The sequence below is a fragment of the Lycorma delicatula genome, chromosome 4 (genome assembly GCF_047948215.1).
Source record: "Lycorma delicatula isolate Av1 chromosome 4, ASM4794821v1, whole genome shotgun sequence".
NCBI lineage: Eukaryota > Metazoa > Arthropoda > Insecta > Hemiptera > Fulgoridae > Lycorma > Lycorma delicatula.
The window spans coordinates 189,591,699-189,735,877 of record NC_134458.1 but is presented as its reverse complement, the minus strand read 5'-3'; the positions used below and the strand labels follow the sequence as shown (position 1 = coordinate 189,735,877).

At 31.9% G+C, this 144,179-nt stretch overlaps 1 protein-coding gene across 1 annotated transcript; it reads left to right on the top strand.

The window, feature by feature from the left end:
* The first annotated feature begins 41,756 nt into the window (after window positions 1–41,756).
* Window positions 41,757–136,063, top strand: LOC142322775 (vacuolar protein sorting-associated protein 11 homolog). The gene is made up of 17 exons (XM_075361851.1): window positions 41,757–41,846; window positions 44,856–44,882; window positions 60,711–60,800; window positions 70,683–70,831; window positions 83,454–83,687; window positions 87,742–87,895; window positions 89,013–89,035; window positions 92,237–92,408; window positions 97,868–97,978; window positions 102,365–102,484; window positions 103,819–103,949; window positions 104,810–104,982; window positions 107,528–107,729; window positions 109,468–109,563; window positions 119,605–119,692; window positions 132,275–132,370; window positions 135,933–136,063. Exons 1-16 carry the CDS (start codon window positions 41,757–41,759, stop codon window positions 132,317–132,319), a joined length of 1,905 nt encoding a protein of 634 aa, XP_075217966.1. The 3' UTR covers window positions 132,320–132,370; window positions 135,933–136,063.
* The last annotated feature ends 8,116 nt before the right edge of the window (window positions 136,064–144,179 follow it).

The following is a 144,179-nucleotide window of genomic DNA, read 5'->3' as shown; positions in this document are numbered from 1 at the left end:
AGTAAAGGCTGTTACTTTAATACGGATTTGAATAATAGATCGGGAATACTGGTATTCTTTGGTGGTTGGGTTTCAATTAACCACATATCTCAGGAACGGTCGTCCTGAGATTGTACAAGGCTGCACTTCATTTGCATTCATACATATCATCCTCTGAAGTAATACCTTACGGTAGTTCCGGAGGCTAAACGGAAGAAAAAAGGTATTTTACTATGTTGGAGTGAACTATTTTTTTTAATAATCTGTAATAACTACCCATTATTAACTGAAAAATATATAACCGTACCCAACTGCAATACATTATTTTTTAATAATGTGTTTATTACGCGTCATGAAAAAAATATTTATCTTTAAAGAATATATTTTCACGAATCGCTAGATGGGAAAACATTGAAGTTTCAGTCATATTAAACCGTATTATTTTTTCGTTATTCTTGTAAGTTAAGTTGAAAAAAATTTGAGTTGTAAATCCACGATGGATGCTCTCACCAAGGTAGTGAGGTAAATAGAGACGAGTAGAGCAAGCGGCACCCGGAGGACCAGAAAAATACAATAGATGGTCCTCCTGGATGACCGCAATACTTTCAATAGCTTTCGTGGAGACACGTCCTGGAAGAAATGCGTAGGAGGAGTAGAAGTTCATACCTGAGAGCCTCGATAAGTAATTACCTACAGAGTAGAGAGCTACTAACAGCAGTAGAAGGAGGAGAAATAAGTTTCTGAATGTATGCGAGGTCCTCCAAGGATTTGTGCTAAGCCACCTCTTGTGGAACCTAGTTATTGACGCAGTCTTGAGGTTGGGGTAACGTACGCCGACGATTTGGCGATGCTCGTCGATGGCTTCACAGAAGATGAAGCGGAGGAAAAGGCGATTAGGGCCATAAGACAGATAAGCATGTGGTTGGCGACAAGGGGAGTACGACTAGCTCCACAAAAAAAGGTAGCTCGTAGTTGCGGCAGCCCGACGTAAGATTAGAAGAATTCGAGTTACAGTCGATGGGGTTAGACTAGAAAAATGTTCTTTGCGAAATATCTTGGAGTACGGTTTGATCAAAGCGGGTTACACAACCGACACCTCAGTGAAGTATACAGTAAAGCGGACCGGATCGTCAACGCTATGATTAGACTGCGCCAAGTGGGAACCCAGACCAGTAAAAAGCTATATAATTAGAAAGATATACAAATGTTTACGATAATTAACAGCCAGCCGGCCTCGCCTACGCTGTACGAGTACCGGCCGCAAGTATGTGTTCTGAAACTGTTGAAACTGTACCTCCCGCTTAAGTCCTACAACACCAGGTTGGGGTACGGTATTAAAAATATTTGTATTGCAGAATCGACTATCGATGCCGGCGTAAAAAAACTCGTATTAAATTATTAGAGGTGTATCCAAGAAACGCCGGCCACATAGACGTTTCGTACAAATCGTACGTAGAACAGGGCGGCTTTATGTCGCACGTACAACGGCGGTCTTTTGCTGCCTACAATACATGTTGGCATCGTGCCAATTAATTCATACGTAAACGAAATGAACGACAGTCACGTTCAATCGTACCTGTATTTTTAAAATCGATGCTGAAGTCGAAATCGAATACAGTTTCGATTTACTTTACGACAATAATACTCGTACTTACGGTACACCTCAGAACAATGCCTTGGTAATAAATCCTTTATTAAAACCTCTTGTGATATTACAAACGCGTTTGGTTATCGGGCTAAGTACGACGGAGATAATTTAATTACAGATGATTTATTTAAATTATCTAGCTGACAACATGATGCGGGTCAAATATTGTTACACAGTCTGTTACATTATCCGACTTTACTGATAAAGACAACGCTAAATATAGACTAAATTATTTATCGAACATAAGTTCGCTCTATCGGTAAAGGTAAAATCACAAATAAAAGACTTGTTTAACAAAGACAAAAATAATTTTAAAACAGTATTAAAGTCCACCGATAATATAGACGATATAAAAAATAATTTTCAATCGTATTTATCGACGGTGCACAAGTAAATATATAATTGTGTTTTTTTATTTATTATACCAAATTCATTTTACATTAATTTTTTCAGGACGCTTCAAAAAGAGATCGATTCAATTATTAATAAAATTATATTTCAACGGTACGCCGTTTTTCAAGCCTTTAACCTTACCGTCTCAACACATTAATATTCCTACTCTGACCGGATTAGGTTTACGGCGACAACGGGCAAAAAACTGACACGGACGCCAGGCGTATTTCTTGTAGTGGATTTTAAACGCTCGCTTTTCGGGGAACACCTCCCGGTGGCTTAGTACAATAAGCGGTGTTTTTTCCAATATTCTAGGAGGATGGTTTTTAACCTGCACTTCTGATCGGTCTCCGGCCATAATTTGATTTATGTCTTCCGTATAATACGGATCGAGCCGGGCCTCGTTCCAAATATTTATACGACGGGCCAGATCGCCCGTAAACGGAAAACGTTCGTTTCGACTGGGACTGATAATAAAGCAAGGTTTAGGAAAAACGAAGCGTGCGAATGAAAGAAATAATTTCTGCACTTGTAATGGTGGGAATGAGTGAAGCACAAAACGTTGAATCCCTGACAGATCTCCTCGCCTCTCCGACATATATATAAATTTATAATAAATAATTGTAAGAAAATAAATAAATATAATAAATATTTATTAATATATATTAATAAATATATATATACATATATAATATGTAATATATATAATAATAATATAATGTAATGTGTATATATATGTAATATATTACATATATATTGTATATATAGTATAATAAATAATTGTGAAGATAAGATTTTAATTGAAATTCAATGCGATTCAATCGTATCGATTCTGTTTTCTACAATCGATGAACGATTTACCACACAAGCTTACAAAGAAGTTATTACAAACGAATGTGAAAGTGGAAATTTTTAGCGTAAGCAAAATGTTACACCTGACCGGTATTCGAATCCGGGACCTCCAGATGAAATGCCGACACGCTACCAACCGCCACGGTGATCAGAAGAGTGGTACGTTTTATATCGGTATATTTTTTAAACCTTTGTTTGATTTCTAAACGGTTTTTTAATTTAATTTTTTTAATATAATCTATTTTCTTTTTTAAATAAACCTTTATTTAACTACTTAATTTTTTATAATAAATATAAGTATTTATATATATAATTTATTTTAAATTACGTTTAACACTTTATTTTAGCAGGTAGTTTTAAATAGACATCGAGTGTATCTGTGAGGGTGCGCGCACGTGTGTATTTGATAATAAAACCGTTAACTATACGTTAATCTATATTGTATAAGTTAGCGTCCTGTAATCATACACTGAAGATCTCCGATTGTACACGGAGATTGACGATCATGTATAATCAACTCGGTCGACCTCAGTCCGCTTACTGTTAAGGGCAATTAAGGTGTACGTATACGTATCGTTAATGTGTGTTTTTTTATTTATACAAAATAATCGTATTTATTTTAACATCTTGGTATGTGTTTTTTTACATATTTTGTTTTATCTAATATATACTTATTAACATAAGAATTTTAATTTAAAAAAATTCAATACGCTTATATTTAATTTGTAAGTGGTCATTTATGTTTCGGTTTTTAATGATATAGTTAATATAGTTTGTTAATATAGTGTATTACTTTTTGTATTATATTATAAAAAATAGTATTAAATAACTTGTTTCAAACCTAGGGTTGTGTGTGTGTGTGTGTGTGTGTGTCCTAATCATTTATAATAATCAAATTATAATTGATTTTTTTTTTGTATTTTTGTGTGTTTGCGTACATCTGTGTATGTATATGTATTTAATTTATTCTTATAATTGATTGTTAAACGAATGGATTTCGAATTTTTTCTCATAAATCAAGCATACCTTAAAACACTAATTATGATATATTTTTCAGTCAACCGGTTGTAAATTATAAACCGTAAAAATTAATTATTTTTTCTTATCAAACTTTGGAGGTATTGAATGGACTTAAAATAAAAACATACATCGTTTAAAATTTCGGTTTATCTACACAACGTAGGAAAACAAAATAATTATACATACCTCCCCTCTTATTTTACGTACTACGTCACCCGTGTGTGTAGTACAGGGGATCGTACGTAAATAAATAATTTCCCATAATAAAATTACAGAATAAAAAGTGGTAAATGACAATAAATCGATATAAAAAGAAAAATGCTGATAACATAGTTGTTTCTGATGCACACTTACACACAACTTTATTAAAATATTTATTATTTTATTCAGTTATAATATTAAAATTATAGATAATTCTGAGCAATTATTCCACCCGATTTCAATTTTTCCCATCCTGCAATATGTTATATTAGTGGTCAACATGTAGACGAAACAAGCGAAAAAATTGTCCGGAACGTTACCGATATAATTATAAATACGATCTAACCAAACTTATCATACGTTCGATTCGCTCGCTAACATTGATTAGCGAGCGAAGGTAGGTTAAGTTTGGTTAGATTGGAATTATAATTTTAAATTTATTTATTATATAAATTTATATAAAATGTTCTCTCATAACCTAACATGGACTTTGTGCCCTGTTCGTTATTTTCAACTGCTCATTCACGTTATCTATGAACGTTTCGGCATTTTTTGTCTTGTTTCTTCTTTATGTTGACCTCTAATGTAAGGTATTGCAATACGGGAAAAATTGAGGTTGGAAGAATAATTGCTCAGAATTACCAAATTATATATTATGTAACTAATGTAATTTCACAACTTACGTAGAAAAAAAATCGCCCGTACGGTCGACAGACTGGTTTATCCATGAGACTTTACGCACCAGGTACCAAGTCGACCGGGCATTCGATTTACCCCGTTAGACCGAGTTACTTTTTACACTTTAAATATTATTCATTTATTTAATTCTACCGATCACCTGTGACGTCACAATATAGCGGTAAATTAGAGAAATTTTTGGGGTGGAGATCCGATTAAAAAAAAAAAAAAATTTTGCATATATTGTTACTTTTTAATCGTTAACAAATGCACAAGTAAAATACGATGACCTTAATTAGGCGAAATCTCGAGACTGAGGGTGACCTTGCTTCACAGCCTCATCCTTTTGAACTTTTAAGTTGAAAATTTAACGGCATGTGCATCATATGAAGAAGTAATCGGATCAAGTTTGGTATAAATAGGTCCAGTAGTTCTGGTATAAGGTGATTAATACGCCAACACCGAACACATGTTTATAGGAACATTAACATCCGGAAAATTTCCATTCTGTTTTTTGGGTCCTTAGGCGTCAAAACATTAAGATCCGGTGAAAACCGCATATGCCGAAATCGGACCGATTTCAATACTTTCTATTGCTGTAGCGCCATCTAGACGGAAAGTTAAAGGTAATTTAATAACGCTTCTTTGCGTTTGCATTGTTAAACATTGCGTAACGTATAATAAATCAACTGTTCTAATTAAAAAGGTGCGCTTAGAAATTTATTTATAGGAAAATCGCTCTATTTATGAAAAAGATGCAAAATTTAAATTTAACTGTCTCTGGTTCCTGTATATTTTATGTCCACATTTAATAATAAATTTGGCGATTATATAAGCTACGGTCTCGCCACAGATTTAAGAATAAATTTGGTAATTATATAAGTTACGGTCTCGCCACTGATTTTGATGAAATTTGGAATATAATTTAGGAAAAGAAAGTTACTCATCGGAAACGCCTTCGATCGAGTTACGTCTCATGCAAGTTACGCAGCACCCTTACCGAAATTTCGAAATATTACAAGTGTAATATATTTTATTTTGGGATTAAATAAATCGGTTTCGTTGAAATTAAATTCACTTAAGTTTAAATTAATTTAGGTTTAGCGTAGGTCGTTTTTTGTAGTTTAATAAGACGAAAGTGAAGTATAACAAGATCCTTCCTTGTCGGTCGAAATATTTGACAGATTAAGAAATTAATACTACCGCTGCGCTTAATCTGTGTTTTACTTAAGGATATTGAATGCATATAAATTATTTCTGTATGAATTAATAAAATTTGTAAGTAGAAGTTGCTTTTTAAGCAGATCAGACTTTAAATTCGGTTAATTATCGTTATCGCTTACTGTGAAAAACAATTGAATTTTTGTTTTTTTAATTTGTAGTTTGAAAATAGTATCTCAAAACACTCTATCGTCATTATTTCAAAGTAAAATGTGATTTCACTTTACTTCTGATTGACGATTTTCCCGATAGATATTGAAAAATTTACGTTAGTATATACAGGTCCTTCGTAACCTTCGGTCGTGTACTGTGTTATTCGATAATTGCCGCTTTGCAATTTTCGTATTTGACTTACGTCGTCGATTAGAAATCGAATACCGGTGTGAGGGTGAAGGTTAAGTAAAGAAAAATCTTACGTAAGAAAATAAACTCCCTAGGGATGAAATTGAAATTATTGTTGCTAAAAATAATTGCCGGTTGTCGTCGGTAACAACCCTTTTTTTGTTCGTTATTCGGTTTTCGACCGATCAATTAAATTAGTATCGATAGTTATGAAAGTACTACGTAAGGTCACCGCGTTCTCGTAATTTTAATTTTCGTAAATGAATACAGAATTAATCGCGTGTAAAATAATGAAGTTATTAAACTTAATAAAATAAATAATAGAATTATTAAAATTAAAATAAACTTCAAATAAGTTTCGTTTTCTTCCCGCACCCATTCTCCAGTCAGGAAGTAGACTTCGTTTGATAGCCGACCCTTAAAATTTAATTGTAAGTGTACAAAATTTTATTCTGACAGATTTACAAAGGTATTGATTTGAAGTCCTTTGTTCTAAACGATGGCTCCCAGAAAGGATGTTTTTCGGTTCTTAACGTTGTTATCGGCAACATTGCGGAGATAAATATATGCGTGTATGTTTTTCAGCGCAAGATTTCTAAGGTAAATGTCTTAAAATTGTACTTGATATGCGATTGTTATTAGGTGTATTATAAATCTGTGTGTGTATATATATATATATATATATCGTGCCGGTGGACATTTTCCGTCTTATTGTCTATGAACACACTTTTTGAGAGAGTTTACCCTAGATCTCCGGTTACAATTTGGTTTTAATGTTCACATGATCTACGGAGTTAAAAGCCATTAACCGCTTGTAAATTTACCTGGATTTGTTGAATAAGACAAAAGCTTTCCAAGATTTAGGCGAAATATCCGCGCCAAACGCTTAAACGCTTAAAGTGCACGATCTAAAAACACTTCTCTTTCTGGCAAATGTTTACCGTACGGCGACTCCGAGATAACGAGATTACAGCTCGTTTTCTGAGGTTTTAAATACCAATAACCCGGTTTCTATAAGATTAATATTTCTGTACGTCGATCAGAATTAGTTTATTTATATAAAAAAGTCATACTACTGGTATTAATCTGTTTAATATAAATTAGACTTATTTTTAGGATTTGTTTGAGCAAGAACGATTCTGTGAGACGGGGGTCCCGAATTGCACACTATCTAACCGAGTATGGTCATTCATTACACGAACATCTGCACTGCGCTTCGTTTAGATTTTATAACAAGAATTCCGCACCGTTTACCTGAGTTACCTCATCAGAATTGTTGTAGGCGAATTGTTGAACGATAGAAATTGCGTGTAAGTAATAATAAAGTAATAACATTTTATTTACAAAATGCAGGCAGGGATGTAGACGTAAAATTATTTCATAATTAGATAATATTGTTGAAATATAAATTTTTTTAATGCTGTTACGAATGTAATAATATAAATGGGACGTTAAAAATATAAAATTTAAGTAGTATGAAACGGCCGGCCTCAGAGGCGCGAGTGGTAGCGTCTCGGCCTTTCACTCGGAGGTCTCGGATTCGAATCCCGGTCGGGCATGGTTAAAGTAGTATAGAGTGAAAGTATATAACTTAAGAGAACAAATACGACTTTAAGAAAATAGACATTCTCATTGTCACACGACGTTACATTTGAATGTCGGATAATCGTATCGTAAAAATAAACCTGTGTTAATCGGTTTTGGTTTAAAGAGAGGTGTCATAATGAAATGGAATATAGAGATACGTATAATGGAATTACAAACATGTAGAGAAATGTAAGCGTTCAGATGAGCGTTCGTTTATCAACCGGGGTCACAGGCAAAAAGAAAAGAAGAAAGAGTTTATGAAATAGGTTTATCGGAAGTTTTTTTTTCGCTTTGGCGTTGAGGAACTAGATTACGCCTGCAATATCTGACGATCAAATGGAAGTCATCTGATGCTTTTTTAAAACAAATTGAAGTTAACGCCGGTAAAAATAATCTAATAGAATCTTTAATTAAAAGAGGAAAGATTTATTAATATTACAATCGATAAACGACGTGCTTAACAATCGCGAATGAGCAATCGAAATGAAGAGTAAATTATCTGTGACGCCCGATGATAACCCGTAAACACTTCGATAGCGAATATCAGGCGGTGTCAAAAATAATGTTGGAAAGGGCGCTGAAAATATCGACTGGGATCGATACGAGTCTGCTGTACAGGTTGAATGTTCCAAATACGATTAACATCTTACCGAAATCCAAAGAGATGTTTAAACACGAAAACATAAAGTACCCGTCGTGGGGGAATAACGAAGTAAAAACGGAACTGTCGTATTTGAAGTAGACTGCAGAAAGATTACTGTACGGTGACCGTGTATTTTCCAGAGCAGTTAGGTTGATCGAAGATTTAGCTTAACATACACATTTTATTGTTATTATTATTATAGATAATTAATTATCACAAACGTTAATGTCGAGTTTATAAAACTTAAAAGTCTACTTAAAATTATTAGACAAACGGGTAATTTTGTCTGTTTAATAATTTTGAGTTCTTTTCGTAATTTTGTTGTAATTAACTCCTGGATACAATCTTTATCGGTCCCGTGTCCGCATTTTAGCTTTTTTCTTTTTCCTGTTTAGCCTCCGGTAACTACCGTTTAGATAATACTTCAGAGGATGATGTGTATGAGTGTGAATGAAGTGTAGTCTTGTACATTCTCAGTTCGACCGTACCTGAGATGTGTGGTTAATTGAAACCCCACCGACAAAGAACATCGGTATCCACGATCTAGTATTCAAGTCCGTGTAAAAAAAGCTGGCTTTACTAAGACTTGAACGCTGGAACTCTGACTTCCAAATCAGCTGATTTGGGAAGACTCGTTCACCACTAGACCGACCCGGTGGGTCCGCATTTTAGCTTAACAAGTTTTAATATTGCAACGTCTAAACGATTCATTATTTTTTATCAGTTTCGTAATAGTGATTTACCTGCCGTCCAGAATCGCTATTTTCCTGTCTAATTCAAAAACTGTTAATACCGATTAAAAAACCGATACCGCGGTTTTAATTCGTCAGTGACTACCGACAAATTGAAGTATTTTTAAATATTCCCGCACAAGGAAAGGACGGGACTTCCATATTCACTTCAATGATCTGTGGGAAAGCTTCGTGCAGCTTTCGTATAAAATTACAAAGCAATTTTTTTTACGATTGTCAGTGGATTTAACCTTTCTATACGGATTATTTTGTAAATAATAAAAAAGAAATCCTTCCTGTTTGATTTACAAACGTCTTGCGTAGTTAAACTAATTGAAAAAGTCGACTTTTTAGACAATTTTAGTGTCAGTGTTATTACTAATATCCGGGTCACTATTTTATTCAAGCGGCGAGAAGTTACAATTGTTTGAGTGAATTTTTCGCCGTTATTTACCTGTAATGGTATTTAAAGGTCTACTGGAGGATTTACGATTAAGCTGAAGAAGAAAATGAAGAACGGTGACCTATATAATAGCCCGTAGGGAATACAGTTGCATGCCGCTGTATTACGATTGTCGTCGCATCGATTGTCGCAGCGTTTCAAAAAACGTACGATACTACTAGTCCGTTGTCAGATAGGTTCACCGTAGCGAGTGTCTGGGATATTAGTTTCGTTCTTGCGTCTTGCAAAATCGATGCGATTACTTACGTCGATTGACATACTAGTTTACGTACTAAGTATCGATATACTTCCGTTTACATATACTATGTAAATTGACGTGAACAGTATCTGGAACAAAATAATGAAGAATTTGTTTTTATTGGAATCTGGTTTTTCGTTGTAAGCTGGACTTCGGTTATGTATTTTGTTTTCTTTTTCGGGTATAAAAAAAGTTTTTATTATATTCGTATTTACGTTGCAGTTGTCACCAAAAATAGACAGCAGTGTAGGAAATAAAAACTTATTTTAAATTTGGCTATAAATAATTTAATCGTTTTTTTCGCTAAATTATTTTTACATCCTCTACAAAAAAAAAATATTTCGGAGCCAGAGCTTTATGTAAGCTTTTACCGACTTACTTCTACCGGATTTTTACAGTGTTGTCGGTATGGAAAGCCCATCGTCACATCGATGTTCATTAATTCTGGTATGCATTAATTATGCTATGCGTAAACTTTATTTATCCGTTCAGAAAAAAGTACTGCTTTTCGGTCGTCTCTTTATTTCTTACGGGTTAGTCAATCTCATTAAAGAAATTTTAGTCCAAACCTGATGATATCGCATGTTTTGTTCAAAAGGTACTACCTAAAGTAGTTTATTAGTCGCATAAGATGTAAATAAGACGAGTAACTATAAAAATAAATAATAAAGCCGATTTGGTTGACGGTACCGTTAAAGGAAACTGTTGCTTTAAACATTTAATTTAAGATTAATCTTTAAAGTTTTTATAATAATTAGCAGAAAAATTAAAGGTTACTCTTCTCGAAACAAGTTACGTTTCATTCTTCTATATATATAATATATTAATGAAGAATGTTTTAAATTTATAAATATTAATTTACCAGCAAAGTAGTTAATAGTCGATATAAGAAAATAAAATTGACTGTATATCGAACACTTTCGTGACTAATCGTGTAGGTTTTACCCCGAAGAAAAATATTTCTCTCGCATTTGCGTGATACGGCGATCGATTAGCGTCATTTGTAGCACTTTTACATCTCGAATTCGGATGGTACTTAGCAGATTTGATTTTTGTTTTTCTATATCGTTAATCGGTTTAGCGTTTCTTATATACAGAAATTTACTTTCTCCGTAAGTTTCTCGACTCGATCGCATAAAATTCTTTCTGATTTTATGACATAAACATTTTTTCTGAACACAATAGCACGAATCTGTTCTGTTACAAGAACAGATTCTTCTTGTAACAGAAGAATCTGTTACATAGATTACAGAACAGAATCTGTTGTTACACAGTACAGCAGTCTGCTGTGTATTTTTTCTGAGCGGTAATAGCAAAATAGTTACAGAACTCTCGTCAGTCATAGTTATATCTGTATGGTACGGGTTTATAAGGAATCTACACGCACACGCACACGCACACACACACACACACAATATTGTAGTTGTGTGGTTAGATGCTTACCGAGTATAAGTATAGACTCTGTAAGCATCTAACGTAGTCATAAACCATATCGACGGTGTCACTTACAGTTACTAGTTATAGCGTCCGAAGCCATATTGGCGATACATCAATCACTATTTTATTAGGCTGCACCTCGCTTGACAAAGATGCGCAACAAGCAGTGTGCCGTAGTGTTTCCGGATAGAGCGCCGAAGGTTTCAGAACCGGTCTTAAAATCCATAGTCCCGATTTCACCGACTTGTTTTGGTGGGAGCAGTCGTCCGCATAGAGAGGATCTTTTCTCAAAACTCTCCGTACGTATAAACCGGTTAGCTGTCTTCTCTACCGTAATACGACTTCTGGAAGTCGATGAAATTCCTGTGCATTTACTGGTGTCGCCTCTTCCAGTCATCATACGGTTAGTAAACCAAAATCAGATACACCGTCAGATTCTTCAGACGAGGTCATCGGTTTCTTAAGCCGATTTTTTTTTGCTCCTTTGAAAAGGAGCAGACGTGGGTATCACGCAACGTGGGTTTTTCTTTGCGATATGGTCTTTACGGTCCATATGTTACTGTGGCTCTGCATCGTCGATGCCCAGTCGTGCGTGCCCCATTTGTGGCAACCGATCGGTAGTTTTTTCGATTCGAGCATCTTATCAAACACCCTCTGAGCGATCGGCTGAAGGTAAGAATTTCCCAAGTAAATCTGGTTAGCGTTAATCGGGACCGGTGTTCGAGAACGGTAGCCTTGATAGCTTTGGTGTCGTTATCGGCTCTGATCAGAACCGATTTCCGTTTCGCCTTGAATATGACTTTGAAATCTTCCGCGAAATCCACGAACCTATCGTCTTCATTCAGATATATGTTGCATCGTTTCTGAATATCTAACTCGCATTTGCTGCGGCATCACTGCGGTCGTTTCGCAACGGTAATGTATTTTTTACTGTGCTCTTAATAAATTATTGATCTTATTCGCTTTTATACGTTCAGTTCGTTACTGACATCACCGAACAGAAAAGCTGCAACATTGTTATGTTAATATAGCGTTAGTTGTTTTCTTGTCGGTGATGTTTACCGATGAGCCTTTGATGTTCAGAAAATTCTCGTGTTCAGTTGATTCTTAGAGATCCTAGTTTCGTTTCTGTTACGTTAAGCGACCGAATCAAGCGGCGATTGGCTGTGGTTTTGCTTGCCGATTATGGAATCGTTTCTGGTCTCGGTGTAACGTTTTTATGTCCCGTCTGTTGAGTAAGGAATTCCGTTAACAGCCTCACTTATTCCTTTGGGTATTTTATGTTTGTGGTTGTTTTCATACTTCATTCTATAAAATTCTCTTTACGTTTCCAATACTTCTATATCCGTATCGGTTTTCTGATCTTAACGGATCTTAACGGCTTTATAAATCGTAAAAATATTTGTTATTTTTCTCCTATAATTTCTATTTGTAGACAAATCTCTTCTTATCTTTCTCTCAATTTAAACTTTAATTCGTACAGCCTTATACCGCCAAGTACAAGATCGCTTCTTGTACTTATAAAACCGGTAGCTTCAGAAGTTTTTCTACCGGGACTTGCGAATCGTTTAACTTTCCGCAACGTTGAGTCGCATGTTGTAGCACTTTTATTTTAGACGTCGGATGGTCAGGATAAAAATTTTATCGTTTGACAAATTGACATTGTGTTTGAAATTATACGGTCATTTATATAAATAAAAGTCGATTACTTTAAACGTCGGTTAGGATTCACTTGTAATGGAAATAGAATTTCTCATTCTGTTTTAATGCGTATTTTTGATTTTTAAACGATTTTCATTCTTTCTCGTCGATAGGATTTTTCTCATACAAAAGCCTTTCTCGTCTGAAAAATATTTCTTGTACCGAGACCTTATCGTCCCGATATGCCTTAATACATACACGTGAACGTTATTTAAAGCGAATTTATAAATACATTTATTTTATGAAACCTTTCAGTGCATTATCAAGAATGTGTGCTACGTAAATACCGGTATGTAATGTGTATGTTACATCATTAAACACGTAGGTTTATGTAAATATTTTTATTTTGTTACATTTAAAGTTATTCGCTATCTACTGCAGTGTATATTACCAGCAACGGCAAATATTATTTTTTTTTTTTTAAAGTATAAAAACAAATCTATTCAAAATACAATTTTAAATAACTTGCAGAATTAATCACATGTAGAAAGGGTTTCGTTTTTCAAATGTTTTTATATTATTTTTTTCGTAGCCTATTTCAAATGTTTCAACTATATCGTTTTGTTTTTAATAAAAACGATTTAACGTATTTTATTTATTTTCTTAAATAATCTCGAGTAAACAAAAAATTGGGAACGCCCTCGATAAATACTTTATGTCTAAGGATTAAACTTTTTATCTCGTAAGATAGAATCGAGGTTGGGATTACTTCACCCTTTAAGTTTCATTAAAATCATTTCCTTTGTTCGAGCGATAGGAAACGTTATGTCTATTTTCATTAACGGTACAATATTTTATTAATCGATACGCAATACAGCCGCTTGCTTAAATGTGTTTCCGTTTAATTGCTGACTAATGAGAAAACCGTGTACCGTGACCGCTACTCCGACTACTCAAATTATACCGAAAGGTATAATTTGTTTAAATAGATTTTGATAAATAATAACATTATTAGTTATTAATTTTGTCGTTGTTTTATATTAGTAATTAATTATCGTTTATTATAATTTTACATTTTGTAACAGTCGAGTGTCGCCGTACATATTTTCCAATGTTTTTAAAGCTTAAAAACTCGCTCCATAATGATGATAACATAACAAGGTTGTTATGTTTTATTTTCTGGTTGATTGTCTGCTTACCTATGCGGTTTCATTACATTATTGAATCGTGTAAAAATGAAAGGAAAACTAAACAAAGAAAAATAATTACGCTTTTAGTGTTCTTTTTAACTCGATTCGACTTTACGCGTTGGTAAAACTTGGACAGATTTTAAAATGTTAATAATATAAATAAAATTTTCTCATCGCCCGATTTTAATGTTTCGGGTCGTTGACCTTTTGGTTACCGGCGGTTATTAGAGTGATAGCTGTTTCTGTCGGTTATATTTACTTCGAATAAGAAAAAAAAAAACATCTTTATAAGCCGAGTAAGAAAATCGTTTTCATTATTACGATCGCAACGGCAACCGGAACCCTTAAGTTATTACTTGGTAACTGAGATTCTACCTTTCCTCAAAAGTAAGTATAGCTATTATTTTAAAAGAATTTAAAAAATAGTTTCATTGTTTCCGTAATAACAGATATTACGAAAAGAATGAAACTATATATAAAAAAAAAATACAGCAGGTAACTAATATTTATTTCCCGAAGTAATTTTCTGATTCTGTTTATCTAAAAGAACATATTTTTTTAAATTTAAAAATAATTCTGATCGAAAGTTATCGCTCGATAAATGGCCGAATTCTTGATCGCCGTTCCTCTGAACAAACAGGAATAAAATTAGTTGTTAGACGGTTAATAAAACATGTTTTAGAATTTTTTTGCGCGTTTCAGACGTACCTGAAGTTCAACGCCGATCGGCAAACATTCCAAGAGTTATATTGTTTCGTTTTCACTGCGCGAGTTGATTTTTTCTGATTACTACGGAGAAATACGTTGTCGGAGAAAAGCAGACTCTTTCTCCACATAATATTGTTTCATTGTTAAAAAAACCGCCAAAATTACTAAGAGTAATTACGTTGTTTTGTTCTGTGGTGAGGTGAGGTGAGCGTTTTATAATTACGATAATAGCGCTTTGGAAATCAGTCGGAGGTTGAATGTCACGCCGCTTCCTTATCTATTCCACCGATTCTGCTTATTCCCCTATTTACTTTATTGTAATCATTGATATATACCGTATATATATATATATATATATATATATATATATATATATATATATATATGGATTTCTGGCCGAGAATTGTAAATCTAGTCCTTTACATAGTTTCTCCCGTTCTTTTACGTCGAATCGGACAGTAATCGATCAGGTTTTATTAGAATCCCATTATTTACGAGTATTAATTTTCGTATGGTTTCTAAACTTCCGTTTGTGTAATATATTTACGTTTTAAATATTTAGTAAAACCCGTAATTAAATTCATTTACCCGTCGACCTTAAATCGAATTAGTTATTTGTATAAATAAGCGCTTAAATAATTTATTATATTCTTAATAAATTATTTAATAATTAGCATGTAAATAACTTCTCAAATCTTTTTCGTTGTAGTTTATTGAATACGGATGAATACTACGTAAAAATAGTACAGATGAATAATTAAATACAAATAAAGCTTTCAGACTTTATATAAGAGCAGTAATAATCTTTTCTTAAGGTAAATGATTGTATTCGATTAAAAAAAATATTATCGATTACCTTGAAAAGTACGAATTTATAATTTGCCTATCTTTTCAGGTAGTCGTTGAGTTATACGCTCTAGTTCACTCGCATCTGTTGCTGTTCTAGACAGAGTAACTGAAATCTCTTATCCGAAAACTTAACGGTCTTCTGTAGGCCTTCATGAGCCTAGTCGATCTACCTTTAGCGATAAAGTCTACCAAACTAGTGTACGAACTAAGATTTTTGTTGTCCGGTACAGGTTAAGAACTACAATTTTCGCATTGCAACTTGTCTTGCGGTAAATCCGCAGATATAACGTAGGATGTTATCTTGATAGTAAGAATGTTCGTAATTGTCTTTCAAGAAACAGCCTCAAAATCATCTTCATCTTTATTATCAAAGTAAAATGTAATGCATGCAATCGTGAAATAACACTGACAATGTGTGCTTACAGATGAAATTATATTCCGTTGCCGTTCTGTTTTTCTGTACATTTTTATAGTACAGATAAGAACCAAGATAAGAAGTTATCAGCGAGTGTTGTCTTATCATCGTGGATAAATTCATCGGTGAGAAGTGCAAGAGTAATTCCGTAAATGCATTCGGTAAAATTGTTGTTTGGACAGTCGTAAAATTGTTGTAAAATTGTACATTTCTCAGATGTACAAATATTCGGACAGATGTTCAAATTATTTATTATTACATAGTTTTTTTTTTCTTTTTTGTGTGCCTCCGGAAATTACCGTTCAGGTATTACTTCAGAGGATGATATGAATCCTCTGAAGTCCAGAGGATGAATGAAGTGTAGCATTCTACAGTCTCACTTCGACCGTTCCTGAAATGTGTGGTTAATCGAATCCAACCACCAAAGAACAGTCGAGTGTGGGTACTCAGCCCGAGTGGACGTGTATTTCTAGCTCTGCGATTTATGCGTTTTTGGTTAGGTTTTTTGCGGCTTTTTTATCGGACAAGTAGTGAATCATTTCGAGGTAAGGATAACGGACAATCGTGTTAAATTTTGTGAATTTTGGTGACCGGACTGTGCTGTAATTACGTTTTTTTCTGTTGTAACTTTTTTCTCCATAAGAGCCAATGTTAAATTGGCCGTTGAGGTTAATGAAAATAAGTTAAGTCAATAGACAAGTAACCACTAGTTTGTGACGTCACGGCTTGTAGTAAACAACAACTTAATTATCAAGATTAATTAACGTAAGCAGGAATAATTATCGACAAAATAAGTTTTTTTTTTGTCTTCAGTCATTTGACTGGTTTGATGCAGCTCTCCAAGATTCCCTATCTAGTGCTAGTCGTTTCATTTCAGTATACCCTCTACATCCTACATCCCCAACAATTTGTTTTACATACTCCAAACGTGGCCTGCCTACACAATTTTTCCCTTCTACCTGTCCTTCCAATATTAAAGCGACTATTCCAGGATGCCTTAGTATGTGGCCTATAAGTCTGTCTCTTCTTTTAACTATATTTTTCCAAATGCTTCTTTCTTCATCTATTTGCCGCAATACCTCTTCATTTGTCACTTTATCCACCCATCTGATTTTTAACATTCTCCTATAGCACCGCATTTCAAAAGCTTCTAATCTTTTCTTCTCAGATACTCCGATTGTCCAAGTTTCACTTCCATATAAAGCGACACTCCAAATATACACTTTCAAAAATCTTTTCCTGACATTTAAATTAATTTTTGATGTAAACAAATTATATTTCTTACTGAAGGTTCGTTTAGCTTGTGCTATTCGGCATTTTATATCGCTCCTGCTTCGTCCATCTTTAGTAATTTTACTTCCCAAATAACAAAATTCTTCTACCTCCATAATCTTTTCTCCTCCTATTTTCACATTCAGCGGTCCATCTTTGTTATTTCTACTACATTTCATTACTTTTGTTTTGTTCTTGTTTATTTTCATGCGATAGTTCTTGCGTAGGACTTCATCTATGCCGTTCATTGTTTCTTCTAAATTCTTTTTACTCTCGGCTAGAATTACTATATCATCAGCAAATCGTAGCATCTTTATCTTTTCACCTTGTACTGTAAAAATAAGTTATACTAGTAGAATTTTTTTTTCTACTAAGTGTTTGAGTCTCTTATAAAGGGGATGTTCCTTCCCTAATAACTCCTTCCCTGACCAATATTTCCAAACTCCTCTCGGATCTATCCGACCCGAGACCAATACCTTCCATAGACCGCCTCTACCCCCCCCCCCCCAATTTTTGATTCTTTCCCCAATTTTTTGGGAGCACTTTTGGTCGGATACATATTCGACCCCCCCGTATTTTTCTGAGGACAGATTCGGGATCTTACATTTTCCGACCCCCCTCAACTCCCCCCTCCTCACTACCCAAACCCCCATCGCCACCCCCGAGTGGGGTATCTACAGACTTGGAATTGAGCCGAGAGTTCAATAAAAATACTGGTGATTTTTTAATTCCTTCCCTATGGAATAGGGGATGGAATTAAGCGGTTCCGGGCCTTCTGGCCCCCCCAGAGAAGAAAGGATGGAAGGCAGCAGATCTCAGAGGGACTAAACGAGTTAGAACCGGTTCTTCCGAGGAAGAAGAGACTACCCCTACATTGTGGGATCTCACTTATAGGCCGGGCCATGCCCTTTTAACATTTAGACAAAATCTGGGCAAGTCTATGGTGACTCATCAAAAGGTCCACGAGAGGGAGCTGACGGAGATATATAAGTCTTTTCAGCATCTTAATGACGCAATGGCTGACGTGGATACTAAATCACAGGGGATACAGACCGAACACTCCAGGGCAGAAGAACCGACGAACATTCTTGAAGCCGAACTGACCGACGAACAATTAATGGATAGATTGCCTGGTCGCTGGTCCACATGGGCCATGAATAGAGTGACTTCCGTTGACCCTCAATCTGATAGCTCTGACAGATGTAATTTTGTAGACTTGAACAAGAAAATGAGACCTAGTGCTGCTAGCGGCAAATATGCTAACGCAAAACCGGGGGCAATCAGCATAGACAATACCACCATTCTAGACGAAGATAATGTTTCTACTAATTGGACTAGATACACTAGGAGACCGCGCTACCGCCGCCACTCTCCTTAGGGCGTTGAAACGAGTCGTGGTGAAAACTAGGGCTCCGGTCTTCGTGCTTCCACCGGGACCCGCGGGTACAACGATAAGGAAATTGATCATATATCTGACCAGAAAAGAGAAGGAGCTCCCGAAGATGGTCCTGCCCAGATTGGGGACTCGGTTCGGGCTCGCTCAAGATCGGCTTCAACCAGAAGGGGCACACCACCGGTAACTGATAGCAAGACTATCGTTATTAAGGCTGAGGGAAAGACTTATGCCGACCTGTTGAGAACAATGAAAAACAAAGTCGCCCAGGAAGAGGCAGGCGAGGTCCTTTCCCTCCGAAAAGGCCGAAATGAAGAATTAGAGGTGAGGATAAAAGGGGCGCAGAAGACAGGAGAACTCACCACTCTTCTGAGAGATCGGGCAGCAGAACTTCAGGTGGACCTACGTTCTAGGAGTGACAGAAGGACTGTGGTCCATATTAAGGACCTCGACGTAGACACAACCGAAAAGGAGGTGAGAGAAGCGGTTTCCAGCGTTGTCGGCGCGGGGGAGACGTTCCAGGTCACCTCCCTCAAGAAAGCATATGGTGACACTAAAAACGCCACCGTCATCACGACACATAGAGGCGCCACAAAGCTGGTGGTATCAAGTCTACGAGTTGGCTGGGTCCATTGTAGGACCTATATCCGTGTAGAAGGAGAGCGCTGCTACCGTTGTTGGGGGCACCGGACATGGTAGCAGAGACTGTAAGGGCCCGGACAGAACCGATCTCTGTTATAACTGCGGTGGCGCTGGACACCGTATCCGGGAATGCAGAGAGGCATCCAAATGCCTTGATTGCCGTAGCCTAAACCACCGCACCGGGGGCACTGAATGCGGAATGAAGCGCGATGCCTAAAGTCTTACTAATCGATAACCATCGATGCCTCCTATCCCACGACTTGGTGGAGGAGACAGCTAATACTGGAGAGTACAACTTTGTTGTTGCCACCGAGCCTAACGTATACTCTGCGGCTGGATCTCGACGGGTGCCAGATACCGCTGGGGATGTGGCTATCAAGAAAATTACTGGAAACTGGGACTATAGCTTATATTTGAGGACTGAAGGAGTTGTTGCGATAGAACTCTGTAGCTATATATTGGTTGGGGTCTATATAAGCCCGAATGTGACGCTCGCGGAGTACGAAGCCAGACTACTCGGACTGCAGAGGATGGTCATGAACGCCCCAAAGAGGACAATGTTGTGGGTGATTTCAATTGCCGTACCGTAGCGGCCGGGGCTGGTTCCTCGAACAACAGCGGACTAGCGCTAGAAGAACTACTAGGAAGTACTGGGCTTGTGTGCATCAATGATGGGTCGCCCACTTTCTACGCTCGCGGGCATTCCTCTGTCCTGGATCTGGTATTGATCGACGGTAGATTTCCACCAGACATGGTGAGCATGCAGGTTTTGCAAGTCGAGACTGCAAGTGATCGTTTGGCTGTTTCTGTTGAAATCCTTGATACTGAGACTCATATTAGAAATCGGCATCTATGCTTTAGACTTTCGAAACGTCAGGTAGAGACTATTGTTCGCAAAGTTGCTACAAAAATAACGGATGGCAGACCGGTCACGCCAGATACATTACAACAGATCATGATTACTGAGCTGGCCAGGCTCCCCGAAAGAGCTACCAGACATCACCCTGTCTATTGGTGGTCTTCCGATATTGCGGATCAACGCAGGGTTCTGCAATCCATGAAGAGGCGCGTACAGAGACTTCGAACGAGAACATACGGAGCTGATCGAGACCTGAACACGGCGATTACACGATACCGAGCAGCAAGAAAACAGTTAAACTTCATGATTAAGCATGCAAAAAGCCAGAAGTGGAGGGAGCTATGCACTGAACTAGATGCTGAGCCCTGGGGACGGGCGTACCAGGTAGTCATGAAGAGACTGGGAAGACGGTTGCCCGTTCTTAATAAGATAGAAGCTACACGACACATGGAAGCGCTTTTACCGCGGGTTGATACGGGCGTCACGGAGCTAATACCTGGTGAAGGCGGCAGGTTCACTCAGGATGAAGCGGCCACTGCGGTTAAAAGACTAAAAAATAAGAAGAGTCCAGGACCCGATGGTGTGCCAGCTGCAGTCATAAAGGGTCTGATGTCCGTCATCCCGTGGGAGATGACAGATATTGCGAGTTATGGGTTCCAGCATTGCTTTTTTCCTGCTTGCTGAAAAGCGTCAAGAACTGTTTTCTTGCCCAAACAACAGTCAGTTCCAGGGGCTCTCGAATATCGCCCTTAAGTCTCATTAATAATATGGGAAAAGTCGTGGAGAGGCTCATCGCTAATAGACTAATTGAGGAGCTGGAAAACAACAACCCCCTCCGTGAGAATCAGTTTGGCTTTAGGCGGGGTCGGTCAACTATTAACGCCATCAACAAAGTAGTTTCACGGGCTGCTGCGGTTGGAGAACCAGGCGAATCCCGCTAATGATACTCCTGGATATAAGGAACGCTTTCGGTTCGGTACCTTGGCCGGCTATATTGAGGGCACTTCAAAGAAAAAATATAAGCGAGTACATAGTGACGCAAGTAGCCGGCTATCTATCCGAGAGACGAACTGAAATCAAACGGTGGATGGTGTAGTAAGTCATCAGATCTTCGGCGGAGTCCTGCAGGGGTCTGTAGTCGGACCCCTACTTTGGAACATCTTCTATGACGAAATTTTCCGACTTCAATTCCCGCCGGGGGTGAATGTCGTAGGATACGCGGACGACATGTCGCTACTAGTGGAGGCCACTACCTTAGATGAAGTGGGGGACAAGGGGAATATTACCTTAGAAGTAGTTAATGAATGGCTCGTCAACAACAGTTTGGAGGTCTTCCAAAATGTAAGGGTATCCTCTTCACCGGTAGGAGGATACTCAGAAGATTAAATCTGCGCCTGAGAGGAGAGGCAATTGTCGAGGTAGAAAGGGCTAAATATCTAGGGATGTTACTGTATAAACACCTTAAATTCTCCAGCCATGCGGCCATGATCTGCGATAGAGTGGAAACAACAATCCGTGCCATGCGAGGTCTCTTTGCGGGGCAAGGAATTCCACGTGCGTCGAAGAGGCGACTTATCACCTCGGTGATAACGTCGTCTCTGTTGTACGCCGCTCCGGTATTGGCCGATGCGGTTAATGTCCAGCGCAACAGAAGAAAACCAACTAGCAGTCATAGGAAGTCGGTTCTGGGGGTAGTTTCGGGGTACCGAACGTTATCTTATGATGCACTGTGCGTGCTTTCTTCGGTGCCCGCGATAGAATTGCAGATTAAAGGACGAAAATTAAGGGCGTCCGGTGTAGCCAAAGATGAGGCCAGTTCTATTATACGAGAACAATGGAAGGTGGCAAGGGCGGGTTCAGCAGTGGCCGCATGGACAAGAAGAATTATCCCGGACCTGGATGCTCGGCTAGATCGCTCTCATGGTGAATTAGATTACCACACAACGCAACTCATGTCGGGACATGGTGCGTTTGAACAATACCTGCATAGGTTTGGCAGGAGAGAGTCACCGATCTGTTGTTACTGCGATGCGGTTGACGATGCCGAACACACTATTTTTGAGTGCAGACGATGGGAGGAACAACGTATAAATGCAGGACTGATGCATACCCGACCGGAGCAGCTCTCGGAGTGGCTCTTGGCTATGTTCGGAAACCGGAATAATTTTGCAATATTTGCAAGAACAGTTATCAGAATAAAAGAAGATGAGGCAAGACGACTGGGATACTGAGGAGTGTAGCTTATAGTAGGGCTGGGCGTACAGCCCCGTTCCTGAGGGCTCACATGCTCTGGCGTGTGCGTTCCCGTGATGGAGCGGGGATTCCTGGGGTCCGTTAGGTGTGAATGAATGAAAAGACCGAGACCCGGCCGGCGGTGTGGGTTCCCGGATACGCTTTGGCGGCTTCGGCTCCTGCGCCGTCGGTTTGAGGCTGGCAAAAGGAAAGACAGACCCGGTCTCCGGCTGGTGGGCTGGGAACGGCATGGCCGGGCCTGGTTCTTACGTTGGAGATTAGAGGCAGGCAATTAAAAGATCCGGAAAGGACACGTCCCCGAGTCGAGTATACTTAATCGGATGTCCGGCAAGAACACCGGTATCCACGATCTAGTATTTAAATCCGTATAAAAGTAACTAACTGCCATTACTAGTATTTGAACGCTGGAATTCCCGACTTCCAAGTCGCCTTACTTGGGAAGACGCGTTGTTCACTAGACCGACCCGGTGAGTTTATTACTCGGTTTGATCAAATTATTTATTACGTATTCAATATTATTATTACATTATTACGCATGTAAGATTCGTTGCAAGATTACACTCGGTCGTGATTGTCTGATCTGTCTGTGATCGCAGGTTCTTGTGTAAAATTTCTAAGTAGAATATCTGCAAATAGTCGAAATGTTCAGCGTCAGTATAAAAAAGTAATTCATTTGCGTAGACCTATTTAAAGGAATTAGTTCCTCGTACGACTAAATTATTCTCAAAGAAAGAAAAGCTTGCGATACAAGCGACGGGAAATGTATATCGTGAAAGTAATCTGTAATTTATTGTAAATTGTACGTACAGTATTTTTTAACATTTATTTTCTTAACATCTATGTTATTTTTGGAGAATTTAATAATTTAACGACTAGGAGTAGGTTTGTCGCTTAGAAGAGGTGTTTCATCGTAAAAAATAAATATCATTCTATAACAGCATACGGAATAAAAGTAAGAAATAACCGTGTTTTTTCCGTATGGAATTTGTCTTTTACGGATTAATATGTATGTCGTAATAAACAAATTTTGAAAGTATTTTATTTTTGACGTTACTAAGTCCTTTAAAACAACTAGTTTATGTTTTATTTTACTTACGACAAAATTTATCGGATTTTTCATTATACGTAAATACGAGTAGACATACAGGAATAAAATTGTACGGTAACCGATTTACATCATTTTTATGATGCTATCGTACTAAATTTGACGTTTATATTTCTGTTATTTTTTTGGCTCTTAATTATTATTCGGTTTGTTTCTTTCAATTTGAACAAAGATACTATTGTTTTTTATAAAAGCGCAACAAAATTAATTTCTAATAAAAAACAAACAAAAGGTCGATAGAAGTGGACGAAAAGGCTTTAATTAAGTAGTTGCCGGATCGAGTGATTAGATTTAAAACCTTGTAAAAATTTAAGAAAAAATACAAATTAAGAAATTAGATTTAAAAAAGATGTTTAGAAACGTACTTTGTTTATAGGAAGAATTTATATACTGGCGGCCGAAGGAAATGGATAAACTTTAAGCTGAAAATGAAAACATTTAATTTCATTTACGTGAAATTTGGAACAAAAATACCATTTATAAATACCTTATAACCGTTACGCCTTAAAAATTATGTTCTTCAAACGCCCACTTCTTTCGAGTATGCGTTCTTGAAGTCTCTGCTGAAATGTCACAGCCTTTTCTGCAAACTTTCAGTCGTAAAGTTTGCGATCTCTTCTTTAATTTACTTTAAAGTTTGTCGGTGCTTTGAGATTTGGTGTTATTAATCCTTTTCTTCAAAACTATCCACAAAGTCAAATCCGCATTAATCGGGAGTCCGTGCGGCTGTGAACGTGTTCATTTCTCAGACGAATGAGAATAATAATACTATCGATTACGTTGTATTTCTAAGGGCGATAGATGTATGCGGCAAATGTAAATCGTTAGTGACAATTTAGATAATCATTACAACGCACTGTTTTGTTACGAAAAATAAAAACTTTTTCGATCTGTCGAAGCCTTTTGATCCGCAATCCGATGTCGGAGAGCAGGTACCTAATTAATTTGTCAGATCGTTTTGTCGTTAACCGGACTATAAAACCGCGAACCGATTCGACATAAACTACATTTATGAAACGTTCTGTCCTCCTGCAAACGTTTCCTCGGTCCGTTGTACTGTATATTGCACTTCTGTAAAAACCTTAACGAACTAAATATTAAATCGCAGAGAAATCTAAAGCTCAGATATTTTACAAAATGAAAATAATCAAGATAAAAAAACGAGTTAATTTCTGGGTTATCGGCTGAAAAAATACGTAATTACACCGGTGCTACTGTTAAACAAAATGTAACTTATGTTGATTATTTTTCCATCGATAATTAATACGATTACAAATACGACTTTAAGCAAAGCTTAGTAATTGCGAAGTCTGAAATTTTTAAAAATATAACATTTTCGTTTATCGCGTTAGTATTGCTTGCAGTTTTCTCCATAAATATGATTACGGCACTTTAATCGTACGTTCTAAAAAATAAGCATTAAATGACCGAAAGAAGCTTTTTTAGCCGCATTATTTCTTTTATTGGATTTCCTTTGCGTTATTCTTGTTTCTTATTAATATCTTTAAAGAATTTTACGTCGGTTGTGAAATTCAGCATGTTTCTGGAAAAACTATTTTAGTTTGATATTTTATTTTTTAATCGGAATGTTTTTTTACAGTCGGTTGTAGTTAAGTTCGTATTTTAACTGTAATTTTTTTATCTCTAGTGTTTTATTCGCGACCGTTTATGGATTGATTATCTGGTAGTAGGACGTATGTTTATTATGCACTAGACAGAAACGGAACGGGGAAGTCAAGACTATTACCAGGATATTTAGATAATCCCGTTAAACGTATTTTATTTTATACGAGATAGTGTTAAGACGTTTTGTTCTTAAAAAAGATTCACTGCTGTCGCAGCAAATAATGCTTTATATTCCTGGGAATACCAAAAATGAAATTCAATTTTTAAATAATTACCTTATTTAAATTATTTCTTTAATCGGTTTGACCGTTACGGATTTGCGATTCGAAACTTAAATTACATGGGCGCGCTCTCTCTCTCACACACACACACACACACACACACACACATATATATCATCAAATAACAGTACAAAGCACTAGATAAAGAGACAACTTCTTTCGTATTTGTATCCCGATAATTGCGAAAACTAGAGAACCAATCATTATTTTAACTGTAGCTTTCTTTGACCCCCTTACCGTTTACCACAGTTCTAACCTCACCAATCTCACTACTATATAAATCGTAAATAAAAAAAAGAAAACGTATAAATAAATAACCTAGAATTTTTTTTACTAAATTTAATGTTATTGTCTACGTCAATAGATATTGACGTAATGTTTTTTTTCATATAATTGTATGTTATACGATTTACTTATGTGTATTTCTAATATGAGGAATCGATTGTTTATAAAGCATTGCAGAAAAAAAAATAGATATTTTCTATATCGATCACTGTCTATGTTAATATCATTGACTTCTTGACTGTGTGTGTGTGTGTGTGTGTGTGTGCGCACACACACACACACACACACACACACACACACACACACACACACACACACACACACACACACACACACACACACATAGAGGAGAGAGAAAACGTCATAATAAAAATTTAATTTTTAAATAAAATCTGTTCATTTACTTTGTTTAAATTTAAATGAACATATATATAAAAACATTTAAAATTTTTCGATTTGATTGTATATTTCTTTATTACGATTTTCTATTATTTCCTGAATCATTTTTCTATAATTCCAGATTTATGTTTTTATTTTTTTTTTATAACGCTTGCACAATTGAAAATAAATGTAGTCATATGTTATAACTTTTTTATATTCTTGATGTATTGTAATAAATTTTCTATTTGCCATATCGATATGAAATCACGATCGCATTCTTTATTATCGGACTAAATTATATGTATAAAACTTTATTTCCAAATTTATTATCTCTACTGTTATTTCGAGTCATTAATTTTATATTATTATTTTTTTCAGTTCTATCTTAAATAAAGCTTTAGTTTATTCTATTTAAAGCTCTATTTTTCGATTCGAATTTCAGCGACCGTCATCTTCTTTCGTTCAAAGTAACGACGGTTTAATAAATAATTTAAAAAATAAGGTTTTTGCAGATGAAGTCTTGTGGAAATTTTGTACCTTTTGATGTTAACGCGCAGTATCCCAAGATTTTCGACAAGGAAGCAGTGGAGATCTTACCCGTCGATCGACGGTAACGATTATTGTAAATAGAGGAATATACACTCGTAATCGGTCCGTGCGTAAGGCGTAACACAGTAAGTCGAGACCGAACAATCGAATGATGATTTTATCAACGAATCGATGGATGGAACAACAGTAGATCTTCGTTCGCATTTCTAGCCGATTTTTTCATCGATAAGAATGAAAGCTAAAAGAGAATTTCAATATTTTACGCGCGTTCGGTTGAAATATATTCTTCTATATTTGTTTTCATGATATTTAGAATCGCGTTATAAAATTAAACCGGATTAAAGAAACACAAACTTTCTGAAGAAACCGCAGATGTTACCAAACGACTGTGAGTCCACGGTTATCTGTTATCAAACTCCGTGTTTTCAGAACAATATCCGAGTACAATCGGATCGTTCTTTTTTGGCATTCGCATAACCGAAAAGGTACGTGAAATTTTATCGTCTGACTTGTAATTACGCTAATACGTGTGAAACACAATCTCCGATGTATCTTGTAATTTGCCGCCGAAGTTCCTGAAACAAAAACTCTCGCTATAAGCCGTGAATAAGTTTACAGGTACTCGTTTACCATACGGCACTCTTATTTTGGGTTAACGTATAATGCCTGTACGCGTAGCCCTTCCTGAACGATGAAATTAAAAAAAATTACTTTTCTCTCGGTCAGGAACAAATTTCTAACTTATACCTTATTAGCTGCGACTTTTAAATTAATTAATTAACGGTATTTCACACTTACTCGTCGTTAAAATAATACAAAAATATACTCGCCGACTGTAAAAACAAAATGCGAATTAAACGACGCAAAATTAAAACCTTAATCTCAGTACTATCGTTAAGGAAGCAGACGTTAATGGCACACTGCTCTTAGGATTATTTAATCGCACTTGCAGTACCGGGGCGAAGGTGCTGTTTTCACGACGTATTCTTCAAGCGAGCGATAATTACCCTTATTAAAATCTGCAAATAATTTAAACTTAAATTTAATAGCGGATCTCTGTATAAAAAATTCAAAAAATCTACTGCAGTTTAACTTACGCGTGGGAATTAACAGCGCATTTGTTTAGTATATGTTGTTTTAATACCCAAATGCTATTTTAATTACTTTAAACGAAGGTTGAGAATTTGGTATCCGTCACGATAGCGATTCGTTTTTACAATCCGTAGACCACTGATTTCAGTAATAATAGGGCCCTTTAATGAATTTATTTTCTAATTACCTTTGAAACTTATTATTATTTTCAACGATTTGTTGCAATATTAAAAATTCGTTCTTTGTTTAATTGTTTTTTTGGTCGGCCGATGTGGGGGTCGTGTAGGCTTTTGATTAAGTCGAATCTTTTACGACCGGCTTGAATAACCTAAGTGCTTCGTTCAAATTTATTTATTTTAGCGTCGATTCATCGTAATTTTCCGCACTCATCCTATCGCATTTACACTTAAACTTACGCAGACTGTGAGAGGTAGTAAAACGTAACAAAAATCGCAAATATTATTTTAGGTTTTTGGATCGTTTGTAATCGGTAATTTATAGTTCGCCCTCAAAAATTAGTATCGTTGGTGTTATATCGTACGGAATGTAATTCCGTAGTCGTAATATTTTTATTAGGTCTGCATATTGCTTATACTGTATGTATTTTTATTCGCTTAATATGTTTCACGTCCGTTTTATGTCGTTCTTTTTCGTATTAACCGAATATATTGGCGTACGAGTGTAGCCGGCCGAATTAATTGTCTAGTGAAAGCGAAGGGGGCGATGTAACGAGAGAGAAAGGAAACGACAATAGCTGTATTTTTCAGACGTTAAATTTTATCGATAGTTTTATTTGAGTTGTTACGTGTTTTATTATGACGTTTGATACGCAAAACATACGCTATGAAAACGGTTTAGGACGGTTTTTATTACTCGGCAACTACTCTGTATACTAGACTTGTTTTCTACAATTCCCGTTGAAGAGGTATTGAACATTACGATTAGGGTTTTGATGCCCAACGCATTATACAAATTACATACACATATACACATACACACACAATCGCCTCCCTTTTCGCTCTCTTTCTTCCTTCCTTTCTGTTACGTTATTAGTTCGATTAAAAATAAGAGATAAGCAAAATATATAAGTATATATCGGGTTATACGTAGGTGGGATCCTGATCTCTTTTTATTTTACTACATCCAGTTGTACCGCTCTGCTCGTTGCTCTTCAGCGATACAGATAAATACAAATAGAGATTCGAATTGTGATTTACGTTTACGAAAAGCGACTTTACTGTAGTCGGGCTTATTTTAAAGACGTATTATTTTAGAGTTTTCCAGTATTTTTATGAAAATCTTTCTCGCCTTCGTAACCCCTTTTCCATCTCGTTTTTGAAAAAAATACCTACATAACGTAACAGTGTAGCTAATATACAGAATTTAGTCCAAAAACGATTTTCATACCTTTATTAAGGATCTAAATAACATTATTTTAAACTTCCGCTAAATTGGCGCCTACCGTCGGAAAAATGTTAAAAATAATTAAACGATAGTCAAATTAAAAGAATTCGACTGTCGTTTATTTTGTTAAGGACTATTTTTTTACGTAATCTGTTAACGAAGTTAACAGATTAAAGGAATTAAAATTATTAAAGGAACTCCAACGAATTCCTTTTATAATTTATTTTTAGATAATAAGCGAAAAATTGTACGGTTTTAATGGCAATTTACAGTTTTAGCTAGGGGTTGTTTCTGTATTAAATAAAATTGAAAAACCGCTATTCACGCGGGAAAAAAACAAGATCTAATACGGTGTAAAACTCATTTTTTTCAACGGTTTTCTTACACTCGAAACCGGTAAGCCGAGTTCTTTATTTTTTTGTGCCGTTAACGTTAGAACATGTCCTGAAAGTTTTTTATATTTTTATTGAATATCTCTTTACATCCTGTCTTTGGAAGTTATCGACGTTTATTTTCTTCTGAAATTTTTTCGATTAAATTTTTTCATATCTGAAAAGGTAAAGAAAATTCAATTTCAACCGCCGCTCCCACCGTGTAACCGAAAGTATAATCGTAATTTTCTTCGAAAATTCTGTAAAAAATAGACGTGTTTGAAATCGAAATTAATCGCTTAAATGCAAACGCATGAATTAATGTTAAGGTATAACAGTAAATATAAAAGATTATTACAAAACGAATCGTAATTTCGGTATCAAAAATTATTTTGAGCATATCTTTTAGTATACGTTGAACGGGGAGCCAATGAATCTTGTTTTTAATTAAAATTATTTAAAAATTCACGAAAAGAGTCTTATTTTTCCCGTAAAAGAAATTCCTTTTATTGTATTTCAAATAAATCGGTCGGGAGATTTTTCAAATGATTTGTCAATTTATTAAAACGATAGCATAATATGGCCCTTTCTCGTAAATATAGTATCGAGTTATAAATGAAAACAGTTCCGTTGTGCGGTTTGGTAAAGATGGATACGGTTATTTTTTTAAGTATAAGTGACCGTTCTTTTTACAAAAATTGCACATTCATACAGAAAGCAGAAAAAAATTAGAAATATGGATTAGGAGATGTAAAATCTAAACTGAGTTTTTGATTCCTAGATTAGCGTCTTTTCTCATCTTAAAATTATATTATTCGGTTGATCTTCATAACTCCTTTAATTTTTCTAAATGTATTTAACACTTGAATTAATAATTAACAGCATTCTTTACCTACCCGTTCTGAAAAAGAAAACATGTCAAGATGCATTTTTCAATATTATGATGGACATATTAAAATATTTCCAAAATATTTTAACCGATTTGCGTGAAATGAAAACTGTTTGTAATGAAATTATCGGCTTATTAGATTTACTTTCTGAAATTGTACTAAATTTATCTTGAAATTATTCATTTACTGTCAAAGTTAACAAAGTTTGCGAATAATTCTCGTTAGATAAAAAAAAATATCAAAATTTGAAAAAGCAATCTAGTATATGGACTTTAAAAAATACATTTTTCAAAACCAGAGTGGAACAATATTAAGTCCGTAATCTAGGACCCTGTAAACGCTTGCAAATCGGTAAATAACAAATCTTTTAATCCATTTTAGCGCCCCTAACGAGTGCGATTAGTACTACCGGGTGATTAAAAAAGGACTTCACAAATGTAAAAGCGTATAAAAGTTTATTTAGATAACTTACAAATTCGGTTGAGGCCTCATTTCATAGCAAAACATATCAAGTTTTGGCTCACGTAATTCATTAGTACCAGATTCGGTCTCCAGCGTTGTTAAAATAGATACTTACCGGTATGGAAGGTGCTCGCTGTGCGTTTTGGTTTCACGATTTGAAGTCATCGATTGCAGTTCAAGGTAGTTTTCGTAGAAAGTAAAGGGAGCGTCTTAGTAGGCGTAAAATTTACTCTTGGCACCAAATCTTCATTGAAGTAAGTTGTTCTGTTAGACATACTAAATCGCGTGGGCTAGGACGCCCACGCGTCTGAAGCTGCTGTTAAACAATTCGGAGAAATCTTTGCACGTAATCTGAAAAAAATCAACTCGACCTGCGTTACCAGAGAATGGCATTCTACAAACGACTGTTTGGCGCGTGTTACGTAAGCGATCGCACTTGAAGCCGTACAAACTGACTGCGATTCAACACATCGCAGATGACTACGAAGTTGCACGGCTGCAGTTTTGCGTGGAAATGATGAATATATTTGCAGAAAACGATACTTTTTAACACGATGTAATTTTTAGCGATGAGTCGACGTTTGACATGTCCGCCAAGGTGAACACCCCTAACTGCCGAATATTGGGTAGCAAAGACCTTCGTGAAGTAGCCAAAGCTACTTTTGTTGATCCGAGATTAAAAAAAAAAAACCGCATTTGATGTAGAAGAAAATGCAAAAAACGGATAACCGATGAGGTTACAAATTTAATCGATTCAAAGCGAATGGACGTCGATACTCGGCCGTAAATAGAAATCATAGAACCTCAGACACAACAAATCCTAACGATTGTCTTTGGAGTTTATTTGAAGAAAAATTACGAAAGTGCAAACAACTACTCCTGGAACAACCGGAATATTGCAAATACGACGGTATTTGCAAATGCCACGCTTAAATAGACGGAAAATTCCTTTGGAATTTTGGGAATTGTATAAAAATTCATTACCTGAATTATACCAGATAAATTTAAAATACTCCTGTTTACCTGCTACTTCACTTCTCTCAGAAAGAGTGTTATCCAAGGCCGGGTGGCAAACCGATTTGCGTAGAAATAGACTATTTATAAAACATCCTGGACGAAATAAATTTCTCAATTTTAAATTTTATCGCGGAATTTTAAACCGATTTATCTTTTATTACTTGTTTTTTCCTGTTATTAAGTTTAATAACTTTTAATTTAGGAACAAAAATTAAAACCGTAATCTAATGTGTTTTTGTGAAAAAAATTAATTAAAATATTAAATAGATTGTAAACTAATTTAAATATATATATATATATAAATGACATTTGAAATATATATATATATATATATATATATATATATATATATATAAATGACATTTGAAATTGATAGAGGACATTCCTATTTTGTTTATAGCGTGCACGGTTCGGTTAAAAAATAATGTATAAGGGAATAGGTTACAAACGCAAAAGGAAAGGATCGAGCGATTACATCTTCCGTTTAACTGATTTATAGATATTTTTAACGTACGTGAGAAGTCGGTTGAAAATAAAAACAAGTGAATGACGGTTTTATTTTTTATATAAGCAAAATAAGAACCTTTTACATAGGCGGCCGTAAAATGTCAAAATATTTTTTATTATCGTTATGAACGATTGTATAAAAAAAATCTATATATATATATATATATATATATATTTAATAATGTCACTAGTAGTTTATACCGCTATTTAGAGATAGCAATTATTTTCTGGGAACCGTTTTAACACGTATGTACGTAACATACAACACATACAACATATGTTAACATATTAACACGTAAGTACAAAATTTTCAAGAAATTAAGAAAAGAAGATAATTTTAATGTTTTTCCGTAAAGGCTCGAATACGACAGGCCCCCGTACGACACGCATTTGTTTTAAAGCTACGATCGGTTTGATGTCTTTTAATACTATTTTATGACTTACTAAAATCCATCGTACGTACGATGTTTGTTAAGAGGTGATCGGTATTACTTAAAACGTACCGTTTCGCTTAAATTTTTAATCTGCTATTCTAGTACAAGCTGATTTTTACTTTAATCTTTTACGTTTCTGTGCGTTAACCTACCTTGTAAATTTTTTAAAACCGCAAGATTTTTTCGTTATTTCATCATCGCCTATGCTCTTTCTACGATTACCTTTTGTTATCGCTTTAAATTTTTTTTAATCGGCGAATGTTTTTTCGTTCTTACCGAATGCTGTTCCCGGTTATCGCTCGATCGAATTTGATCTTAAAATAGTAACTTGATGCGACAAATAATTAAGTAAAATAAAAAATAAAAACCCTCGGGTCTTTCTCAAGTTTTCGAAAATAAACTCTTTACTAGTATAAATAACCGCTAATACTGTTTGGTGTACCGTTATTTATTTCACACGTAAAGTTTTTTTATTTGTAAATTTTAGTCCGCCTATCGTTTAGTTTCTATTTTTATCTTGTTATGTACGTATTCCGTTTGAAGGGCACGATCGTCTTTGTAGTTTATTCGCTATTGTTGTTACGTAACTTCCTGTTATATTTTATTGCATATCTCTGACATAATTTCATAAAAATAAAAATATCGACGGTCGTTAAAAATCATACTCGTGAAATTCTTTTCTTTCGGCTAGTTTATTTGCTCTCGTTAATCGTTATTTTCTTTGAATCGGTTTCCTTTTTTCTTAATAATCGATCCGCTGCTCGTATTTTATGATTTACATAGTAGTGAGATCGATGAGATTTAAACTGCGGTTAAGTTTCCACTTTTTTAATGACGTTCAGTAGTTTTTGCGGTTTTCGGGAACAAACGAAAAAAACGTGAATATATGTAGAACCGAGGTTAATTATATTTTTTTGCAGTTATGTATATTCTTCAACAAGACAGGATTTAAATTTCTTGCCGTTTATTTAAAATATTTTCACGTTATTTTACTACAAGTATGTAATTACTTTTCCCTAATATGTCAGCATAAAAAGCGGTTTATTTGTTATATCATTTTTATCTTCAAATTATATTTTATAAGCATTACTTTTAATTGAAATATATTAGAATTAAGATTCGTTATTAATTATTTTATCCGATCATTTTATTTATAATTTTAAGATAAGATTGTATAATTAGTTAATGTATTTTATTTGAAAAATATATTCACGTCGGTATAAATTGAATGTAAAATATTCAGCGGAATACAAAAAATACAGCTCTGTATAATTTTAATATTATATTTATAATTAGACCGTACGTACAGAATGTTGCGAAACGTATTCGCCAAACTCCAGAATCTGATTCAGGACACCAAAATGTGAAAAAACGTTCTGATCGACTTAAGTCCTACTTTACTTTGTTTTCCTTCTGGACGCCATTTTGTGATTTTCAAAAAAAATTATTTCTCAGGAGCCGGTAAACCTACAGTAATTAAAATTTTATAAACGTCACCTTAAAAATTGGCGGCCATCTTAATTTTTTTATTCTTTGATATTTTTGTGATTGTTTATTTGATATAATTATTACTAACACAAAATTTATTAAGCATTTTATTTTGAAGAAAATGACACCTCATTTGTAAAATTCCGTTGACAAACAATCGAGTTATAGCAGACAATTAACCCGGCAGTACGCTTTTGCTAGCTGATAATTTTTTGTCTGTTTCTATTTTCTTCATTAAATATTAAAAAAATGATTAATAACAAATAATAACATAAAAAATTAATAATAATATAATAAAAATTATCAGCTTTTAATATTTTATTCCTTCTACGTTGTATGCTTGGAAATACAAAAATTTTAATATTTAATCAAGACACATTTATAAAATTATTATATTAGTTCTTTCCTTTAATTCTGCAGGCGAAACATTTTATTTGGTTTGCCTATGCGTGTGTGTGTGTGTGTATATGTATTGAAACATAATGGATGCACACTTATATCACAGTCACAAAAACCAAAAGAGAGAATATGAAGAGATTTGTTAGTTATTTATAATAAATCGTTTATATTACAGAGCATGCTTACTCACTTATTATCTCTCTCTCTCTCTCTGCAGTATGTATATATATTTATACACACATTAAAACGGATGAACACGTACATGAGACACAAAACATCACCCTTGAGTTTTTTTTTTACTAGACAGCTGTCATTTCCTCTTATAAGAGATGATTTATGTCTTTTAGTTTTCTTGCGTTGTCCCTTTTTTCTTTAACGGTAAAGTTTTATACTACTCTAGTCTGCAGTTGCTTTTTGTTAACGTACTAAATCAGTCGTATTCTTCCTAATAAATACAATAACATTTCTTTAAAGATATATTCACTTCCATTTGAATTATTAAAAAATCAACATAATTATTTCTTGTAATCTTTTCTCTATTTTTTTCTTTAAAATATTTTTTTTCCGGTTGCGGACATTTCTTAACTAATAACTGTAGATGATTTATAAAAATATAAGATAAATTATAATTTTCAGTTATTATTAAATAATCAGATGTTCTACCATCTCTATTAAATATACACATTTTTAAAAGTACATAGAATTTTATTTAAATTTTTTTTTTATTGCATAATTATTTATTGTAAAATTCTTTTTACAATCACGGGTTAATAATTATTAATTAATTAATATATTTAATTAAATTAAAAAAAAAAAAAAACACGTTAAAAAATGGAAAAGGAGATGATGTCTGATTCGAACCGATATGCCTTTTCCTTATAGATCCAGATATTTCATAAATTAAATTTTCCTTTAGGTACTCTAGAACCGACGGAAAAAGGTACCACTTGTGATATATCATTGAAAAGTATTTAGTATTTATCGTATTTATAGTTTATAAACTTAAAAGTATTTAAGTTTATATCGTGATCGTTTTTAACAAAGTATCTGACGTCGATGAAATCAACGATCTACAGTTTGAACTTACTTGTCTCGATTAAAAATGTAATGAAAAAAATTAGTATACAAAATAATTATTACGTCATTACCGCGTATCTTTTTCGATAGATATACCGCAACTTTATCGAGATGAAGACTTGGAATGCTTTTCTTTATTTCTGAACGATTAAGAAGGTAGCTTAATCGCTATTTATTTTTTTTTTAGTCTCCGGAGAAACGTAAGGTATTACTTCAGAGGATGATGTGTATGAATGTAAATGAAGTGTAGTCTTGTACCGTCTCAGGCCGACCGTTCCTGAGATGTGTGGTTAATTGAAACTTGACCGCCAAAGAACACCGATATCGACGATCTAGTATTCGATCGTAAAAGTAACTGCCTTTATATTTATTGTGAATCTTCGGTTTATCTTCGCTCGACTAATAGTTACCGATATTTGGAGGGAAAACTAAATTTGTACCTTTAGTTGTTGTAAAATAAAAAAAATTCCACTTACAGAATTAAAAAAAAAAGCAAAAAAGTAGGATCTCGAATGCAGTCCACTGTAGATTGATGCGATTTCCTTTCCAAAGTGATTAACGGGAGAAGGAAACCAAAAAAAATATTTCATTCAAAAAATTTTTTTCGGTCATGTAATAGTTCAATTTTACCGATTCCATTCCACTACAATACTTTTATATTAGTGAGATATTTCGTTGTGTAATTCATTTTTTAAAAAGTCTATTAAATGTGTAATTTAGTGATATTAATATATAAAAATTAGCGTTTTACAAAATGAAATAACTTTTGAACGAGGTAACCGATTTTTATAGTTTTTTTAAACGTTTGATAAGTCACAATTGTTATGTCTCTATTATCATAGAATTTAAACAAATAACATGAGAATTTTATAAAGTGTATTTCTAACGTACTTTACGAATCGTCTTTATTGACGAAATGACTCCCGCAAAGAATTTCATTCGCGTTAAGTGCGACAAGAGTTTTGCCGGGAAGCAAAAACTCAATTTCTTTAAAATCCCACGCGGTAGGAGTTTTTATACTTCAATTTTTTTCAAGATATCTATGTACTAATTCCAATTTGATTACGAGCGATGATACTTGAACGGTTTAGGGCACAGGTAGGGATAATCTAAGCAATAATCTTACTGAAACTAGCGATCGAGCTTCTACTTACAAATTTGATAATTTGTTTCGGAATATTTTCGATTATACTTGGTGGATAAGACTCGGGAAATAAACGCCAAAGTTCTGGCAGTCGTTAAATTCCATATTAAGGCACGAAAAGAAAGGAAAATTATTACGAAAAGGTGTAGCGGGTAAAGATGAAAAAACCCTTCTTTCGGTGAACTCCAAATGAAAGGCCGTAATTGTTATCAAGATTAACCCTATCGCTACTAATAAAATTATCATCGAATCCCCTTCAGTTATAGTGGAAATACGTACTAAATTAGTTTAAAACCGTTAGTTTATAACTCTTTTTTCAGGCTGAGGTTAATGAATTTAATTTTTATAGTATTTCTGCTTCTCTGGTGTGGACTTTCTTAAGTGTTGATCCCTCAGTTCTTTGAAGGAATCTAACCGGGCGTTTTGTTCTGATAGGAACGCTAGAAATCCGACGAGACAGGCACTCATATCTTCATTAACGGGTTATGAATCCCTACAACAACAAATCAGAAGATAAGGAGGCAACTCGCAGTCCGATAAATTATTTTACGTTAGCGGCGAATAGTTCTTTTAATATCGTTGTTGTCACTCGGTCTTTCTTGAACCGTAGTTCTATTCTTCCGATTATTTTGTGAGTAATTTCCTTTAATTATTGTTAACAAGCCCGATCGACAAGTCGACATTTCTAAAAAGAAATCTGATTTTGGTTCTCCGTTTGAGATAAGATTTTCAACCGCCGTACAATCGATCGAGAATAGAATTGAATACGACAGCTGTGAACGATCTACGTTTGAACAATCTAGCCTCAAAACAGCATAATTACGGGACGGGAAAAATATTCTTGATATTCTGTTAACTAACATTGAAAGTAGATATAAATACTGCTTATAGCGTATGTTTTAGTCGGTTTGACGGTTTGTCTGACATCCTTGCAGTCGACAAGACGTTGTTAACTGCAACATGTAGGTCGCTATAAGGGCTTTTTGTGTTGTAAATTGTAAATGGAATTTAACCGCCATTAGCGGCGTAGCACGCAGTGTTACTAGAATTTAATCTTACCGGCTTTTCTTCCTCTACTCCCGCGGTTTTATTGTAAAATTAGACAAATAAATTACTCTTATATCGCGAAGGTTTTCACCAAAGTCATTTCGTTTCTGTTTCAAAGTCACCATTAGGATCGCTTCTTATTTTTTGAACCTCCGATAACTATACCCTTTGACAGTTAACTGATACACAAAGGAGTCAGACATCAACGCTAACCGTATTTCGGTTGTTGGCGATCGCGTCGGTAACTTTGACGAATGCTTTTTCGAGCGCCGTATCTGATTCTTTCTCGCCGTTTAACGCTACAAAATATTACCGCTACGTAGTTGTTTTGCCGTATTATATTCCTTTTACTTATTAAATCTGTAGGCTTCAATGAAACATAGAAATTACTTCTTAAGTGTTCAGAAGACAAAACATTTAAAATAAAGTGTAATTAAGAATTCACAAAAAATTGCGACTTACAATTTTGTTTGATCCGGTAGGCAGAACGACTACACCCAAGTACAATAACCCGTAATGAGAGAGCTAAGCTTTATCGGTTAACCTGAATAACAAAATTATTAACGATACGACTGCAAATCCGGTATAGAAATTGTTGAAATGACGTTCTCGTCTGAACGGTTTTTTGACTTCAGAAAAATATTCGTTTAAGACGTAACGTAGAAATCTTATTTTTTCAGTAAAATTTTGACGGTCTTTCGTGTTCCAAGGAACCTTGTTTAATATTTAGGATGAATGTATCTAATAAATGACGTAAAAGTTTCATCCTTTTATGTAAACAAGATAAAAAATACAAGATTCATTACGAAACTCGTGTGCATCGGCAAATACATTAAACAAGCAAATAATAATCTTATAAAGCCCTTTTGATGTTCCAATACGTGGACTGCAAATAAAAATATAACAGAATTGGAACGGCGATTATTAGCAAAACGATATTAAAATATTTGTCGGGTTCGTTTTCCAAAAACCTTTTTACATTATAGGAAGGAAAGAAAGTACGACGGTAAATCTTTATCAAATTTTTCAATTTAAAAAAAAAATATTAATATTTTTAAACGACGGGAATAGCGTTATTTGTTGTAAAATTATATTCAAAGATAAGAAAAACACAGCAAGCTTATAAATGATAAATTTATTTACGCTCCGAAAGCAAAGCGGAGAGTACGAGTAGAAAAAGGTTACGCCTAAAATTATATACGAATACCCGAGTTCATGACTTATATTAGTTCAAGTTCATGATCGTATATTAAGCGTCCAAATTCAGCCCTTGTTTCTTTTAACGGAAACAAACCGGTAGTTCTAAAAACATTTAATACTATTCCAAGCGAATTGTAAAGACATGAATGAATACGAATCGCTCGTTTCCTATTTTACTGGAGAAACAATTCAGAATTCGTCGTATGGACTGTATTTTGGAAATTTAATCGATAAGAACTGAACTAACACTTGCCAAATAATAATATTGTAAAAAATATGAAAATTTAACTGCATACATGCACAATAAAAAATACATTACGATAAAACAGCGATTTTATATTTCACCAGGATTCTAACGGCAACGATAACTTCATTAAATATATTAAATTGTAACGTAAAAGCTTTTGTTAAAAAAGTAAATATGTACCGGTATGTAGCTGAATACACATTTATACGTTTTTAACAGTAATTTTATGTAGTATCGAACATTTTATATAATAAAAAATTATTAGAAATATAAGAATAAAAAAACTATCTTAGATTACCGCAGAAATGAAATCTAGAAAAATAAATTTAAAACGATTAAACAAATTGTTTTCAAAAACAATTTAAAAAGTAGAATGAAGATTATTTGTTAATTGTATTAAAGCGGTGTAACACATTTACCTCAATTTGTGACCGATTATTTTACGAAACAAATTAAAAAATATATGTAAATACATGAAAAAATAAAATGAAATGGTTTAATAATAAATATCTATTTAAGCGTTTGGCCAAAGGACAAAGGCAGTGGGTTTATTTGTAGACGATTTCCAGGCCCAATATATAGTTCGTATTATGTTTAGCCTTTTTATCGTTTAACACTTAGATAAAAATTCATAATTATTTCACGTTAAAATCGATCAAACATGTGAAAGTCTCCTCGTATAACTTTACTATTAATAAAAACTAGAGAGTTTAATTCAGTCGTGTTAGTTTTTGCAAAACATAAACGTTAATTTTATTTACACTTTCAGCAACATTGCCGATATTTAAAGTAACATCCTTTTTGTCTCTTAGATGTTTTAATCTTATTTTTATAACTAGTGCGTTTCACTGTACGATATAATTTAATAATTTCAGATATTCGTTTGTTACTTCTATCAAATCCTTTAATAGTCGTCCAGATTTCTTTCCTAGCTTTTGTATCGCATAATAATTTAGTTTTTATACATGTGTATGTAGATATTCAAATACGCCTTAATTTTAATCATCTCGCTTTCAATGTGTTCCTTTATAAATTATCAATGTGCCACCGCTATAAATAACGTTTGATTTTATAATATTGTCGCGTGTTTGCGATTCGCCAAAGTTGTTGAGATATAGCAAACGTAAAAGTACGTATAACTAAAATTTGTTTACTCTAACTTTTTACTTGTAAAATAATTAAATTATAAATCGCCAAACAATTTCGACTCTACTGTGAATTCTACAATAGCTTTTATAAAATTAAATATATATTATAGAACAGATTAATAATTACAAAATCAATAAGTAACGCAAGTTTTATTTATTTTTAATATTTACAAAAGAAAGTCGCTTACAATTTTATCGATAAATAATGTCACTTTATCTCCTGTTCACACCATCACCACTGAAACGTCCTCTAGTACATATTTCCTAGAAGAACACTGTCCCAAAACGCAATATTCTTGGGACGCATTCTTTGCTCGTACTTTTTATTTTTATCGGACACACGCTTCAAATAATACCCGCACATTGTTTCCAAGTTCGCCGATCCTAGGTAGTAACATACTTTTCAATGAAGACAAATTAACGCAAGACGTCTCATTTTACAGGAAATGCAGTCATTTTTAAGTGTATTTGTAAATCGCTGAAGGAATCTATATAACAAATTTTAAAAAGTTTTTTTTTAAGTAAAATAAGTTACGAATTCATCCTGCTCAATTTTTCTACCAAAACGTTGGAAAAAGGTTCGTGTATATTTGTTAATAGCATGCATTTTTATTATTTTTTTCAAAATAATAAAATAAGAACAGCTAAGAACTGAGGGTGCCGTACTAAAGGTGTTGAATATAGCTTCCTCTAGTCCATGTAAATATGTATTAGGGATTTTTCTGGACATATCCGGGGCACTTAATTACTTTTGTTGGCCCTCTGCCCTGTTTCAGATTCAGAAGCGTAAATGTACACGAAATGAATTAGAAGTGCTCTCAAGTTATTTCAGCCATCGGACCGTTTCCCTGCGTGATGGCGGCTTGGAGGTCCGTAAGACCCTAATTAAAAGATGCCCTCAGGGCGGTGTTCTGAGTCCCCTACTTTTGATCATAGAATTCGATTCCATGTTACGTTTAAGGTTGCCACGTGGTTATCGTATCGTTGCTTATGCTGACGACGCGCTGCTACTGATTGAAGGGGATTCCCGTAACGAGGTAAAGTTCCGAGCTGCTCGAGCTTGTGAGACACTCCGACTGTGGAGTCTCCAACAAAAGATGATTTTCAGCCCAGAGAAAACGACAATGATGTTGCTTAAGGGTCGATCGGCTGCTTCCCGACCGATCCGGGTTCAGATGGCTGGTCACCTCGTTCGGTACGTTACGGCTCAAAAATACCCGGGTGTTATCCTTGATGAAAATTTTCGATTCGAGGAACATCTACAGTATGTTACAAAAAAGGCCGCCCGTTGGTTTTTATGGAATCCGTAGAGCCATTCATCCCGATCGGGGGTTGAATTACTGTACCGTGTGTATCCTTTACGAATGTGTCAGTGAAGCTATTATGCTGTATGCTGTGCCTGTCTGGGCTCACCGCATGGCTTTTAGGTATTGCGCGGACATTTTGCTGCGGGCCCAGCGACTCCTCTTGCTGCCTGTTATAGAACAGTCTCGTGGGAGACAGTTTGTCTTATAGCCGGAGTCAAACTAATAGATATCTTGGCTAATAAGCGTAGGGAACGCTACATTTCCAAGGTAAATAACCTATTGACGTCAGAACGAAAGCAGGAGATTGAAGACCCAGGACTTGCGTCTTGGCAGGTCAGGTGGGACGAATCCCCCACAGGTCGCTACTCCCATGGTATATTTCCTATAGTGCCTGATTTAGGTACGATTGGATGGGTCTCCCCCAATCGGTATATCGCACAGTTTGTCTCCGGGCATGATGCCTTTCCGGGTTTCTTTTGGTGGATTCGAGTCAATGCCCGGATTGCGGGACTGATGATACAGTGGACCACTCCTCTACATCTGTCCCCGATAAGAGGTCGAACGTTCACAAACTGTTAGGGAACTTGAAAGAATACATTCCTTTCTGGATCTCGATATTAACTGGATGATCCGCGACTAGTGTGGTCTATAGTGGCTGGTTTTCTTCGCGCCCTTGCGGTACGTAGGTCTGCAGAGGAAGTTTAATCGAAGTACTCGATCGTGGTAGGATCACGGGTGACTAGGCTCGGTTGGAGGTAGGCGCATTGTCATCGTGCCACGGTTATATTGGTGTTATTTGCGATTCGATTTGGGATCCCGCTGGTGGGGGTGGCCACCGGGGGACAGTAACCCGTGCGACCGGGGGCGTGGCTTTTTTTAAAAATAAAAACAAATCTTTTTCTTAAAATTATAATTTTCTTTCTGTTATTGAATTTGTGCTGTGTATTGTAAAAGTTATTAGCATTTTTGAATTATGTTTTTTTGATTGCAGTTTGCAAGAGTTTAGAACAGTTATACATAATCCTCCTTTTAGTTATAATCTACACTTTCTGTATATTGTATAAATACAGAGTTATCATAAAAGAATGGTGCGGTTTCAGTAATTCATAGGAAGATTGTAGGGAAATTTCTAGGTGTTATATTGCTATCCCTAAAAGCCTCCAACCCAAAAGTTTGTTTATCAGCAGTTGTAACCACAACGTCAGTTATTGTATTGTTGTAACAACAATACTCACCGCAACGGTGAGTTTAGCGAGTTACTATGTTCTCGGATAAAGACAAAGCAAAGTGTGTTTTATTGATGGTCGAATTAAAATCCGTAATTTTAGTTTAACGCGCGTTTCGACGTGAATTCGGAAGGATCCGCCGCACAAAAATAACATAACGCGTCGGTTCAAACGATTCGAAGAAACCGGATCGGTTAAGAAACAGAAATCAACCGGCAGACCGAGTGTACCGGACGAAACGGTTCAACTAATTAGACGATCGGCGATTAGAAGTCCTGGGAAGTCCATCCCCCGTCGAAGCGTCGAATTAGGTATTCCAAAATCAACAGTTCACAAAGTTTTACGTAAAAAACTGAAATTACACGCTTATAAAATCCAGATACTGCAGGAATTGAAACCCGATGATGGTGTAAAATGTTACAATTTCGTTGTTGAAATGTTGAACAGAATAAGTGAAAACGAAACATTTTTAGACGATATAATTTTTACAGACGAAGCTACATTCCACGTGAATGGATGCGTTAACAGACACAATTCACTAATATGGGGCTCTGAAAACCCACACGCAATTATCAAGAAACAACGCGATTCGCCTAAAGTTAATGTTTGGTGTGGTGTGATGAAAAATCGTGTAATAGGGCCTTTCTTCTTTGCTGAAAAAACAATTAATGGAGTCGTGTATCTTGACATGTTAACCGATTATTGGTTTCCTCAGCCGGATGAACTCGAAAACATTCATCGACTTCATTTCCAACAAGATGGTGCTCCCCCGCACTTCAATGCGTCGGTCACGGACGCTTTGAACGAAAAATTTGGAGATCGATGGATAGGCCGGCAAGGACCCGTACTTGGCCTCCAAGGAGTTCCGACCTGACACCTTGCGATTTTTTCTTGTGTGGGTACATCAAAAGCGTTGTTTATACGCAAAAAATTCGCGACCTAAACCGCTTAAAAACCAGGATTAATGAAGCAATGACAACCAATAACGAAGAAATATTAACTATGTTTGGAGAGAAGTTGAGTATCGTTTGGACATTTGTCGAGCGACTAAGGGCGCACATATTGAAATTTATTAATTATGTATAAAAATGTTTGAGACGACAAATTTGAAAAATAAAAAACATAAACTGTAAGTAATTCTGTTTTAATTTAAACCATGTTAAAAACCGCACCATTCTTTTATGATAACTGTATTTATGTTATTTTGTTCCTCTCAAGAACTAGAATTATTGAACTGATTTTTATTGATTGTTGTCAGAAGCCTGTAAAAGTGTCAAGAAAGAGCAAAGTTAGCATCCTGTTTATTGGTGATGTAGATCTTAATTTTTTTTAATTCGACTGAAAATTTAAATTGTTTGTTTCAGTTTAGACAACTGATTTTATTGTAGACGATAATGCAGATAATGTAGATTACAAAGTCAAGATGTACTTTTCATTCTGTAAAAAATACAATCTAAACGTCTCCAAGATACATTCATTTGTGTTAAAAACAGTTCTTCAAATGGAGATGTAGTTTTTAGTGCTGGGAGTATCAGTACAAGTAAGAGTTTGTATACCTTATTTTCATTTTATTCATTTCTTTGACGTTACTAAGTACTATAGTTTGAGAACATTGATGCCTCTTTTGTTTCTTCATTTTTACTTCACACTCCTTTTACTATTTTTTCATTTATAATGAAGAACTTTTTTGACCAAAATAACTCTTAACAGATTTGATGTATTTTTTATTCATTCTTTTATATTTTATGGTAATAAATTTTACTTTTCTTTCTTTTTCCTGTTTAGCCTCCGGTAACTACCGTTTAGATAATTCTTCAGAGGATGAATGAGGATGATATGTATTCGAATCGTGGATACGTTCATTGTTGGTTGGATTTCAAATTAACCACTCTCAGGAATGGTTGAACTTTCTTTTTCCTGTTTAGCCTCCGGTAACTACCGATAGATAATACTTCAGAGAATGATATGTGTGAGTGTAAATGAAGTGTAGTCTTGTACATTCTCAGTTCGACCGTTCCTGAGATGTGTGGTTAATTGAAACCCAACCGCCAAAGAACACCGGCATCCACGATCTAGTATTCAAATCCGTGTAAAAATAACTGGTTTTACAAGGACTTGAACGCTGTAACTCTCGACTTCCAAATCAACTGATTTGGGAAAACGCGTTAACCACTAGACCAACCCGGTGGGTTTAATAAATTTTATTGAAAAGCATCTACTGCACCGTACCTCTTCAGTTACATGCTATATACCTTCATCTTTGTCTCCCTGGCAATAAAAACTTCCTGAACTTCTTTTATTTACTAACTTGATATCAACTTAATGTTTGATTCATCAGTGTAGTTAAATTTCTGAAATCCTGGGAAGGTCAATTAAGGGGCAAATTGTTTCTTATGGGGTTTGAGCTGGGAAATCGAAAAAAATAGGTCCCAGAACTGTATCTCTCTTAGTTTCTAAGATATCCCATTTAAACGCCAAAAATAGGGTCAAAAAACATATTTCTTTACGTTTGACGTACAATAACGTTGTTAAATTGACAATAAATCATACATTCTTTAAACATAAATTGTAGAGAATTTAATTATAAGAAGATTGATGAAATAATGTTGACAAAAAATAAATAAAATTTTAAACAAGTCGACTTTTATTAACAACAAAACCGATGCAAACTTGCAAAAAAAGAAAACAGATGTGTCTAGTAGGTACAATAATTTTAGACCTACAGAAAACAAGTTGGCAATACTGATTTTTTTCATCAAAATTTGTTTAAATACTACTAACTGTTGTCAGTTAGTTGTGGTAATGTGTTAAATAAACTTTCGCTGATCAATCGTGTTTGCAGTATTACGTCGAATTCTTACCGTAAAAATTTCAGAAAACTGTTAAGAAGTGTAATTTTGTATTCATTTTACAGCGCATAAAAATCAAGTCTCTTAAAAAAAGTGAAATTTTGTTTAGTTTTGTTTCGAAAAATGCCGCGTATCTTCACTAACGTCGAATATGCCGACATGATTTTCACATATGGATTTTGCAACGGAAGTGCTGCGGCAGCGGTTACGGAATATCGACATAGTTATCTTTTCTTTTTCCTGTTTACCCTCCTGTAACTACCGTTTAGATAATTCTTCAGAGGATGAATGAGGATGATATGTATGAGTGTAAATGAAGTGTAGTCTTGTACAGTCTCAGTTCGACCATTTCTGAGATGTGTGATTAATTTAAACCCAATTACCAAAGAACACCGGTACCCACGATCTAGTATTCAAATCCGTTTAAAAATAACTGGCTTAACTAGGACTTGAACGCTGGAACTCTCGACTTCCAAATCAGCTGATTTGGGAAGACGCGTTAACCACTAGACCAACCCGGTGGGTGACATAGTTATCCTGGTCGTGTTGTACCAAATCGTAAAGTATTTATTACAATTTTTAATAATCTTCGTGAGAACGTTACACTTCCCAGCGCTCATATTTCATCTGAACGACAAGCAAATCTTGTTGATGAAGGTGAAAACATTCAGCAGATGGTTCAACGTAGTCCAGTAACGAGCACACGATTAATTGCAACACGGCTCGATATTTCACAAAGTAGAATATGGAGGACATTAAATAATAATGGATTGTATCCTTTTCATATTCAGAAAGTGCAGCATCTCCAGCATGGTGAGTACGCCAGCCGGCTGCGGTTTTCTCAACGGGTTGGTAGGAATCAACATTTAATTGCATTTATACTATTTTCGGATGAAGCTACATTCACTCGTAACGGAATAAACAACACACGGAATGCGCATCGGTGGTCTGAAGAAAACCCACATGCTACAGTGGAAAAAAATTTCCAGCAACGATTTTCAGTGAATGTTTGGTGCGGTATCATAGACTACCAATTAATCGGTCCTTTCATACTACAACATCGGGTCACAGGGAGAAATTATCTGGAATTTTTACGTAATGAATTTATTATATCGCCGGAAAATATCCCCTTAGCAAAACAAATTGAAATGTATTACCAACTTGATAGAGCTCCTACACATTTAACATTTCTTTTTTTGTAACATTTTCTTCTAAGTTTTCGTCGGTTTTGTTGTTAATAAAAGTCGACATGTTTAAAATTTTATTTCTTTTTTGTTGTCATTATTTACATCAATCTTCTTATAATTAAATTCTCTACAATTTACGTTTAAAAAATGTATGATTTATCGCCAATTTAACAACGTTATTGTACGTCAAACGTAAACAAATGTGTTTTTTGACCCTATTTTTGACGTTTTACATGGGATATCTTAGAAAATAGGAGAGATACAGTTCTGGGACCTATTTTTTCGATTTCCCAGCTCAAACCCCATAAGAAACAATTAAATTTGCCCCTTAATTGACCTTCCCAGAATTTCAGAAAGCCTTAATTTACCCGGAGGAACTGAAACTCGGGCAAAATCTTTCACCCTGAATAACTCGCTAACGAAGCGTTTTCGGACCTATGTTTATATGAACTTTTTTCTTATTTTTAGCCTCTAGAATGAGTTGTCAAAGTATTGCCTTATCCTCCTGAATCACTCTGTATATAATATTAGTCGATTACTTTTCTTCGTGAAATTTCTCCTGAGCTTGAGCCAGTTTGCTTTGGACCCTTCTTCAGGGGATTGACATGGTTTACAGATGTATAATGTAGTATCAGTACTTTTACTTTTCATATTATTCGTAAAGTTAAACTCCTAAAATAATTAACTTATTCAATCTGGTTAATAGCAGTAGCCATTATAAAGGCAACATTAGTTAAAAGAATGCCACTCTGTCACTACAATAATGCCTCCTATTCCTTGAACTAATCAAAGTTTGAATCAAGGAGTATAATTTTTAAAACCCACCACAATCTTCTCTCATATCTCATTTAATTAATCGTTTTATTTTTTTCATTTTCTACTCGGGTTTTTGTTCTAGCACGATGATCAGCATTTCCTCCAAATCATTTTTAAATAGAACAATTACATATGTATAATTATAAATTATACATTAATTTATAGTTTTGAAAAATAAACACTTTATATAAAGTTAATTCTAAACTGTATATTAATTTTTATTACAGTAATAGCATTAGTGATTTTTCAGAACATTATAAATCGGTCTGTTAAAAAGTAATTATAACCCTGTTAATATTCAGTATGAATTTTTGTATTATAAGAAGGCCAAAGCCTCCCGGTGTTACTTGCAATTCTTTTTACATGCCGCAATTGCTTGGCTCTGCTATCAGATTCATCTTAAAACTGTATCGATCTTAATTACATTTTTATGCTTATACTGTAACAGCACATTATGAAAATCTTATTTAACCTTTCTAGCTTAACTGTTTTGCTCCCTTGTAAACAAAAAGGAAACCTTAAATTTAATTTGACTAATCTGTTTAACTTAAAATCTTACCTGTCTAATATACTTTTTGTGAAAAGATCATTGTACCTGAATTAGTGGGAAGATTTTTTGACGGTTAGGTTAATTATTATAAATGACAATGTAAACCGTTATGTCCCTTTCTCGCAGGCAGAAAACTAATGCTAAAATTGTTCTGTTGTTTGGCCCGATTTTTTTTTTCACCTTCCCTGATGACTCAATATTCAGTATCGGACGAGTCAAAGATAACCTTAATTAATTTTAAACTACAACTTCCTAACCTATTATTTAGTTAAAAGTTATTTATTGTTGGGGAAGGAAAGGAACTCTGCAATGGAGTAAAGAAAAAAGTTTACCCTTTTCATAAAAGTGCATGTGTAATCACTGTTATTAATGTCATCAGTAGTTTCTCCATGAATATCGGTCTTAGGTTCATTAAAATAATGTTCCTTTATATCCTTTCTTATATTACAATTACAAGTGTCTATTTCTTTTAAAATCTGTCTGCTTACATTAATTATTTGTAAATAATAATGGAGCAATCATTACTATAAGAACTTTTTCTAGATTTTATTTAGGTTATAATCTCTAAATCTATTTCAGTATTATATGTGAAATCCATTTTAAACATCTCTTAGCAATTTATCATCACCAAGCTGAAATAAAATATTTTACTTTATGGTTTTGCAAAGTTAATCTACATACTCATTTCAAGAAATGTTACGATAAATCATTACACATAAGAACTTCATATAGTAATGCCAGAACAGACCATTCAAATACACCACAAAAAGTTTGTACCACATTCAGGTATCGTTCCCTGTCATTGCGGTTCACTGTCGTGGAATTTCCATCTTACAAAAAAATAAGCTCCGATCACTCAACAGTTGTATACTGTTTGGTCTCAAGGGTACATTACATCATCTTGTCATGGGTTTCTTGATTGTTTTCTGTTTTTTAATTGTGGCATTTTGTTTGTTTACAAGGCCCCCAAAGAAAGTGAAATTGCCTCTTGTCACTAAAGATGATTTCCTTTGAAAAATCATCGTTTGTATTTTTTCTCGATTAAAACCAATCAACAAACTGTTTCTGTTGAAATGATAAGGTGGATTCAATTATCCAGTTGACTGAATTTTGTAATCTTACATAAAAACATCTTTCACGAGAATTCACAGCAACTAACTTCTTGTAATTCTCAACTATTGTGAACGACAACAAATGGATCTTGTTGCATTCACATTAACACTTTCACACGCAATGGCAATGCTCCACAAACCGATTAGAATGAGAGGGTAAAGTCTTTAATGTTTGCTGTCAAGGTAGATCCTGTATAACACGCCCTTGAGGGTGTCAGTTGTTTCTACTCCCCAAGGAGGCCATGCCGACCCAGCTATGCTGTTCCTGACAGCACCCTCCCAGTGGCTGGGTCTTGAACTTTTAATAAGCGTGTGCCACTAATCCGGGGTCCCCAGACTGGGTCTCGGTCTTTCTTTTTCCCACCTAAGGACCCCAGGAGTCCCCGTTCAATCACTGAAGGTAGTATGCTAGAGCATCCCACCCCTCCTGAATGGGGCTGTCCTCCCTGCCCTAACACTAACACCCCTATCTTCCACTTCTTCCAGGGTCTTCTTTCGGTTGTACTGACTATTGACCAGTTCTGTTCACCGTGAAGCATTGCCTCCACTATTATCTGCGGTAACCTCTCCCAACTGTGTCCGCATCATCATCCTGTCTTCCTCCCACCTTGGGCACTGGAAGACAGTGTGTTCTGCGGTATCCTGCTCTCCACAATACAAGCAGCTTTCAGATGACCGTCTCTTCCTGCCATATAGGTTAAAGCTACCATGCCCCGATAACAATTGGGTTAGCACAAATGTAAGTTCCCCGTGCTCACGTCTGAGATAAGGCCTGATATCTGGTATTAACCTCTTCGTCCAGTCCATTTCTCCTGCCAGTGCTCTGTCGTCCCCTTCCTGGCCATACTCTTTGTTATTCCTTCTCTTTTCCGAACCTCGTTCTTCCGCCAAGAACTCCATAGGGGGAGCGAGGCAATCACCAGGACTGGCTGTAGAGACCGTACGGTAAGCCCTAGCAACACCGATTGCCAGTCGGCACTGCAGCTCCGCAAGCCTCCGAACGGCCACTTCGTCCATAACGCCCTCCTCCACACTGACACGGCATACAAGGCAACGGGCCGAGCCACCACTGCCAGCACCCTCCTTTTTGATGAGCTCGGCTCAATTTTGGTCATGAGCCTTGAGACAGTCGACACTGTTCTACCTGCCTTGTCGACTGCCTCCCTGACATGATCTTGAAAGGCTCTCCGGCTTTCAAGCCAAACCCCCAGGTATTTGGCTCTACTGACCGGCTCGATAACGACCCCCCCCCTTACCTGTAGCCTGATAGGGAAGAGTCGCCTTCTCCCGACTCCCAGCAGCTTCGTTTTTTCTGCAGCGAGGCTAATGCCGTGGCCCGCCAACCATCTGTTGAACAATGGAATAGCTCGTTCACCTTTCCAGATGATCTTTTCTTTTGTTCAGGCGACTAATACCATGGAGACCTCATCGGCAGTACCGGTAATCGAAACTTCCTCAGGATACCGCAACCTGAGGACCCATCATATGCTAGGTTCCACATGATCGGTCCAATTATCGAACTCTGCGGGACACCGCGCTCCATACTAGTTGTAACCTCTTTACCTTCTGCATGACCAATTATCTTCCTGCTAATAAAACAGTCGTAAAGGACTCGCACCAGATATGGGCTGATATCGCTCTGAATCAACTCATCCATGATGCACCCGAACGGCAGTGAGTTGATTGCATTCTTGACATCCAACATCACCACCGCAGGGATGCACCTCGTTCTCCAAGAACCCGCTGCAGCCTGATCAACAATCTTCATCACCCTAGCTATGGCATCCTCCGTTGTCCACACTCTCCTGAATCCATATTGTCATTCACTAAGGCCTCCTTTCCGTTCTACTTCATCTCGGAGACGCTCCGCCAACAGCCTCTCGAAGAGTTTGCTTAGATAACTTAACAGGCAAAGAGGTCGGTATCCGACTGGGCCTCCCGCCTTTCCTTCACCTTTTCTCCAACCTTTCTCAGTAGAAACACCCTGGCCTCCTTCCATTATGGTGGCAAACAACCATCCAGGAGTACTCGGTTAAAGGCCGCCAGCAGTTGGTCCGCAGCAAATTCCACCGTTGCAGCCACAACCTTGTTAGTAACCCGATCGAGGCTCCTTTTAGCTTTCAGCCTCCCTTCCGCCTGTCGCAGCTCGCCAATACAGGGATATCCACTGCAGTTATCTCTCTATAGATGAGTCAGTCACCTCTAAGGAACAAAACACCAATTTGTTCCTAAGAACCTCCTCGGCAAGAATGGGTAACGTCTTCTACCAAATCTACCAATTACAATTTGGAAGGCGTCACCCCATATGTTGTTCTCCAACATGTCCAGGAGCTCTCCTGTATTTCACTCCTGTAAGCGCTCCTTTTTTCGGCCAGTTCCTTTCTGCATGAGAGGATGTCCTCACGATATCACCTTCTCCTGGCCCGTTCCAGCTGTCTCCTGGCCGTAATACAGCACCTTCTCGCATCCGCAACCCGAACAGTCCACCAATATACATCTTTCTTTGCGGACTTGTATGGTCCAGTGACTCTTCTGTTGTTTTTGATACCGCCTTCGTCAGGGTGCTGGGGGGAGATATTTTTCAGATGACAAGGGCGCTCTTTCACCAACTTCTTAAGCCTGGCTAGGCCCTCATTCGGACATAATCTCCTGTTATCAGCCACCATGCTACAAGACAAACCGTCCCCAATTTCAGACCAAACAAAGAAATGGTCGCTCAATGACTTCTCTTCACCACTCATCTCCACGATCCCTCTCCCAATCTCGGCGAGACAAACGTGACATCCACAAACGAGCATCTGTTTACCATCACTAGGGTAGGTGCTGTCCATTATTGATCACCACCAAACCCAACTCGTCTGTGACATGAGTATGTTATGTTCAAGTTTTTTTTTTAAGTAATTAATTTATATAAGCTTAAAATTTGTTAGGAATACATTGTGGAAGTTTTGTTACTTATGAAAAACATCCAGCATGACTGTATTTGAAACAGGATCTTCCAGTTAAGTGCAATCATTAAGTGATTGTTTTGTAAAACAAAAGTACACTAGCAGCTTTTAAAATCGTTGTATTTATCCATAACAGCATAATATTCATTAAAATAGCTCTTCATTTCAGCAGTGTATTGACCTGATTTAATTATTAGAAAGTAAAATGGACTATGAAAATCAACCAAGTAGCTGTGTTATACATGTGCCATTCATTCCATATCCACTAAAATGTGCAAGAGGTTATACCTTTCAGTTTCAGAAAACTTATATTAAAAAAAAAGAATAATTTTTATTTTGTTTGTGAATTACAAAAGTTATAACAATTATAGGAAAATATGTTGTTAAGTTATTCATTTTGTTACTTTTATTTCTAATATAATATTATTACTAGTATTTTAATTTTATAATACAATATAGAAAACACAGAATATTTTAATTTTAGCTTGCGTTTAAAGGTCAACCTATGTTTATTCAATTAAGTATTTAGTCCTGAAATCTTAAATTTCACACTGGAATTTACATTTATCTTAAATTATAGTCTGTACTTTTTGCCTTGTATCAGTAGTACGCATTGTTCACAGATGGTTTATGTCTTTTGTACTACAGTATTATACTGTGTAAAGATAGATATGAAACATTAGTATAACTCTGAATTAGATTTCTTAATTAATAAATTTATTTTAGTATGTTAACCCGATTCTGATAGAGAACAATAAATATCAACTAACATTTAAATGGGTTACTACAGCTGCTTGTGTTGCAAATAAAAGGCCTAAATATGTTTCTCGAGACTGTATATTGAACACAAAAAATTACAGGTACCTACTCAAATTCTATTTGTTGTAACTATTTTATTTTGGTTAAAGTTAGTTAATAAATACAGATTATAGTGGAAATGGTGAAGGGGCTTATAATACACATAAAAATAATAAATGTATGAGTGGCGGTGGTGGAGGGGTGATTTGGGGGTTGAAAAATTTTCTAATACAGAAGTTGTAGATCATGCAAAATTCTACAGTATTTTTTAGAGGTCACTTTTTAACACGACCTAGAAATTTCTGAGAAAAATGTGAAATTTTTTTTTGTTTTATTTTTCATTTCTGCAAAAATAATTTAATTTTGACGGAAGTTGGTGAAAGTATACCTTTCTGTGTCTTAAATAACCACAACTCTTTTTGACATCAACTTTAGACGACATCAACTTTAAATAAGTTATTTCAATCGGTCTAATATAACCAACTGTAAGAAAAAATGATTGAAATATTAAAACAATGGATCAATTGTTCTTAAACTCTAATTAGTGGTCATTAATCAGCATTGACGTGATCATTGGTTTTTTTTAATAGTTAACTGTAGTTATGGAATGTTGAAATTAACAAAGCAGAAAGAACAAAGAGAAACCACACTTTTTATGTACAATTTTCCATAGTTCCTACGTATATTTTTCAAACAAATCATGACTTGAAGAACAATTATGTAGAAAAGAAGAAATTTTAATTCAGTTTAAAACTCAACCTTTTCTACATAGGGATAATAACTATGCCAGAATTAATTTTTCTTTCATAATGCAAATTGTGGAAGTTTTTTAAACTAATTATGGTTAATTTCTTTTTAAAATTTTTCTGTATAAATATATAATTTATAATTTCTTGGTCTTTTATTAGTCCTTGTAATTTTTCTTTGCTCTTTGTGGGCTCTTATCTCTATCTTAATTTTATTTATCTCATCACTTTAAGTGAGTAAAAGATTAAGAAATTGTCACAAGAAATCTTGTATTTCAAGAAATAAAAAAATAATTATTGTTAAATACTTACTTGTACTGAAATTATTTATTGTTTTATTCCGTTTTTCACTTTAATATATTTTATTAATAGTTAATATTTATTTAATATTATATTATTTTATTAATAGTAGAAGGAAGATTAAAGAAAAACAAACTGACATACTTGGCATTTATAGACCTAGAAAAGGCATTCGATAACGTAAACTGGAATAAAATGTTCAGCATTTAAAAAAAAATTAGGGTTCACATACAGAGGTAGAAGAACAATTGCTAACATGTACAGGAACCAAACAGCAACAGTAATAATTGAAGAAAATGAGAAAGAAGCCGTAATAAGAAAGGTAGTCCGACTAGGATGTTACCTATCCCCATTACTTTTTAATCTTTACATGGAATTAGCAGTTAATAATGTTAAAGAACAATTTAGATTCGGAGTAACAGTACAAGGTAAAAAGATAAAGATGCTACGATTTGCTGATGATATAGTAATTCTAGCCGAGAGTAAAAAGGATTTAGAAGAAACAATGAACGGCATAGATGAAGTCCTACGCAAGAACTATCGCATGAAAATAAACAAGAACAAAACAAAAGTAATGAAATGTAGTAGAAATAACAAAGATGGACCACTGAATGTGAAAATAGGAGGAGAAAAGATTACAGAGGTAAAAGAATTTTGTTATTTGGGAAGTAGAATTACTAAAGATGGACGAAGTAGGAGCAATATAAAATGCCGAATAGCACAAGCTAAACAAGCCTTCAGTAAGAAATATAATTTGTTTACGTCAAAAATTAATTTAAATGTCAGGAAAAGATTTTTGAAAGTGTATGTTTGGAGTGTCGCTTTATATGGAAGTGAAACTTGGACAATCGGAGTATCTGAGAAGAAAAGATTAGAAGCTTTTGAAGTGTGGTGCTATAGGAGAATGTTAAAAATCAAATGGGTGGATAAAGTGACAAATGAAGTGGTATTGCGGCAAATAGATGAAGAAAGAAGCATTTGGAAAAATATAGTTTAAAGAAGAGACAGACTTATAGGCCACATACTAAGGCATCCTGGAATAGTCGCTTTAATATTGGAAGGACAGGTAGAAGGGAAAAATTGTGTAGGCAGGCCGCGTTTGGAATATGTAAAACAAATTTTTAGGGATGTAGGATGTAGAGGGTATACTGAAATGAAACGACTAGCACTAGATAGGGAATATTGGAGAGCTGCATCAAACCAGTCAAATGACTGGTTTGATGCAGCTCTCCAAGTCTTGATCTCAGTCTGTGGCTTTCTTGGACCATAAATCTTTCTTAAAATTCTTCCATCTTAAGTAGATTTTCTACTCCAGTTATAATTGTAGTTTCCACACCGTACAATATTTCTGGTCTTGCAGCTGCACTATAATGTTTTCCTCAATTTTACATTTAATGAAGGTGTGTTTTTTTTTGTAGCAGATATTTTAGAAAGTGCAGAAAGTTTAGTTCTAATTTGTGTCAGTCTATCTGTTCTATTTCTACTAATTTTTTCTCAAAGATATTTAAAATGACCCGTGATCTTAATTTTGTCATACTTTATTTCTATTATCTTTTTGGTTTATATACTGGCACTTGTCATCATTTCTGTCTTTGTAAAGGAGATCTGCAAGCCTGTTTTTCTTCAGCTACTTCTTTCAGTAATCGGTTGATTACTTCTTGTTCTGATTCTGCAAAGAGTGCAAAGTAATCCCAAAAAACTAGACATTTAATCTTGACATTCTGATTCTTTGTTCCTGTTTTTGAACTTGAATCATTATTTTCCCAGAATGTCTCCTGACTTTATGTAAAACCAAGTTGAAAAGCATTGGTAAAAGACCTTCACTTTGTCTTAGTCCTGTTTTTATTTGGAGTGATTTCCTGACTTCACCTAGAAACTTGACTTTAGATTTAATGTAGGTTAAAGCGAGTTTAATTAAATGTATGATTTTTTGCTCAAATTTGTATTCTTTTAATGTGTCAAATATGGTTTCTGTATCTACTGAATTGTAAGCCTTTTGAAAATCATTGAATAAAAAAAGATGTCTTTTGGCCTTGTGTTGTAATATTTTAATATCATTTTTAGGCTTAGAATTTGTTCTGTACAAGATCTATTTCTTCTGCATCTACCTTGATATTCATCAAACTTTGTGTTGATGTGCGGTTCAGGTTTCTTAAGAAGTAGTTTGGAGAATATTTTATATGTGACAGGTAATAGTGAGATTCCTCTATCGTTATTAACTTCAGTTTTTTAGCCTTTTTTATATAATGGATTAATTAATGCGACAAGCCAATCATCTGGAATCTTTTCTTCTGTCCAAATTTTCTGGAAGAGTTTGATTGTTTCTGTTGGGAATTTCTTATCTGCAAGATTCCATAATTCTGTGATTTTACCATCCTCACCTGATGTTTTATTGTTTTTGAGCAACCTGATCACATTTTTAATGTCTTACTTGTCTGGTGAATTAAAGTAAGGATTCTGTGTTGTGAAGCTTAAGTTCAGTTTTTCTTTGGGGTTTTCACAGTTTAATAACTTTTCAAAATATTCAACCAGGATCTCACAATTTTCCTTGTTGTTCAAGGCTAGTATGCCATTTTCTGTTTTAAAGTTAAAACTTTGAGATGAGTAACCATTGAGTTTATTCTTAAATGTTCTGTAAAATAGTCTTGAAGTTTTCGTCCATTTCTGTTATTTGTTCTTTCATGAGTTTTCTTCTAATTTTCCTTAGTGTTTGGTGTGTTATTTTTTCATAATTTTTGGGCTTAATCTAGATTTTCTTGAGTTTTGTTATTCCATTTTTTCCAGGCTAGAAGCCTTTTTAATTGCATTTCAGATGCATTACCACCAGGTTGTTTTGTGAAAGTTTAATGGTGCAATTTCTTGGACAGGTTTAATTAAATTTTGAGTGACTTCATTCCAATTTTTATTTGTATTTAGTTTATTTTAAAATTCTGTCATCTTTTCATTTAAAAGTGTTTGTTATTAGTTTTGGGGATTTTGACATTAGTATGAAATTCATCTTGATTTAGGAGAGATCTGAGGTTACATTTATGTCTTTCCTGACCTTGTCATTTTGAATTTCTTTGTGGCAGTTTTGAGAGATGGTTACATGATAAAGTTAAAATTTGTTGACATGATTTTGAAATTTAGGTGTTCACAGAATTTGACTAATCTTTCACCATGCTCGTTTGTTCTTGTGTGAGCTGGATGTTTACCAATTATGTTAGAAAATTTGGTATTAATGTAGTAGTAGTCGATTTACCTCTGTAGTTAGTTAGTTCTTAGATGGCGCCACTGAAATGATACATTTAAATAAGAAAATAAGTAAATAAAATTATGAATGTAATTAACCAAACTTAACCCACACTTACTTCGCTCGCTAACCTTCACTTGCTAGTCAAAGTAAGTGAGCAAAGCGAGCTTAGGTTAATTTGGTTAGATTATATTTATAATTTTATTTATTTAATTTTTTATTTCAATATAGCGTTTCAGTGGTTCCATCTAAGAACTACCTAACTACAGTGGTAGATTGCCTACTACATTAATACCGAAAATTTTCTTTCAGAGCAAAGTTGAGCATTGAAATCTCCTAGCAAAATTTTCACTTGATTTACTGGGATTTTGAAGATTTCTTCCCAGAATTCTTTGTCAGATTTTCTTTGTGTATCTTTTATTTAATGATTTGATGGTCAGAAGTGATAATCTTGCATTTACACTTTTGAAGTCAATGACCGAGTCTAAATTTTTTTGTTGACCATAAAAGGTGTTCCAAGATGTGAAATGTTTTTCATTGTGCTTTTGCCAACTTTTCTCTTAAAAATTCTGTCAGATTCAAAAGTGTCTTCATCTAAGAATCTGGTTTCTTGAAGTGCAAGTATGGAGATATTTAGCGTGTGTAGTTCTGTGGTTAAGTTTTCTGACTTTGATTAAAGAGTTAATATTATGTTCCAAAAAAATACTTTTTTTTATTTTTATATTTGTAAAGGTTCTTTGAATGCTCCAATTCACCTTTTAGCTTCATACTGACAGACACCCTGGAATCCAATCGTCTGACTTTGTCTTTAGGGTAATTCATTTTGTAAGAAGTTATAATTCAGGATATTAATGTTTTTGATGGTTGGACAGAATCCAATGTAATACAATTAAGTTCCCTCGTAATACAATTAAGGTTTGAGCCCTCTAGTGCTCAAGGAATTAATTATTATTAAGCTTAAGGAATTATTATTTATTCCTTGAGCTCAAGGAATTATTTTATAGACTAAAATAGGATGGAAAGAAAAGGGCGTTTTTAAAAATGTTGAAAGAAAGCGGCTTAGTAAGGATATATTATACATAAAAAAATAAATAAATAGAGGAAAGAACAAGAAATAATAAAAAAATATAAAGTGATTAATAAACAGGGATTTCAAAACTGTGAGTAGTAGTCAAAAAAGAGATGAATTTATTACTAGCCAATTGTGTAAAATTTCAAATCTGCTTGCTTCTCATCATGAACTGACTCTAATCTATGTATGCAACTGTTGAACTCTTGTACATTGTCAGCGCATTCCTCTTAAACATATGTATATCCCATGAGAGTCAGTCTTCTCACTACAGCGTGTTTCATAACTGTAACTGTTTGACAAAATAAATTCATTTTACTATTTCTGACTGTGATAAAATGAAAGCCCTCTAATGAAATGAAGATTTTAATAGTATTTTTAGAATAACAGTAAGAAATAAAAATAATTTTTATCATTTTACACAGTGTAATTAATATTTTTCATTATTAAGAATGTGATTCAATAATTAAAGAGACAAGTAACTAAGGAGGCAAAACAGTTAATAAGAAGATTATGACACTTTCAGAACAATAAGCTGGTAACCCTGTGATGACGTTTGATAAGCTGATTGAGTAAAATTAGTTTATTTATAGCCTTAAAATATATCATTTTACAATTGCAAGACCTGTTTGCAAATTATTTGAACAACAAGCAATGATCCAGTTTTTGCTTTTGTTCTCCAGCTTTTGTTCAGTTAGCATTTGTTCTCTTATAACCAAATGTTATGGACAAAGTTGTATGAATCTCAGAAATGTTTATAGGTGAGAAGAAAAGTTTAAAGACAGTCTAACTTCAATGAATGACGACCACATACTGGACATTCAATTGAAGTTTCAATCCTGTGTTTGAAACTCACATGAACACTCATTGTAAACAATCTGTAGTCTCAATGTAATTGTAATCTGTTAGTCTTTTTGGATGAAAGTGTTCATGTAAGTTTCAAGCACTGGAATTGAAACTCCCTTGGATCTCGATTCAAAGGTATTATTTTGCTTTACAATAACCTCTGGCCTCAGTGGCTGAGTTACTTAAACAAATTGCATTGCGAAGTATTACCTCACTTTCCATACAGTTCTGACTCAGCTCCATCAGATTTCTATTTGTTTTGTCCACTCAAGGAGGCATTATATGGTAAGAAGTTTAATAACAATGATAACGTAAAGAAAATGTGCTGAATTGGTTCCAACATCAAAGCAAAGATTTCTTTGCAGTAGGCATAAGTAAGCTGATTCAGAGACAGGATAAATGTATCAATGTTGCTGAGATTATGAAGCTGAAAAAAAGTAACATTAATAGAATAAATCATTCTAGCTCCAAAACAATTTGTATCTTTAATTATTGATAGACCCTCATTATTATTTATTTATTTTTCATTATATATATATATATATATATATATATACATACACACACACACGTGTAATATCTAACAGTCTTCTAATTATGATTGTTTATGTTTAACAATCAAAATAATAACAATCATCTAGTTTTAAATATTAAGTAAAATTTTTATAAATGATTTGAGAAATTGTTTGTTTCTAACTTAGGTTGCATAAACAAAATTAGTTTATTTAAATAAACAATGAAACTTTCTGTTAGATCTCCTTATAAAACTTTGTGTACTATAAGCTTAGTGTAAAAAATTGAATTGTATTTGTAACAGTGATGCCATTTTGTCAATTCTAAAATTGCAAATTTTTTAATTTTATTGATGTAATTACTATAAATGTAATGTGAATTTAATTTACTTTTTTTTTGTAGACAATTCTTGATAGCGTTGGTTGTTCACCTCATTGTTCAGTTTTAATGGATTCTGTGAAAGATAGTCATTTCATGATATGTAGAAATGATGTAAGTCATATTAAATTGAATATTATTTGTACATTATATATGTAGATAAAAGTAAAGTTTTTCCATTCAGCATGCCAATGAAGGATAAGCAGATTTATATTTTTTTAATTAGACTTGTATGCTAGTAGTTATTGAAATATTTTTATTAAACTTATAACCACAATACCTTAATAAAACCCATAAATTATGTATGACATTGTAGGTATCTATCACAAAAATATAATGCTGGAGATTACATATTTTGCCTCTTGTTATTGCTTATATTTCTAAAATTAAGTTTTAATTTTAAGGTTTGATGTGATTGCTAGTTGCTTGTTGCTTGTTGATACAAAAGACATTATCTTTCCTGCCATGGGTAATAATGTATTTCATTTCTGTATCCTCATTTGAAAGAAATTGATTTTACTTCTGGACTTTTTCTTACATTTTGTTTGTCTGTTAATGAATCTGCAGAAATAATGTATTCCTTCATCAATATCTTACATGTACTTAAAATTTGGTTAGTCTTGTTTTGCCAGTTTAGATTAAAGTTTTAATGTTCAGTTATATTAGCTGTTAAGAATTAATAATTTACTTAGTTAAGATTCAGTTTCATTCACTAAGTGTACCATTGTGGTTCTTTTTTAAAAATGTGTTTTGTATGATACTCACTTCTTAAAATACTAAGTGTTTTTATAATTTAAGTATAATTTTTTTTTAAATCATCTTAGTTAATCCTGGAAGATATATAATACTGTTAAAATAATGTCCAGTACTATTTTTAATAAAAAATTTGAGAAAAAATGTAATGTACACACTTAATAGCAAAAAAAATTTACTAATTAAAAAAAATTGTAACCATTTATTAGATGAATGTTAATTTTCAAAACTGTCTAGTTCAGTGTTTCCTTGAAAGATCCAGATAGTTTTTATTTTTATGTACATTTTGAACTTCCACTAATTATTTTAAGTTAATTTGCAATACTTACAGGTATCAGACTATTTGAAAAAAGATTGCTACACTGAAATCTTTGTTACTTCTTATTAGATTTATTTTGAATGTATAGAAGGAGTTGACAGTTTGATAGTAATGAGAGACTGGAATGTGATAGTATGAAGACAACAAGAGGAAGTAGAATGCATGCATGTAAAACAAAGTGAAAGTGCAACTAAAGTTTCAAAATCTTGCATAAATAATGCGAATAACATTGGAATATAACAGTTTTCAATGAACAGTGGAAGCCATCCCTAAAGAGTTATTTTGGAAATTTGTTGCTTGACTGAACTGTTCAGTTATGGTATATGGTAGGCATTAGCTTACAGCAGTTGTTCCTAAAGTGTGTGCCTTGATTCCCAGAAGCTGCAACTTCCTTATAGGAGCACCATGAAATATTATACAATTTTCCTTATTTTATTTCTATTTTCAATTGTATGCAACTAGCCAAGCTGACACAAACCACTTAGTTATTGTTTGCAAAAGCAAACTGTAAGTGATTACTAGATGATACGATAGTAGTCCCTTGATTGTTTTAGTAGGTTTCTCTAATTTTCAGGTACTTTTTGTTCATATATAATATATAAATAAATGTTGGTTTGTTTTAATTTTAAATTAGTTTTTGGAGATTGTATCAGTTGAATATTGTGGTAAAGCCAAATGAAGTTTTTGAAATATTTTTTCTAATGCATTTTTGAAAATGAATTTGTTTTTATTAAACTGCAATAAGCAGTGTGAGAATGAAAATGAAGGGAGCAGATCATCAACCAGTGACAAGAGTGTGAAGCGTAAAATCAAAAATATGATGACAGCTATTTGGATTGTGGCTCTATTTCAAATGTAATCACTGGCAAAAAGAGGTCACTATATGTTTAGTGTATGAAAATTTTGGCATCTGAATGCAAGCATCAATTAAATTGAAACACCATTTAGAATCCATTCTTTCTTTTTTTTTTGTCTTCAGTCATTTGACTGGTTTGGTGCAGCTCTCCAAGATTCCCTCTCTAGTGCTAGTTGTTTCATTTCAGTATACCCTCTACATCCTACATCCCTAACAATTTGTTTTACATATTCCAAACATGGCCTGCCTACACAATTATTCCTTCTACCTGTCCTTCCAATATTAAAGCGACTATTCCAGGATGCCTTAGTATGTGGCCTATAAGTCTGTCTCTTCTTTTAACTATATTTTTCCAAATGCTTCTTTCTTCATCTATTTGCCGCACACCTCTTCATTTGTCACTTTATCCACCCATCTGATTTTTAACATTCTCCTATAGCATCTCATTTCAAAAGCTTCTAATCTTTTATCCTCAGATAATCTGATCGTCCAAGTTATATAAGCGACACTCCAAACATATACTTTCAAAAATCTTTTCCTGACATTTAAATTAATTTTTGATGTAAACAAATTATATTTCTGACTGAAGGCTTGTTTTGGCTGTGCTATTTGGCTTTTTATATCGCTCCTACTTCGTCCATCTTTAGTAATTCTACTTCACAAATAACAAAATTCTTCTACCTCCATAATCTTTTCTCCTCCTATTTTCACATTCAGTGGTCCATCTTTGTTATTTCTACTAGATTTCATTACTATTGTTTTGTTCTTGTTTATTTTCATGCGCTAGTTCTTGCATAGGACTTCATCCATGCCATTCATTGTTTCTTCTAAATCCTTTTTACGCCCAGCTAGAATTACTATATCATCAGCAAATCGTAGCATCTTTATCTTTTCACCTTGTACTGTTACTCCAAATCTAAGTTGTTCTTTAACATCATTAACTGCTAGTTCCATGTAAAGATTAAAAAGTAATGGAGACAGGGAACACCCTTGTCGGACTCCCTTTCTTATTACGGCTTCTTTCTTATGTTCTTCAATTGTTACTGTTGCTGTTTGGTTCCTGTACATGTTAGCAAATGTTCTTCTATCTCTGTATTTGAACCCTAATTTTTTTATAATGTTGAACATTTTATTCCAGTCTACGTTATCGAATGCCTTTTCTAGGTCTATAAATGCCAAGTATGTCGGTTTGTTTTTCTTTAATCTTCCTTCTACTATTAATCTGAGGCCTAAAATTGCTTCCCTTGTCCCTATACTTTTCCTGAAACCAAATCGGTCTTCTCCTAACACTTCTTCCACTCTCCTCTCAATTCTTCTGTATAGAATTCTAATTAAGATTTTTGATGCATGACTAGTTAAACTAATTGTTCTATATTCTTCACATTTATCTGCTCCTGCTTTCTTTGGTATCATGACTATAACACTTTTTTTGAAGTCTGACGGAACTTCCCCTTTTTCATAAATATTACACACCAGTTTGTATAATCTATCAATCGCTTCTTCACCTGCACTGCGCAGTAATTCTACAGGTATTCCGTCTATTCCAGGAACCTTTCTGCCATTCAAATCTTTTAATGCTCTCTTAAATTCAGATCTCAGTATTGTTTCTCCCATTTCATCCTCCTCCACTTCCTCTTCTTCCTCTATAACACCATTTTCTAATTCATTTCCTCCGTATACCTCTTCAATATATTCCACCCATCTATCGACTTTACCTTTCGTATTATATATTGGTGTACCATCTTTGTTTAACACATTATTAGATTTTAATTTATGTACCCCAAAATTTTCCTTAACTTTCCTGTATGCCCCGTCTATTTTACCAATGTTCATTTCTCTTTCCAGTTCCTGCTTTCTTTGGTATCATGATAATAACACTCTTTTTGAAGTATGACGGAACTTCTCCTTTTTTGTAAATTTTACACACCAGTTTGTATATCTACTGCTTCCTCATTTGTACTGCGTAGTAATTCTGCAGGTATCCTGTCTATCCCAGGACCTTTTCTGTCATTCATATTTTTTAATGCTCTCTTAAATTCAGATCTCAGTATTGTATCTCCCTTTTCATCCTCTTTGATCTCCTTTTTTTCCTCTATAACACTGGTTTCTAATTCATTTTCTTCATATAACTCTTCAATATATTCCACCCACCTATCGACCTTTTCTTTCCCATTATAAATCGGTTTACCATCTTTGTTTACCACATTATTAGATTTTAATTTATGTACTATAAAACTCTCCTTAACTTTCCTGTATGCTTCGTCTATTTTACCAATGATCATTTCTCTTTCCAGTTCTGAACACTTTTCTTTAATCCACTCTTCTTTCGCTAGTTTGCACTTCCTGTTTATAGTATTTCTTAGTTGTCGATAGTTCCTTTTACTTTCTTCATCACTAGCATTCTTTTATTTTCTACGTTCATCCATCAGCTACAATATATCGTCTGAAACCCAAGGTTTTCTACTAGTTCTCTTATTCCGCCTAAGTTTGCTTCTGCTGATGTAAGGATTTTCTTTTTAACATTCTCCCATTCTTCTGCTTCATTTTCTACCTTATCTTTTTTACTTAGACCTCTTGTGATGTCCTCCTCAAAAATCTTCTTTACCTCTTCTTCCTCAAGCTTCTCTAAATTCCACCGATTCATCTGACATCTTTTCTTCAGGTTTTTAAACCCCAATTTACATTTCATTATCCCTAAATTATGGTCACTATCAATGTCTGCTCCTGGGTAAGTTTTGCAGTCAACGAGTTGATTTCTAAATCTTTGTTTAACCATGATATAATCTATCTGATACTTTGAAATATCGCCTAGCTTTTTCCAAGTGTATATTCTTCTATTATGATTTTTAAACTGGTGTTGGCAATTACTAAATTATACTCTGTGCAAAACTCTATAAGTCGGTCCCCTATTTCATTCCTTTTGCCCAGTCCATATTCACCCACTATATTTCCTTTCTGACCGTTTCCAATGCTTGCATTCCAATCTCCAACTATTATTAAATTTTCATCTCCTTTTATGTATTTAATTGCTTCATCAGTTACTTCGTATACACACTGTACCTCATCATCATCATGGGTGCTTGAAGTCATATAGATGTTAACAATCGTTGTCCGTTTAGGTTTTGATTTTATCCTTATTTACAATGATTCTATCGCTATGCGTTTTGAAATACTCTGCTCTCTTCCTTATCTTCTTGTTCATTATGAAACCTACTCCTGCCTGCCCATTATTTGAAGCTGAGTTAATTATTCTAAAATCACCTGACTAAAAGTCGCCTTCCTCTTCCCACCGAACCTCACTAATTCCTACTACATCCACATTTATCCTATCTATTTCCCTTTTTAAATTTTCTAGCCTACCAACCTTTTTTAAACTTCTAACATTCCACGCTCTGACTCGTAGAATGTTATTTTTTAATTTTCTGGTGACCCCTTCCTTAGGTAGTCCCCACTCGGAGATCCGAACGAGGGCCTAGTTTACCTCCAGAATATTTTACCAAGGAAGGCACCTCCATCATTGCTATATGAAAATGCAGAGAGCCACATTTTCTTGGAAAAAAAGCAGCTGTAGTTTTCCATTGCTTTCAGCTGCGCAGTACTCAGAGGACTGAGTGATGTTGATACGGCCGTTTAAGTCGTCCTGACTCATGCCCCTAACAACTACTGAAAGAGTTGCTGCCCTCTTTCAGGAATCATTCCTTAGTCTGGCTCTCAACAGATACCTCTCCGATATGGTTGCACCTTTGGTTCAGGTATTCTGTATCACTGAGCACTCAAGCCCCCTCACCAACAGCAAGGTCTCATGATTCATAGAGGGGAAGAATCCATTCATCCCAGCATAATTAGTAAATTAAAGACTACCTTAGCAAGAAGCTACATGAGTTAAATCAATAAAAGGGTAGTTTTTGTAAGCAAGTATCAACACTAACCAATGCTTTGCTAGCATCTTACAAGGTAGCAAATAAAATCGCAGAATATTAGAAGCCACATATAATTTCATTCTATACCAGCTGCTATAGATATGGTGAACATTATGATTGGTGAGTTTGCTAGGAAACTACTTTCAAAAATGCCTTTGTCTAATAACACCATCAGCTACAGAATACAACTCATGGTAGAAGACCTCAATGGGCAGTTAATTAAAAAATTAAAAGGGAAGGAATTTGGCTTGTAGCTGAATGAGGTCTCAGATGTTAATAATAATTATAGTCAGTTGATTCGCCATCTATGGTCTATTGATGGTAGTAACATTGCATAAAACTTCTACAATGCTTTTCTTCTGTAAAAGTAACATTGTTAGTTCGAAGGCTCAAGATGTGTTTGAGATTCTACAAGCTTTTATATCTGAAAACAGACTGGATGGACTAAGTCCTTTTGTTGTGTTATGTGTCTGAACTAATGGTGCTTGTTCTATGTCCAGCTATTACAGAGGATTGCAGGCTTTTATTCAAAGCAGAGCCCCTGAAGCATTGTGAATCTACTACATTATTCATAGGGCACTTACGTCAAAATATCCGATCTAAGTGTATGTAGTGAATAGAAAAATTTATAAAAACCAGGGTACTATACTACACACTATGCTTATACTATACTGTACAACCATTCTTGAGGTTTGTTTAACAATTAGGTAATCTGTTATTGACTTTAAACCCTGCTTTCCTTATCTTATAAGGAATATAAATGAATTCATTTATGAATATAAATATTCATAAAATATTATTATAATATGAATGTTTGTTTGTTTGTCCTGTATGCTTTTCTATACCATTCATCCAATTATGATGAAACTTTGGTAAGTTGTGAGTTAGCTTGGACCCGCTAGGTGGCACTAGGGTTAAGATATTTTGAAATATTGTATTTATGGTCCTATTTGGCTCATATTCAGAGTATATATTAGTTACATGAAAAGAAATATTTTTGCAAAAAAGGGAAGGATAAATTTTGTGATGTTTCGTAATGTTCAGTTTTTTAATGTTTTATCAGACTTTCATTTGTGTTCATTTAATATATACGAGGTGCGACAATAAAGTAATGAGACTGATTTTTCTTTGCAAAATGTGGCAATCCTGCAGCTTGCGTAGGCACACCATCTTTGACTTTGGTCTATAAGCTACTTCTAGTCCAAGCGGCACATTGATGCGACTGATCAGTCGTGAGTTGTGCTGTAATAAGTGAACACATGTTTGTGTCTCTCGTCACAGAAATGAAACCGCAAAATATTGCGCAACGGTATGCCATTTCTTTTTGCGTTAAATCGGGTGAAAACGTGACGACAACTTACGGTAAGCTTCAGAAGGCTTTTGGAGAGGAGGTTATGTCAAGAGCTCAAGTTTTTTGGTGGCATAAAATTTTTAGTGAAGGCAGAACGAATGTTGAAGATGAAGACCGCAGTGGACGACCATCAACCTCACGGACAGATGTCAACTTGACCAGGGTTTGTGAAATCGTACGATCTGATCGAAGATTATCCGTGAAAATGATTACAGAAGAACTCAACATCGATCGAGAAACGGCTCGTCTAATATTAACTGAAGATCTTGGTATGAGAAAGATTTGTGCAAAAATGGCCCCCAAAAATCTCACACAACAACAGCGAGAAACACGGAAAAATGTGGCAGCCGGTCTGTTAGAGCAAACGGAAATCAATCCAGATTTGTTGAGCCGTGTTATCACTTTTGATGAAGGTTGGTTTTTTCAATACGATCCAGAGACAAAACGCCAAAGTTCGCGATGGTGCTCAAAGGGATCACCCAGACCAAAAAAAGGCACGCATGTCAAAATCAAAAGTGAAATGCATGCTTGTGTGCTTCTTCGATTCCAAGGGAATTGTTCATAAAGAGTTGGTGCCTCCTGGACAAACAGTTAACCAATATTTCTACAAAGAAATTTTAGAAAGACTTCGTAAACGAATTGTTCATGTCCGTGCCAACATTGCTGATAATTGGTTTCTGCATCACAATAATGCGCCATCCCATACTGCTCTGTCAGTACAGCAATTTTTAACCTCAAAACAAATTTGAGTACTACCACAGCCACCTTATTCACCAGATATCGCTCCGTGCGACTTTTTTCTATTTCCAAGAGTCAAAATGGCGGTCAAGGGACACCATTTTCAAACAACACAAGATGTCCAAAAAGCTGTGACGAGGGTCTTGGAGGATATTACAGAAGATGAGTTCCAGAAATGTTACCATCAATGGCAGAAGCGCTGGAATAAGTGTGTGCAATCAGAGGGGAACTACTTTGAAGGAGACAACACTAAACATGACTAAAACGGTAAGCAACATTTTTTTCACATCAGTCTCATTACTTTATTGTCGCATCTCGTATATATATATATATACATACCCAAATCTAGCAATAGTGAAGCACTGTAGGGTCAGCTAGTGCCATATAAATTTAATGACTATCCTTATGGACAAAGAACGAGTTTATTTTCAAAATATTAATTTTCTGAAACAACAATTAATCATTCTCCGTTATCATTCCTTATAGCTTCTTCATACCTATCCATTCATTTTCCATCCCTACTCCAACGTTAAAATCTCCCACTAATATCATCTCCTGCTTGCTAGGGACTTAATTAAAAATATTACACAATGCCACTTCAGAATCCTCTTTCACTTTTTTATTTCACATTATTTCAAGCATATAAACCAATTATTACCATAAAGTATCCTGTAACTTTGATAGATACCCTTAAGATGTTCATTAACAGTTTCCTTCATTAACATGTATTTGTACCTTACAAAGCCCTTTCACTTTTGTCCAACCATTATAGAAGTGTGTAAACAATATCCACATTTAACAGCTACAAATTTTCTTTTTAGCCTCAGTTAAAACATCCGCAACAAACTTTGTTATTTCATTTAAAACTTGTAGTTTATTCCATAGCCTTGTTAGCCAAAATTCATAGTCCATTTTCATTTCCATTGCCTTATACTGTTAAAACCATTTGTATTCTCAGGCTTATTACTGGGTAATTTAACAATTGTGATTTTTCTGCAAGCCAGGGGACTGCTGCACAAGAGAGTGCTGCAATCACAAGAGAGTGAAATTTTAATTCTTATCTGCTCCTTCGTTGAAACTGCAATAACACAGATTGTGGCATTAGGGCCTTTGTTAAAGTGGTGACGTAGACTTGCCACTGTCACAGTTTCTTTTCAACCTTACAGCATTTTGTAGATGTACAGTGTGAAAAAAATTAGACTCTTATTTAATTTAGATCAAAGAATTAAATTAATTGTCTTAAAAGTATTTTTTATGAAGAATAGTACTTGATGATAGTGAAACGTGGAAAGTAAGGAATCGGAAAGGAATAGAGCAGAGGTTTTTGAAGTGTTATGTAAGAGGACATAAAATATTAGATGAGTTAATGAAGTATGTAACGAAGAGGTCTTAAGATGAATAGAAGAAGAAAAAAGGTTTTTGCATAATTCTGTGAAGAGTTGGACTCTTGTAAAAGATTAAATGTGTCGGAGATAAAGATTAGATTTTATAAAAGATAGTGATGACAAAGGATATAATAATTATGTTGAGGTTAAAAGATTAGCACACTGACAGAAGGAAATTGAAAGCAGCATCAGTCTTGTTAATATGAATTTTAGCACAAAATAAATACAAGTTTCAAAACTGGGTTAATTTTCAAATTGGTATAATACCATATTCAGTTGCTATAATGTTTTTGTTTTACTAACATTACACTTATTTCAATCAAATCCTTTTTGTAGGTTATGTTTTTATAGTTTTTCATTGAGTACTGCTAAAGAAAGATCTACTTCCAAGATTATATCGAAGTTAATGGTAAAAAATAAAAAAAATAGTGAACAATAAAGGGAACCACTATCTTGAAAGTAATTCTATTTTCTGTTCATATTTTCTTCACTTCAGATAAATACAATTGTGTAATGAAAAATTAGAATAATTATTCTAATTTTACAAGTATAATTTTGTTATTGTTACAATTACAGTTCACCTTTTATAGTCTGATTCAGAAGGTTTTAGTATTATGTGAAATAACTTATAATACTTATAATTTATAAGATTGTAATGATTTTTTTTTATTCAGGCAATTTACTGTTATACAACTGATGGTCTTGGACCATGTTATGCTATTGATGGTGAAAAAATTATGCTTCAGTGGTTCAGAAGTTACCTCGTGATTGTTGCTAAAGAATCTAAACAGAAATCTCAGAATTCAACTACACCTCCCATTGGGTAAGGTTTAAATACTATGCTTCAGAAAATGTTATTTTTATGCCACCTTACTCTAATTATAATATGTTTGTGAGGTGTGTGAGAAAAGTAATGAGACTGACTTTTTACTTACCATAGTTTTTATTTTTTTTCAAACAACATATTATCCCCTTCAAAGTAGTTCCCTTGGGCTGCTATACACCGGCGGAGTCGTTGTTCCCACTCCTGGTAGCAGCACTGGAAGGCTTCAACTGGTAGGGCTTTTAACTTGTCCGTCACAGTATTTTGAATGTTCTCCAGAGTTCCAAAATGACGTCCTTTTAAGACATGTTTAAATTTTGGGAAAAGGAAAAAGTCACAAGGACTCAAATCAGGTGAATAGGGGGGGGGGGTTGAAGAACCGTAGGAATGTGTTTTGAGGTCAAAAATTCCCTGATGGAAATGGCCGTGTGACACGGGACATTTTCATGATGAAGCATCCACATGTCTGCAATGTCTGGTTTCACGCGAATCACTCTTTTCCTGAGCCTTTCAAGGACACCTTTGTCCTGGAGGAACAAATTCTTTATGCACAGTACCGTGTATAAAGAATTAAAGAATTCTTGGTCATTGTCAATCCTCTCAAGAAGATCAATGCACATGTTTCTTCGATTGCCCTTCTGTTCCGTTGTGAGGTTTTTCGGCACCAATTTTGCACAAACCCTCCACATGTCCAAATCGTCTGTCAAAATTTGATGTATGGTGAAAGTGTTTAAATTTAACTGTTCACTCATCATCCTTATTGTTAAACGATGGTCTGATCTCACAAGACCCTCACACGCTCAACGTTTTTGTCAGATTTTGAAAGTTGAAGATCTCCCTGAGTGAGGTTGATCTTCAACATGTTCTAGGCCTTCCAGAAATGATTTGTGCCAGCGGAAAACTTGTGCTCTTGATAAGCAATGTTTCCCATTGGCCTGTTTCAACTTTTCAAAGATCACACTTGCGGTTTCCCCAAGTTTAACACAAAACTTGATTGCACAACATTGCTCTAAATTCCGATGCTCCATTTTCATAACACAACAAAAACACAACTTCAGTGATGATGCTGTCAAAAATAATGTGTTGGCTGAATGGAGTTGAAACTCGTACTGAGCATGTGGGAAGGATGAACAAACCGGTCTAGCACAGACCGGTAGACACAGCGTTGCCAGTTCGCTCGCAGTGTTACCAATATCATTACTTTTCTCACACACCTCGTATATTTTTTATTAATAAATATAACCAGTTGTTTACAATAAAATATTATAAATTTTTTTTAATTGCGACTGATAATCATGCTTGCGTTGAAATGTATTTTTGTAACAATAAAAACATCATTTTGAAAAATGTTTAAAAACTGAAGATCCTACCATAAAATATACATACATAAAATACAGCTAATTTAATACAAAAAAAATGTGTATATGTATGTGTTTAAATCTGTGTGAGCTTATATGTTAAAATGTTTTTCAAATTAATTTTATTTACTTCCAATCTACTGACAGTTCTGAGATATAATTTTGGCTTTAGAGTTAGTACTCAATTGTTTTGAGAAAAGTATTAGAATTAATTTTTTATGTACTCAGCTTAGATCATGAATTACACAAATTGCATATATTTATACAGTAACAAAATAAACTTACTGTGTTGATGCAAAGAAATTCATTTTGTTAATTATTTGTATTAACAAATAACTGAATGATAGATTCTAATTGAGAATGTTTTGTTCACTGTAGTAAATATACTTTTTGTTACTAATGTATATTTAATTTCATATTCATGTGAAATAAATTTTTAATGGCCTACATGTTTTGTTTAATTTGTTAATTTACCATTGTATGTTCATAATTTTTTTTTTCAGAATTTTGTGAAATTATCTTTTTAGTATGTAGGCAGTATCTATAAAATTGTAGATTTTGAGTTGTGTGTATTCCCATGTTTTTGACCGTAAGGAATCCATTCGTGTAACTAAAATGATTGCACACAACCATTAATGAAAAACAAAGGAGAAATGTCTGTCCAGAATAAGTTCTAATGTTACAAGAAAGCAGTACCTACATGTTTGAAGGAAGAGAGATAGAGCAGAATTTGCTTAGTAGATACTACTTTCTTGCTTAGCACACATTTCTTTCTTGCTTAATATTGTTTAAAATGTCAATCCAGATACTGCTTTCTCATTACGAGTTGATCAGGTAGTCTAGTTCTTTACACATGTATGGTATTAGCATCATAATTTGATTACTCATTTCTCTTGAGTAAATTTATTGGGGTTTAGAATAGAAAATTAGAAGTTTTGTAAGTTGAATCCTCCTCTATGAATCATGAGACCTTGCCGTTGGTGAGGGGGCTTGAGTGCTCAGGGATACAGAGTAGCTGGACCGAAGGTGCAACCATATCGGAGAGGTATCTGTTGAGAGCCAGACTAAGGAATGATTCCTGAAAGAGGGCAGCAGCTCTTTCAGTAGTTGTTAGGGGCGTAAGTCACAATGACTTAAACGGCCATATCAACATCACTCAGTCCTCTGAGTACTGCGCAGCTGAAAGCAATGGAAAACTACAGCTGTTTTTTTTTTCCAAGAAAATGTGGCTCTGCATTTTCAAAAGCAATAATGGAGGCGCCTTCCTTGGTAAAATATTCCGGAGGTAAAATAGTCCCCCGTTCGGATCTCCGGGTGGGGACTACTAAGGAAGGGGTCACCAGAAAAGTAAAAAATAACATTCTACGAGTCGGAGCGTGGAATGTTAGAAGCTTAAAAAAGGTTGGTAGGCTAGAGAATTTAAAAAGGGAAATGGATAGGGTAAACGTGGATATAGTAGGAATTAGTGAGGTTCGGTGGGAAGAGGAAGGCGACTTTTGGTCGGGTGACTTTAGAGTAATTAACTCAGCGTCAAATAATGGGCAGGCAGGAGTAGGTTTCGTGATGAACAAGAAAATAGGGAGGAGAGTGGAGTATTTCAAGATGCATAGCGATAGAGTCATAGTAATAAGGATAAATTCAAAACCTAAACCGACAACGATTGTTAACGTCTATATGCCTACAAGCGCCCATGATGATGATGAGGTAGAATGTGTATACGAAGAGATTGATGAAGCAATTAAACACGTAAAAGGAGATGAAAATTTAATAATAGTAGGAGATTGGAATGCAAGCATTGGAAAAGGCAAGGAAGGAAATATAGTGGGTGAATACGGGCTGGGCAAAAGGAATGAAAGAGGGGACCGACTTATAGAGTTTTGCACGAAGTATAATTTAGTAATTGCCAACACCCAATTTAAAAATCATAATAGAAGAATATACACTTGGAAAAAGCCAGGCGATACTGCAAGGTATCAGATAGATTATATCATGGTTAAGCAAAGATTTAGAAATCAACTCGTGGACTGCAAAACTTACCCTGGAGCAGACATTGATAGCGACCATAATTTGGTGATAATGAAATGTAGATTGGGGTTTAAAAACCTGAAGAAAAGGTGTCAGATGAATCGGTGGAATTTAGAGAAGCTTGAGGAAGAGGAGGTAAAGAAGATTTTTGAGGAGGACATCGCAAGAGGTCTGAGTAAAAAAGATAAGATAGAAAATGTAGAAGAAGAATGGGAGAATGTTAAAAAGGAAATTCTTAAATCAGCAGAAGCAAACTTAGGCGGAATAAAGAGAACTGGTAGAAAACCTTGGGTTTCAGACGATATATTGCAGCTGATGGATGAACGTAGAAAATATAAGAATGCTAGTGATGAAGAAAGTAAAAGGAACTATCGGCAATTAAGAAATGCTATAAACAGGAAGTGCAAACTGGCGAAAGAAGAGTGGATTAAAGAAAAGTGTTCAGAAGTGGAAAGAGAAATGAATATTGGTAAAATAGACGGAGCATACAGGAAAGTTAAGGAAAATTTTGGGGTACATAAATTAAAATCTAATAATGTGTTAAACAAAGATGGTACACCTATATATAATATGAAAGGTAAAGTCGATAGATGGGTGGAATATATTGAAGAGTTATACGGAGGAAATGAATTAGAAAATGGTTTTATAGAGGAAGAAGAGGAAATTGAGGAGGATGAAATGGGAGAAACAATACTGAGATCTGAATTTAAGAGAGCATTAAAAGATTTAAATGGCAGAAAGGCTCCTGGAATAGACGGAATACCTGTAGAATTACTGCGCAGTGCAGGGGAGGAGGCGATTGATAGATTATACAAACTGGTGTGTAATATTTATGAAAAAGGGGAATTTCCGTCAGACTTCAAAAAAAGTGTTATAGTAATGATACCAAAGAAATCAGGGGCAGATAAATGTGAAGAATACAGAACAATTAGTTTAACTAGTCATGCATCAAAAATCTTAACTAGAATTCTATACAGAAGAATTGAGAGGAGAGTGGAGGAAGTGTTAGGAGAAGACCAATTTGGTTTCAGGAAAAGTATAGGGACAAGGGAAGCAATTTTAGGCCTCAGATTAATAGTAGAAGGAAGATTAAAGAAAAACAAACCAACATACTTGGCGTTTATAGACCTAGAAAAGGCATTCGATAACGTAGACTGGAATAAAATGTTCAGCATTTAAAAAAAATTAGGGTTCAAATACAGAGATAGAAGAACAATTGCTAACATGTACAGGAACTAAACAGCAACAGTAGCAATTGAAGAACATAAGAAAGAAGCCATAATAAGAAAGGGAGTCCGACAAGGATGTTCTCTATCTCCGTTACTTTTTAATCTTTACATGGAACTAGCAGTTAATGATGTTAAAGAACAATTTAGATTCGGAGTAACAGTACAAGGTGAAAAGATAAAGATGCTACGATTTGCTGATGATATAGTAATTCTAGCCGAGAATAAAAAGGATTTAGAAGAAACAATGAACGGCATAGATGAAGTCCTACGCAAGAACTATCGCATGAAAATAAACAAGAACAAAACAAAAGTAATGAAATGTAGTAGAAATAACAAAGATGGACCACTGAATGTGAAAATAGGAGGAGAAAAGATTATGGAGGTAGAAGAATTTTGTTATTTGGGAAGTAGAATTACTAAAGATGGACGAAGCAGGAGCGATATAAAATGCCGAATAGCACAAGCTAAACGAGCCTTCAGTAAGAAATATAAGTTGTTTACATCAAAAATTAATTTAAATGTCAGGAAAAGATTTTTGAAAGTGTATGTTTGGAGTGTCGCTTTATATGGAAGTGAAACTTGGACAATCGGAGTATCTGAGAAGAAAAGGTTAGAAGCTTTTGAAATGTGGTGCTATAGGAGAATGTTAAAAATCAGATGGGTGGATAAAGTGACAAATGAGGAGGTATTGCGGCAAATAGATGAAGAAAGAAGCATTTGGAAAAATATAGTTAAAAGAAGAGACAGACTTATAGGCCACATACTAAGGCATCCTGGAATAGTCGCTTTAATTTTGGAAGGACAGGTAGAAGGGAAAAATTGTGTATGCAGGCCACGTTTGGAATATGTAAAACAAATTGTTAGGGATGTAGGATGTAGAGGGTATACTGAAATGAAACGACTAGCACTAGATAGGGAATCTTGGAGAGCTGCATCAAACCAGTCAAATGACTGAAGACAAAAAAAAAAAGTAAGTTGAATATTATCATGGAGAATATAATACACCTGATAACTGATACTTGACCATCTGAACCTGATGCTTGCCTTCTTGACTAGCATCAGCAGCTGGATTTGGTAGAAACAAACTGGATAGATTATTTCAGTGCTAATGGATGTTCTCCCTGAAAATCAAAGCTACTTCTAGGAAAGTTTGCCTGTCAAACAATTTTGTATATAGTATAAAAATAAGTTAGTGTAAAAATTTAGTTAAATTGCTACACCACCTCACACTGAGACCAAATCCAAAAAACCGGTCAAAAGTTGAAGAATGAAGTCGCATATCAAAGATTCAGATAATTGGGTTAGGTAGAAGAATAGTTGAATTGCTGTAAACTGGGATCGGAAGAAGAACCCATTGGGTTGGTCTAGTGGTGAAACTCGTCATTCCAAATCAGCTGATTTCAAAGTTAAGAGTGCTAAGGTTCAAATCCTAGTAAAGGCAGTTACTTTTATACGGATTTAAATACTATTTTATGGATACCGATGTTCTTTGGTGGTTGGGTTTCAATTAACCACACATCTCAGGAATTGTCGACCTGAGATTGTACAAGACTACACTTCATTTACATTCATACATATAATCCTCACTCATCCTCTGAAGTAATACTGGTGGTTCTGGAGGCTAAACAGAAAAAGAAAGGGATCAGAAGAGGGGAATCTTGTATACCTGCTTCAGAGTTCATAAAGGAAATCTTCTGTAATTTATAGTTTTCATTTTTATTTGATTAAGAAAAAAAATCAGCTGCTTAAAGCTGCCCTACGTGTTTTTTTTCAAGTGTGTATGATAAAAAATATGAATATTTCAGTTTAATACATTTAAAAATGTTTGACTTAATTTTCTTTTATATGGTAATTACAATAAAAATACACAAAAGTAACATTATTATGAAAAATGTTTGTATTTTACATGGTTTTATTTAACTTCACTCATTTGTTTGTTTGTTTATATGCATGTATGTTTGTATGTTAGTGTACATGAAATCTTGCAATTTATTTTCCACCCAATTTGAAATCAAAAGTAACCACAAGATGGGATTAAACGTTCTGCAATTGGGATGAAAACTGCTACTTGAGGGTTTTTGAGGTTGCTGCTTATAAATTTGATATTAGAGTGGTGAAAAACAAAATGGCAGAACCAATATGGCAGATCAGTATTTTTTAAAATCATCCTATTTACTTAAAATTCACTATTTAGGGGTTACTGAATAGTATTCAGGGGGACACTGATTTTCAATGAAATTCATATAATTTTCTACCAGTCATTTTGAATTTCATTTTTTTGACTTCAGATTTGCAATCAGCAACTCCAAAAACTCTGATATCAAGTTTCCAGTAAACAAACTAACTTTTAATTTTAACCAGCCTTTTACACTTTGGCCCCACTGTGCATTTGGAAAAATCTAGAAATCATTCTTCAAAAATATGGGAAAACTAAATTTTAGTTTTGTTCTAGATGAGCATTTTCACAGTCACATTTACATTTTACTTATATAATACTTTCAGTATAATTATAAAATTTGATGAAATAAAACAATTTTATGATTTACATTTTTATTTTTAAACATCTTTCAAATAGAAACAATCTTTGCGATCAATTAAATAGTGAACACAATTGTATAGTTAATGTCAAATTTTCCACCAGTCCATCAGTGTCATTTTCCTCATTTAAAATTATAACGGTATCACTTGTATCAAAAAATTGTTGTATCAGTAACATTGGTTTTTCACTAACTTATGTTAGGTTTGCTGTTTTCTCTAACAAACTAATTAATTTTTCTGCTCCTCCTCCTATCTACTCATTTCTGTACCATTATTTCAACTCTTGTTAACCTCGTAAAGGAAAATCAACCCGTGACAAATCTTCCATTGACTTTGATTCAATCATTGTTCAGTGACATTCCATATGTCTTGTTTGATAATTCAACAGGTACTGTTCTCTTTCAACACAGGTAGAGTACAAATAGATTGTCTGTTCTCCAGAGTATATAGGTAAATGAACAACATTAAAATCAGTATCTTATCAATAGTCTTATATGGTCTCTATTTGACCATTGAGTATTTAGCTGTGTTCAACTCTCCATTCTCATTCTTCCATGCTTTGCCTCTTTTTTCAGCACTAGATTCTTGTTCCTCTTCTGCCTTAGGCAGGATTGTAAGACATATTCTTCTGCCTTACAAGTTCATAATTTTAATAGTTTTTTTTACCAACAGTACTAAAGATTTTTAACCTTTTTACTGACCCTTAAAGTTGATTATTTTGTTGTAAAAATTTAGCAGATGTTCATAACTTTTTTCATACTCCCAATACTTTATAAGAGTAAGCTTCATTAAGCAACATTTTTTTCTTATAATTTCACAACCTTATGTGTACACATTTGTACATCAGTCTTTTGAAATCCAATTTTGTCACTAAATTGGTTAGTACATTTCATAAAATTGTAAAAAAAATTTTTGTTATAAGAGTATACTAAGTATTTTTCTATGAAATATCCCAATCAATTTAGTAATTCCTCCACCTTTTTATTTTATTGTATATTCAAAAAAATTATTTCTTATAATTACAGTTCTGATAAACTGGTAGAGCATGGCATAACTTTGGCATTGCAAACTGTTACATATGTATGTTATAATATTTTAGCACCCTCCTCTGAAAATATACTGTTAAGAGTCTATTTCTTTATATATATTTAATATGATATGCAATTTATTTTAATTCCTAATGATTTGTACGATTTTGTTTAAAAAAATTTCTAAATAATAAATATGTTCATGAAAGTAAATATTCATAAATCTCATTGGTCATTTTTTTTTTATTATCCTATCTTATATTTTAAATAATAAATATATTTTTAATACAAGAAATTATTTTTTTTTCATGTATTTGTTGCTGTATAAGATCATAATTTTTAAATAATAATGCTTAGCAAAACACATTTATAATACTGGGTTTTCAAACAAACTATTTTTGGGACTATATACGTTATATAATATGGTTTATCCTTTGTTAGGATGATGCTAAGCAGTATTTCATCCTGCTTTTTTATTTTAGTTTATGACCAATATAGAACTAAGCAAAAAGGCAGTATCTGCTTTTTTAATTTAAGAATTTTACGCAAAAAAGTATAAAATGTGGACCAAGCATTAAAGTAAATTCATATATTAGGTAAATTTATGTATTAAAACTAGGATTTCTAAGATTGTTTCTTGTAGATTCACCTTTTCTCTTAGCAATATAATGTAGATTATATTGTACATATAGATGGTCTGCTATGATTTTGGTATTTCTCTACATTTTGAACTACTTTGACTCAAAAAATATTAAATTATCATAATTATGGTACACACATTTGTATGTTATTGGTTTCTGCTAGGCTTTATGTGTCAAGAATTGTTTAATGAGAAATTATGAAATTGTGTGTAGTTTGTATCTCAATGATTGAAATTAATGTCTTTTTTTTGTGCTTGTTTTTCAACTTTTCAAAAAAGAATACCTTTGGAAATAATACTAAAAAAGAATTTTTTTAACTTTAAAAAACACTTTCACCCCAAAAATCTGCTTTATATGTTTTTACTTTTTCAGCCCATTGAAATGAAATTTTTAAAATTAGTTATAATACGGTTTAAAAGTTTTTAAACATTTCATTGGTGGTAGAAGTTCCTCCCTAAAAATAAGTGCTCTATAAATTTTGTTTTTAGTTTTTCAGTTTGAATTTTTTTATTTATATTTTTCAGTGTTCTAAATAAATAGAAATTACCTTTCATATGTATGATTAAAACTTTCATTATAATTTGCTACACTTTAAGCTAATCTGGATTTGCTAAGGAAACATAACAGGTAGTTTTACATGTAGCTTGAAAAAATTTTAATTTTTGGTATTGTACATTGATAAAGTAAAATGTAATTGATAATGTCAAATGTAATTTATTAATTAGAATGAGAATTTTTTTTTCAATAAACTAGCAGAACTTTTCTGTGAACTTAGGAAGGGAATAAGTTTACAGAAAAAAATATCAATTAGAAAATTCAGCTCCATATTAGAAATTTGGGTAGTATTTCTCTCACGTTCATTAGTTTATTGATTATCACACTTATTTTATTTATCTTACAATCAGAATTATTTGATTTCCAAAATATAAGTAGTATGATTGAAGAGATTATCTAAGTGGTATGAACACTAGCTTCTGAACACTGCTTTCTTTAACTGAATATTGAGAAGTTCAGTTCTCAAAAATTAAAAAAATGTTTTTTATCATCAATTATTTGACTGGTTATTCCTCTATTCCTTTGAGTTTCAAGCATTTTCTATAGCCTACAACATCAGTTACTTTAACAATTCTAACTAAATAGAACTAGATAAAACTTACAAATTGTAGGACTATTATGGATTTAGATGTATTTTATTTCTTATAATCAATGCAAGAATTTCCATTGTTTTACAACACATTTACTTTATGTTTCAGGTGAAACTTGCTTTGTTACCACCAATTTACTTTCCTTACAGTTAGTCTGGAGTAAAGGTATCCAAACCAAAAGTAATGACCTATTGAAAACCAGTCATCGTAATCTCTTAAATGTAGGCTCAGTCGACAGGAAATATCTCCAAGATTTGTTCTGTATACTCTTAAGGTCAGTAGAATACACAAGTGCAGGCAAGCTGACTCACAATGCAATTGTAGTCAGTCGAGATGTGGACCTCACAGCTTTAGTTCAATGCATGCTTTGGTTAACAAAGTTTCAATCAGTTATGCGTGTTCAATGGCGTATAGAACTGAATGGAATATTGGTCATCCTACACCCAAATTTATTTGCATTGATTGAAACTTCACTAACTAAAGTATGCACTGAACCTTCTGTTGTGAGGTCCACATCTTGTCTGACTACAGTTGCATTGCGAGTCGACTTGCTTGCACATGCTTATTCTACTGACCTCAAGAGTATGCAGAACAAATTTTGGAGATATTTCCTGTTGATTGAGCCTACATTTAAGAGATTAGAACAACTGATTTTCTAAATATAGGCCATTACCTTTGGATACCTTTACCCTAGACACCCTTTATGAAAGAGTGGAAAAAGTACAGTAAAACAGTGAAAAAATTACTTTTCTTGTTGGAAGCAACTTGTATTCCTTAACATTTTGAGAATTCTTAAGTTTAAAGCTACTAAATGCTTGGTTACAATATTCTGTATGTATATTTGTTGGTGTATGTCCATTAACATTATCATAAAAATAAAAAAGCACACTGAAAAGGTGATTTTGGATTACAGATAACAACTGGTAAAATTTGGAGTTAAAATTATTTTTCACTATAAAATTTGTAATTTATTTGTTTATTATTATAATTTTCATTCATTTATTTTAATTTTTTAATTGTTCATTCCTCAATATTTCTTGATGATTGCTTGGAAATCAAAATAGTTATCTAATTTTAAACTTTTAGTGATTTTTTATAAGTGTTTTTTTTAAATTGGTTTCATGTTTTCTATATCATTTTTTTAGCTTAATAAAAAATAAAAAGTATATGTATGATTAAAATATTATTATGAAAGGCTTTGAAAAACACCTCATTCGTTTTTTTATAACTCTTTGTAACTTTTGAATGCTCCAACCTTTGGAGCAATCAAAGTTGCTCCATTTGAATCGTCAAAATTGGAGCAATTTTCAATGATTATCGTAATAAATAAGGATATGGAGGGGATTTGTTACGGGGTTACCCTTCTTCAACAAATTAGGTGAAGTTTAACTTTATGTTTCAAAGTATAACTAGTAAGTTATTTGTATTTTCTTTTAGATAAGACTCTTTTATGTGGTAACAATGTTCAACATTGATTGATCTATTGGAGGTAAATTAAAAAACATTTATTTTTTTTTAATGCAGATAGCCAAAATTTTGTTATTTGTGGTATCTTTAACTGCACTTTCTAACTTAGAAAAGATTTATATGAATTTCTGTTACTTTGAAATTACTTTATAATTCAAACTAGAAAATTTATTACAATTTTTGTTAAAGAAAGACAATATCAAAGTTGTAAAAGTATATATAATTTTCAATTTTATTATTGGAGAAGAGTAAATTTTAAACTCTGTACTACTGCAAAAATGCTTAAGAGTTATCAAATTGTCAGCTTTTTATAAGTCATTAATTTTTTGCTTCTTTCTAAAATCCTCTACTTAATTTGTATCAAAAATTAATTTAAATGTCAGGAAAAGATTTTTGAAAGTATATGTTTGGAGTGTCGCTTTATATGGAAGTGAAACTTGGACAATCGGAGTATCTGAGAAGAAATGATTAGAAGCTTTTGAAATGCGGTGCTATAGGAGAATGTTAAAAATCAGACGGGTGGATAAAGTGACAAATGAAGAGGTATTGCGGCAAATAGATGAAGAAAGAAGCGTTTGGAAAAATATAGTTAAAAGAAGAGACAGACTAATAGGCCACATACTAAGGCATCCTGGAATAGTCGCTTTAATATTGGAAGGACAGGTAGAAGGAAAACATTGTGTAGGCAGGCCACGTTTGGAATACGTAAAACAAATTGTTAGGGATGTAGGATGTAGAGGGTATACTGAAATGTCTAGCACTAGATAGGGAATCTTAGAGAGCTACATCAAACCAGTCAAATGACTGAAGACAAAAAAAAAAATTTATATGTGTTTGCGTTTAGCAATTTTCTACAATCATTTTGGATTTTTTTATTCATTTGTATTTTTACACATTTTGTTTTCTTAAGGTCACTTATACTTCTTTGATTGCATCAGTGACTTTGTTAGTTCTATCATCATTGCTAGTTCTATCTTTGTTAGTTCTAAGCTAAAAATTTAATCCTCAGCAAGTGTCTGAATTCTTATGATAAAATAAAACAGTCTTTTGAGGTCTTCCTAATATTAATAGCCATACACAAACAAATATTTTTTTAATCATCTAAGTTATACAGATATAGCTATATGTTATTTTAGGTTTTTTCTTATTTTTATTTTGTTATGGATTATTTTTTTCATCTTTTGATTTTAGAAACCAAGGAAACACAGAACTAGAACCAACGCATCATACATTAACGGTTCTTGATATTCAGAATAAGTTTATTGTATTCTCAGTACCACTGAAAGAAGTTCAAGCTGTTCTTACTGAATGGGGATCGTTTTATATTGTAACTGGATCACATTCAATGTACCAGCTTGCAGAAAAAGACCTCCAATCTAAACTAGCACTACTGTTTAAGAAAAATTTATATGATGTTTCAATCAGGTAACAGTATATAAAAATTGTTTTTCCATATATTCTTACTTTATAGTTTTATTAGAAATATTCCTATTTTAATTTTATATTTTTATATACTTTGTTAAGATGTAATTAGAGATATAATTAGGACAGTATGTAATTAGTAGTGTATTGTGATGCTATTTTATCGTCTCCATCATTGTATCAATATTTTTTTTAATTAAAATTTTTCTTTAGCAAGAACAGCTTCAACCTTACACTGTATTTTGTTAAATACTCAAGAGTTGTATATTAACCCTTCTATTGACAAAATTTTATTACCTTTGCATAAATTTATAATCTTTTTATGATAAAAGTTCTTATTAGTTTCATGCAGCAGCCAGCTTTCTTAATATTTGTTGCTAATGTGTGAAATATACTTTCAGAGCAAAGTTTAAAGATGGGTTTTAAAGTTCTTGATTTGAAAACGTGTTTGCTTTGAGTCCATCAAGTGAATGATAATAATTATTTTGAAAACTGAATACCCCAAAGTAGAAATCCGGTGGTATGACATCTAAAACGCTAGCGGTCACAAGCCTTTTGGAATCAAATTATGAGAAAAAATTCTTGCAGCATGGTAACTGCATTATTAGAAGTACAACAGGTAATACTCTCTTGCTGAAACCAATAGTCTTACTCATTTTTCTTCAAACAGTGCAATAAACTGTTAGATCAAGAGATGATAAATTTCACAATGTACACATTTATAATTTTTAGAAAACTTTAGCGCATGGCCACAGCATGTTACACACCAGGTGAGAATTTTTTGTGTGTAATGATTCATGAAAATTGTGAAGATTTTCATTGCTCCATGTTGGTTTTACTGTTCGTTTAGTTCTCCAGATGAAGTGAAGTCTGGTTATCAAAATAAATGTGATCCAGCTGCTCAATCCCATTTTCATCCAGAGACAGATTGAAACTTATGACAATACTGTATATGTTTAACATTGTTTGCCTCTGATATTATGGACAAGACCAGCATTGTAAGCATGTAATTTAACATTCTTGTAGCTCTGAAAGCAGTTACTAGATCGGTCTGGTAGGATAATTTCTAAGAAATTTTATGAGTGTGCAAGTTAAGTGCTCTTATATATCCTCAAGGACTTCCACAGTTAACAGTAGTAGTCAGCCTGAGCCTGTTTGATTCAGTATGTTTCTAGTCTCACAAAATTGAATGAATACATCATCCTTGAAAAATCACATAGATAGCATCTTGCAAAAAATGGTCTGAATTGACATTGCTTAATTTGGCTATTTTAACTGCTCTATGCAGTTAAAATTGTATCTTGAATACAATTTGATTAATAGAAAAATAGAAAATTTACTGACATATAACTTAACATGGTTGTAAGAAGTGCACTCTTTTTGTAATACTCATTATTATCATCTTTGAATCTGTTCAGTTAGATTCAATTGATTGTCAACTTTTTTCACTTTTCTGAAAGATTACAAAAACATTTGTTACCTTTTATTATTTTCAAAAAAGTTGTATATTTTCAATTTTATAGATTGTGATATTTATTTTTTTTTATTAAGATTTTTTTTTTTGTCTTCAGTCATTTGACTGGTTTGATGCAGCTCTCCAAGATTCCCTATCTAGTGCTAGTCGTTTCATTTCAGTATACCTTCTACATCCTACATCCCTAACAATTTGTTTTACGTATTCCAAACGTGGCCTGCCTACACAATTTTTTTCTTCTACCTGTTCTTCCAATATTAAAGTGACTATTCCAGGATGCCTTAGTATGTGGCCTATAAGTCTGTCTCTTCTTTTAACTATATTTTTCCAAACGCTTCTTTCTTCATCTATTTGCCGCAATACCTCTTCATTTGTCACTTTATCCACCCGTTTGTTTTTTAACATTCTCCTATAGCACTGCATTTCAAAAGCTTCTAATCTTTTCTTCTCAGATACTCCAATCGTCCAAGTTTCACTTCCATCTAAAGCGACGCTCCAAACATACACTTTCAAAAATCTTTTCCTGTTTGTTTACCGTAGAGACTAGCTGTAAAATGAACATTAATATTCTCTAAAACATTTTTAATTAGCTCTCCTGTTTGTACCTCAGATATAAACCGTTTGTACAAATTTAAATCTTTACATTTGAAATAATGCATTAAATGCTTTTGTTTCATTCAGTAAAGCTGAATATTATCAGTTAATAGATATGAAATTTAGATTAAAATAGTGAGGGAAAGTAATGAAATGTTTATTTCGTAAAATTAAATTAAAACAGATGAAATATGCAGATTTTTTGATGGTTTTTTGTGCGTTCGTATTTTAAATAAGGAATCAGTTTTTTCAGTAAGAGATTCAGGTCATAATAGAAAACAGCTTGTTCCAATTTCCCGTTTTATTACATCTTTCAAACATGCATGTCGATCCACTGTGCGTAGCATGTTTGTTAAATGAATTTCTTACAGAATTTTAGTTCATTAACTTTGATAAGAAAAAGTGAAAGTATCATGGAGATAGAATTATATCTTGCATCCGTTTTGTGTATGAATGACAATAATATTACTGCGCATTTCGAAATGTTTTATCCATTTGATTTTGGTTTGTTTTGAAATGTTAGTATTATTTATTAAATAAAGCTATAAATAAGCTATTGTCCTTAAACCCTTCCCTTTTTATGATTTGCAATTGACGCCATTTTTTTGTGTTGTAGAGCTTATTGGGGAGCATGACAGCAACACGACCAAAGTTAGTGATAAAGAGAAGCGCCAGTAGATGTTGAATTTCATATAATTTTATATATACGAGGTCTGTAAATAAAGTAATGAGACTAGATTTTTTTGGCAGCCAAAGTGGCAAACTGTAAAATTACTAGTAAACTTATGGTTATATGAACACCTGATTTATATTAGGTATTATATTTTTAATCTATTGTTGTCATGTGAGACGTAAACAAACTTTTCGTGAAACGAGTTTTTGTTGTGCGTTACAAAAATGAGTGATACTAATTATGAGTCCAAGTTTATATCCAAGTTTCACTTCCATATAAAGCGACACTCCAAACATACACTTTCAAAAAAATTTACCTGACATTTAAATTAATTTTTAATGTAAACAAATTATATTTCTTACTGAAGGCTCGTTTTGCTTGTGCTATTCGGCGTTTTATATCGCTCCTGCTTCGTCCATCTTTAGTAATTCTACTTCCCAAATAACAAAATTCTTCTACCTCCATAATCTTTTCTCCTCCTATTTTCACATTAAGTGGTCCATCTTTGTTATTTCTACTACATTTCATTACTTTTGTTTTCTTCTTGTTTATTTTCATGTGATAGTTATTAAGATTATGATTCATTGATTATTACATTTATAAATGAATTTATTTAAGAGAACGAGCCGTGTTTAATAATTAACTTTCACATATAAATTTTTGAGATTATTTGAGTATCATTATTTATACTGACCTGTCTCATTCTTAATGTGTGCATTTACCGTTTAATAAAGACAAGAAGCAATTTGTGCATTGCTGAGTTTGTTGTTCTAAATATATTCCTTCTTTGCTTAAAAAAAAATAATATGAAATGCGTAAATCAGTAATCATGAAGTGTACTTAGCATCCTAAATTAGCTGTCAGTCATGTTTTAAATTATTTTAGAAATCAGAATTCTAGTTTTTTCAGCATCATATGATTTGAGAAAATAATCGTTAGATAAGAGACAGTTTCAGTTTGCTGCTACAGTTATTTGAAGTAAATTATTTTGTATGATGTTATACACTTCTGAAAGCATAAAAAATGATACACCAGATAACAAAGGGTTACATGATGTTATACACTTCTGAGAGCATAAAAAATGATACACCAGATAACAAAGGGTTACATGAATTTTCACAGCACTAAACTTTGCTTAGAAAATATGTGGCAGGCACTCAGCAACAATAATTAATACAGTAGATGACAATTAAAACATTAAAATCATTTGCCTAAAATATTTTATTTTCATTGCCTTAAAAGTGATTGAAGTTATTTGGTTAAAAGTTAATTTCTTATAAAAAAATTTTATTTGTATTTTATTATTAATTTTTTAGGATTGCTAAAAATCATCAGTATGATACAGAAGGTTTAATTGATATTTTTCGGCAGTATGGTGATCATTTATATAGCAAAGGTGATCATAACGGTGCAATAGAACAATATATAAAAACTATTGGCAGCCTTGAACCATCATATGTTATAAGAAAGGTAATTAAATTAAGGTTTATAGTATCAATATAGCTTTTATATATATATATATATATATGTATTTGAAACATGATTTTTTCTTCTCTTTGTTCATTAACTCCATGAGTCTTTCTTATGTGACCTATTTAAAATGCATTTAAAAATTAAAAAATCCTTTACAAATCAAAACTGATTTTATTGTTAAAAATCAATATTATTATTATTTTTTTTTTTTGTATGAGAGTAACATTTTATTAATCCAGGCCAGATTTGTATTTAAATAAATTAAAATTGCTTGGAGTTTGAAACTCAAGTACATCCAACAAGTTAGAATGTTTGCGAAAGCTATGATTATTTTAAATATAATAGAAAGATTTTTACTTTTTTTAAATACTGTTTAATTTAATAAAAAAAAATCAGAATTTGAATAACCTGGTTTAGTATTTTTAATAAATAGTTGCAGATGCTTAACAACTGATTAGAAAATAAATAATATGATTAGAAAATAAAATATGTTTAATCAAAGAAGTTTGTTATTCAAAGTATAAATCAAATTATTTTTAAATATTACCTTAATAATTGGCTGCTGTAGTTAACCAAAGAAATTTTAATTATTACATTATCTCATTTATTCACTTCCTTTATTTTAGAACATTATTAAGATAGAAGTGACGTTCAAAATTAGTTTTATGTTATTTCATGTAATAAATTTATATAAGAGGAGATTCAAAATCGCATATGTACTTTGGGGGGCTGATTATAGGACTTGATACAGGTTGTATAATGTAAATTTATAATATAAGTCAGAATGCTTTGTTTTTTCAGTTATGGTTAGCTAAATATTTTGCTCTGTTTTCTGTTGAAGTGAAGTCACAATGAAATTCTTGGAACTTAAATAAAGAAGCAAATATGAAAGTTTTACATGTTTGTAAACTGTAAAACTTACACGTTTTCCATAAATTAACTTAGTTAGATTGCCAATTGATAAATAAAGACAAAATTTGTAAAGGATTTTATTCTAAGAAAATTAACAATTCTAAGAAAAATTTTTCAATTTTAAATAGATTGATTGTTCTTAAAGATTATTTCCATTCACAAACTTTTATGAGCATGACTTAAATTATATTATATTTTCTAGAACCTAGGAGACAGTAGAATAAGGTAGTAGTTTAAAATGAGCTTTGGATTGACTTTTTTATAAATAGACAGTACTGCAGGTTGTTTAGGTGTGTCAGTCTTTCCAATGATAGATTGAATATATTTGCCAGAAACCTCATTTTCCTCCCTCTTTAATATCTTACTACTTATGCCAGCAGATCTTACAGAAAAACCTTTTTCCAAGGACTTAATTATACTGAAAATTTAGCCTTATTAGTAGATTTAAGTAATAATAAGTTTTTATGTATTACGCTGGAAAATTACTAGAAAAATTTGATCACTCTCAAAACCCAATTGGTAGCTAATGTTTCTTTCTTCAGTTGTATCTAGCAAATAATTACTTAATACTTAGCTTTTTTTTTATTGGACTCATAAACTATACCTATCTGTGCACACTGTTTTATTAATCTTACGTTTGATTAGTTTCTCCTTTCAAGTTATTAACTGTTTTATAGTGAATTTTTATGTGGACTTTATTTTTAAAAATGGATTAAAGTAATAATTTTTCTCTGAATACATTAAGTTTCGTCTTATGTATTCCTGTACCTAATGCAGTACAATTTCAGGTTTTCATTTTATTGTTTCTCTGTATTTTTTTATATAGTTTAATTAAAACAATCCACAGTTTCGGTTCAGTGAAATCAAATACTACAAGTGTTCAAGAAGAAACATTCGTGATTCTGTGAACTCTGATGGAGTCATGCTGTATTGGAGTGTGTAATATAAAAACAAAGAATTTGATTTTTTTTTAAATTATTTATGTAAGCTCTGTTATATTTTTAACAAAAGAGTGATGAGAAAGAAGCTGAATTCAGACAAAAAATCCTTAATATAATGTAATCATATTCTCATATTCTCTGTCTGTGAGTGGAATGTTCAACATAAAAAAAATTTAAACTGACTAGAAATGGAAATAGGAAGTGAAGATGTAATAATTGGAATTTGGACTTCTAGGTCAGGATAGGAAAACTGAGGTATATGAAAATATGGTTAGAGGCTCTCCGTGGTTAGAAAATAAATGCTGCAGAAAGGAGTAGTAGATTTTCTAGGTTTATAATTTGTGGCTGTCTGGAACACACAGAGGATCAAATGAATTTGTTGTAAGCTGACAAGGTAATGGAAAATTCAATGATGACTTTCTTATTGTTGTAAAATAAGTTAACTTCACCTATTGTTAGGTTATCATAAGTAAAAGTTTGATAAGTAATTAAATATTGATTGGTTATCTTTATTCTATGAAACCACAGGGTTAGTAAACTGATTTGAGACAGGGAATAAACCCAAAATAGAATGTGAGCAACTATGCACCTGGTAGTAAAGGTTCTATTTTAGATCTGATCTATTTAGTTAGCCTATATCTAGTCTGTTAGTCTTTAGCTAGTTACTCCTTATTCTTATTTCGATAAAAAAGATATCACTGTACCTAAAGGAATATTAGGATCACAAAACAAATTTTGATAGTTTTTTCGCTATAACTGTAGCACAGTGCCCATCTGGTAGTAATGAACACAACAGTACAAATTTATGTACATATTTATGTATTTATTTACTTTCATAAATTTATAACGGTACAAATCTATGCAAGTAAATTCTCAATTTCATAGACTTCAGATTTTACGCCAATTGTCATAAGGTTAAAATAAATTTTAAATCGTGAAATGTTCTGTTTACATATGAAAAACCATGTTTAAGAAGGTTCTATTTACATCAGTTGCTGTTTGCTCTTTTTTAATGTTAGCAATTGACAGTGGGGATGTATTGAGAGAGAAAAGCAAGTCAGTTTGTTTGACTATTTTTAATTAAGTTGATGCATTGAGTATGTTATATCAACTTTAATCGATGCATGGAAAACATTACTCTGTAGTGATGTGGAAACTGATTTGGAAATGCCTAGCACTGCATATTTATAATAGCCACTGCTTGTGGGTAGGAAACCAAAGTATCAAAAGATAACATTATAAACTGATTAGAATATCCTGGCTATTTAAATATTGCAGAAGAAGAAATAGAAAAGAAGTTTGCTTTGAATACTCTCATTGAATATGCGAGGATGTCCATGACAAAAACACATAAAGTTTCTTGCATCACTTTTTTGTTGTACAAGAAGCTTTGGGTTTGGTAAAGGATTTTATAAGCAGTACAAAAAAATAATAACTATGTGAAAATTATCCCCATATTAAACATGTGAAGAATGTTATTATTTGAATGCAATATCAGAAATATTCTGAAAAAAAGATTCACCTCTTTCTTTAAGTACGGTATCTCGATTAGGAAATGAGTGTGTGTTGATAAACATATAAGTGAGTTAGATTTAAAAACAAGTATTTTTTTATATGTATTTTAATTCAGAGAATTTTTATATTTACATCATTTAAAAGTTTATATTCTCTGTACTTTGTGACAGCTTGTACTTGTATCAATTTTTTAATTTGTACATGAAGTAACTTTTTTAATTTTTATAGGATTGTACGAATTGGATAAATTAATTTAAAATAAAGTTGTAATTAAGATAAATTATTTCTATTAAAATATATATTAATTTATACTAGATAAGGTTTCCTATTAAATTAAGTTTTAAAGAAAGTAATAAAATACCACAGAAAAATCGGTAAAATTTGTAAACTTGATGAATGCTGTAAAACGATTTTATCATTTACTTATACATTTTACAAATTACTTGTTCATCATCCATACTTTTTTTATTGCTTTACAAAAATCAACAATACTGTTTTGAAAGTCAGTTGAGGAGATGGGAGATGTTTTAATTTAATATCTCATTTAAATATAGATTTAAAGTATTGTAAATATCTTTGTGCAGGTTCTGATATGCACAAAGATTCTCAACATGTTGCATTATATAGTTTTTAAAGTTTTCTTTTTAATTGTACATGTAGAATACTATATTTACAACATCATAAATTATTACCAGTTGTGTATGTATGTTAAATTTGACTATGAAATTGTATGTAAATCATTATATAATAACTTTAAATAATTTATATTGACAAAATAAATACAAAATGTTTGTTTTGTTTTATACTAATACTCAGAAACATCTACATGATACTCGTGTATAACAGATTTTGTCGTTTCTCAAGTATCATCTACCTCTTCTGTAAACATTTTTCTCCACTTGATATGTTATAGTAAGTTTTGTTATTTAAAGGAAACTTTTCTCTATGATTATTATGTACATTATTTCAGACTGAAAATCGAGAATGATTTTGACGTAGAGGTTGCAGTTAACGTGTGTAGGCAGTCTTCATCTGAAGACGCTTTATTATTGGCTAAAAAACATAACTTGCATTCATGGTACTTAAAAATTCAGTTAGAAGACAATCATCAATTTAATGCAGCTCTCGATTATTTAAGTAAATTAACATTTACTGAGGTAAATGAAATATCTTTTTTTGTCTTATATTTTTGTTGCAAATTTATTTACAACAATATTTGGAGTCAGTTTTGAATCATGATATTTGTAATCTACATAATCAACTTCATACATAAAATAAAAACTGCAGCAGCTATTAAGAAACCAAAATTGTTACAGTATTAATAATGACTGAAAATTCACTGTAGAATCTTACATGTTTCTTCATTGAAAAAGTGGTTAGAATGGAATTTGAAATAGAAGTTAATTATTGCATTATTTAAATTTGTGTTTATTTGGAGAGAAAGGTCTTGGAAAGATTGTACGTGTGTGTGTACGCATATATGCACATGTGGGAGGGTGAGATCACACGCATGTGTGCATGTGTTATTTATTGAAATTAATCTTTTAAGAGTCATATTATTCCTGTGTACTGTTAAATTATATTTAAATTCAATCATGACTGAGGATGCAGGATTTTGCAAAAGTACTTTCATGAAAAATTAAGAAGATATTTCTCATTTCAATATTCTGTACTTGGTGACTTATTTGATTGAATTTAAATATAATTTAATAGTACAGAGGAATAACATGAATCTTAAAAAGGTTAATTTCAATAAAATAACACCCACATACATGCTCTCTCACTCTCTCTCTCTCTCTCTCTCTCTCTCTCTCTCCCTCTCCCCCTCCCTCTCTTCCTCCATCCCTCCCTCCCTCCCATAAAACATTTATGTTCATAACACTTATTAACTTCAAACTGTTTCCACTTGTGCAACATTTGTGGCGTAAAATGTTTGGATGATATTCTGTTTCATACCTCACATTATGAAGAATATCTGCAGTTAATTCCATTAATTACACCTTGGAGGATTTTTCTTTTGATTCACTAATGTTGACAATCTTCGTTGTGTATACCCTCTCTTTCACAAACCTCCAAAGAAAGAAATCAAGTGGCATAACATCAAAGGATTGAGGTGGCCAGAGAATTGGTCCATCACAGCCAATCTAGTGTTGAGGAAATGGTTCATGTAGGTAGTCCCTACCATGTAAACTCCAGTATGGTGGTGCACCACCTTGTTGGAAGTAAACATTGGGTTGTGAATATTAAGTTTGTGGTACTACACTCCTTTGTAACATGTCTAGATAAATAGCACTAGTAACCATTAGCTTGACGAAGAAGAATGGTTTGATCACTTCATAAGCAATCAATGCACACCGAACGTTACAAAATGATGTTTGGTGTGCAAACACAACAATCATGTTGTATTTGTCAAACAACATGAGGGTTCTTGCTACCTCAAATCTGGCAGTTGTGAATGTTAACATGACTAAAAACATGAATGGTTATTTCATCAGAGAAGATTACATTTTCTAAAGTACTATCATTGTTCATTTTATCAGGAATCCCCACAGCAAAATTGTAATGGGTGGTTAATAATTTTCTTCATTTTCTTACACCAATGAATTTGTATGCATGAAGTTTTAGGTACTTGTGAAGAACCTTCATAATTGTTGATTGCTGTATTCCAAAGTTCTAAACTCGCACAAGTCAATTTGCCAAAATTTCTCTGAAAAGTTTCTCTTGCTCCACAACTTCTGCAGAGAGGGAGATGTGCCAGCATCTTTTTTTGTACATTACACTTCCTGTATCCTTAAACTGCTGATACCAATGTTTAATTGGTATCTTTATTAGGAGTCTTTATTAGGAGGATCATGATTGTGCTCTAAACGAAAAGTCTATGATCAATATTAACAGATCCGCTTTCATAAAACCATAGTACACACATTGCTTCCTCCTGCACAGTAGCCATTGCTCAGCTGACAATCTCCCTGTCATTACATCAGGCCAGCAGGTTCATTCAAGGCCATCAGTAACTCTATATCTACACTAATGTTTCAAAAAAATCAATGCATACTCTATTGCTTTGTTCATTTTTTATTAGTCTCTAAAATACGCTGAATAATTTATGTTTGCCTTATATATTAATGAATCTTTGCTAGTTGTGCTGAATGTGGATAAAGTAAGATCAGCCTCATGTAAGCTATTTGATTCCTTGCAATTAAATATCTGTCTTGTTTTGATAATATTTAATATTGATAAAACTGTTACTGGTTTTAGTGTTAAAATGGTACATAATTTCATTTGCCACCAATTTTTGCATACACATCATCTGTGATGCAATTGATATTAGCCAGTTACAAATATCAATTACGTTTATGGTTGTCTAAAGGAAGACTCATGTCAGTTCCAAATCTGCCTTTGATTAAGAAATTTACAAACCTGTATCAATAATTTAAAATCATTTTTGATCATTGTTTACTAGAATAAACATATACTTTTATTCATTTTTTTTTTTTAATTTAGCTCTGTTTAAAAAAAAGTTAATCCCATCCCTTATAACCTGATGGTTCCACAAGACCTGAATCTCTGGCAGTAAAATCTTAAGAATTGAAAGTTAAGAAATAAACAGCCAAAGTTACTTTGGGTTTGGCTGTTTGACCAGTTCCTGTTAAAGCAATTCCAATTAACTTCCAGTTAAATTCATGTTAAAATAATTCCATTTTCTGTTCCAAAGTTAATGTTGAGTGCAGTTTCATTGAATGCTCTGGGCATTTATTAGCCAAAATTAACTTTTCTTTTAACTCAGGAAATGATAGTTTGTTTAGTAATTGACAAAAAATACTAAAATCAGAAATCAATTAATTCTGCAAAAGCTGATTCCTTCTTTTGTGAACAGCTATTTACCTTTTTTATTAATTCTGTTTTTTTAATTTGACCCGCTGTGGACAATGAGAAATAACTCATCACATATTCTTTTATTGTTCTATTTTCTTCCAGAACTTTATCATTATCTCAATTTGTTTTATACTTTTTTCATCTGTGTACATATATACTGATTTCTTTGGGTTTCTCTTGGAACCCTATAATTATTTACTTTTTTTAAGTTTTTGTACACAATACTTATTAATTTTTATTTCCATTTCTTCCGGGTCTTGTTTAACTTCTGTTATTCATTTCCTTGTTGAAATAGTCAAATGTCTTGCTGAATAAATTCTCATCAAGTCTTGATTCTTCTCCATTTCCTCATCACATCTGATAATTTCTATGTTTCCTTGTAGAGTTAGTTGTTTTTCCTCAGCTTCCATACATCTCCAATCTTTCTTGATCCTTGGATTTCAGGATCTTTCTTTCTTTCTCCATTTCTTGCAGTTCACTTACCTTATTCAAAGTTAGACATTCAATTGTGTAGAGACTTTCAGGTTAGGTCACAGTGTTGCAATGTTAAATTTTGGGTCTTATTCAGATAACTTTTTGTTGTAGACAACTTTAGCTTAACACATTAGTAACATTTTTGATCTTACTTTTTTACCTTTTTGTAAAAACTGGGTTATATGATTTTATCTAAATGAATCTTTCAACCCTTTTAATTTTCCTCTGTTTTGTTTCCAGACGGTTTCCTGAGTTTCTAGAGTTCATTCTAAACTCTTTTTTTTTTTCATAAATATTTACAGTCCTGCTGTTTACATTATCTCTTTTAATATTTCCACTTGAATTTTTGCTGGTGTCAGAAAACTGTCTGCAAACACTAAGCAGTCAAATTGTCCTTTATGTAAGCCAGTCTTACATGTTTCACTCCCAGTATTTTTAATTTTTTTCTTCACACCCATGTAATCTTCTCAAGCAGACCATTTTAAAAAAAGCATTGATGAGAGTCCTCACCTTGTTTCACCCCTGTTTTAATTTTAAATGACCCTGAGATTTCTCTAGGATCAAATATTGGATTTAGTTTCTGATTTGTTTTATGATGATTTCCATTATTTTTCTATCAACCCCAAAATTCCTTTGGCATGTTTCCCTGTTAATCAAGTCATATGCTTTTTTGTAATTCAGAAGCATTAATGCCAGGTTTCTCCTCTTCATATGGAAATCTGTAATTATTAGTTTCAAACATAAATGTTTTGCCCATGACCTTCCTTTTCTGAATTTCTCTTGATATTTTCCAGTCTGTGGTTTGATCTATTGTTCAGTCTATTCTAAAGAGCTTTGGAGAGAACCTTACAAGTCACTGATAACAGTGTAGTTCTGCGTAGCACCTTCTTCCTGTCTCCTTTATCATGTATTGGATTAATAATATATCTATAAATCAATTTTGTATATATTTTTTTTAAATTTATGTTAAAATTCAAAGCTTTTTTAAAATAGTTTTTTCTGGTATTCTTTCTTTTTTACTAGTCTTGTGTTAACTATTAAGATGTTCATATCATGAGTAACTGTAAGAAGTTCCCTGATAAGCTAGGTATCAAACCCAGGATCTTTGATGAAGCAGACTAGCATTCTATCCTACCAAGGCATTCTACAAGTCAATTTAATTATTCTTGCAAGAAAACAAACTTTATCATATCTGCATTTGCAAATAAATTCTCAAAATTCTGTTTTTCATGAGTTTTCAATCATCTTATAAAATAAACTGTTCCTTTGCATGACTCATTCACCTAGTAACTGGGACATATATGGATAGGTATTAATTATTTTTAACTTCATTTACTCTTGCCATAACAAACATTATATGAATTTTCCAAAAATCTTGATCTAAATAAAAAATTGTTTTATTCTCTGATCTATTTTGGATTTAGAACATTACATGTTAGACCAGATCATATTCTGTAAGAAGTAACTATAGGTAGTCTGAAAATACAATTTAGATATAACTGCAAAATTAATTCAGGTTTTTGAATCACTCTAATTGAAATTTCTGAGTTAATTTATCATTTTACAGATGGACAGATAGATTGAAACAGTTAAGATTTTGTATCCTGCAAGAGATTATTAGTTTTATGTGCAGTCACTTTATCAGCATTTTAATTTTCAGATTTTTTGTTATTAAAGTTTGTTAACTTAATTTGTCTATAGTTAAGTGATTGTGGTTTCATAAAAACTGTTCCTTCTGCTTTAACAATTTTGTGGTAATGAAGTTAAACTTGATGTTGAGCAATAGGTTCATTCATTTACATTATTTGCAATTATTTTCAGTAACTTATTCTTTAAATTTCAGCACGAAGAAAAATTAAGTTCACATGAATCTGGTCTATGCAGCATACATAAAAATAAAATATAAATAGCAAGGAATAGATATAACAATAACAATATAATTTCCCTTATGCATCTGTAAAAAAAAATATGTGTTCAAAAATACACAGAAACAATCTGTATTCATATCAAGTCTTTGTTCAAAAACTGAAATTTAGCATGATTGGTGGTAATGTAGTGTACCACTGGTATTAATAAATGGAGCAGCTAGGACTGGTTGTTCCAGCCATTTTACTGATGTCCAGAAAAGATTAATGATATTGCGTAATTTTAAAATTTATGATCTTTGATTTTATATAAATTAATGTGTTCATATTTTTTTTTAAATTTTGTTATTTAAAAAATGTGATATCAAATGATACTGATGTTACAGGCTGTAAAAAATATTAATAGATATGGTGGAATTCTTCTGGAAAAAGCTCCCAAAGAAACAACTCAGTTTTTAAAAAGGTTATGTACAGATTATAAACTTTCAGTTGAACAGGTAACTAAAAGTATTTTTGTTGGTTTAATTTTTACTATTAAGTTATTCTTAATCCTGCTGCCAAATTTTTTTGACAAAATAGATGTAATACTGATTAAGGTATCTTTGTATGCTGTATTTTTTAATCACAAAAACTTCTCATTTGTATTTACCTTTCTTACTCAACTAATTACTGCAGTATGTTATTTCATGCCAAAAATATTTAGTTTTATGGGCGGTCACTGTACCAGCTTTTTGCAATTTGCTATGAAGATAAAAATTTGAAGAAAATAGGAAATATCTAATTAATTTGGTTAATGCCTACTCGTAAATTTCAGTTTCAACATTTTCTTACAAAGAGTTAAAGAAATAGAAATCATCTATTTTAAAATTTATTTTAGTTATAATCAGTTAGTTTATATATGAATGTTTATTTATTATAATCTAAATTTATCAGATTTTTCTAGATAAGTTGTATTTAAAATGGTGCATCAAAAAATTAGATACAACTTTGTTTTGAAAAATACTGTTGCTTTGAATTGAGTTTTAAGCTATGATACTCAGGTCTTATTTATTGAAAATATCTGTTTATACTGGAACTTACATCCTCAAGTGTGTATGTGATTTTATTGATATGTATGGTATTTTTTATTTTATATTTGTATTTATTGATAGATATAACATTCTGACTGTTTTATAAATATGCAGATTGATAAATAATTATTACTTTATAGATATTGTTACTTTTTTGATAGAATACTGATTAATTTGATTTTTGAGCTTATAATTTTTTTTAAAACAACAGTGCAGTTAGGTATTTTCTTTAAAGAAATTATCGGTAATACCTTATTTTATTATTTTCAATTACATATAAATAACATTAGTACTGTTTTTTTTCTGTTGATGATTTCTTCCAATTCACTGCAGATTGATATAATTGAGGTAATAAAACATATAAAAACATATAACATATATAAATATACATAAAACATATATACATAAAACATATAAAACATATAACAGAGGTAATTAAACATATTATAGAACATCTAATCAATTATTATTCCAGGAAAGATTCATTAATAATAAAACAAGAAATTACTGTATGAATCTAAAAACAAGTACATGTAGATATAACATTATGTCAGAATTTTACAGCACAATTTTATAATGTTTGATTTTTCACTTAATGTATTCTTTAAATAGATGCGGTGTGCTTTTACATAGCATAATAAAATTGTTTTGCTTATTGTAATGATGAAAATTAGTTTTTTTTGGAAGTTCATCTATTTTAATATACATTATATTTTTTAATATAGCATTAAAAAGTAGTAAGCTAGCAGTATTAAGTGGTAATGAATATTCATTACCACTTAATACTAAATTTAAACACTAAAATTTATTTAGTGATTGTATATACAATCACATACGCTATGGTTTGAAAGTCTAGCTGCCAGCACCCATGTACATCCCCAGGTTGTGGATAGTGGACAAACTTCATCTAATGTGTAATTCATAGTGAATACTAACAATTTCTGAGTATGGTAGGATACTATGTAGCTGAGAACAATACAATCATGCATGCATAATGACTAAAAGATGTCACAAAGTCGACAAGCATTGATGATTATTTAGATTCAAGCTATTTATCCAAAGAGAGAGAATAAACTTGTTAAGATTTGCTAAAATTAGAAGAAATACATGAAATACATAGTATGAATTTATTGCTTGGAGAGAGAGTTGCTTTAAAAATAAATGAGATATAAAAGACTGATATAAACATAATGAAATGTAGCAGAAAGAAATGTAATGAAGAATTAAATAATAATAATAATAATAATTTTTTTAATAGAATAAATCCTTCACTTATTCTTATTTTTGATATATATCATTAGTGAATCTTTTTGCATTTGTTGGTTCAGAATGTTTGAACAGGTAAATAAATAAATCTTTATTTTGTTCCGTACATAAAAATACATTATGGATCATGTCATCATAAGATAAATTATAAGTATAAAAACCCAATTTTAAGATTTAAAATAGATGTGTTTAAAATCTATATTAATTATTTAAATACAAATATATTAAATAGTGTTAAGGTAAATAAATATATTCAGTTTAAAAAATTATGACAAAATAGTTCACATTTCAGTAGCCACTATTTAAAGTTATTTTGAGAACATATTTATGCACCTGTTGTGTACATAAATTGTACAGATAAATCATGTTTTTTTTTTTTAATTAGAATTTTGTTTAATTTTTCAACAGAATAATGTTGTTTCTATGAAAGAAAATCATTTAATTGTATTTTTAATATACTAGTGGGAAGATTTTATAAATGGTTCAACAGTTAATAAAAATTTTTAATAAAAAATGGCAACGGAAGCATAATAAGTTCCTTTCTTGTAACCCATATTGTGTTGAGTTTTATAAAAACAGTTTTGTTGTCTGATTAGGTAAAGGTGGATATTATTATTTTATAAGAATAAGTGATCATCTTTTTTAGAAAATATTGGACATTCATAAATATAAACAGAAGGATAAGTTAACATATTTAATTTTTTTAAATATAGGTGTACATAATTCATACTTATGGATATCAGATAATAATCTGAGTTTATTTTTTTAAATTCATTCAAACTTTTAGAGGGAGCCTCAAGAGATGTCATATTTTACATGAGAAAATGTATATAGCCATAGCAAATACTTAATAATGATGAGAAGCTTAATGTTTTATTAAGCCGCTTTAGAGCAAAACAGTACAGCTTGATTTTGTTACAAGTGAAATCAGTTTGATCATACCATGGGACTTGTCACCTAATAAAACACCCAGAATTTGGTGTTTCTCTGTGGATGTTCTCTTTGTGGGTAAGAGAAATAATATCATTATTTTTAATAGGAATTCTACTCATACGATCAGCAATTTTATGTCTACCTGAGAAGCACAGTGTAATAGTTTTATCCATATTTAAAGTTAAATAGTTACAATCTATCCAGTGAATAATTTTTTGAGCTGCTATTGCACAATTTTCAATTCTTTTCAAATAATTTTCTTCAGATATAAATATAGTTGTGTCATATACTAACAGTATTAGGATGAATGGCTCAAGATTTTGAGACAGTTTATTAATAGACAATAAAAAAAACTAAGGGATTGAGAACACTTTCCTGAGGCTCTCTGTGTTCTACATTTTGAAGTAAAGACCAAATTTTACATCTGCATCCTTATGAAAAATTGAAATTTCAATTACTTGATGGTAATGTATGACTTTAACCAGTTGTAAAAAAACTCCCCAGATGTCAGCTATTAAGTTTTTTTAATCAGTGTAACTAAAAAAATGTGTAACTAAATCAGATCCTTTCCTGAGATCACAAAAAATTGAAAATGAAATCTTTTTGTTTAATGGAATTAAAAATATTTCTAGAAACTGGAAATGGCTGTCATTAGGCAGCTTTTTCCTAGAATATAAAAAACAGGCACAAGGATATAGAAATCAGTACAAATAACAAAATTCCTGCTAAATTTGAGTCTTCTACAAGGATTTCTATATCATAAAAAGGTTAAGTTGTATGCAAAGTTAATAATTACTCTGAGTATTTAGAATATAAAAAATGTAGTGAATTTCCTATAAGTTTCAATTTTAAATGTAGTATAAAAATATAAACTAATGCTATAGTTTTTATTTTAGTGCATAAAAAGAAGTTTAAACATATTCCAAATTTGTACTAAATACAAGTTGATTCTGCTAGTAATATATCACTAAATGCTTTGGATGCCAGATCATTCTGCAATAAAAACATATGACATACTTCTACAAACTTAAAGTGTGATTTTACCTTCTTTTTTAAAAGCAGTTTGCCTACATCTCAAAAACATGTTCTCTGCCCTAATAAAATTAAAGACAGTTTCATGCAAACTTATAACAAAGTATTTTATGCTTGAAAAATATGTATAAACTGGTTTAATTGTGGGATGTTTCATAACTTTTCTGTAAATTTCATTTTTATTATTATCTTAAATTTTACAAAAGTTGTTAAAGAAATCAACTTCTTGATACATGTAAGATACAAATAATATATTTTATAAACTAGAAATCACATCTTTTATTTAATATTTGTATATTTAATTACTTTAAAGAAAAGCCATGTTTTGTGACCATCATTTTTTCATAAGAAAGCCATTGTTTGTCTATTTATTAAAATATACTTATTAAAATGGCTGAGTATTAAACATGCTTTTAACAAAGAAGATAAGAGTGAATGAAATTTCAAGAAACATGACGAATGAAATTGCATTATTTTGAAAAAATTCAAGTTGTCAATTATTTTTCTTGTTATAAACTAAATGAACTAATCACTGTTTTACAAATAATGTTAATTGTAAGTAATTTTTTTTTTTTTGTGTAGAACATAAATAATGAATTAAACCCTGGAACTGCAGGCAATTCTGCTCCTCCTGAAAACTTTATACATCTATTTGTAAATAATTCAGAATCTCTAGTTGACTTTTTGGAGCACTTGGTTCAGGTATATATATTTTTTTAAATTTATTAAATCTACATATAAATATCTTTCACTTAAATATTAATAAGTCCAAAATCTTATATATTTTTTAAAAATCAAAAGAATACAGGAAAAAACAAATACTACAGTAAAACAATCTTGGTATAAATGCTGAATGATAATGGTTCTAATTTTTCACTAAGTGAAAGAATTTGATTAACCCAAAATAATCTTTGAAATCATTTTTACCTAAATTGTAGCAAGTAATCTCTAAATACTATTATGATTTGTTATCAATTTATCCTACTGTTATACCAATATTACAAACTGCTTTTTTTCTTTATCGTACTTAAGGTTGCTCTTGTGTTGTAAACAGCCTGGTGACAATATAGTATAATTTTTTTTTTTTTTAATTGCTATTAACTACAGTCCCATAAATGTGAGGAAAACAAGGTAAGTATTTAATACCCTCTTTCTGTTGAAAGTAATTATTATATCTCAAAAAAAAAGTTATTCTTGAAAAATTGTTTGAGATTTCTTAATCTAGTAAAATGAATTGTTTTTCCTTAAGAATTTATAAGATTATAAAAAGAGGATATAAGTATAATTTTTTTATTAAATTCATACCACTTAAACATATTATCTTTCTTCTGTTGAATTCCTTGCAGCCCAAATGAGTGTAAATGGTTATCGTCATTCCTTCTTAATTAAATAAACATGAATGATAAGCAATTTCAATGATAACATATTTCTTTTTTATCAAATTTTATAAGAAAAGTACAGTATTACTTTAAGTTGCATAGTGGTAGTCGTGGGGAGGGGAGTGAAAATGAATTTTTTTATGTTTTGGGGTATGAGGAGTATGAAAATACCATTCACTAAAATTGTGGTCTACTAATATTTATTTACAGGTCTATGTATAAACTTTTGGGCTCGAAACTCTCCAAAATTACTAGACTAAATACTAATTTTTATAGTAAAAAAATTTTACTTTTAATTTTAATTTAATTCTAATTTTAATTTTTATAGTAATTTTAATTTCATTGAAATTTATATATGCTATAGTAGTGTATCTAAAGTTGCGCATTTGAAAAGTTGATAGATTAATTGAGTTGTTCTTGAGTTATACTCAATTTAAGGGTAAAAAAATTTTGAGCAAGGCTAGTTAGAATCATAGTTCGTTATGATGCTGCAAGTTGGAACTTGAAAATAGAATAAAATAACAAAAAGTTGGTGTTTTGTTCAGAATTACACAAGATTTTTTAAAAATTCTAAATATTTTATATATAGAGAATCTTACATTATACGACTTTAGAAAATTTATTTGGCATATTTTTGTTATATAATTTGTGTTTTAGAATTCTAACAAATGGGGTACACTTATCTACAATACACTGATTGAACATTACCTACAGATCTGGTATAAATTAAGCGATACAATGAATCGATTACAATATGAACAGAAAATTATGAGGTTACTTGAATCACTGTGTTACTTTTTAATTTTAAAGTCAACTAAAACAGTTTTAATATATATTGTTTGTAGCAAAGTTGTTAAACAAAAAATTAGCTTTGTACTCTATACATTTTTTTATTAAACTTGCACAATTATTATATAATTAATTCTCAAGGAATATATAAATTGTCTACAATAAGCATATGAGGTGGTACATAAAATATTTTGGAGGGTAGTAATGCAAAACCATTTTCAGAAAAGCAATACATTTCAAGAAGTGTATATTATTATGGGATTTGCATCAGTGTATCATAACTTTGTACATTGAATTGAAACTGGAATTGGTGATAATGACATTCATAAATAGCCTGACATTGCAAACTGCTGATGTTTTACTGTACATGAAGAGTTTGATCACACTTCAGATGTATATGTTTCTTAACTGTGTGAACTAATCTATAAGATAGCTTCAAAATAATTATTAACTGCCTGAACTGAGTTAAAACATTTCTGAGATTGAATAAAATTTTGTGCAAATGTATTATTCATCTTTTACATCCATCTTGAAAATCCCTGACAATACATGTACAATGATAACAAATGAGTTACAATGCTCTCATTTTTACATTTACCTCCATGCAATTGTGGCACACTGATCACAACAAATACTAGTACCATATCAGATGCTAGTACCTACCTAGTACTGCATCACATACTAAACGTGGTTAAAATTCATGGCCCCAGTTCAGAATATTACGGATACAATCTTATAGTAGATTTATTAACTACTTTACAGAATAATTAAGAATATATTTTTTTCATGACTGTGATTAGTTTTGTAAAGTGTTTAAAATGTCCCTAACTAATAATGTACTTATTTTTCTTTGTTTCAGGTACCAGCAAATATTACAATACCATTTATGTCAAAAAGATTACCAGAATGTGATTACTTGTTGCCGCAGATTTGGTAATCAAGATTCTAGTCTTTGGATTCAAGCACCTTGGGCCGGTGCTAGAAATCCAAATGTACCTCCATATCTTCTTAATGAAATACTTGGTGTTATAGGTACTATTATTAACTGTTATTAATACTTCTATATGTGGCTCAATAACCACAATATTAATAAACCAGCATAATTTTAATTAGTAGTCACTGAAATTGTCATAATGAGATACACTAGTGTGGCGAATGTCAATGGTCAACTGCAGATTTTTCAAAACATACTCTTTTGTCAACCTTATGTGGCAAATGCATTTTTCTGTAAAAAGAGATTGTCTTTCCACAGCTTCTTTTGCTATGAATATTTTTCCTAAAAAGCTCCTTTTACCAGTAACCATAAAATTAAAAAAATAGTTTTTGAAATTTTTTAACTTTTAGATGATATCAGACACTTTCCTTATTATAAAAAAAAGTGTGATTTTGCTCATTCTTTTTCATTTCTTGTTTACATTAAATATTTAGCACTCACTTTACTGACATCTTTTGTATAATAACTAGCTACTCATAGTACCCAGCACATTTAACTGATTAAGTTTATCAATAATCATATTAGCTGAAATTTTCAAGTCTACAAAATAAGACTGCATAATCAAAAATTTTAATATTTGATGATGTAAAAGGCCTCCCCAAATCTTAATGCATCGCCACTCTAAAACCATACAGAAAATTAACACGTACTTTTTCATCAATGAATGTTATAAACACTTCATCACAAACTGTTTTTATTATATTTGCATGTATTTACATTGGAGTTTACTTCTGGTTGAATAAAACTTTATTCATGTATTCTCCAGAGTTAAAAACTTGAAAATTTTATCCATTTCATTAGCATGATTCCATAAAAAATCTGAAGAAAAAAATAGAGAAATTGTTTTTTTTTTTAAGTCACCAGTCAGTTGATTTGATGAAATTCTCAATTCTATTCTAATTTTGTAACCTCAACATATTTTCTAATTTTACATGATCAACTATCTGTTTTATATTTCCCAATCTTGTTTTCTATCACCGCTATCTGTCACTGTCACCAAACTAAGCTTAGATATCTTAATATTCTTTTTCTTTCTGCTTTTCCTATGTCCATATTCACAACTATAAGTGCTACTACTTTCTACAATAATAATTTCAAGAATCTCTTTCTAATTCATAGATATATATTTGACTCGCAGGCTTCTTTTTTTCATAAAAGCTGTCTTTTCTTGTTCCAGTCTGCTTTTGATTTCTACTTCATTTTGGACTTCTTTTTAATGTTGCTTCATAAGTAGTAAGATTCTATGAGTTTGTATATTATATTCTGTTTTAATGTTTAATTTATTATCCTCCTTTCTGTCATATTTCATTATTTTTATTTTACTCTTATTTATCCTTAGCCTGAATTTCTCCCCTAGCAGTAATAAATCCATGCCATTCAGGCTAGACTCACCTTGGTTTTTGCCAAAAAAAAAATTGTGAATTTTAACATAATTTTTTCCTTCTCAATTTTCATCTTTAATTCCTGAATTGTGTCTTCTAATTTCCAGAGTTGTTTAGTCCCCCAGAACTTTACAAATTTTGTCCATTTCTTTGGAATGAATACTTTTCAAAACATGCTTACAATGTCAACCAAATAGTTTACTTTATCGGTCATTCTACCAGAAGTGCTTGTTCACTCGCTCCTTTTTGAATCAGGACTTGCTTTTAGCCTCATCTTCTATTCTTATAACATGCTACCTGATTTTTGCTTAGTTTATATATGTTTTATTTCCCTATATTTCAATCCAATTTTCTTAAAAATATTAAACATTTTGTACAATTCTGTATTATCAAATGCCTTCTCAAGCTCTATAAATATAATGCAGATAGCTTTATTTGTTTAAGCCTGTCTTCTAAAGTTAGCCTGATGGCCAGAATGGCTTCTCTTGAACCCATACTCTTTCTCAAAATGAACTGTCTTCAAATACATTTTCTAACACACATTCTATTTACCTTAAACTATCTAAGTAAGCATTTTCAATGAATGACACGTTGAATTGATGGAGTAATTATCAATCTCTATGTAAGTTTACAGCAGGCATTCATCTCCAATCATAGTTTGATGAATTCATGAATTTGTTACATACAAAAACTAACTATGTAAAGCTGACAGAAGAAAGTAATTTCATTAACAGTAACCTTGATCAATGGACTGAATTAAAATAAAATAACTGTGTATCATTAGAAAGAGAGCTATGAAATTGAAATCGTATTAGATTATGAAATAATGCACTGCTTTATATTACATAGCTAAATTCAATGTGAGCTGGCAGACACATTTGTGTTACTGAAAATTCAAACAAGATAAGAAAAAAATAAAATTATTGTTTTTTATGTACATGAAATTTGTTTCAGTCTCAGTATTGTAAAATTAGCTCCCAAATGTATCTTCAAGTTACATGTTTTAAAACTATTAGTTTTAACTTTGTAATTTCATTTTTTATATTATCTCATACTTTTCAAAACATGGTTGTAGCATTAACCGAATAGGTTAGTCTATCGGTCATTCTGCCATTTTTATAGATCCTTATTTTAAATTAAATACAAAACAGAATTTCATATTGTTTTTTCATTAAAGCTTGATTATTTTTGGTTTTTTTAGAAAAAGAACGGTTACTATCACCGCTTGAAGTTGTAGATACTGTATGCAGCTGGAAATCAGTGAAAATTAGTGATGTTAGATCATATTTAAATAGTGTATTACAAAGTGAATTGAAGACAGCTGATCATGAACAAGCACTTATTGAAAAATATACACAAGAAACTGCCAGAATAAGAGATGTTATAAAAAGTTTACAGAACTCGTATGTATTTAATTTTTTATTTTTATTTTGGTGTGGTGTTCAGTTTAAAACTTTTGTTATGTCTTCTTTATGTTTGTCCAAAATGAACCTCTTCGATTTATTTATTGTTAGAAAAAATGTATGAATCTTGAAATGTAATGTAATAACCTGATATTGTTGCATTACAAATACATTTATTTGCTGAAGGCATTATCCTTCAGATATTAGTGATTCAGGCTGTAAATTCAGTTATGGTAAAAATTGGCTTCAGCCTTAGTTAATTATTATTCTATTTTAATAATTTTAAGTAGTTATTAACTTCTAGTTAAATGCTAGATATTTTTCATTTTAAATGTCATATTGTGCCAATATATATTTTAACGTAAAAAAGATTCACTTTATTTAATGAGATATGGTAATTCTGTTTATGCAGTTAACTAGCTGCTCAATGAAACACTTTCTCATAAATGGAAGAACTAAAGATTTTAAAAATTATATTTATAAGTGGAAATTGAATTATTGTATTTTATCACTATTATAACTTTTAAAAAAATTGTTAACTAATAATGAGTAGTATTGTGTTGCTAGTAATGGAAGTTAATGTTGAATTGAACAGTTGTAGCTTGAAGAATCTGTCCAGAATTGTTTTGTAGTTATTCTTTTCCTTTCTACAATAGTTACTTGATAACATTTGTTTCATCTGAACTGGTTTTAAATCCAGTGCATGGCAGGAAAACCATCATCTATTATTTAATTTAATCTTATTATATCAATGTATACCAAATGGTAGAAACATTTTTGCTTACAAATTTGAAATTGGAACAGAGTTTAACTTCATTATGAAGTTAAAAAAAATATAAAACTAATTTTATAACATATTATTAATATTAATGAATTTCCATTGAACAACAACAGTTTGATTTATGATACCTTTGTTGTCACACCTTCATTATTCCATAAAAGTAAGTATAAAATGATAAAGTGTTATAATATTTTCTTAACTGAAGAACTTGTTTGTATTATTTGTGTAGTGCTAATCATATTTAGCGTATTGTAGTGTTGTTTTTAAAAATATAACAGAAAAATTTGATTAGTAAAGTTAATTACTACTTATTTGTATATTGCAAAATAGAATAATTTAATAATATATAATGTATAATTATTAATATAATCATAATTATTATATACTACATAATTATATATATAATTATAATATATAGGGTGTCCAGGCTAAAGATACCCAACATTTGGCAAGTCCTCATCAGGGTCTGATGAAATCAGATCTTTGCAGTGGTTTGTCTGTGTTTTTTAAAATAGTATGTATGCATATAGAAGCATTCTAAAGAAGTTAGCGAAAATGCAAAATATTGTTTAACGAAACTTGGAGGCGAAATTTATTTTGAATGTGTTACTGTTACTTTATTATCAAAATGAAGTTTGAAATCTTAGAATCAATATATGTGCATATGATGCAAGACGATTGATTACAAATCAACAGCTATTTAATGAGTTGTAGTTAGGGTGCTTATGAGGCTTAATATTTATGAAAGGGTCGGATAAAACATTGAATTACAATATTTACTAGTTCTAGAGTTAATTTTACACTAAGTATGAAAATGATCTATTATATCTGTTATACTGAAAAATGAGATATAAGTTTTTATATAATTAAGTAAAATTAATAAGTTTTCCAGTTATTTAATAAAATGTTACATTATAGTTTCACTTAAATGTAATTTATTTCTGTTTATTTTAACAGACCAGTCACATTTCAAGGATCTCGATGCAAAGCTTGCAACAATCAGCTTGAACTTCCATCTGTTCATTTCTTATGTCAGCATTCCTTTCATCAACAGTAAGTAATTATTATTTAAATGAATTCTCCCTTGGCATTAAAAAATGACATATTTGGCTTTGTATTCTAGTGTTATATTCCTTATTTGAGCATATTATATAAATAGAGGGTATATAACAAACAAAGGATGAATATAAAACATCTGTTCAGCTGCAGATAACATTAATTTTTGATATTATATAAGTATGATATTGCATTGATATGGACAGTGTTCTTTAATGATTGGACCATGACTAGTTTATATTTGCATAAAATAATTTCATTACAATTCTTTTGCCAAGTGGCTAACCAAAGTAAAATGTGGTATGCCATCAGACCAAGATTATATTTTGTATATGAGCATTTTAATTAATATGTTCCTTCCTTGTGAAGTACCATCATATATTTGTTTTCCATACGTAATGGGTGGAACTTGTAACGAATCTAATTTCTTCCCATACAAAAACCCTGTTCTTCAAAATAATTTTTTATCAATATCAGATTTTAGATGGAATTTCATTAAGATTTGGACTTATAAATCCTACTTGGTTATAAATTCATTTTTGTGAAATGTAAGAAGCAACTTCATAAAATTAATATTCTTAAACATGATCATTAAAAGATTTTTTTATAAAACTAGATATGTAATAATGTAATATTACTAGATAATGTAATATTACATTTTTTAAGATATTTTAAAAGATAAAAAAGCTATTATTTTAGCTAACTTTGTTCTTTAACTAAACAATTAATTGTACAATATATTCTCATTTTCAATTAAAAATAATTTTTTTATAAGCAACAACTGACTTTAATATAATATAATAATATATTATATATATAATATATTATTATATATATAATATATTATATTATAATATATATAATATATATATATACATTATTATATATTTATTATTACATTTATTTATTTATATTTATTATTCATTCACATAAATATTATTTTTTCAAACATTATAATACCACTACACCAGATAATTATTAACAAATAAATATTTAAATCCACCAGATGCAGTTCAATAAAATGTAAGAACATTCACTTATCTGTCTGTAGCACTTTCAGAGCTTTAACTCTATCATCAGGAGACCAATTTTAATAAGTACACATTATAAAAAAAAATATTTAGTTACAGATATTTTTATTTTTTAAAACCACAATATACCATATTTATTCGAACACACTTTTTTCTTGGAATTTGAGAGAAAAAAATAAGGGTGCGGGGCTTACTTGAAACATAGCCTTTGGCCAGGATAATTTATGTAAACGTTTTCTTAGAAGTACCTAAATTCAATCACATAAATATAGTTACCTTAGGCTTTCGTTTATCAATACCAGATGCCGCTTATACAGAATACATCCTTAATTATTAACATCCTGTTCATATTATCGATAGAAACGAAGTTACAGTATTTTTATAAAACTGATTCATTCTGTATAGGCTGCATCCAGTTCTAATAACACTACAGATACAGTATCAGTTACTCATCGTTGTCTTGTCTATTCGCCATAGGCATTGTACTGTTTGTGTATGTGGACGGTTATGTGCATTTTATCTGTTTAGTTTATCTTGTAAAGTTTAATACAGTGATTTATTTTAATTACGGCATTAAAATGAGTACAAAAGGACAGCGTCTACAATCTTTTACAGTAAATGAAAAACTGCGCGTTATACAAGAGGCTGAAAAAATTGGCAGGAAGAAAATTTGATATAGATGAAAGCTGCATTTGAGACTGGCACAGAAAAACTTCTGGAAGAAGAAACAACTTCTGGTGAAAGACACTGGTAATAAAAGGGCTTTTCGTGGCTTAAAACCAAAATACACAGACAGAGAAAAAATTGTATGACTGTTATGGAAAAAAGGAAATGCGGTTATGCTGTCATGACAGAAATATGTCAATCATATACTCGTGAAATCACTAAATCATTGAATAAAGTTGATTTTAAAGCAAGCCATGGATGGATAACATGATTTTTTGCACTAAATAATTTGTTGATAAGATGAAACGACCATTTCTCAACGACTTCCAGATGCTTATGAACAAAAAATATTACATTTTCACAAATACATAATAAATGTTAGAAAAGATAAAGGCTATTTGCCTTTTCAAATAGTTAACGCTGATCAAACCCCCGTATATTTTGAAATGCCATTTGACAAAAAAGGTGAAAAAAGCGTTACGATTTGCACTGGTGGTAATGAAAAACAAAGGTGTAGTGTTATGCTTTGCATTACTTCTGATGGATCAAAATTACCTTCGTACATTTTTTTTAGAAGAAAAACTCTTCTTACCGTACAGATAAATGGAGTTATTATCAGAGCACAGGAATCAGGTTGGATGGACGAAACCTTAATTTTTGATTGGATCAGGTGTGTATGGCAAAGTGATCAGGAGGTTTACTTAATAAAAAAAATACCAGTATGCTAGTAATGGATAGTTATCGGGGGCATATGACTGATAAAGTGAAAGACATTAAAGTAATATTTCCAGGCGGATTGACATCTCTATTGCAACCACTAGATGTCTGCATTAATAAACCATTCAAATCTGCATTAAAACAACTCTACAGTAAATGGATGGCTGATGAAAATTTCTTTTTCACGCCTACAGGAAGAATCAAACGTCCAGATTTTAACCAGATTTGTGTTTGGATAACAGATGCTTGGGAAGGTATTTCCACGGAATTAGTAAGGAAAAGTTTTAAAAAATGCGAAATATCTAATGAACTTGATGGTAGTGAAGATGATCACCTTTGGCAGAGCGACGCGGCGACTACTGGTAAGTCTTCTACAGACATTGACAATGACAGTGATTAATCAAAAATAAAATCCTATATTAAAAAGTGTATTGAAATGATCCTTTTCAACGTGATACTTTCTTTTCGTTTTACTGGCCTTTCTTTTTCCTGTTTAGCCTCCGGTATCTACCGTTTAGATAATTCTTCAGAGGATGAATGAGGATGATATGTATGAGTGTAAATGAAGTGTAGTCTTCTACATTCTCAGTTCGACCATTCCTGAGATGTGTGGTTAATTGAAACCCAACCACCAAAGATCACCGGTATCCACGATCTAGTATTCAAATCCATGTAAAAATATCTGGCTTTACTAGGACTTGAACGCTGTAACTCTCGACTTCCAAATCAGCTGATTAGGGAAGATGCGTTAACCACTATATCAACCCGGTGGGTTTGTTTTACTGGCCTACTGATTCTGAACTAAATTACTTATGGTAATTAATTATTAATGTAATATTAATATTGTAATTTAAATGAATGAATTAAATGCTTTACTTTCTGAATATTTTCGTATTTACATATTTTTTTATCATATCTGTTGCACTTTAAAATACTCGTATATACTCAATTTTTTTTTTTTTTTTTTTTTTTTTTTTGCTACATTAGTGTATGTATATACACTAATGTAGCAAAAATTGATCTGAATTTTTTTATTAAATTCTTTGTTTTAGAAATTTGTTAGACTGTGTCCTTAAATTCCTTAAATTTATTATCAACAATGTATTGTTTCGCTAAGTTATTATAGTTTTTAACTGTAATGATAATGGTGTATTTGATTTCTCTGATTTTACTACTAAAAGATTGTTTATATTTAGTTTTATTCTTAATTTGTTTACTGATAAATGGTTTATTAGTAAATTTAGTATTTTTAATTTTTTGGATATTGTAGCTGGTAACTTTTTGTAATTGTTCCTTATCTGTAGGATTCATTCTGATAGAATTTATTTCAGAATCTACAATAACATTATTGGTATAATAGTTATCTGGAATAAAATCCCATTCTAGACTTTATCCTTTTGAACCGAATGCCCTTAAGTTAACTGAACTACCAAAAATTCTTAAATTAAACATCCCAATGCGACTTTAATCAGTTTTAAATGTGCCCCCTGTTATATTATATCCAAACTAATACATAGCATATTTAGGAATAAAATGAATCTACCTAATACTTGTAATATAAAAAATGGTTATGAATTAGTAAATAAATAACTTAAATGTAAATAAAAACACTAGAATGGTTAGTTCTGACATAAATAACATGTATGTAAGCATACCTATAGACCATACCATAAAAATATTAAAAAATATCAACAAAACTATTTTGAATTTAATAAGATATTACATGCACAAAAATACCATACTATGGGATTTGCACAGGGTTTTACTATGGGTTATGTCAGAAATATATTTATAGAATTTTGAGAGTAAATTAATACATCGCAGCATTCATATACATAAAATTTTAATATGGATATGCATGTTGATGATATTCTTATATACAACCCAGTAATAAACATTGAGAACATAATAGTAATAGACAAATTAAATTCTTATAATGAAAATTTAAAATTCACATTTGAAATAGATAGTAATAGAATGTTAAATGAATTAGATGTTAATATAAAAATAAATAAGGAAAGTCAAATTGAAAGATCAGTATGTAGAAAACCTACATCTAATAATATAACAATTCATAAAATATCAAATCATTCTTAGTCTCATAAAATTAATACTATGAGTAGTATAACAATCAAATACACGCATAATAACAAAAAAAAGTTAAATTGTAAAATAAACATCATAAAATATATAGCAGTTGGAAATGCATGTGATACTACTTTAATTAGTAATATTTATAAAAAAAAACAGCAGCTCTAAAAATACTATTAAAAAATAACTAGTACAACCAATACATAAGACATAAAAGAGTGAAAAATATATTTATACACTAATAATATCATTGAAAACATTACTAAAACTTAAAATTAAGAAATATTTAAACCAGCATACAAACCTAATAACCACAAAATAAAATATTTAAAAAACAAATATAATAATAATAATGAAATAAACAATTTGTGTGGATTTATAAAATTAAATGTAATGATTGTAATGGTATTTATATAGGAAAAACAAATAGATCCTTTAAATTTTCTTCAAATATTTCTTGAACATTATAGAGATTACAAAAAAAATCTGATGTGGAAAACACATGACTTCCTTGTATGTCTATTAAATTACATTTACACTTTTTTTTTTAAATGAAGAGTTCATAAAATTTTATTTTATTAAAAACTTATGATATTTTTTTACATACATTTTTTTGTTATTATTGAATTATTATTCATCGTCCAAATATACAACATCAAAAATTATATGCAAGATCCAAATATTTCATTAATTAAAATTTTATTTGGCTATAACTCTGGAACCAATGAATATAAATACCACTTATGATACATCATTGAAAAGCTCTCAATGAGAACTTATTACTGCATTTAAGAAAAAGTCCAAAATCCAAATTCTTTTGGATGTTGGACTTTTGAACACTTTTGGTTTAGTCAATTGCAATCAAAAAGGGAGGTGCACAACTAGGTGTTACATCAGTCCCTAATCCAAAATTTCAACATCCTATGGCTAATCGTTTTTGAGTTATGTGAGATACATACATACATACATATGTATATACACATGTCATGCCAAAACTAGTCAAACTGGATTCAGGTATGGTCAAAATATGGATATTTCCACTGAAATCTGGAAACCAAGATTTTTAGCAGGCATAATAATAATTTAATTCATACAAGGAAGTAATAATAAATCAGGTTTATCTAATATGGCAGACCATCTAATACACAATAAACATTCTATTTCTGATATTATCACAAATTTAGAATTATTAGAAATTAATAAAGATGACATTTCAATTTTATAAACAATCAGACAGTGTTTGAGGGAGATAGTCTTATAAAAATTGCAACAGATAGCAGCACTCTTGTAAATAATATGCAATTTTCATTATTTAAAAATTTTTAATATTCAATAACAGAATTATTTCAATCATGACTGAGACTGTGGGCTCCTGCAAAAGTACTTGCATGAAAAATTAAGGTAAAATATGTCTATCTCAATATTCTGTAGTCGGTGGTTTATTTAATAAATTTAAATACATACCTGGTGTTTCATTCTAATTCCCCCAGAAAATTTTTTCATAAATTACGCCCAATACAGAAAAAGACCTAAACAAAAGTTACTAGCTCTGAAGGGGACACCTCATGGTGACATTGACTGTTATTTTTAACTGTAACACAGTTTTTTCAAATAGAATGACTCATTTTTGACCTCACCAAAGAAAAGAGCAGAAAATTTTAGTAATGTATCAGGAACACTTTCCCAACTGAGTGTTGCCGTAACTTAGTAATACAGTAAGTCAGGACTACCACCTTCAAGTACACCCAAATTGAAGGAGGAAGGGAGTGAGTGTTAGATGAAATATCTAACCATCCCAAAAAAAAGTACAAGAGAGCTGGCCTTGGAGTTCAGTGTTAGTAATGTAACAGTTTGGAAGGTTTTGCATAAACAGCAACTCCATGCCTATCACTAACAGTGAGTACAAGCTATTTTACCTCAAGGTTATACTCTCTGTGTTCAGCTAAGCCAATGGCTTATCCAAAAATATACTAATCCAAATTTTTTGAATGATTTTTTTTCTTTACCAATGAAGCTAAATTTACAAGATCAGCTATTCTCAACATTCAAATATTGTTACTTGAAAACCCTGATGCCATTTCAGAGAACTATCACCAATATCAGTTTTCTGTAAACATATGGGCTGTTACTCTGGTTGACCACTTTTTGTCTGTTTTTTATATGAAACGCCTCAATGATATTTACATTTCTTGATGACTGATCTGCCACTAAACATACACAACAAAATGTGGTTTATGCTGGATAGGGTTCCAGCTCCAGCTCATTGGAGATTACGTAAATGAATTATATCCAAAGAAATGGATTGGTCAAAGAGACCGAATGTCATGGTCTGCAAAGTCTCCTGATCTTAATCCTTGACTTTTTCTTATGGGACCATTTAAAGGTACTTGTAAATGACATCCCTGTGAATTCCAAAGAAGAATTGCACACAAAAATCCTAAATGGGATTGAGAGGATTTGTCACATTCTTTTATTAGTGTTTTATTATCTGATAAAATAATTTGTTCTTGTTAAATAAATTCTAATTGAAAAAAAAAATCCTTTTAATAACCAGTGTCTGTTCATTAAATGAAAAATGTGCATTGTAAATTTTTTTTCAATGATAATAATTTATTATAATAATAATGTTGTTTATTATTATAATATTTTCATAATTTCAATAATATTTTATTTTATTGTAATATTTTTTATTTTAAATTATTATATTTTATAATTTGGTAACATTAATAAAATTATTTCATTTGAGATCATGTCAAGTTATTTAATTTTATTCGGGAGGGAATTAAAACTGGTTTTATAAGCTAGACTACAATTACTTGCTTCAAGAATTTTTGCTATAACTTTGTTTTTATGAATGGATTTGAATAAATAAGGTGTAGTGTCATTTTCTCTGTTATAAAATGCTTAACATTTTTTGCAATAATATAACATTTAAATCAGTGGTTGCAAAGATATTAGCAATTAAGATGTTTACATGACTGCCATTTTGAAATAGATTGAGTGAGAGATTTGGTTCATTATTTTTATACAAGTACCTAGCAGTATACTAAATTTCAACTTTATCTATTTATCATTCTTGAAAATAAATTTTTATATTAAAAATACAAAATGCAGATAACAAATAAACTTAAACATTTCTGGACATATATTGATAGAAAGTTTTTTCTTTATTTCAATGTGAGGGACCATCCTCTGAATTCTTGAAACTGTTATAAACACTCTTTATATAAGTGAACATAAATTATTCAGTACATTTTAGGGATTAACAAAAAATGTACAAAGCAATGTTTAGCTCACGTTGACTTTTCAAATATTAGTGTAGGTACTAGAGTTACTGATGATGACCTTGAATGAACTCCAGCCCTATGTAACAATAAGGGGGATTGTCAGTTGAGCATTGGCTACCATGCAGGAGAAAGTAATATTCGTAGTATGGTTTCGTGAAAGTGTTTTTTATTATTACTGTTCATAACTTGAGCACCTGTTAATAACAGATGCATACTGTTATATTATAAACAGGTACTATGTTTTAATAACATGAACACAAAAGGTGCTCATGTGGAACTTGTTTGAAGTTAATAAATATTGTAAACAAAAGTGTTTGAAATGCCCTGTTCAGCAATAAAACCTTCATATAAGTACATTGCTTTGTTACTCTCTGATTAATACCTAAAATGCGCAAAGTAATTTATGATCACTCTATGAATATATATATATAATTTATTTACATACAGTGTCGGATAAAGAAACAGATTATTTGTGTTTTTCTGTCAAAAATAAAGAAAAAAGATTTATATAAACATACATTTAGAAACGTTTTGTTTTCAAATTAATAGGTAGATAGTGAAAACTTTCATGCTGATTTCTACCACTAAGGAGTTTTAGATGAAGTTGAGCACTGTGTAAACAGCAAAAGAGACTGCTTTAAATGAAATTATGTAATTTTTAATAAATTTTTTTTTTTCATTTAAGTAGTTAATTTTATTCGTATAATTTTATTTGCAGTACAGAAATATGTTTGATTTAATATTATTGCATATTTATGCCTTATTTTGGTTTAAATAAGAATTAAATGTTTTTTTTGTAAACATTACTTTCGATTTAACTTTATTTATATCCATTTTTTTCAGAATTAGATTCTCTTCAAATTTTATGTTTTTTTTTTTTTTTTTTTGTTTTCTGGATATATAAGTAAATTTTATCCAAACAAAAAAGTGTTAGACACTATTTCTTATGGTTTATGACAATTTTCTCTTAATTGAAGTACAATTATGGAACCTCTTTTTAAAAATTTTCATAAAAACATATATGTATGAAATATATACCAGGAATTTCAGTATTGCCTCATTTTACCTTGTAGCAGAAATCCTTTGGGAATACACTGAAGTTTTTTTCTATTAATTTATGAAACGCTTATTATATATGTAAGTTTTCAGAATAATTTTGGGCCTAAAACCAATAAATACAGTCAGGATTGTATGTCAGATATCAAAATGCACAACTACAGAAGCGCTTTTGCTGTCTTCAACTGCATCATCTGCCAAACAGTTAAAATAATTGCATATAAAGAAATGTAAAAATTTAATTTTTTTGCATTATCATGTATTAACAGTTCTTCAGTAGTTCAGTAAACTGTATATAACCAGATGATTGTGCATTGTCTAAATGCTTCAGAGAGTAGCATTCTGGAAATTGAAGATTATGAAATAAAGTAAAACGTCAAGGCCAAAACCAAATTTAATAGACTTAATCAGTCCCTTAAATCACTTAATAAATTAAGAACATTATGTTCTTAAATTCAGAACATTCCCATCTCATTACAAGCACATTATATTGTATATTGACAATAGCAGTCGGTGCTACTTTAGATTTTTTTTTTTTGTATAATTCCTTGCTGTCATGACAACAAACAACATCATTAACATATGATAGCAATAAAATACCCAACATTGTGTGAAAGATTGCAATTTGACTTTATATGAAATTTTCATTTTTTGAACAAGTTGAAGACTGAGAAAGTCTGTTGAAAACACTCATTTTATTTTAGTAGATTAATTCATATACAGATTTTTATATATTTCCTTACTGTTTTAAAGTTTTAACTTTTCACTTTTTAAAGTTGAAAGAATTATAAAAATTAGATGATTGTTATTTAATTCAAGTTTCTTTCAGATATGAAATCTAAAATTCTGATATAGATAAGAGAATGTAATTCATAGAAGTAAATTAATAGTAAACATATTTATAAATTAAAAAAAAAAAATTAGGCAAAGTTTTTTATTTTAAATATAACTTCTAAATTTTTAATTATAAAACCTCTAAAGCTATTACTTCAAGCATAGAAATTTTAAAAAGCAAAAATGACATATCAACCATAAATTTTAGTTTATTATTTGTGTTACGTAATTTATCCTAATTTCTTTTATTATTTTAGTTTTAATTTTATTAATTTGAAAATAATGTTAATCTGAAACATTATTGGAGCTGTTGATAGTTATATTAAAAATAATTAAAATTCTCTTGTGATTTTCAGTTGTTTTCAGAGTTTCTCAGAACATGACAATGAATGTCCAGCATGTCTTCCTAATAACAAAAAAATTCTTGATGTTATTAGAGCTCAGGTATGGAGATTTCACTATCTTTCATGTGTTGTATCAAATAATTTAAAATGAAAATAAAAATGGGCTATTCTATTTTAATTCAACAAATGATCAGTGCATGATGATATTTGATATGACAACTACCTGCCTTGTAGTGGCCAAAAGATATTTTTTTATATTTTAAAAAAAATTTTTCTTGAGTAATAGACTATTTTCTAACTTGCAAACAGGTAAAAACAGCCATTTTCATCACTTTTCATGAACTGTATCATTCTTATTTTACATTGTACAGAGGGTCAAAAAGGTCTTTTTGGAAAGAGTAAAGATGAAACTTCATCTTAGTGTACTCAAAATTCATTTTGTTACATAACCAAATCTTGTAATGTTTACTGAAATTACGTTTACAAATTTTTGTAAACAAGCAAGCAAATTTTGGGCCCAAAATAAATTATGAACAGTTTAGTGAATCACGCTTGTTTTTTACCTTTTAACACTTAGGTACTAGTAGTACTTATAAAAAAAGAAATTGGACTTTTACAGTGTCCTTCATTAAAAAAAATGGCCACCAAATCATACGATTTTGAAAATGTCTCATTTTTGGGGCCCAAAAACATGTGGGACAGGTGGCAAAAATCTGAAATGTTTACAGGAGGAAGTACTTTTTATTTACTTTAAAACCATAAAAAATTATTTTGTTACTCAAAGAGATGGACGATTAATGAAGCCAACAACACTCCTAAAAAATAGTTCCTTTTAACCGTAAAATGTATCCAAAAATACTGATATTATGTATTTTTTTCAGATTATAAAAATTACAATTGAACTCATTAGTATGGAAAAATTGATAATTAATAAATAAATTACAAAATAAATTACAAATAAATAAATAATTTATTAATTATAAATTGATAAATTGTCAATTACAGAATGATTAATAATAATTACAAAATGATAATTCAAATACATTAACAAATTGTTCAATTCACTTTTACCTTATTTTACTCCTGCTAATGAAAGTTATGAATAAATCTTGCACTTTTTGATAACAAACTTTAACATAACTTAGTGCTCCTGCCATTTTTTATATTGAATAGAACTGATAAGTCCTCATTCATCATTAGTGTAACATTGTGTTCTCTTCCAGTAGTTGATAGAAAAGCACTGAAGGCGTTAAAATATTTTTCAGTTGAACCCATGGTTGATTATCCCTCAATGATTTCTTCAATGAAATACCAGGACCCTGTGGATGGAAAAAGTGTATTATTCAGTATTCCTCTTCATTTTCATGTATTTTGACTTGAATGTCTTCGCGTAACCACCATTTGCCATAGTATACACAACAGACATAATTTTTATATTTTGGATTTGGTAAGCCTACAAGACAAACAGAAACACTAATGTCCTTGTGTACCAATACTAACGTAAACGTTTCTGATTTAGAGGTCATCCAGACTTTCAGAATACATTTCTGACTTGGAACATAACTTGAAATCTTTCTGGGACTCTTTCAATTACCTGTTTACAAGAACTGAAGTATTCTTCAGTCTCTTGAACATCTTTATTAGAGCAGAAAATAAACATTATACTTTTAATATTGTCTTTGCAATAATTGTAGATTTCAGAAGGTATAAAAATTTGATTATTGACTGTTATTTAAAGGCTTGCTGTAGTCACAGTCCTTTTTACAGTTCCACCAATACCATCACACGGTCCTTTTCCATGGTATGAGGAAAAAAAATGTCATTCAGTGGCGATTTCAATATCATCTTGGTTACAAAAATTTATGAAATTGTTTTTGTTTTTATACTGGGCTGAGGAGTCGTCATAAAAATATTGTTTAATGTGTAGCAACAGTGTTTTTACTTAATTTATAACTTGCTTTTGGAAGCAGAAGAAGAACACTGTAGTATTACTCGTAAACCCCATTGAGTAATAAAATAAATTTTAAGTGATTTTAAAGTACATAAAAAGTACTTACTGCTGTAAAAATTTCAGATTTTTGCCATCTGTCCCACATGTGGTTTTTGGGCCCCAGAAATGAGACATTTTCAAAATCTTATTTGGTGGGCATTTTTTTTTAATGGACACTCAGTAACAGTCCAATTTTTTTTTTATACGTATTACTAGTACCTGAGAGTTAAAAGGTAAAAATCAGGCCTGTTACCCTAAGCCCTTCATTATTTATTTTGGCACAAAATTTGAAAAAAACAATTTTTAACATAACTTTAAAGAAAATGAATTTTGAGTACACTAAGATGAAGTTTTATCTTTACTCTTTCCAAAAAGCCCTTTTTGACCCTCTGTATAATGTAAAGTAAGAATGCTATACAGCTCATGGAAAAAGTGATGAAAATGGTTGTATTTACGTGTTGGTGAGTAAGAAAATAATCTATTGCTGAAGAAAAAAATTTTTTATATATAAAAAAAATATTTTTTGGCCACTGCAAGGTGGGTAGTTATCATATACCAAATATCTCAAAATCAAAAATAGTGATGCAATAAAACTTTTGAAAATTTGTTGAATTAAAATAGAATACCCCTGTTCAGATTCATTTTTTCTTTGTCCTCTTGCTTAAATGTAAACATCTCCTGTCATCTTTCTTCTTATTTGTTAATGAGCCAGCTGGTTTTAATTATTCTTAGATTTATTAATGTATGAATCTTTACTCTCCTTTAAAATGTTGAAGAAATAATATAAAAATGTATCTGTATTAGTCAGAAAGTTTAATATTTTATAAATGTGTAATTAATGTAAATATAAAAAATAATGTACAACAATAGTTACAATAGTTTCATACTTTTAGTTAAGTTCACATTTTTAAATATATATTAAATATGCTGTCTACCTAGAACAGATGTAGAACTAAGTAATGTTATTTCGTCAACATTTTATAGGAAAGTAAAGATTCATACATTAATAATTCTAACAATGATTAAGACCAGTTGGTTCATTAATAAATAAGAAGAAAGAAGATGACAGGAGATGTTTACATTTAAGCAACAGGACAAAGAAAACAAATGAATCTGAACATACTGCCCATAAAAAAAGAAGTTCTTTTTTCTTATAATAACATGAGAATATCAATATAATATAAAGTATATATATCTTATACTAACACAAATATGAATTATATCATTAATATGATTCAGTAGTACAAGATAAGTCAAGTATATTTATTTTACATTTTTTTATCAATATAATGTATAACAGTGATCACAAATCAATGGCATTGTGTAAAAGTAGTAATGCAACAAGAATAATATAATAAGAATGATAATTCTAATGTTCATAGTTTCATTAATTTTGATATGATAATCATAAATATGTAACAATAATAAGCATAATCATAATGCTCAAAATATTAATAACTTGTAACAATATACGTAAATATATATTCTTGGAAACTTGTACCTATAATCTTATAGTGACTAGGATTTCTTTAAATATGTTGTTTGTGACACAAGAGAAGATGTATCCAACGGTCTGAATTGGCTAGAAAGTGTAAATAAGATGACTTATTGCAAATCTAGCGACTTATTGCATTTAACTTGTATCTATTATTCTGTAGCAACTAGGATTTCTTTAAATATGTTGTTCATGACGCAGGAGAAAGATGTGTCCAATGGTTTAAATAACCATGGTGCTATTGGTTAGAAACTGTAAATAATGATGACTTATTACACAGTCAGTGATTTATTGCATCTAATATAATATCTTTGGCGTGTGTGTTTTTTTCATTTTGTATGTGTTCTTCGTGTTGTCTGTAGTTGTTCTTTGTGCCTGTGTGGTGTGTATGCACATGTAATGTAGTATTAAAATTAGTCTGTAGAGTAGAGTGTTAGAAAAGCGTATGATTAAGATATAAATATACAGAATATTACATTATAATAACAATATATAACATTTGAAAGCATATTAATAAAATACAGTAAATAAATTACAGTGATAAAGTATAGCATCAGTTAGAAAAAATATATTATTTTAACAACATTCTCAATTAGTAACATGTGAAAAATTTTTTTATTTTATCTGTGTATTTTTTTAATTTTATTTAAATATTTTATATTTTTAAATATCAGACATTGTGAGCAAACACAACTTATGCACAGGTCTTCGAAGCTGATCATTAGCAGTCTTTAAATTGACGACTTGAACTAATTGGTCAGGACCGGATAAACTTTAGTGATAACTCCGAATTTTCATTGCATTTGTGAACAGTTCTACTTCGAGATTAATACTAAGTTTCCAGTAGACAGATTACACAAAGGAAAATGCCATTTATTTCTCTGCTGGAGATAATGAAGATAGTTCTTAGACCGTCGTTTCTAGATTGATTGGACAAACTTTTGGAGTAAATGCCAACGACCTAGGCAGTTAATTTCAGTTTCTTTGTAATCTGGTTCAGGTAAAGACATAAGTGGACAACCAACAAGAAAATGTCCAGGCGATAGTAATTCTGGGTCCCTATGATTTGTAGAAATAGTAAAAATGGGACAAGAATTAAGACAGGTTTTAACTTGTGTTAAAACCATATACAATTCTTCAAGTTGTCCTGCTACACGACATAGATAATATTTTACACTTTTAATTGCGCTGTCTCATAAGCCACCAAAATGGAGCGAATAAGGTGGAATAAATGACCATGAAATGTGGCTGAAAAGGCTTGAATGTATGATTTTAGATTTTCCTTATTCAAATAAGTCATACAAAATATTCTTGGCAGAATAAAAGTTGAAACCATTATCTGAAAATATTTGGGTAGGAATACTTCATGAAATAAATCTCTTGAATGACTGTGCAGTCCAGTCCAAGACTAATCCTAAATGAATTGCCTTGGAACTGAGGCATATAAAAAGTGCAATATAAGATTTACTTAAGTCTTTGGACCTCTGTCCGCCATGATGAATTGTAAGCGGACCTCTGTAGTTGCACAGACAGAATGGACGAGGAATGAAAGGTGGTAACTGACCTAGTTGTTGCATTTGAGTTTTTGCGTTAAAATGAAAACAATTCAAACATTTATTAATGATCAATGAAATGCTTGTTTCAGCATTTAAGATCCAGTATATCTGGCGTAATGAATGATGTCTCAATTGTATACTAGAATCCAAAAGACGTAAATGCTCAGCAGTAATAATTAATTTAGTTATATTTGCCTTTGAGTGTAGGATAATAGGATGTTTAGCTTGATAATATATAAAGAATGCTGTAATCTAACTTCCATAATAGTTCATAATAGTCCTAAGTCACCCAGAAGTGGGTCAAGTGAAATGATTTCACTTTGGTTAGAAATAATTTGATTGTTCTTAAGTTTATTTAATTCATCACTAAAATGTATGTGTTGAGACTGTTTTATGAAAAAGGTAAGGGTCTGATTTAATTCCCTTGTAGTTAAATGACCAGCGATTTGTTTGGACCAATTTAATTTAAGATTGTGCATAAATCGGAAACAAAAACTAAATGTATGAATTAAAACTAAAACAGTATGTACTAAAGATATAAACGTACGTTTTTCTATGAGTCATTCTGGATCTTTACTATAATTATTAAAGTTAATATGAGTGTTTAGCCAATGAGAAGAAAATTGTAAGAGCCAAGGAGGACCACGCCACCAAAGTCACATATTAATTAATGTAATTGGATTACAATCCTTAGACAATACGTTAGTTGGATTTTCCATAGACTTAATATAGTACCATTTAGCATTTTTGGTATTTCTTTGAATTTCAGAAATTCTATTACTTATAAATACCTTCCAATCAGACAGATTTCCATGAATCCAGGACAATTCCATTGTTGATTCTGAATACAAATGTATTTCATCAATATGCATATTCAGAACATTTATTACCTTTACTAATAAATGTGAGAGGAGTAAACAACCAGATAAATTAAGCCTTGGTAGTGATATTTGCTTTAAAGAAGCAAGTCTTGATTTGGAACAAAGTAAATTACATGAAATTGTTTAATTAGAAAATAAGGTTCGAATGTAGATACAACACCTGTAACCCTTTATGGAGGTCCAAAAATCTATGTATTTGGGTTGAGTTAACCTCAGTTCCATGTTGAATTTAATTGGACAACTTATCTTAATTCAATTAAGTGCAACTGATTGTATAATTTGTTCCATTGAGATAACATCGTTGTGGGTAATCTGTCATCCCAATTAATTTTAAGTTGCCATAAAGTTTTCATAAAACATATATGATAGAAAGCAATAGGACCAATAAGACTTAATGGGTCAAATACTCCTACAATAATAGAGAGAATAATTCTTTTAGTATTAATAGACTGAGTAATTTGAAATGATGATGTGTTTGTAGAATTGTTTCATAAAATTCCTAAGGTACGTAACTCATGTTCCTGGGCAATAGAACAAGAAAACAATATTACAATTATTAGAAAACCATTGATGAAATGGAAAACCATAATATTGGAGTAGATTAAAAACATCAACCTTTAGTTAGATAGCTTCATCTACGGTCAGAACCTGAAAAAAAATCATCAGCATAAAAATCATTTCTAATAGCATTGCATGCTAATGGGAAATCTCTTTGGATTTCATTTAAAAATTAGGCATGTAGTGGCTAAGTATGGAGTAGAAGCGGTTCCATATGTTATAGTTCTAAGTGCAAAATGTTGTAGTTGTTGATCTGGAGATTCGCACCACAAAATGCATTGTAAATTAGTGTCGTAAGGTTTAACTAGTATTTGACAATACATTTTCACAATGTCAGATGTAATGACGTAGTTATGGATTCCAAATCCAAGTATTATTGAGAATAAATCTTGTTGGACAACAGGCCCAACTAATAGTGATATTATTATTAAGAGATAAGCCATCAAAGAAAACTCGCATTTTAGTAATCAGACTTGTGAACTTAAATATTGGGTGGGGTGAGGTAAGTAATATATATCTGATTCATTAGTTAATAAATCATCAGAATTAAGTAATGACATATGACCTAATCTTAGGTATTCGTGCATAAAGGCGGAATATTCCCTTTTAAAATTAGAAATGTTGCATAATATTTGTTCCAGATAAGAACCTATTTTTAGCGTTAATGAAAGAATTACCTACCCAGATTTTATCGGATTTATGTGGTAATGAGACGATAAATCTGCCTAGATTGTTCTTAGTGGTATTAAGTTGGAAGTGTGTCATATATAGACATTTCATTAACTGAAATGGTGAAACATCAGAATCAGTTTCATGAATTTTCCAAAAATGTTCCAAGTATAGTTGAATGATATAAGTTATTGTTGCTTGTAAAAAGAGATGTAACAGTATTATTATGTTTAAATTTAGTTGGAAGACAACTGCTAAAAATATGTCCTACCTCTTGAATAATAGGATACCTTGGATCTTGAATAAATTTACGAGGTAATATAAGATCTAAATAAAATTGGGCTCTGATTAAAATATCAATATTATTTGATATGTTAAATTTAGGATCTGCAAAGAATAGATTTTGAGATAGATTAAAATGATCAGTTTCAAATGTATGTAATGGAAGGTTATTAGTTCCGACCTTGAATGAAAAGTTTTTGTATTGTGAATGCAATGTAAGTAGTACAATATAATCAGATTTGGCTAATTCATTATTTATGCCTGAAATAATCAAATTTTCTTTATTGAGTTGATTTAATCAATTTTATCAGTATGAAAGAGTTTGTTGTGTCTGTTGACACAAATGACATGAGTTATTTGAGTAACATTGATTGTTACTATGACCTTTGTGAAAACATGAGAAAACACTTATGTTCTAAAAAGTCTCTTTGTTCATCATTGCATAAGTTTAAAAATTCTTTGCATTTTTGTAATTGATTGAAATTGCAAAACAAACAATGTTTAAAATTAGATCTAGAATAATAAATAACGTTATGTTGTTTATGAATCTTGTTAACGTTTGAAGTAGGATGTTTGCGATGAAATTTAAATGCATTGTTGTAATGTTATCCTTTAACATTTCCAATACTGAATTGTGAGTTTGTAGTACTTAAACTAAGATTTTCCAGCATGTGTCATCTGGCCTCAAGAAATTCTAGAAACTCTTGAAAGTTTGGACAGCCCTTATTTGATAATATTTCCTTCCATAACCTGACAGTATTATAATCTAGTCTTGTTAGAAATTGAATTACAATGAATTCGAATATGTTAACTGGAAGTTGCAGTGCTTCAATTGAATTGAAAAGTGAAGAAATGCCATTAATGAATTTAAATAGAAGATCTGATGATTCTCTTTTTTAAAAAAATATTTTTAAAATAAATATGCATTAAAATATACAATCATAAATTTCTAATCAAATAGTTCTATTAATGGCTAAGGCTTTGTCTCTTAGTGATGGATGTAAATAATGTAATTTTTAATATTTGTTAAATCTTTTCAAGTGTGGATTAAATCATTAAATATATTAATAAAGTGAGGCCATTCAAGAATGTCACCTTCAAACAATGGTAAATTGATTATAATTTGCAATTGTAATTGTTTAAAAGCTGTGTCTACAGAATGTTCTTGATTATTTACTCTATGACGACTATTTATCTGCGAGTAATCCAATTCTTGTAATGGAGGCCTTAATTGATTTTCTTTGTCATAATAATTTTGTTCTTTATCCATAATAATTGCAATAACTAATATGGCCAAAAAACAAAGTAAAACTAAATTACACAAATAGTATTATATAGATAATGATATTAACGTAAATTATGAACCCAGATTCAATGTAGTGAAGAAACGCCAAAATAATATTTTCGTTCATTCATAATTTTATTATTGAAGATCACCAATGAAAATTGAATTTTCCAAACTGCAATGTATTTACATATATAACAATATTAGAACTTCACATATAGCGATATTTCACATAATAATTTAATTATCCGGTCTTATCCATATTTTTTAATGATCCGGTCTGGAGGACCAAAACTAATGTACCCCAACTCCTGTCATCTTCTTTCTTCTTATTTGTTAATGAACTAGCTGGTCTTAATTATTGTTAAATTATTAATGTATGTAATTGTTATATATTATATAATGTAATTATTGTATATATATTTAAAAATGTGAACTTAACTGAAGCTATTGTAACTATTGTAACATAATGTAATGATTAATTCAGTATAAATTTAAAGTAAATAAAGGAAGTGCTTAACAATAATTGGTTGTCTGGCAATTACTTAATGTATACAGTTTACACAACCGACAAATTACTCCACAGCTGAATTGTTGTACACCCCAAATACAAACTAATTAAAATAGTTAATCAAATCAACAAGAAACATACTTAATTATTATCTATTAAGAATTAAGAAACCTCCATGAACAGTACAAATATTTTACTTACTAAATATTTATTTGAAATTCTCTCCATCTGTGATTAGAACAGGTTTTATTTAATGATTTTATTGTTATTGTATAAGATATTTTAATTTGTTGTAATGTGATGATGTGTTATGTTGTAAACTTGTAGAAGAATATTGTTATACTTAATATATATATAATATATATATATATATATCTTATAATAATGTACATTTGTATGTGCTATATTTTTTTATTTAATTTGTTTTTCCCCCATTTGATAAATGTTTAGGTTTTATATATTTGGGTCACTTTTTGTTTTAGTGGTTCCTTTCTTTTAATATTTTATAGAACTACTTCTTTTTAATAGGTTTTATTTAATAAACATATTTTTCTTTGTGTGCAATGTCCATTATTGAATGTTGGCAATCGTTTGAGCAATTTCAACCTTGTCTACAGCTGATGGGAGTGAAGATCTGGTTGATCCAATGCTTCAGATTCTTCAGTCATGAAATTCTGGTCTTGGATTTCAACTTTCCGTGAAATACGAGGTGCAGAAACCAGCACTTCTCTGGATGTGTCTGACTTTATGTGCATACTCCAGGTTTTTCTTCTTAATAATCTTAAATGCTAGTACATTCTCATAGTGAATCTTGTATCTTCACCTAATCATTGCCAGTAATTGATAGACCACATCTTAAAGGCATCATTTTTGTTTAATTATGCTTCTGATTAAATCCAAAATTTGACCCTCCAGCAGCACAGAGACGATACACAGCACTTAATCTTTCTCTTCCTACATTTAAGTATAGCTGCACAGGACATTTTTTATTCACAGAAAAGCAGATCTGGCTTTTTCTTTATTCTTGGAAGTGTGACAATCTTCATTCAAGCAGCATCCTAATTGTTTAAAACTTGATACCTATCCAAGAGAAATTTTACTGATAAAAAGCCATCACGAATTTTATGTCTGCTTACTACTGTATATTTTGTCTTCCTTATGTACAGTTGTAATCAATAGCAGCCATTAACAACTTTCACTCTATTTAATGAACTATCATCCTAAACAGTTTGGCAGAAGTCAATAAATATATTTTATAACAACAAAATAATCTAAAACAAAAATAATTTTGAAATTTAACTTTAAATATCACAAAAAACTGATAATTGCTAATCTTAAATTTTAGAGTTCACCACCAAATTACAGACTTAAGAATTATTTGTAATTTTCAAATTATAAAGCTTTAATTTGTTCCAAACTTCAGAATTGAGAAAAAAAGTTTAATTTTCTTCAATTTTGGTTGAAAATATCTTGAATATTAGAGTGATATCAGGCTATTGCCTAATCATCTGTTTTTCATTTTTCCAATTCAATCCAATGCTAAGTGATTATGACAGTAGAACAAAAAAAAATTAAATATCCTCAAAATGTTTATGCTGAATGCATTTTTCATTTAAAAAATTTTCTGCTTAAGTAATATGGAATAACCAGAAGAATAACTTTACAAAATAAAAACCTATTCATCTAAATAAGATTTATTTGATGAAGAGTAAGGCAATGAAGTTGAGGCTCAAATATATCCATACAATATATGTAGTACATGTATTACATCCATACAATATATCCACGTAATACATACTTCACTATTACAAACACATTTACAATAATATTGTGAACGTATATTTACATATAAATATACAACTGATGGGGCAACTACAATCTTTGGTACTGTGATTAGCAAACATTTTACAGTACTGTTTTCTTATCACTTATTGCATTTATTAAAATAACCTTGTATCATGACAACATAACATGTAATGTAAGATACAGACAACACATTATCGATCTAATTTTTTGAATACTGCGTCAAGAAAACTGAGTATTTTAACCTTTTAATTATTTCTTATGATAGAATATTGTTAAATATTGTATGATATAACATTCACATTGACAATGTTAATATTAATATTAATGCTGTAGATTGTATAACTTCAGTTAGTATGACTTATCCCACTCTTCACACATGTTACTTTAAACTAATATCTGGAGATAGGATAGTTTGAATGGAATTTTACTGTTTTTTGTAGAAATTGCTCAAGTGAGTCTTTTTTTTAAAAAGTAATTTCTCATTTAATCATTTAAGGTAGAAACCCCTCAAGTGAGATTAAGCTTTTCTTAATAGAGTAAAATGTAGCATATAAGTGTGATGCGACCTTACCTTTTGATAGATAAATTTGAATTTCAGTTATGAATAGATTTAAAAGACAGATCAGTTGATCAATGTATAAGACCATGATGATGTAGGAGTTGAAGGCTTGAAGTGTTTTATTACCTAATGGAAGTAGCTATAAAATGCTCTTGAAATTATGGTATTGCATATGAAACATTCAGTAATTCAGTATGAAAGTAAATCAAACCCAGATGACAGCGTATGACCATCACCAGTTGCTGATTACCTGGTAATATTAAGAAATGGAAAATTTAAAATAAGTCATGATACTACTGTCTTTAAAGATTACTTAACATTAGTTAACTCTTCTAGATATTGCAGATCCTTGACATAATTTTAATGTCTTTTATATTAGAGCACTAAAAAAAGTGAAGTTAAAAAAAAAATTATTTTGTTAATATAAAAAATTACTAAATTCACAAGATATTTCACAAAGATTTTCACTAATTTCACAAGATACTTAGAATAAAAAGTATCTTTGTTAACAACAGATTTTTTAAAAAGTCTTCCGTAAGGATGAATTGCTACATCACCTTCATTTGTAACATAATTATGTATTAGCTATCTGTGTTATTTGTCTATTTAACATATTTGATAATAACGTAACTACTTAGTTTACTTTCTTGCATGCAGTTGTCAAAAATTGGCCAAATCCTCAAGCGTCATGTATAAGATTCATTTTAAAATCCCCCTTCTCCATCACAGATCATGCAAGCTTTAAATAAGCTTGCCTCGTCCTTAACTCCATGTTTATACAATAGCATTTCATCTGTTTGGGCAGAAGATCTTTCTGAACCATTTTTCAGTAAAAATTATATTTTTTTCCTAAAAGCACATAAAAACATGATCTATAATAAGAAAGTCCTCTCAGTGTAAGTAAAAGTGAATTATTCACTTTTTTATGGATTAGCTGTATACCTTTCATTTTGCATTCCTTTTTCTGTTTCCTAAATAAATACTAATTAATTATTTTTCGTGTTTATAATCACATTTCTAATGCATTTTATAATGGTCACCAATTTTATACGTGTTAATTTTTAATTTTTCAAATCAATTTTTTTTTCAGGATCAAAATCATTTTCTTCAAAACCTGATACTGTGCAAGCATTGAAAAAACCAACCAATATGTCACAATCAGTTGATATAAAAATTCAGAACCCAGGTAATATTACTTTGTAGAATTTTTCATCAGTTGTATAACTTTTTTTTCAGCTTAAATTGGCAAATATTTTATTTCATTCTTAATATAATTTCATACATTTATATAATTTTAAAAATTCATATTTAATTTTCAAACATTTGTTTAAAATATCTAAACTTAAACTTAGAAAATGCGTTCATTTAATTTTTAGGACAATTTTTTTACATTGTGTTCTATGCATCCAATTTTAAATGTATAGTACCAAAGTCAACTTGTCTATACACACAAGAAAAATTTCATAATTTGGATTGTAGTTAATTTAATATTTATGATGTTTATATAATTTATTGAAACTGAGATTTCACAGTAGATACTATTTACTATATTGTTTCCTGATTTGAGGTTTTTAATGTTAATTATGCTTGTAATCATTTGATCTTTTTTTTTAATGTTTTTCTAAGGAATTTTTCATAGTTAAAAGTAACATCAGGCAGTCAATTTTTTTTTGCAAGGGCAATTTCAACAAGATCCTTTTTCAGTAAAAATTTAATGTGAAATTACATTATATTTTAATTAGACAATTGAATTCTGAATTACGTTAAAATTTGTTTAGACAATTTATCTTTGTATTGAAACCAAGCATATATTTTCTTCTTTGACAGTGTACATCCGTGCATTTATGTTTATTGTATACATTGGCATATGTTGATATAAAGACCTGTTTAATTGACACTGAATATCAAATGAGTTGAGTATTTACCTGGTCGTATTGCTTTAGCTAATATGTTAGGATGATCTTTGTTGGATGAACTACCTATACTTGCACATTTATTTATTGTTTTTCTATTAAATAATCTGACAGTCTTCTTAACCATTCAGACTTCCTTTACTGTACAAGAGACTTTTATTTTGCAGTTTTCATGTGGCTGTTTCAGTGAAGTTAATACACAGAATGAGTTGTAGTGTGTGTGAAAATGCCATGTCTGAATGAAGTAGACCTCTTATGACTCCATAACGTATTCCCACAATCCTTCCCTTGCTTGAAACATTTTTGCAGTGCTCTTTTAGAACGGCTACCAGCTGTGCTCTCATATCTGTCGTTATGTACTTCCAGTTTTTAAATCAGGAAACATTCAGCAGCTTCTTCAACCTAAGGAAACAACAAACTATCATAAGCAGTTATTTCTGTTGAATAAGGAGACAGGTAAACCTGAGGAATTCTGTCTCTGACAAGAAATCCTGGGTTAGACGTGACAAATGTGAGTATGTTATCAAGGTGCAACTATCACTTGCATTGTATTCCCGCAGGTCTGGCCTTTTTTCCTGATTTGCAACACAATGATGACAGAATCTCCAGACAGTACTGTTTGTTGACAGTGTGGATGCATATACATGATACACAGCTGTACAATAGTCAAAAAAAAAACCAGCATTGTTTTCATTTTGCTCCTCACCTAACTTAATTTCTTTTGTCTTGGGAGATGATTGTGTCTTCCACTGTGACAACTGAACTTTTATTTCTGGGTTGTGCCCATACACCCAATATTCATCACCAGTTATGGTCATAAGAAAGTTAGTATTACTGTTGGACTTTACAACATCCTGTGCAGTATAAAAATGTATATCTTCCTATTCAAATGAAACCACTTTTGTGACAGATTTTGCAACCACTCTGTGCATATCTAAATCATCTGTTAAATTTTTGTGTTGTACCATTACTAATTCAATGTCATTTGCAATTTCGTGGATAGTAAGCTAACTATTTTCCATTATCAAATTCTGCATGTTATTAATGAGGTTTGGATTTTGGCTTGTTGACTGTCTACTTGTGCTAGTTACTCTCAGCTGAATTTTTGGTATTTTGAAAACTGTAATACCACTCTTTAATCTTTGTACAGCTTCATTTCCAAAACCCTGTTTAATCTTACAAATTGTTTTGCCTTGGCAAGACAAGTTATGTATAAAATAAAAATGTAAATGCCTACTACACAAATACACAGTAGCTGCTGAACAATAGAAACCATGTACAAAAACTAATTGTACACAAGTTTTACTACTCATACTCATACCACTTATAATATTGAAATACTTTTCCAGGAAAAAAAAATGTGGCTGGATTCTTTTTGAAGACTTAGTGTATGTAATGTTTTTGTTTAACCTCCAATGGGCTATAAAAAAAAAGATACATTGACATAAAATGATTTTATTACTAAAAGTTGAGTAGTATGTAACTTTTTCTTCTATATAATCACCAAAACAGTTGACGCATTTGTCGTATCATGACACCAGCTTTCCGATGCCCTCTTCAAAGAAGTTTGCGATCAGTGAGGTAAGGTACGTCTTGACAGCCTCCTGAAGTAGTTCGTTGGTGAAGAAGTGTTGTCCACCCACCCATGCCTTCAATTCTCAAAAGAGGTGAAAATCACTAGGTGCTAGGTCTGGATTATACGTTGGATAGTTGAAAACATCCCACTTGAATTGTTTGAGAAGATGTTGTATCATGTTGGCACAGTACGATCATGAATTCTCATGGATCAAAACCATGCCGGACAAGAGCATGCCTCCTCGTTTGTTCTGGATCGATCTGCAAAGGTGAGATAAAGATTCACAATAAACTTCCTTTGTTATGTTGTCCTCTGCTCTATAAAGTTCACCAACAAGACACATTTATTGTTCCAAAAAACTACAGCCATTGTTTTCCTGTTGCTCAGTGTCTGTTTGAAAGTTTTTGGCTTGTTTGGAGAAGTTTGCATCCACTGCTCAGACTGTTCTTTGGTTTTGTGGATTGTGATACTGGATCCAAGTTTCATTGCTGGTAGTGATAGACTTTAAAAACACCCTCCTCCTCATTATTGTAACATGAGAAACTTTAAGGCTGATGACATTCACTGCATTATGATCGTCACTCAAATTTTTGGGACCCAACATGCACACAGTTTCTGGTATCTTAGGTCTTTAGTTACAATTGTGTACAGAGAAGACCTTGGAATCTCTGGGAATTTTGCAGAAAATTGACTTATCGTAAACCTCCGTTTGTCACGGACAAAATCATCAACACGCTCAACCAGGCAAACAGTAGCAACAGACTTGGGTCCTTGCCCACCTTCATCATGGATGTACATTCGCCCTTCTTTAAATTCCCTACACCATTTCCGTACACTACCATTACCCCAAGTGTTTTCACCATATACTAGGCTCATTCTGCAGTAGATTTCATCAGTGCTACATCCTTCTGGTTGCAGAAAACATATTACACTTCACAGTTCACAGTTGGCGGGAGCATCGATTGAAACAACCGTGTTCAATTGCTTGTATCTTGGCCCAGACTAATGCATTGGAGCTGGCAATGGCAGTGGTTGTGGTGGGGGCCGGTGAAATCACACATCGTGCAGACCTGGCTCCCGCCTATCTCTTGTTTACTTAGATACACAATTGTAGGTTGAAAAAACAGCCCTTATATAATATAAATAAATAATGTTCTCTCTCTCTCTGTGTCTGTGTGCGCGCGCGAGCGCGCATATGTGAAAATCCCGATAAATTTTTATTATTGACTAAGGTTTTAACTTCTTTTAACTTTTTGTAGAGAGACCTAAAGAACTTGGAAAACAAAAATTATCATTAGAAAGGTATAGTTCTATGTTAGAAGCAAATTTAACTCGAGATCAACATACTGCCTTAACGCCAAGCACTGATTCTCCAGAAACACCTTTAATGCCTGTTATCTCAAATAAACAGAATACAACATTATCATTGCCTGGAAAGAATCCATTTGAGGATGATGAAGATTACTCATCAGGTACTCCGTTTGATGATGATGATGATTATGATAAAAATTTAAATCCATTTTCAAGTAAGTTAAATGTTATTGTTGACATGTATGTTATATGTACATTTGTATTATATTAAAAGATGGTTCACTATTAATGTAATTGGCCTGTTCAAGGAAATTTCCAAACTTTCAATATGAAAGATTTAATAAATAGTAATTAAATTGATTAAACAGAAAAGTTTGGCACAGCTGCATATATGTTAGACTAGAAATGTAAATGGCAGTTTTCATCAATTTGTGATTTAGTTCCTAATATAAAGTTATGAGTTGTGATTTATCTCTTTACAAAGCGGAGAAAACTGAACAAATTCATTATTATATGCACAGTGAATTATGAAAAATAAATGTTTTAAGGTTACACCAATTTGTAAATTGCTAACCTTATTCTTCTTTTTCCTCATATTTATTGTTTGCAGACCTATTTTAGATGAATGGCTGTTTCTTTTTATGTCATAACTAGTATCAACTTGCACATAAAACTTTGTATGAAAATTATATTTATTTCATTTCATTTTGTATACTATACAGAACACTCTGTATATCATTAGATGTTATATAAGTTACTAAAGTTGAACATGATTGTGAATAAGTCAGATAATGGCCATTATCTGGAAAAAAAAAACATTGCCAGTATACATTATATATGTTAAAAATCACAAAACTATTTCTCACAATTTTGAGTGGCGTAAAAGTCATTACCACCATTACAATTTGAAAACCATTTTAAAACTATTATTGGTTTATATCACTAGTTTTTCTATGACAGTTTGGGTTGAAATAACCTACTAAGGAGGGCTGGGACTGTTGTTTTTTGAAGAAACGGTTACAAAAGGGATCTTAACTAAAGGATAGAAATAACCTAGAAGTTTGTCATATGCTATTTCGTTTCTAAAAATTAATTTAATCATTTATATTTCCACCTTGATGACGCTGGGCCAGACTGTGGTACCTCAGGCTGTTAGTGTATTAATGAAGAAGTCTGACATCAGAGTTATAAGACAATGGATTTTCATAGATGTATTACCAAAATTACCATTCCTTTTAGGGTTATTGAAAGATACGATGTATGCCGTTAAACCAAAGATGCTTGAGAAATTAAACAAAAATATTACCTATTTGCTTCAGTATGTCTTCTAAAGCAGCTACTCTTGCTTTCAAAGAAAACTTCTTGTTTCAGTATTCTATGCATCTGTACAGACATAAACATTTTTGAGCTCAAATGTTCAGCAAGGTTAGTTGTGCATTAGTTTTAGTCGATGAACTGTGATTTTTGTGCCATTCTGTATTCTTTTAGGATTATAAGCTTTATTAATTAGAAAAGAGTCAAAAATTGTTTTATAAATTTTTTTCAGTTAATTTTTAATTCAGCATTATTAGTGTTGAAAAATATTTTGACGTTTATGAACAAGCTCTTCAAATGGCCATCAATCTCCCCATAGACTTGATTAATGACTACTCAGTGAAAGACTATTAATAAAGACTAAATCAAAAAGTATTGTACAATAATTAGCAATATCTAGTGCCGTTTTTTATTTAAACGTGCCTGTACAAAATTGAGTAATCGCTGTATTTCAGTTTACAGTTATATCTGTATGTAACATTTAAGTGATTCATAATGTAACTTTTATTGACGGAAAAAATATTATAATCAGATACAGAATTCAATAAATGCACATTTTTGTTTTCTTTTTATATATTTATTTATTTAATTGTTAAGATTAAATTTGACTATATTAACAATAATGTTTAAATATCAAAATGTTTTGTAGGTTATAATTAAAAATCAAGACTGAATGTGGATTAAAAAACAACTTTCCACCATTGAATTCTGTTTCATACATTATTTAAATTGGTTTTATTGATATTGATAATCAGTAAAATAGAGTGCGTACTATGTTGAATTGTATAAAAGTGTGTGTGTGTGCACATGCATGTTTTTATATATGTATTTATATAATCAAATAAGTAATTACCATGTTGACCACTGTGTTGATAAAATTTAATATTATATGAAATAATAATATGTTTATTATAAAACACAGTAATTAGATAAGATTTAATCATTTAGAAATTAATATAGTAAGTATAACTTTTATATTTCGCATAATATATATATATATATATATATGTTTTATAATGTATATAAAAGCCTTTTCTTAACGAAGTTTCTTTTTTAAAAAACCAAGTTTTTATTTTATTTACATATAAAATTTATAAATGTAGATATTCTTCGTGTAATATTATTTTGTATATACCTTCCCAACATAAATTTAATAAACAATGTTATGTGTACATGCTAACAGTGAGTTCAAGAATGAAACTTTTCATTACATTGTCATTGTGATGAAGTGAGTGCAAGACTGAATAAAAATTACACAAAAGATAAAGCCTTCAACATAATAACATTTCTTAGAATTACTGCATTTCCAGGGATAAATTCCAGTAATAATGCTTACATGTGCTAAGTAATATATTCTAACTATAATGTAATATAATATTCTACTATAGAAGAATATTTTATTCCACTATAGAGAATATTCTCTATGTTATAATTATAATTATACACTAATCTGTTGTTGCAAATTATCAATTTGCAATGTGCTGTAAGGGCTTCAATTAATCTTGTTTAGATTTAGGAATTCTGACTGACTGAGATACAGTTGTAATGTTTAAATAAGTGGTATCCACTACATTTTTAAAAAGATTTAAAACTGAGCCCTGCAGTTTCGCAATGAAAATAGAAATCTTTTATTTATTGAGCTAAATTTTGATGTTTTTTTTCATTCCAGGTTGATTTTATTCATCATTCAATAAAGAATGGTTTTCAATTTCAATTCATATAAACTAGATAATTTATTTTATATAGTATATATGCAGCTATCCATTGTATGTAAATGTAAAATATGCTAATGATTAATTTTTTATTCTATAGTAATTATATTTTTTGCACAGTATTTTATTTATCCTTAAATATTTCATAAATTTTTATAGAATCTGCATGTTTGTATATTTTTGCTTCTTTTCTGATAATTAATAATAATTGTGCATTATAATTTTTATTTATTTTTCATTTAACCCTTTAGTATTTGTTATCTTGTCTTTCATGTCAAGATTAAGTGATTAATTTATAAATCTTTTATACTTAATCAATTATTCAGTTTTATCATATAATGCATACTAAGCATTTGGGCAGAGTTGATAATGGGTTTTGATTTTTTTTTTCAAAAATTCCTAATCTTTAGTAATATAAAAAATTTAATAGTATATTTTTGTATGTTATTGGTTGATATTTAAATTAATGTATAAAATATTTAATTTGGTGGTGGTTAGATATTTAAACTCCGACTACTTTTTAAGAAAAAATGCATATTCAATAAAACTGCAGTTAGCTAGGTAAATGGAAACAAAATTTTTCCTCAGCTCCTTAAATAATTATATTTCTTTTTTCTTCTTGAGAGCCAAACAAATACATACCATAATTGTTTTAAATAACTTATTCACTAGGTAAGCTTAAAAGCCTGTGTATAGAAATACTTTTAGCTTATCAAAAATCCCCAAGCATTATTAGGATTTGAAATCAGAACCTTCCAGATGCAAGGTGAAGATCAGTCCATTTTAAGGGTTAAAAATCTACCTGGATTTTTTTTATATAGAATTTTACTCTGGTGGATATGATTATGATGAGCTATACTTTATATTAAATACTCGTATTTTAATTTAGATCATTTACAATAAAGAAAATTTTTGTATCCATAAAATATCAATCTCAATGAAAAACTATATAGAATTATTATTCTTCATTTTACTATTGTCTTTTGTTGCAACATTGGCCTAAAGAATGTTACATGCCTATGGTTCATGCACACTTTAACTAACCTGTACTTTAAAATAATCAGAATTTTTAAAATCATATCACACTTTTCATTTATAATCTCCAGTTTATAATTTCTCCAGTTTCTGAGAACTGTTACAACAGTTTTGCGCCCTTTTTATTCAGATGATTCATCTCTGTTTCACAGGGATTCAGAGTGTTTTGGCGCACAACTTGTTCAAGCACCCACCTCATTGCGGCAAAAAGAGTGGCAACAACTTCTGGTCACAAGACCCTGTTACGAGCAAAGGGGCCTTTACCCTTAGTCCTGCTCCCACTCTTTTAGAGCGGGGGCCATGATCTGTAACTGTATGTGTTGATCTTTGATTTCACACATTTGATCCAGTAGCGACAAAGAGGTGCAATGATGACAGGAGAATACAGAAGGTCTGGTGCCCATGACTCGCTGCAGGTAGTCGTCAAGCTTGTGGGCTTGTACCCAATATCTGGATAGAAGGAATATAGCAAGCACTTTGTTTGTATACTGTTAGGTCATGGAATCTCTGACCACTTTAGAAAGAGAGATAGGTAAGAAGCCAAGCCGTAGGAGGAGGCCGGAGCTTTTTCCTTCAACCTCCTCAAACACAGGTTCTGACAATGATGGTTCAGAAGTGGTTTGGAGGGTGACCACCCAGGAGGATATGAACCCATTCATTGAAGAGTTTTCTCAAGCCAGGGGCAGGCCTGACAGCTCTGCCCCATTGGCCTACAATGTTTTGGCAGAACTAGATGGCTTGTTTTCCTATCTTCCAAATCCAAAATGTACCAGTACAACTACCAAGAAGAGTTATTGCCTCATCTCGAATTCTTCCGAGCGGCTTTCACAGCTGTCATTGAGGGTTTTGAAAATCTTGCCTCGAAGCCTAAGAAAGTAACTGCTGTTCATAAACCGGCCTCAGCCCCAATGCAGTCATATAGGTACGCTAAGGTGGTTAGGAGAGGGCATGAAACCAGCCAGTCCAAGAAACTTGAGGTTACATTTGTCAGCAGAGTAGAGGGCTCGACTGTGACCAGCAGTCAGCTGAAGAAAGACCTCCAAGTTGCCCTTTGAGGTGACTGAAAAGGTCTTAAGATCAGGAGCATCAAAGAGACCAGCAAGGGATTAGTTGTGGAAGCGGATGATACAGCGACAATTTATGCAATTAGATTCCACGGCGGTTAAGCAATTAAATGTAAAAATAGACACGAAGAGAACACGTAGGACCCATATTACAGTCTATGATATTGACCATAACTTTACCAATGAAGTTATCTTGTCCCTCATTAGGGAGCAGAACACTGATTTGAATGAAGCCGCCTTCTGGCAGGACTGCAGGTTGGTCTTTAAAATGGGTAGGCATGATACCCAGAAATATCACTGAGTCTTTGAGGTAAGTTCTGGTCTCTTTCAAAAATTTATGTCTGCAGTCAGACTATTTATCGATTTAGAGTCCTACCAAGTAAAAGAGTACGTGGATGTCCAAAGATGTTTCAAGTGCTGCAGATATGGTCACAGGGCTAGATTTTGTAAGTTTGCTTGGTGTGTGCCCAGTTTGGCGAGGAGGGCCACAAGCATGACATTTGTTCGCATAGGTCCAAGGCTCCAGCCTATGCTAACTGTAAGAGGTTGCACAAGAATCATGAGCACCCAGTTGTTAGTAAGGAGTGTGACTGTTACATAAGGGCCATTCCGCTGTACTTTAATTCCTTAGTTGGTTAGGTTCAGTCAACTAAATGCCCAGGGTACTTATGTAGTCCAGGTTGAGTTAGGTGAAGTTGTAGAGAGACAGAGCCTCAATGGTGTCCTTCTGTGCAGCACCCATACCTAATTATAAGTGATCTGCCAGGCTTTCACAGCTGGAAACAGTTTTGTGTATGGCATACCTGTATGTCTGCTATTCTATGCAGGAAATCACTTGATATGGCAGGTCTCTGATACACATCATGTTGGGGTCAGACTTGCCATTTACGGACAGATCCTTACAGTTGTTAGTTCATATTCCCAATACAGGGATCCCACTGAGTAACACCTAGCAAGATGGGATAGGATCCTTCGTATTGTTGGTAATGATCCAATCCTTATTGGCGCTGATGTTAATGCGAAGTCACTTTACTGGCACAGTGGGATCACTGTTGCTAAAGCAGTGGCTTAATTGACAGCTTCATCGCTCAGCACAATTTTGAGGTCTTTAATGTTGCAGACCAGTTGGCCACTTATGTTGGTACAGTTAACAGACAAAGAGCCTTTTCAGGTACAAATATTGACATCACCATTGGTAGGGACATCCCTGGCAGGGTCCTTGACTGGTCTGTGGTCGACAACTGTTATAGCATACATGCATGGTATGTTTCCTATAGTGTCTGATTTAGGTGCGATTGGATGGGTCTCCCCCAATTGCTATATCACACAGTTTCTCTCTGAGCATGGTGCCTTTTGGGCGAGTTTGGTGAGGTTTTGTTTGGTGGATTCAAGTCAATGCCCGGATTGTGGGACTGATGATATAGTGGACCATGTCCTCTATATCTGTCCCCGATACGAGGTCAAACGTTACTAGCTGTCGGGGAACTTGAGAGAACATATTCCTTTCTGGATCTTCTTATCAACTGGATGATCCATGAGGAATGGTCCATAGTTGCTGGTTTTTTTCGCACCCTTGCTGTGTGTAGGTCTGCAGAGGGAGTTTTATCAAGGTACTTGATCATGGTAGGATCCCGGGTGGGTAGTGTTCCGGCTTAGATATTGGATTGGTAGAGGTAGGCGCATGGACATCGTGCCATTATATTGGTATTGTTTGTGATTTGATTTGGGGTTCCCACTGGAGGGAGTGGCTGCGGTGTCTGGATATGGTAACCTGTGCAACTGGGGGCGTCACTTCCCTCTGCCGGTGGCAGTCCTGATTGTGACTTGGTAATACTACACGAGACACCATGATGGAAGCGAGTGGGGGTGCGGGGTTTTCCCCAGCTCCTGCATGAACCGGAATGAAGTTACATTCCCCTTGTTGGGTGACCTAAATTGGTTGACTTATTTGGGTATAGGTCTGAATTTCTATGTTGCATAAAACATAATTTTGATTGGTGTGAGTGTAGCACTGATTTAACTTTAAACTTGTTTGTTTTCTGAGGCATTCACAGTCACAAACGGTGCTGTCAAATCTGGAGTAGGCACGGGGTTTGCACTTTTGCATTTTCGGTTAGTTAGTTTGAGGGAATCATGTTAGGTTGGATGTGAAGATGTCCATTTGAGGCCTACTTGAAGCTGAAATTTGATATGTATTTTACTGATGCAGATGACCTCTAGTAAAGCCCATAAGGGCAGGTACAGAGGGGGTAGTGTGGTGACTGAAACTGCCACATGGAAGGTGTCTTCCCCTACGGGGTCAGGTACCGTTGATTTCAGTTATAGATGTATAGCTTTACTAAATACTCTATCACACGTTTTTATCTCCACCCTAGCACAGCGACTTCTACAAACTGAGCAGTGAGAATAGAATAATGTGGATTGCAACCGCAAGGGGATTACATTATAATATATTTATGTTCATATAGTAATAATTAATTGTACTCATTTAATAACATCAATAAATTAAAAAAAAAAATGCACTGCTTTATTTATGGAATTTAGCAAATTTTCTAATGTCTTTTCGACATTGTTCATTACATATTCAATTAATTATTAAAACTAGGTCTTGACTGGAAACAAAAGTTTATTTTAATTCTATAATGATGCACAAATGAGAGTTCTTTTGAATTTAGAATTTTTCTTAGTTATTACTGTTAAACACTTTATAATTAATTTTTATGTTCCCAAAAAAATTTCGTGTACTGTCCAAAATTTGACCTGCTTATGAAACAATTTATACGTTTCCAAATTCACCAAATATTATAATTCCTTATTAGGTTAGCGGTTTTAAAATTATTTTTCTCCATTCATCATGTCATTTTTCTCTCTTAATCATTTACATTAGTTCACAAATAATTTTTATTTCCAAATTCAGCAAATAAGTTTTTTCAGTAAATTATTTTTTTTCATTCTTACTGCTAAAAGCTTCACAATAAATTTTAATAATTGTTAACAAAATTATTTAGCATCCCAATCATCTTTAGTTGTAATTTACAATAAATTTTTAGATTTTGAAATCCAACAAACA

Excerpts from the sequence above, each read along its gene's own strand:
- LOC142322775 (XM_075361851.1), top strand. The coding sequence starts at position 41,757 with ATGTTACGTTTAAGGTTGCCACGTGGTTATCGTATCGTTGCTTATGCT. Across the intron at positions 87,896-89,012 it reads CATCATATGTTATAAGAAAG|AACCTAGGAGACAGTAGAAT; the intron begins GTAATTAAATTA and ends TATATTTTCTAG. Across the intron at positions 92,409-97,867 it reads CTCTCGATTATTTAAGTAAA|GCTGTAAAAAATATTAATAG; the intron begins TTAACATTTACT and ends CTGATGTTACAG.